This window comes from Vanessa cardui, chromosome 4 (genome assembly GCF_905220365.1).
Source record: "Vanessa cardui chromosome 4, ilVanCard2.1, whole genome shotgun sequence".
Lineage (NCBI taxonomy): Eukaryota > Metazoa > Arthropoda > Insecta > Lepidoptera > Nymphalidae > Vanessa > Vanessa cardui.
In genome coordinates, this window is record NC_061126.1 from 15,432,331 (window position 1) to 15,576,509 (window position 144,179).

The 144,179-nt window shown below is 33.0% G+C and overlaps 5 protein-coding genes across 7 annotated transcripts; 3 read left to right on the plus strand and 2 right to left on the minus strand.

Moving 5' to 3' along the window:
- Positions 1-1,050: 1,050 nt before the first annotated feature.
- Positions 1,051-43,503, plus strand: LOC124544065. Its single transcript, XM_047122482.1, has 8 exons — positions 1,051-1,399; positions 19,157-19,293; positions 27,108-27,378; positions 35,842-36,125; positions 36,772-37,119; positions 38,115-38,484; positions 39,355-39,546; positions 40,046-43,503. The coding sequence occupies exons 2-8, from the start codon at positions 19,180-19,182 to the stop codon at positions 40,180-40,182; spliced, it is 1,716 nt and encodes a 571-aa protein (XP_046978438.1). The 5' UTR covers positions 1,051-1,399; positions 19,157-19,179; the 3' UTR covers positions 40,183-43,503.
- A 6,434-nt stretch (positions 43,504-49,937) lies between these two features.
- On the plus strand, positions 49,938-75,894 carry LOC124544117 (monocarboxylate transporter 13-like). Of its 2 annotated transcripts, none has more exons than XM_047122561.1 (9): positions 49,938-50,299; positions 66,429-66,552; positions 67,452-67,595; positions 68,413-68,685; positions 69,189-69,345; positions 72,056-72,203; positions 72,489-72,633; positions 73,757-73,945; positions 74,589-75,894. In XM_047122561.1, exons 1-9 carry the CDS (start codon positions 50,183-50,185, stop codon positions 74,708-74,710), a joined length of 1,419 nt encoding a protein of 472 aa, XP_046978517.1. In that variant the 5' UTR covers positions 49,938-50,182; the 3' UTR covers positions 74,711-75,894. The 2 variants fall into 2 exon arrangements, with proteins under 2 accessions (XP_046978517.1, XP_046978518.1); XM_047122562.1 differs by having other exon boundaries at positions 69,282-69,345.
- Positions 75,895-76,649: 755 nt separating this feature from the next.
- On the minus strand, positions 76,650-88,979 carry LOC124544116 (cytochrome P450 4g15-like). Its single transcript, XM_047122560.1, has 11 exons — positions 88,871-88,979; positions 87,993-88,204; positions 86,825-87,022; positions 85,978-86,160; positions 83,902-83,971; positions 79,389-79,515; positions 79,125-79,311; positions 78,610-78,722; positions 78,200-78,437; positions 77,894-78,079; positions 76,650-77,053 (listed from the first exon to the last, which is right to left on the minus strand). The coding sequence occupies exons 2-11, from the start codon at positions 88,198-88,200 to the stop codon at positions 76,875-76,877; spliced, it is 1,689 nt and encodes a 562-aa protein (XP_046978516.1). The 5' UTR covers positions 88,201-88,204; positions 88,871-88,979; the 3' UTR covers positions 76,650-76,874.
- Positions 88,980-95,875: 6,896 nt separating this feature from the next.
- On the plus strand, positions 95,876-103,510 carry LOC124544140 (facilitated trehalose transporter Tret1-like). Of its 2 annotated transcripts, XM_047122595.1 has the most exons (3): positions 95,876-96,370; positions 100,232-100,367; positions 100,670-103,510. In XM_047122595.1, the coding sequence occupies exons 1-3, from the start codon at positions 96,230-96,232 to the stop codon at positions 101,911-101,913; spliced, it is 1,521 nt and encodes a 506-aa protein (XP_046978551.1). In that variant the 5' UTR covers positions 95,876-96,229; the 3' UTR covers positions 101,914-103,510. The 2 variants fall into 2 exon arrangements, with proteins under 2 accessions (XP_046978551.1, XP_046978552.1); XM_047122596.1 differs by lacking the exon at positions 95,876-96,370 and having other exon boundaries at positions 100,229-100,363.
- A 12,617-nt stretch (positions 103,511-116,127) lies between these two features.
- LOC124544409 (achaete-scute complex protein T8-like) lies at positions 116,128-117,614 on the minus strand. Its single transcript, XM_047122941.1, has one exon. The coding sequence runs from the start codon at positions 117,503-117,505 to the stop codon at positions 116,306-116,308; it is 1,200 nt and encodes a 399-aa protein (XP_046978897.1). The 5' UTR covers positions 117,506-117,614; the 3' UTR covers positions 116,128-116,305.
- Between the last annotated feature and the right edge of the window lie 26,565 nt (positions 117,615-144,179).

Below are 144,179 nucleotides of genomic sequence, written 5' to 3' on the forward strand. Positions count from 1 at the left end.
CATTTTACAACGACAGTTCACTGGCTTTCACGAAAATGTCTTTTGCCGGCGTTTTCCCGAAATAAAGCCATGGAAATTTCAAGAAAAGAGCTTTATACTGGGAATGGTTTAAGTAGCTTAGGCCATTAATACGTCATTAGTATTAGGTACTTATATCTACTGATGATTTACGCAAGGCGGCTGGCAGGAGCTGAATGCGGGTAGCCGAAGATCGATCACAGTGGCGTGCTATTGGAGAGGCCTATGTCCAGCAGTGGACGAAAAAAGGCTGTTGACGATGTTGATGATGATGATGACTTCTACTTTCCATTACAGTTGCAGAGATAATTTGTAACATTTTGATACTCAACTTATCGTATTAGTTAGTATACTTATGCTAATAACAAAACTTGACCCCTCTTTGTTTTTCAATTTACTTAAATTTTATTTTTAAACTGTAATATCACTTCACAAATACAAAAAACCTATATTCATAAAAAACGTTCTTTTTAAAATCGATTATTAATCGATTTTTAACAATATATTCACATCAATTATTACACACGAATTATTTAACACAAAGAAAAAGTATTCAGTAAAAGTAGTCATCCAATCTTCATAGTATTTCATATACCATAGGCTACTTATTAAATTTAAACTGTTTTCAATGCTATATAATTAAACATAAAATATAGGTTATAATTTTAAGAAATTTACTTAAAGTCGGAATAACAGAAGGGTTTTAGAGACTATTTAAAATAAAATAAATTAAAAATATTGCTTTTTTTCTAAAATTATTGTGACCATTGCAATTATTTCATGCTTTATCACATTAAATGTTTAGGAAATAGTCATCAAAACGAACTGCATTGTATAGTCGCAAATAATAATTCATTAATAACTAAATTTTTATGAAGTTAAAAAGTCAATATCACTACATTATGAGTAATCTCGATATGAAATTCAATCGATTTTTTTCGTTCATTGTTATGCTCACTAGATTCACATCACTAGAAACTTCAAATCACAAACGTCAATGTAACCGTGCTACGTGAAAAAGTTTTTGTACTGACTACTGACATCAAATGTGCAACAAGGATAAATGAAAACATATGAGAGAGAAATAACAAAGAGGTTATGGAAACAGAAACAGTTAGCATTTAGTACTCAAGAGATACATAACAGTGTCATCTTTTAAAATTTTAGTGTTCAGATTCTTTTTATTTTGTGAACGCGATAGTAATCATTTCTTATCAATATATTTTTACTTAAAAAAGAAATGTGTATTAGTTGAAGTTATAATAAAAAAAGTTTTACTTACACTAAAGAGAAATACGTTTATTCAAAATAATTAAATTGAGATGGTGTTTTAAACTTATTTCGTAACGACGCTTATATGGGAAACATATTTCTTGAAACGGTAAGTACCCTTTGTTTACCGTATTTAATTAAAATTTCAAATTTGCCGATTCTACCTTGGCATATATTTTATACCGCACACATGTTTTTGTTACGAACGAAATAGTAATAAGTAACATGAAACTTTATTTCAAATAGAATAAGTCTCCGAAAGTACAATTTTGAAAATTTAATGATTGATTTCAATCAGAGTTAGTTATAACAAGTTTTGCTTGGTTAAATGCAGATTTATCGTCTCTTACATACTTGGATTTGTCTAACGATAAGAATATTTAATTATAAAAGTTTTCGGTTAAAGTAAATATACTCAAAGCGATTATTAATAGTAGTCAAAATATTTTAAAATTATATATATATATATATTTAATATTTTATTTATATATATGTATTACACATATGAAGTGTTTGTTTTAAGAAATAATATCTATCTCCACCTGATTAGAAAGTTTTATTGAACTAATACAGATAATCTAAATACAAAAATAAATGGAGATAACTTCAACTGGATATAATAATAATCCTATTTTGTCTTTTTAATACTTTAGTAATAGTTGAATAAAGTTTTGCAACTAAATGTCCAGCCGATACGAAGTGTGTTAAAATATTTGGAATAAGTAATAATAATTGTAATTTCAAAACGATTTATTACTGAACAACCTTTTCACTTTCCTCTATCGTAAGATTACCGGGAATACATCACTGTCTTAATAATGAAGCCTCCATCTTCCTTGGCTGTAGTATATTGTTAAGTATTAATATGACTAATGAATTAATATTTGCTGACCTTTATTTACACATTTAAGGTTTGCGCAGTGTATACTCTTCCTTTAATTTCAAGTCTTTTCCTTGCCTTATAGCCTTTCAAATGTATATTAAAAATACTCATAATGTAACATACATTCAGTACTATGTATATGATTCTGGGTTTATTTTATTTTCTGAGGAAACTACTTTAAAACTTTTTCTTATATTCTGATTTCACATTAATTAACATATAAGTAACAGCATGATCTGACTTAGTATGGGTCAAGTTGATACAAAAGGTACCCAACGTTTCCCATGTTAAGATGATATTCCCAAAAATCTGTTCCAAGATGATATATATTCAATCAAAAAAAGAATTATCAAAAGTTCTTAGGTAACAGACAAGAAAAAAGTACAGTTCAATTGAGAACTTTTTTAAAGTCAGTAAAAAGTAAAGCTATGTTACATATTAAAATTTCCTATGTTCATCGGGGCTGTGCACTCATCGATGGATAGGTTTATTAGTAAATTTTATTAGTCATAAATTAATTGTAAAAGTAAACTAGTTATTCCTCAGATAGTCATCATCCATTTATATTGTATGCAATGAAATTTATTAGACCTTTAAAATATGACTTCCGGTCAAACAATAATTAACACAGGAAGTTGTTGATAAAGTAATTAAACTCACTATTTTATACACACCGAATATGACTAATGTGTGACATGTAATTATTAATTAAACAAACAGTATATTAGTTTATGTTAATTCATGATAAATTCAAACAACATACCTGTAGCTATTGAGAGGTTTTGTCATGTCCTAATTATTACTGTATTAACCATGTAACATTACAGATGAGTATGGAATACTTTTGAATATCAAAGCCATATTTGATTTGAGTTAGGGACATTTAAAAATATAAAATAGTATGAATGATTTATACTGAACGTGTAAGTTTGTTTATTACTATAGTATCCATATTATTGCTCAAAATATAAAAGTCTGGGTAAAAGCACCTATAAACTTGTTTTACACAACAATTTGAATCTGAACATGTTATGTACGAAAACTTGGCCTTTGTCATACAGGCTTACATTATTTTTTTATTTTATTGTTTTATTGGCAACACATCTACAACCCCATTGGTTCACAGGTAGCAGTAGTTGATTTCCTACAGGGAAATCTTTTGCTTGTTTGCCACCTACAGCTTAATAAAACAAAAATAATTTACAGTTAGTTTTATATTGCCCTACCCTACTTGTTTCTTTAAGTAAAATAACACAAAGTGTGCTGTAGAAAGGCACATTAAATAAAATTACTATTATTAATTTTGTTGCTTATCTAATTAATGTATTCAAGACAATTTACTACATCGAGTTCTATTCTATTCCGACCTTATATTTTTTAATTCGATGTTCATTTTAAAATGCCGTTCAGTTAAATTATACGCATAGTTTAAAAACATTCGTGATTGTTCTTCATTATTTGTGATCAATGTTGCGGTGTGACGTCATCGGAACAGTTTCATTGCCCCCGTTCCATATCCACTTCTAAAGGACAATAATAATTGTCGAAGGTGAGTAATGGGACTGTCGTAATTTGTAAAATGTACAATCATATCACTTAAACGGAACAATTAATAAAGAAATCCTTATTTATATTTACAAAACAATACTGGTCTGTCTTCAGGTCCTCAAACAAATTCAGGTATAATATAACAGATCTCGTAAGAAAAAAGAAAATCAAAATAATAATCTACTTATTATATTAGTGGTATGAAAATGAATACTGGTTTTTTTTAAGGGCGTTAAGTATATCTCTTATATAATATCGTCTTAAATACTTTGTATATACGCTTTCAAGTAACTTTTAGGTATGTGAAATTATAATGATACAATTGTTATATTTACGCTGTTTCGATAAAAGTAAATTAGGCCAAACTCATTTCGTCTTTGTCTTTACCATTGAATTATGCATACAAAGAGCGTTGTGATGCGAATCATCTCGTTGTTAGGAATACAGAATAACTACAAGGGAATGGTACTTATACATGTGTATAATGAGGCTTTAACGACAAAATTAACTAGTTATTGCATTTGTTTTGTTATCGTTTCGTCTTCGCATTTTATTTTTCGTGGAACTGTTTTTCTTTGTTCTCCTTGTATAATTTTATATCTTCGGTTACATAATATCGAGATCCTTGTATAATGTTTCGACCGCGATGTCCAATTATATAGATGCCGCGGGATATGGGCCAAAAATATGTACTCAGGTGTACTGTCAGTATCTCAGTCGTAAAGTTCGTTGTTGTTTGTTGGGATAGCATGCGACACGCCGGAAAGAGATTAGCCGCGAGATCAACGGTTTTTCGTGCTTTTCAAGGCCATAATTCAGGCCTACAGGGTTTGAACCTTCTGATCTGTATATCAAATCAAATTTGACTTTTAAAAGCACCTTTGAATGGTAATTTTTTAGAAGTGTTTAAAAGGTTAAATTGCCATCAGTTCGGAATGTAGGGGCTACTGAGAAAAACCAGCAAGGAAATAAGTAATTACTCTTTTCGGACATGTGCAATCAATTCAATTGGAACGGAAAAAAATATTTGTTCTTATATTATTTTAATACACAATATTATAACACACGTAGTTCAATTGGCAATAATTAGTTAATTTACGATCGCGTCCGGAGAAAGTGAAAATGTATATAGAGACACGATTTGTAATAAAATGTGAAAAAAACCTCATCATTTTCTTTTGTCGGCTAAAATTTCTTGCAACCTCGATTTCCATTACCAAACCGGAAGTGAAATTGGCTCTAGAAACAATTATCTTGTACATTACAACGATATTTATGATTATGTTCGTATGACTGTTTAATCTCTTAATTTTCCACCATTAGGAATGTTTTGATTGTGTGTGTGAATATTGTAGGTATAGTCTTGTTGTTTTCAAGCAAATGTAGTGTTATTCGATATATTGAAATTTGAACGGCAACAATATGCTGTTCAGTAAGATGACACGATTTCTTAGATTTATTTGTCATTCGTCATTTCATTTACTCCTATATCTAAAGGAATTTCAATGTATGATGATTTAGTAATTCTGGAATGTACTCGAATAACACAGAAGTATCTTTTCCGATTTCAAGAGTTAGCCGGTAAAGTTACAGGAACAAAGGACGTAGTATCATCCTACGTTTGGCGCATTGGTGGAAGTCTGGAATGTTATGAATAATAAATCCTAACAGTCTCCACGTCTATGGACTGTGTCCACTGCCAGTCAGCCTGCCTGAATTATTTAAGTTAGCTTCTTCATAAAATGTTCTAGCGAGTACAGAGCTGAGATCGCATACGTTTCTCCAGGAGCTTAGACTATCTGTGGCATATTTACTTTGGCGGTAACGAGCAACTCCTCTATGTAGGTGCTATTTACTCATCCCACTGCCTGGCAGCATTTCTTAATACTTTTGTATTCTAGTTTAGGTTGAGCAAGGGAATGTTACGTCCGCACATAAGATCTTTGTTTGCTAAGGTTGCGCATTGGTGATAATAGGGATGGTTATTTCTTACATTGTCGATGTCTATTGGTAGTGGCGACCACTATCTGTACAGACTCCACATGACAGTCTCCTTAAACAGATGTCAGCTACAAAATATTGTTATTATTAATTATTTAAACTAATATTATAATTGTAAAAGTAACTTTACCAACTAATGAACAGAATTTGATGAAATTTGATGTAAAGCAAACTTGAACTACAAGGAAGAACATAGCTTACTTTTTGCCTAACACGTGACAACAAATTACCCTAAAACGCGAGCGAAGTCATGGGCTACAACTAGTATTAAGTAAAATTTAGTTGTGGCTTTATATGTCTTATTAATAATGAACTACATTTGACAAGTCATCACAGACGAATTTCTATTGACACGGTGAAGCAAACGCAATGTGGGTTATGAAGCGTCAAGCAAAAAAATTCCATGCGGACCGTTGGGCCATGTGAGGAGTCGTATGTCATTTTTACGGAGAAAGTTCACTAGAATCTAGGACTCCTAGATACACTGCGGATGCATTTCTCAACTTGACATTGTGTTGTGTCAAAATCGACAACTAGGTTTGAAGAATTGAAAAAGTTGTACAGGTCAATGAATGCAAGTAATTATTTAGTGTCGCAGATTAAAAAGTGCTCGCTTTCTCTCTACGAATAACAGGAGACTGGCTGTGAATCAAATATAACCTGCATCCATTACCATTTTAATTTTCTATTGTATGTGACAAAAACCTCGCTTATTTTATATGTCTATGTATACTCTATTCTAATCAAACGAGGAAAAACGCCAAATAAACAATATTTGTCGGCAAGGTGACGCAATATCAGTCAATTGGTCGAAAGCTTGATTAATCTATGATATTCACCATGAATCTACGAAATAATGGCGTTTTGAACGTCGACAATACTATTATCGGAATTTTGGAAGTAAAATTAAAGTATAAATAGTTAGTTAGTTAAGACCAATAATATCAATCACCAACTATTAGTAGTGTGCATTATGTGTGTTTATCTTTTTTCCTACTTTCATTGGAATAGCCTATGTATAATTATATTTTCTTTTTTATTCTATAACATTTGTTCTCTATAGCAAATCTTGTCAACTTGTATAAATGCTTCTGTGTAGTTAAATTTCTGCACTACGAGGACCGTGTTTGATTTAATTTGTATCTTAAATATCATTATTTTTACAACGTTCGTTCTATTAGTTTAAAGTGGTTAGTTCGAATTTGGTAAGAAAAATCTTTATCTATAATATAATCACAGAATTGACAGATATGATCTGGTGATAGATAATTGATCATGTGAATTACGCAAATCCGGTAGATTTATCTTCAAGTGTTTATTTAAAGTACGTCTTCATTCACAAATCTGCAAATAAAACTATAAATTTCCAGTGCCATATATAATATACTAGCCACCCGCTTCTGCTTTGCACGGCCAATACTGATACTAAATATACTACATTAATTGTTTATTTACGACATGTGATATCTTAAATATATATTGAGAAAGAAAATTAGATCAAACTAGAAACTTCTACAATTATCAGCGTTTCTTTACTATATTGTCCATGTATCATATATAAAAACCTTCTCAAATGACTATTTATTAAAAAAAAAGCATCAAAATCCATTACGTAATTTTAAAGATCTAAGCATATGTACGGACAGACAGCGGTAATCGACTTCGTTTTATACTATGTAATGATGCTTTGGTACTAGTGACGCTTGGATATTTTTTCATATGTATGTTTGTTAAATCATTGTTTAAACTTTTGTGGACGGATAGTTGACGGAAGTGTTTCCGGTTTTCCATAAAGAAAATAACCTTAACCTACTGCCAGTCTACCCGGCGCTGTTACCGGAAGGGTTTCCGAGTTATCATAAAATAATAAACATGCAACAGTTGGTATTGCATTTCGTTTCGCACATTTGTACTTGTTTCGTACAACTTTTCTCGCCATCAATAGAATTGCGTTTCGTTTTACGGCTTTTTACGTTCTTTTTATGTGGCAACATATTGTCTTAATTCTTACAACAACAACAACAACAGCTTGTAAATTCTCACTGCTGGACTAAAGGCCTCCTCTCCCTTTGAGAAGAAGGTTTGGAACATATTCCACCACGCTGTTCCAATGCGGGTTGGTAGAATACACATGTGGCAGAATTTCTATGAAATTTGTCACATGCAGGTTTCCTCACAATGTTTTCCTTCACCGCAGAGCACGAGATGAATTATAAAGACAAATTAAGTACATGAAACAGCGGTGCTTGCCTGGGTTTGAACCCGCAATCATCGGTTAAGATGCACGCGTTCTAACCACTGGGGCATCTCGACTGTTAACTTCATTAAAATGCTATTCCAAATGAAATTATATTTTGTAATAATCAGTACCAGTACATATATTTTGGAAAGTTAGTATCTAAAATGTTACAAGTACCAGTCCATTGTAGTATGGTACAAAACAATGTCGGTGATCACAAATTCACTGCTTTACAGCTGAGTGAGATCCGAATTATGAATACAAAATGCAATTAATCCTTTTTATCTTATATATTTTAATGCAGGGAAAATTTTATTGTCCTGGAGAAGTACGACGTAACCGACCACCTTGGTCATTTACGCCGGTTCCGTCTGATTCATCCATCTTAGGCAATTTACTTCTTGGTACAACCATTAAACCGAAACGGTGAAAGCTAAATTGAATTTAATCTCGATTTAAATTACGATATGAAAGGGCTTCTAATAATACTTATCTGTACAAGCTTGATACAAACACAAAAATTAGGTCATTGATAAAATTAGGTCTTTATTTTAGCTGTAAATGATATTTAATAGTACTTACGATAAAAACGAAGTTTACTTTCACGTATGTGAAAGTGTTATAAGGTCTCGTTCAATTAATTGCTAAATTAACTTCATAAAATTAATACAAGGAAACTGTAAAACCTATATTCCTCTAATGTATGGCTTCCTCTTAGGTCTAATAGATAGTTAGCTGTAGATTCAATGTTAGTAGCTTTTTCTTTCCTGGGAAAGTACAAAAAACTCTTGCACCTAAAATGTTTCAGCCGTATATATCATTTCAGTCGTTGTTATAAGGGTGAAGGTATAGTGTAAGTGAATTGATAGTTTGGGAAAAAAGTGCACTGTCATATTCTCTGCGAATTTCTTAGTCCCTTAAAAATGGCGCCGTGGCCGAAATCGACCAGGAAATCATCACTTTAAGAATATCCACGTTAATCCTAAATAATATTGTACTTAATAGCGCGTATAAAATGTCCGATTAAGATAATGCAACAGCATTTTATTTAACTGTAATAAAAGTTTTATCGATGTTATGTAATGATTCGCCTGGATTTTGTGATTCATTCGACATAACTCGCGATAAAGATGATACAAAACTGGTGACGTGGTAGCCACGTTACCAGTAGGGATTGTTCGGGTGATGGGAGTACCTGGTCTGCTTGAGGCCAGTACAAAAGAGCCGCAATCTTCTTTAACACTATTTACGACGTTAAAATCAGTCCTATTAAATACGAAAAACATCATAAAAAATGTACACACTTATTCTGAACTGATTTTTTGACTAAGATTGACGAAAACAAGGTGTACACATCTTTTTTTCGTTTTTTTACGCACTGACTTCTTGAAAAATGATATAACTTTTTACCTTATATTGTAACCAGAAATGTCCTTATTTAATTTACTGGTACCGCAAAATGTGTGTACAAACAGCACTACTGTAAAGGATGAATTCGGTAACTTGTAAAATTCTAATATTATAAATGTAAGGATCAATTATTATCTCAAATATATCATAGAATTTATTGTAAGAAATACATGCCTGTGATAATTACAGCATTCATAAAATATTTATTAGTCGTATAATAATATTTTGATACGTAAAGCGAGCGCGTTATCGCGAACGATATGAAAATCAACCACAAATCACGTGATACACAAAAACATCAATGTTTCAGCCTTGATAGGAATGTACACAAGAGCCCTGGGAGGCTTTTTTCTTATGAAAACACTCATTACAATCCCCATATGGTAATTACATATTTTGCTGCATAACAACAACAACAGCAGCCTGTAAATTCCCACTGCTGGGCTAAAGGCCTCCTCTCCCTTTGAGGAGAAGGTTTGGAACATATTCCATCACGCTGTTCCAATGCGGGTTGGTGAAATGCACATGTGGCAGAATTTCTATGAAATTTGTCACATGCAGATTTCCTCACGATGTTTTCCTTCACCGCTGAGCACGAGATGAATTATAAAGACAAATTAAGCACATGAATCAGCGGTGCTTGCTTGGGTTTGAACCCGCAATCATCGGTTAAGATGCACGCGTTCTAACCACTGGGCCATCTCAACTTTTGCTGCATGAAAGTTTATTTTTCGTACATTACTTGGCAGGGTTAAGCAGTTCAGCTACTCAATGATCATTTTACACATTATTCCATTGATATAAATAGAATAATAAGTATATCGTTGAAATAGAAGCACAATAAACAAAATAGAAATATTATTTCGCCCCTGAATATCCAAGAACTGGGTGAAGCCTCTCGTGAAGTTTTGATGATAATGCTGTCAAAGAGATGTTTGATAGCGTGGTGGAAAAACTGACAACGATACCTGAAAATATTGCCATCGTTACAAAAAACCAATCAAAGAATAAACAAATATACATTTAACATATTCAGGTAAACTATGAATCTTTTATTTTTTTTTACTGAATATAATGTGTTAAAATTATAAACTTTAAATATGGAAGTTTTCAAATTCTACTAAGTAAAACCCTTAAAAAAATTCATACATTAAATATATGTACATGTAATCTTCACTCATTATGAAACATATTGAGATTCGTTCAAGATTTATATGAGTATTATCCTACAGTCAACTTCAAAAGCGGAAAAGCTATCTAAACATTTTTGACCTTGGAATGATACGATATTGGTGTTTCTTTATTTATTAGTAAGGGATTGAATGATTTGCTAAGTATGAATGATATTAATTATATTATTAAACAAATATGGATATGACGTAACGTTAATGAAAATGCAAGTGTTTTTTTGTTGCTAGAATAATGAAAAAATATAACAATTATAATATATTTTTTTAACTTATAACCTTTTTTGGTTTATGACTAATCTAATAGAAACCAAATTCTTTATGGGTCCTCAAAAATGTCCATTTAACTCCCTTTTATTCTGTAACTGTAATAACTAGCGCGCACTGGTGATTTTTGTCACAGTGACTGTTTCGTCACTCTTGTCGTGCTCATGAATATGTATGGAGTTGCGCGCACGTTACGACGTGACAATTGGGTGACATTTGTGCCTGTATCTGTACATATTCACGGACTTGACAAGAGTGACGAAACAGTCACCGTGACAAAAATCACCAGTGCGCGCTAGTTCTAATAAGTACATGTCAATAAAACGTTCAAATTAATGTCAAATCAAGAAAAAATGGCGTTTCGAGTCGTTATCGAAACATGATTAAATTTAAAATGGATTGCATTGTTAATTAAAGCTAGAGTACTCAAACATTTTGGTTACCGTTGATAAAAAGAGCTATTTAGTAAATCGATTGTTTTTTTTTTATTTATTAAAATATATATATATATATATATATATATATATATATATATTATACTAGTTGTCGCCCGCGACTTCGCGTTTTATGGGTTGATTATTATGTGCTAAGCAAAAACAGTAGCCTATATCCTTTCCTGGAATTCAAGGCCGCTCCTCAGTAAATTTCGTCAAATTGGGTTCAGTGGTTTGACAGTGAAAGAGCGACACACAGACAGAGCTACTTTCACATTTATAATATTAGAACAGATTAAAATATACATAATAAGCAAAGGAACTAGATCATCAAATATGCTACGAGAACAACGATCTGTAACTCTTGATAAGAAACATACTGGTTAAAAATTTATCACAGTGTAAATCCTGGAGCACTGCCAGAATACCTAATTAAATACCAGCGTTTATCTTCAACATTGTGTTACTATACGGGATCGCTAGCTATCCCATACTACCATGTCATGTAGCAAGTTTAATGGAGAAAAGATTAGTCTAAATGATAACACATATACAAAAAAATATAAGCGTAAATGCGCCGCAAAGCACGGGATTCAAGGGCGGTTCCGGTTCGCCTTTAATCTAAAGACGATAGATTCGATTTTGAACATTAGCCTGCAGTTTATTAAGTTGTTTTTACAATGTCGGGCAAATTGTATTTATTACACGTTGCCCACTGTAATGCTGTCTTCTCAATCATTTGTGCAATTCTCGTATCTTCTATAGGATCCCGTTGAGTGACCATCGAAGATTATACCTCATGTTTGTGATTATTGGCTCATTCACCCTTTAAAGTGGTATTCAATCTTTGACAATGAATAATTACCCCCTAAAGGTACCACCAAAACGAGTTTTGCGCAACGCCCTATGTAATTATGTCATATAATAAAATATTGTCCTGTACGGGTAATATTTTAATAATTATATACAAACATAATTGCGTTGCTTTTTTATTGTATGTATACATGATTATGCAGTCCGCAGTTGTTTACAGACATCATCAGAGGTCATTGGCCCCTAATATCGTTAGCGATTTTTGGCGTTGCTATTATAATCACATCGATGACTATGAAAAAACTTTTAAGCTATATTGTGTATTTGTGATTATGCTGTACTCGTTTAAGTTAATGTATCAGTCAAGATTATATTATAAAATTTGAGTAGATCCATTACATATATATATATTACATTACTCGCAAATATATTACCATTTTATTGTGTATATTTTTTAACGGTACTTAACTACAGAAACTACAAAAGTAATATGTCAAATTTGTTCCAAATGTTCCATTGGATTTTGGTAGAGGTCTAAGTATATAATATTATTAAATGCGGAAGTGGTCTCCCTCTTATTAACTTGACTATATGCAAAATTTTCGGTGGTAGGGCTTTGTGCAAACTCGCCTGGGTAGGTACCACCCACTCATTAGATATTCTACCGCCAAACAACAGTACGCAGTATTGTTGTGTTCCGGTTTGAAGGATTAGCGAGCCAGTGTAACTACGGGCACAGTGGACATAGCATCTTAGTTCCGAAGGTTGGTGGCGTATTGACGATGTAAGGAATAGTTAATATTTCGTACAGCGTCATTGTCTATGGGTGATGGTGACCACTTAACATCAGGTGGCCCATATGCTCGTCCGCCAACCTATTCCATAAAAAAAGTGCGAATTTCATGTCCCCTATTATTATATATGCCTTTGAATATTCATATCGGTATGGACATTGGAATAAACTATGTATGAATTATTCTTCGTTCATTTGCTGATAAAAAAAATATGGCCAAATGTTGGTAATTTGCCAAATGACAAGCAGTATCATACCTCGATTGTATGACGTCATGTGATGTGAGTTGTATGTTCGGTTTACAACTGGTATTTCAGTTTTTTTCGTAATCTCAATATTTTTGTAGCTTTGTTCAGTATTCATTTTGTATGTGCCTATACATATGTGCTTGTCTTAATTATAAATTTACAAGACATCATACATAATTATAATATATACTACTGAGCACTCTAAAGATACTTAAATAGATTTATAGGTACTTAAATCTTAATTACGTCATTGTTTTGCATGGCGTTCTCAATGTTACTTATATTTTGAAGGCGAAGATATTTTTGTATGTTTGTTAACGGTTTGTTATTGGTATATTTCTTTCTTTGACGCTAAAACTACTGGACTGATTCAAAAGAAATTCGGTACAGAAATTGTCGTGGTAGGACTTTGTGCTAGCCCGTTTGGGTAGGTACAAATAACAGTACTCAGTATTGTTGTGTTCCGGTTTGAAGAGTGAGTGAGCCAGTGTAACTACAGGCACAAGGGCACACATAATATTTTAGTTTCCAAGGTTAGTGGCGCATTGACGATGTAAGGAATAGCTATTCGTGTAATGTAGTTAATATTTCTTACAGCGTCATTGTCTATGGGTAATGGTGACCACTTACCATCAGGTGGCCCATATGCTCGTCCCAGAACCCATACAATAAAAAAAGTCTATAGTTTGAGAAAGGATATAGGCTACTTTTAAATTGGAAAAAAGTCGTGTAAACAAAGAGGTCTTACATTTATGTAACATTTTAAGTTCATTTGTAAATACATATAATCATATTCTATGCTAACAAAGCCGCGGTTAACAGCTATTCTTAAATATATAAATAAATTCAATTCGTAATCTGTGTGCCCAAACATCATCATCAGATTGTACAGTTATTGTTGGTAGTTGCTTAAAGACTTCTGTATTTTTTTAACATGACTTTACATGAAATAGATCGGACGCAAGTCGTATCTGGTTTAATTCTTTAAAAGACAAGGTTTCATAAATAAGATTTCTCTATTGCCCGTTAAGAATTTTCTTCTTCTAGAGCCAATCCTAGGTATATAATCCGGTCATATTTATAGTTCTATTCATTCACGAAGGCGCTCTTCTGCGATAACACATCGTGTGTGTGTGTGTGAGGCACTTGTTTACAGGATCTTTTAGTGTGTGTGTGTGTGTGAAGAGTAAAGACAGCAAAAAGTACAAATCTATTATTAAGTGTTTGTTAAGTTTATTATATTAAAACGTCGATAACTGACCTTGAAGGGAGAAATTAGTGGAGTAAGAGGAAGTAAGGAATTCAGCAAAGATCGTAAGATTTGACCAATTATTGCAAGTTAAATATAAGTTTTTAACAAGACGTTCGCAACGCACATCGAACTTTATCTAGTTATCAATAAAGAAAACATTAACTAATTAAAAGTATTTTTTATTTACTCCAAGTGATTCAGACGGGTAACTGTTGACCAAGTTCACATTACTTTGGACATTTGTCTTAATATTAATGTTTTATCTGTGCAAGTGCAGTGAAATTCTGAGTGAGCTCACATCGGAAATATTGGAAACGGACTTACGTTGATTCGTGATTCGTGGATCTTTCACACGTTGTAATTATTGTCGTCAATGTCGCTTATGACTTTCTGAAATAAATCAAGATCGTGTTTAGCGGTAGTTTATTATCGTAGAATTAGCGCATGTATAGGTATTATTTATACCATAATAAAATTAGATATGCAAATGTATTAGTGATTTTGTTGTTGTAAAATTAAAAATATATTCTTTGTTAATATATTCCAATGTCTTTAGACATTATTAAGGGATATATGGTATATTAGTAAAGTAAAGTAACAGCCTGGTAAATTTCCCACTGCTGGGCAAAGGCCTCTTCTTACATTAAGGAGAGGGTTTGGAATATATTCCACCACGCTATTCCAATTCGGGTTGATGGAACGCACATGTGGCTGAATTTCGATGAAATTTGACAAATACAGGTTTCCTCACGATGTTTTTCTTCACCACCGAGCACGAGATGAATTATAAACACAAATTAAGCATATATGTATAGTGGTGCTTGCGAGGGTTTGAACACGAAATCATCGGTTAAGATGCACGCGTTCTAACCACTGGGCCACCTCAGCTCTATGGTATATTAATTAGAACATATTATTTTAATTACAATTTCAAGTTTGGGCAAATAACTGCGGTAGCGGTAGCTACTAATATACCGCTAACGATGGTATTATGAATTTATTTATTTCCATTCTCAAATCAACAGTCGTAAATTTATAAAAATAATCTAAAAATAATGATAATTTCTTTTTAAACACTAATTATACGTTTAATGTAATGCTTAAAATAATTACATTGTATTTAATGATAACCGTTGTGTAATTTTATCGCTAAATAATATTTCTTTTTGTCTTCACAACAACTATATGCATTTCTGCATTTCATGTACTTAAAGATAAAAGTTGAATGTCACATATTGGATAATTATGTGTGTTTATCTGTGTGATTTTAGTAATGAGCCGCTGTTTTTCCGTCTGTCAGACAATTTTATGTTATCATGCGGATGTTTGTGACCAAAATTTTCTTTTTGTTGGTTTGAATCCTCTCTCCTTGTTTAGTTTAAAAATTATATATATATATATATATATATATATATATATATATATATATATATATATATATATAATGTAATTATTACGCAAGAGATTTTAAACTCTTACACATAATTTTGAGATATCTGATTGATCAAACGTGTGTGAACATTTGTTTAAGCCATTGCTTTTGATGTAATTTTGAAATTTGGCACTGATTCGGACTTGGTATCCCACGTCTATTTTTGTGACTATTACTGCTTAGTTTCGTACAGATTCCTGCATTCGCAATATTATTAATGACCATAAGTTAATTCAGCAATTAAAATTTAAATATAATGGCGTTTTGAAAAACGTCTACCATAACAATATGAAAACATAAGAAATATTCGATATTCGTAGATACGAAAAAAAATCTTTAAAAAAAAAGTATAAATAAAATTACATTATTTGGTTGGACTTTGAATACAATTCATTTCAATTTGTTTATGGCCAGTTCAAAATAATTTCGTTAACTTACTGCAAATAGAACGAATATATTTTGTTTAAATTTTTTATTACAAAGTATGTTTCAGAAATTACAAAAACTTTTTGTCATAATGACAAGTATTGCCATACGAATTTATGTTTAAAGTTGAATTATTGATAAGTTCAGTTAAACATAATGCAATAAAGTTGTTTTTCCTTTGCCCGAATTTAGTTGTGCTTGTTATTGGTTTAATTAATTTACCCTTAATTCATGTCATGGTTATTTCTTACTAAATGTTTTGAAGTGCTGTAATTACAAATCAGTCGAATGTTGTAGAAATATTCCATAAAATCCTTATAAATAAAAATAATAACAAAATGAAAAACCGACTCCAAACAAAACACTATTTTAAAACAAATAAATATGCACTAAATATTAATTAAAATGCTGAATACATTTTTTTTGAGCGCTCCTTACTAAGAAGAAATGAAAATTATTGGACTACTTAAAAGTCGATTTACAATTATGTAATGTAGTTATAATAATTGTTATATTTGGAGCCGGTGTCAGCCCCGGGCACGCGCCTCAACAATCAAAAGAAGCGATACGAGTCCCTTGATTGACCCACAATATATAATAAATATATATAAAATATCAAAATCGGTCCATCCCATCCAGTAAAAAGTTATGAGGTAACAAGCATAAAAAAAGGTAAAAACGAATTGATAACCTCCTCCTTTTTAAAGTCGGTTTAGTAAATAGGACGCTTTCTTTAATAACATAGATATATATTTTAAATATTTTTGTTTGACGTGCTGTAATATCGAATTGGGGCAAATTCCTGTAATGATAGGTATACAGTTTTGTATTATAAGTAAAGAAATAAATAGACTTAGTTGTCTACAAACAGAATTTGAGTGTCATCGTATTCAAGAACCGCGAACAGAAGGAGAGTCCGTAAAGCAATATCAATGGTTTCGCGACTGAGCTGAGCAAAATACGTGAGGCGTGTTGTAAGATGAAGGCGAAGAGATTGTTCAGTGCGATAGATTGACAACACACTGGTTAGCAGAGACATCAAAATAAAAACCGAATAATAGAATAATGTGTCTTGTCGTCTATGCAATAGCGTGATAATTAATTTGACCATTAAATAACAAAACTGAGGAACTTAGTTTTTATACGATAGATTTGTAAGAACTGTATCTCGTGCGAACTCGGGGTTGACTGTAGGTATTCGCAGCTTTGTATAAATCTAAGAGCTTTAAAATATTCAAAAAGCATTCCTGAGAATAAGAAGTTTTCCATTTCAAACAATGATATAAAGTACCTATCGCATATTCAGTTGGATATTTTTAAAAATAATTCAACTTTATGTAGGACTAGATTTATTCAATGAACATGTGAAACAGTTCAAAGTAGCATATTGTTGGCCCATTTGTATTCCTTCGATAAGCATTTTGAAGAGTATTGTGACAATGGCTCCACTCGATTATTATCGCGTTTGCTCACTCGTAATATCGCAATCGTTTAGCTATCGAAACAGAAACAGGAATGTGGTGGGGCGAGTCATTGCTCTCCAAACGCTATCAGCCGCTCAATCTATTGACATTAAATATATTCATTCAATAAACCTTATTCAGAAAAAAAAATATTTTTTTTTAATAATATATTTGCGGCTGAATAAGTCTATACTTGTGTCAAGTTTGATGTTTTTCAAAAAGAAAAAAAAAAAAAAAACTTAAAAAATGTTGATATCAAATAAGTGTTTGATTGTTTATTATATGCGAAATACAAAGGTTTGATTGTAAAGACATTATTATTGAGAATTTAGACTCGAATTTAAGATACAAATGTTTTAAGAGCATGTTTTGACCTCGCGCGAGACGCGTCGCACGTGTTGCCGGCTCGATGTAGACCACGTGTTAGTTGCGTGATTTTCTCTGCCTGTCATGCTATACACTGAGATTTGTATTTATAAAAGTGTACCACTGTGAGCGTGCGCCATGCTTGCACGTTAACATACAATCGCACATTTCGTATCGCGAATGCAGATAACTGAAGAGTTATCTTTATTAACTCGTAGGCTTTTTTCAACATTTTTAATTGATTTCTGATTGACACACTTGAGAATTGTTATTCATTCTTTATCTATTCGATTGTTTTGCTTTTGAAAACATTTACTCATCCTAGTAACTGTAAATGTTTTAAAAGCAAGATTATAATAATTATTGATTTAATAGTTAATTCTTTGGAACGAGGCCAGTTGCTATAAATATGTTACTCCCTAGAGTTCTGTAAAAATAGTAAGTTTTAAAACCGATGCTAAGCGTTCTATCACGAAGGAGGGTTCCGTTATGAATTGTAAATAAAAAAAAATAGGTGTAAACGTATATTTATTTAACATTTATTTGAACATGTTTTTTTCGATATTTTCTTTTTGTTGAGTCATTTTTTTTTAGCGGGCATTAATTAAGACAAATCAATATTTAATTACGTTTTACTATTACAGTTATTAAATACGGGATTTTAAATTAACATGGTTATTTTTATTATTAAAGTTATTAATTCCGGTTTTAATGTCTACGAATGTCTAGTTCACAAGACGAACAAGACATTTGTAGACACTGTCGAAATATCGAGCTCCACCGAACAAAAATAAAAAACATCTAAAATAGAATATCCCGAAATTAATAATAAATACTTTAATAATAAATACGGGATATTTACCTTGTTTTTTATTTTTATTCGGTGGAGCTCGATATTTCGACTTTATCTACGAATGTCTTGTTCACGAGACTGAAGTTTGCGGGTAGACGTTGATGTCGAGCTCCACCGAATAAAAATAAAAAGCATGGTAAATAATAATGGTAATATCCCATATTTAATAACGTTATGATAAAAATAACCATGTTAATTTAAAATCTTACGTTTTACTAGATGTGTAATGTAAGTACTGTTGCTTGTTACAGATTCGTAGGTGACAAAGGCCAAAATGACGGTGGAGAAAAGCAAAGGGACGCAGAAGAAGGCCCCGCCGGCGACACAGAAGGTAGCGCCGGACGGCGGTTGGGCGTGGATGGTGTGTCTGGGTGTGAGCTTAGTTAATGTGAGTATCACTAGCGCAATTGTAACACTAGCTTAAACACGCGGTATCACTTATATTTACATTAGGAAAGTAGTAGTAGTAGACAATACGTCCGCGTGTATATAATTTGCTTCCCTATCGCAGCGCCAAATACGGGTTCAAAACTATGGAGGGAAAACTCAAATAGAGAAAAAAAATGGAAATCGGTCATAACCGTTCAAGGGTTCAGTAACACACATGAACAAATGATTTTTATATAAGTAGTGTCGCTGACGTCCATATATATACATATAATTATGAAACACATGCATAGCTCTAAGCTTTTTAAAAAAAATTCTGTTAAGTTTCTTCCGCTGGTTCCATAGTACATAGTACGTACTATCTATGTTCTATGTACTACAGTGGTTTTACTATGAAAAATTATGTTAAATTAAGAAGAAACCTTTATGTGCCCGCATTTGATTGCAATTCTGCCACATTAGTATCCAACCTGCATTGGAACAGCATGCTGTAATAAACTTCAAACCAAGTAAGATAATGAACAAAGATAGTTAGAAAGTCTTTTAAAAAATGCAATTCAATCCAAACGTCTCGTTTAGTTGAAGGCGAGATGAATGTAAACAACAACCACGTGACAGGTCAATTAGGGTTAGCGCTGAGCGTAGTGTAAAATAGAATGACCTCTCTGTACATAACTAAATTATATATATCACATCCTCCGTACGTTCGGGCTCAGATCGCTCTTCCTCCATTTCTTAATTTTTTAAAATAAAACCATTAACGGATTATACAATATTTTATTTTTACGGAACAAATCGATATTAACAAACGAATGCTTGACAGCTACCAAGAATCCAGTGTTGTCGTTTTAAAAAGCGATTTCATACCAGTGTAATGTATGTATCAAGAATTTTATTAACTAGCAACATCAAGACATTCTTCGACATATCTATATTTGTGAGTATTAAGTTCAAAAATATAGTCACCCTAGCTGAAGCCTAATTAAATAAAAACCGTATGTCTTTGTATAATCCCGTATTGGTACCCACTCATGGCATATTTTACCACCAAGCAGTTAACATAGCATGGTTGTGTTCAGATTTAAGTGATGAGAGAACCAGTGATCATGGTGATGGATTGGCTATATAAGGGATGGTTAGTAGGCCATGGTTGATGGGTGACCACTTAATCTCCCATTACATAACATATTTGCTAGTCGTCCTATTTAATTTAAATAAAAATATTTAATATCGAACGTATTATAGTTAACTTTTTTATAATAATATTGTTATGATATCACAAGAAGGATATATTGTATTTTATAACATTTTATTAAAAAGCTATCACTATTAAGTTGATTGTGTATAAATCTTGATTAATGAATGCACGTTATGAAAAAAGATTTAGAAGATCAAAAATCACACGGAAAACAAATTGCGATTGCGGTGAGCGATAAAAAGATTGAAAAACATATATATATCTGACCATTTTATATAAATCTTGAGTATTTTTGTTATAAAAGTCACCTCGGTATGCATATTTAAGATGTTACTAACGCTGTGTGGGTCTCTGTGCCAAAAACGTGATCACGAATCTATTATGGGGCACTTTAATAGATTATTTGTAAAAAAAATATGCTAAGTTATTTTATATTGTTATATTATGCAACAAATTATGTAAATGTAAATATGAAAATTTTACTGTTTTGCTACATCTATTATGTATATAGTTATTTTATACAATTAGGAAAGGACTGACCTTTTCACTCGAGTGTCTCGGAAGGAGCTATTTCTATGTCTATTTATTTGTATGTTTATTTCTTTGGCACGCTCTCTAGGTTAATGGATGAACGGGATTAGGTTATTTTTTAATTGGGAGCATGATGGGATTCACACGATAAAAATAAAATCAGTTATACTAAAACCAACCATATCCTATCGGCTGATACATAAAAAAGTAAACACTTTTTCCTTTAAACTAAAGGTTCAATGCATTTTTGTTTATAGAACATATAAAATTCCACCTACATAGGAAGGGCAAATGAGCCGTTTGATGGTATGTGGTCACCACAAACTTCTTGGATTTCGACTTACATTGTGTATAAAAATTAATGTTTATTAAAGTTATTGCAGCATTTTCAGTGGTCATTGTTAGTACTATTATTAGAGCTGTAAAGTTACGATCTTATTAAGTAAAGTCACAAAATTTATGGTGCTCGAACGATTGGTCGAACTTATATTGTCGTTGGAGGGGACATAAAAGTTTTAAATAAGAAAAAAAATCCTATAAATAACAAAAGCCTGGCTACAAACTGTTGTGGTTACACAGTTTGATAGATTAGCAAATGGGGCATCTCAATGTAAGTTATAACCACCGCCTGTCATTGTGTGGACCACAATGACAGGACATAACCTCGGAAGCTTAAAACTTGTGAACCCGAAGCCTTTGTGCCTGTATTTGTAAACACTTGCTCACGCGCCATTTAAACTGGAACACAACAATATTTTAGTTACTTTCACAGTATAATGTCCTACGGTATTATGCTTTGGGGTAACGCAGCCGCTATCCAAACTATATTTGTGCTGCAGAAGAGGGCTATTCGCGCAATCTATAACCTAGGAGCCAAGGAATGATTAAGGTACAGATTTAAAGAAATTAAGATATTGACTGTTGCTTCTCAATACATATTTTGTAATGTTTTGTATGTACGGAAAAATATTAATGTTTTTATGAGAAAATGTGATTCTCATAACATTGGTACAAGGAACAAACACAATCTTGTTACTCCTGTTACTCGACTGCATAGAGTCAGTAACTCTTTTGTGGGGCAATGTATACGCTTCTACAACAGGATCCCAAAAAGCATTCAAAATGCTTCTGTTGCCAAATTTAAAAAAATATTGTTAAGGAACGCTTGTGTGCAAAAGGTTACTATACAATTAGCGAGTTTATGTTTGATAGCACACCTAGCACACTTGGGAATGAAACGATCGCCTCCTGGCTATTTCTAATCATATACTACTATATATCTTATTAATTTGACAAAAAAAACCCGCTGAGTTTCTTTCGCCGGTTCTTCTCAGGTCAGGGTGTTCCTTTTTCCGAACCGGTGGTAGTGTTTATTTGACAATCAATAAGTAAGTGTAATGCTTCTATATTTAATAAAAGAATTTGAGTTTGAGTTTATTGACTAGTGTTGTTTAGAGGTGAATATGACGTGGTAACTATATGGCCCTATCAACAAGTAAATCCCAATTCCCTGACTGAAAAAAGGACTTAATATACACATTACTAGAATATGCATTGATTTCGAAGGTTCTGCTATAATATACATTAGTAAAAAACACCGTCGTATTTCTTCGTTAAATTATGTTAAATTAAGAACAAATTTCTATGAGCTCCAAACCTTACCTATACATAGGTGACTTTTGTTTATAGCTAAACGTTTACTACAAAAAAAAAGAGTAGAAATTAAATATTAATTTGTGTTTGTCTCACCAATACGTTATGTTACTCGTGTACCCACTGAATCGGCTTCGTTAATGTGACGTATAATATACATATAAGGAAACATCGGAATCTTCCACGAAATTCGATTGGGCGTGACGTCACTGCGCGTCTCAATAACTTGAATAAGAGTTGAGCTTGTTTTTAACCGACTTCAAGTGAGGATGATCTTGACAATTCGAGTGACTTATTTGTGTTTGTTTAATAAATAATGTTCAATGTTATATGACCAGAGGAGCATATTTAAATTTGAGTAAAGTCAAAGTGACGTTTATTTTCTTATTGTGCCTTTTTTGTTTATTTATAATTTTTATAAAAAACTATAATAATACTAAACTTAAACATGAAATACTTTTTTCTTGATCAACTCATCCAGATGAAATACCAGCATTTTTCAGTATTGTGTTCTTTTTTGAAGGGTGATTGAGCCAGGGTAATTATAGGCACAATGGACATAACATCTTAGTTCCCAAGGTTGGTGGAGCTTTGGCGATGTAAAGATGGTTTGATATATCTTACAGCGCCATTGTTTATGAGCAGTGAACATTTATCCGCCAACCTACATTATAAAAAAAGGCCTACGCTAGCTAAATGTAAAATCATTGTATTTTCATAGTATTTGTATGTCATTGTAAGATTACAAACATCGTTAGATAACAATCTATTTCGTGAGATTGTAAACTGTCGATATATTGTGAACACTTAAATATGATTGCAATTTTACTTACGGTGACATATACATTCCAAAAAATTAAATAGCCAAGTATCCTTTACATTAATTACTAAAGTCACGTAAAGTTAATGAGCGTGATAAAAGTCGATCCTATGATGGTTTGTGTAATTGTTGTCAATTTAGCTACGTTATGTAGGTATTTTGTATTGAACTTCCTCGCGTGTCCGCTGTCTATCAAACTAATAATAATTACGGTTGCTTAACCGCTCGTCTGCTCCGAGTCATATGTTCCTCAATGACACAATTAGTACTTATACGCATCGCTATTGAAGCATTTGTTTTGATGTTAACTGATTATCATTGATATCACGTGGTCTTATCGATCGAGTGTTTGTTATCGCTGCAACTATTAATATATTTAACGAATCGTCGGTTCGGTTTCGCGACTGTTGTTATGGATTATTTCATGCTCTAATAATAATCTTTGACCATTAATTCGTCGTAATACCTCTAAGTAACAACAACAACAGCCTGTAAATTTCCCACTGCTGGACTAAGGCTTCCTCTCCCCTTTGAGGAGAAGGTTTGGAACATATTCCACCACGCTGTTTAAATGCGGATCGGTGGAATACACATGTGGCAGAATTTCTATGAAATTAGACACATGCAGATTTTCTCACGATGTTTTCCTTCACCGCCGAGCACGAGATGAATTATAAACACAAATTAAGCACATGAGTATTCAGCGGTACTTGCCTGGGTTTGAACCCGCAATCATCGGTCAGGATGCACGCGTTCTAACCACTGGGCCATCTCGGCTCACCGCGGGGAAAACTCCATGCGAAATATATTCATACGAACGTATTCATATCATCTGCCCGTTTCAAATTGTCTTCGTAAGATACCTTTGTTATTACTTTTAGATAATGCATGAACACTAAATTTATGCTTGTTATTCCAATAGTTTAGTGAAGTATAACCACTTTGCTACGAAGAACTTTATAATTATTTTGTAAGACTAGAAGCTTCTTCGAATTAGCTTATTAGAATTTGAGGTATGAGTTTTATGTACATTCTTTAGTAGTCTTTACAGTTTGGCATTACAAAAAAATTGAAAAAACACTAATAAATGGTAGATGTAGGAGAAAACAATTTTAATGACTCGTACGGATTTGTAAAATAGGTAACTATTATAATTATATAAATTGGCACGTGTCTTTTTATACGTGCAATATTTTTTGTTGAACACCAATTTATCGGATAAAAAATAGATGTTTTTTGGCAGTAACAGCGTCCATTGAACCAGCTCTTCTAAATTTTTATATTTAAGATTAAATGGTTTATAGAATAAAATGATTATTTAAAAATACAGGGGTATGTTTGAATAAAGTATATTTTGATTTTGTTTTTTAATCCTGTACGAAAATCAACAAATGCTCACTATAAGATTCTTTATCACCAAATGAAGTGTTATCTGTTCTATATCAGACATATCAATACAACTGAGTCAAATAAAATGTTTTATTGAATAAATCAATATCGAAGAAACAATAGTGGTCTTTTCCGATAGCTCTTTTCCCAGCCATTGTTTCTATTGATTGCATTCCTCAAGTATAACCTTCTAGTTAATTAGTAGAAATTATTGTAAAACAGTGTTTTAATTAATTCAAGACACTCGTTTGATCTTGAAATTCGTCATTAAAATACAATCGGTGAATTTATTAGACTTGTCGGTAACCGATGATTCCGCTAACAGCGAACAGCGGGCTTATTAGTTATTTATTTATAACAAACGACTATTTAAGTTAATATTATATGAACCGTTATATAGTAAAAAACATTATCTTTCTTTATTTAAATAAATAAATATAATTAACTAGTAGACGCCCGCGGTTACGCACGCGTTTTAGATTGTTGGTTGTCATGAGTCAGGCAAAAACGCCTATGCCCTATCTATGCCCTTGGAGTTCAAGTTTGCTTCATACCAAATTTTATCAAATTCGGTTCAGCGGTTTGGTCGTGAAGGAGCGACAGATAAACAGAAATACAGAGTTACTTCATATTATATAGATGATAATGATAATAGTTAATGATGCAGACTGGTCTCCATAGCTTTTGGGTAATATTTATTGTTAGTAACGATTGGTGTGGAGCTTTGAATTTATCATTATGATCGTTACATCGTACCTGGCAAAGCGTATTCCTGTGTTTACATTGTTTGCTCGAATACGATAATTTGTAAATTACCTTTTTGATTGCATTTGCTTCACTTGTAATAAATATGGAAAACATTTCACACTAAAATGGAATGGCAAAGTTGAATCTCTGGTTTTATTTTTTTCATAAAATGTGTATTTTGACATATTTGAGACATTTAAAGAGTTAATTCCATGTGTGGATGCGGGTACGTGGTCACTGTGAATACGTCAAATATTTGGTCAAAAAATCCGACAATGTTATGCGAACTGGCTCTTTAATCGAAATGAATGTCGTATTAAATCATTTGTATAATTTTAAACAACGGTTACATAGTTTACATAATATGATTACTTTATTTATACCCCAGTTCGTAAATAATGCAATGCAATAGGTTATTACTACGCCTTTTCCAAGGGCACCCGCCCACGCCAGTGGAGAGTGAGGCAACGCAGCCGTGACAACAGATTTAAATAACGTAATCGTATTCGTAACTTTATCACGAAATAAATATTTATTTTGGAGTCCATTGCCATTCTTTGGACATCCGTTCGAATGGTAATTAATCTGTCTTTACCCAGAAGCACTTGAATGAATGGCCGAATTCTAATCAAATCAAATGATGCTCTATTCGAGTAGGTTGTTAAAACAGTTGAATCGATATACTACAATACGTTCAGTAGTAGGGAATTTTGCCGAGTAAATAAAGAATCTACATATATAATAATTATTGGATAAAATAATATGTACCTCAAGAAAATGATCAGTGTTGAACAAAATATTTAAAAATATGCATAGTACCTCAACTAAAAAACTGTAATAAAAATATAAATAGAAGTTATTGAATCAGGTGTTATGCATTCAGGTATAGAGAAAATAAATACATAGATTATCTTCTATTGTACTCTACGCAATAAAACGAATACAGAACGTATGTAGGTATTTAATATGAAAATACACGTTTGTGCAATAAGGTAACTTTATCCCTTAATTGCGATTTTTGCCAGACAGGGTTAGAAATTTACATAAAAAGATATAGCCGGGTGGTGCAATAAAAAATATGAATACTATCAATACATATAAAAGAAATAAGTATATATAAAATGACATGATATAAATTAGAGGTGAAAAGAATATTTTAAAAAATCTAACAAAAAACTTTCTATGAATATTATGAAACGGCAGGTACTTTGACTTGATAATTAGCACAGTTACTTTATTCGTGACTTAGGCGAACTTGATAGCATAGGTTCACTATGATAGGATTTTCAGTGGACTTTAAGGGCAAAAATGGAGTGGGTGAATTTTGTATAAATTTTACAGTCGAAAGTCAGAATAGACAGCTAGTAATGATATATGCAGTCATTTTGAACCATAACATTGTATATTTGAAAAAAGAATAAAGTCTAAAGTTGTAACGAAGGTTTTAAGCACGTATGTCGTTTTGTATCTGTTCCAGTTCTCGACGCGTTCCCTCGAGCCGTCCTTCGGCTTATTATTTAAGGACCTGCTGGACGACCTCGGCGTCCACACGACGGGCGCGTCATTCATCGCCAGCACACTCGACTCCGTGGTCAACTTCTCGGGTTTCTTCGTGGGCCCCGTCATAAAGACCTTCTCTTATCGGAAAGTCTGTTTTGTTGGATCGACGATATGTGCTTTCGGACTCCTCTTCACCGCACCAGCCAACAGTATGGGTCATATACTGGCCACTTACAGTATATTGGGAGGTAAAGTTTATTTTTATATATTATATTACTTCACATCATGTCTAGAAGTGTTAATGCATTTTTCATGTGATTTCATATCAAAGAGTCATAATGAAACCTGCGCGACTTATACATAAATAAGAAATGGTGCACAAAGACGGTCTTATCGCTCGTTTTATAGCCGTTTCTCATAAACAATCTTCAGTGAGAAGTTTGCTAAAAATCTGTTAGGTTAAAAATATAATTAAATTTTTGACATACGGTAATTAAAGTTTATTTCTGTATTCTATGTTATATAAGTAAGGTACAACCGTACAACCTGTGCCCGTGAGTTCGTGCGCGTTTGAATTTAACAAAAAAGTCATTATAGTAGTCTAAGTTACTCTTTATTACATCAGCTATAAGTCCCATCAAAATTCAAAACTCTAGTCGTTCCAGAGATTAGCAGAGGTACAGAGAGACACAGATCGATAAAAAAATAAAAAAAAACAAAATGTAAACGCCTGTAGTGGTGTATCACACCGTAGTTTAAATTATTTCTTACTTTTTCTTCATATTTTGTGAATATGCCGATGGTGTTTCGAAAGCTATAAATAAATAAAAATATAAATATTGTACCATGTATACACATAAGCATTTAGTAAAAAAAGATTAGAAGAGACACCGACTCCAAATATAACAATAATTATAACTACATGATATAATCGTTAATCGGCTTTTAAGTAGTCTAATATTTTTCATTTCATTTAACTTAGGAAGACTCTAAAAAATATGTTGAATACGCAATTATTGTTATTACTTTTTCGTGCATATTCATTTGTTTTAAAATAGTGTTTTGTTTGAAGTCGGTTTTTCTTTTTGTTAAAATTTTATTTATTTTTTGATTTTAAGTGAAGCTGATGTTGACTAACTATTTTTTTTTAATATGGATAGATTAAACGTTCCGTTTATATGAGTCAGAAACTACTTCGAGGACAATTTCAAAGGAAACTTGCGAATAAAGCAAAAATAGACTTTCGAAAATGCGCATTTAATACGTCACGCGGCGTAAACTACAAGAATCCCTCGAAAGAGCTGTAATCGAACTCAGCAAAAAAACTTTGAAAAAGACCAACTATATTTCGTACATCATATGACATCACATCACATACACAAAATTTGATTAAAGATAGTAAGAAATTCTGCCCCATATCGCACCCTAACTGCGAGCCGTATAGTAGTTCCATCACTACATAGTATAAAACAAAGTCGCTTTCTCTGTCCCTATATCTTTAAATCTACGCAACGGATTTTGATGCGGTTTTTTTTAAAAGATAGTGTGATTCAAGGGGAAGGTTTGTGTATATAAAACATGAACAATATAGTAAAGAAACACTGATAATTTTAGAAGTTTGCGATGTGATGTCGTATATAAACAAATTCTGTAGTATATTTAGTATCAGTATTGCACCCGTGCGAAGCCGGGGTGGGTAGCTAGTTGATTATAAAATTCGACTATGATAATTACATAAACATAACCACATTACGGAAGGTGACTCAAATATCCAAATAACCTATAAATAAAAGATTCGACCGAGTATCGCTAACGTGCTCCTCAGAATTGTTCCGTTCCCTTCCGTTCCGTTACTTTGTCATGGACCCTGTGCTCAGAACCTTACCAAACTTTCACCAAATTACCCTTGAAGTATATATTTTATAATAAAAAAAGAATTATCAAAATTGGTTAACGTGACTTTCAGTTATTCACCTATTTGTCGCGCATATACATAATGCAAATTTAAGACTTATGTCGTTTTCACATGGACACCATCATCGGAAAAAAAATAAAAAAAAATGGGACCCCACGGGAAGCACTACCTTTCAAACAAAAAAAAAAATTATCAAAATCGGTCCACCCAGTGAAAAGTTATGAGGTAACAAACATAAAAAAAAAAATCTCATTCGAAAGCCAGTGTAACTACAGGCACAAGGGAGATAACATCTTAGTTCCCAAGGTTGGTGGCACATTGACGATTTAAGGAATAGTTAATATTTCTTACAGCGTCATTGTCTATGGGCGATGGTGACCACTTACCATCAGGTGGCCCATATGCTCGTCCGCCAAACTATACCATAAAAATAAAAAAATAAAAAAAATAACTTGGGACCAAGGAATCCGCAGCGATTTAGAAGCTTTCACGTGATATTGTGTGTTGATATTTACTCAGAGTACAGAGTCCACTGGTAGTACGGGAGCTATATTAATCTAGCTATAAGCGTGATTCATGCAAACAATTACTTATATTATATATTTCCAATTTGTATAATTAATTTGTTGAGAATATTATCTTTAGTTGAAATTCCTTCATATGGTATACATATATTTTGTAAAGCTTGAAATCTGTTTAAATACCGGTTTTTTGGGTTCATTTTAATATCAAAGAACAATCTAATAATATATTTTGTATTTTTTATTATATTTATCTTAATTATCTTTCTAAAATTATAAGTGCAAATATTTGGACGGATGTTTGTTACCCAATCACTACAAAACGGATGTGAATGAAATTTGGTTCAGAGATTGATTATACTCTGGATTACCATATGGGTTAGTTTTTAATCTGTATCATTTGTAAACGTCTCAATGTACATGCGGTTGGTGTTTCGTTCCAAAATCATTTTATAAGCTATAAGTATGATATAGCTAGCGACCCGCCGCTGCTTCGCACGGGTGCAATACTGATACTAAATATACTACAGAATTTGTCATCACTTAAAAACTTCTAAAGTTATCAAAGTGTCATTACTATATTGTCCATGTATTATACAAAGACCTCTGGAATCACTATCTATTAAAAAAAACCGTTGCGTAATTTTAAAGATCTAAACATCCATAGGGACAGACAGCGGTAAGCGACTGTGTTATATACTATGTAATGATTTTACGCAATTTTTATACATAATTGAACAATTCATATAAATTCCTCAAATAGCACAGCGTGTGCTCATCTTTAATCCTTATATTCCGGAAACTATTAATTTGTATATAAGTATTCATCGGTTTCCACCAACCCGCATTGGAACAGCGTGGTGGAATATGTTCCAAACCTTCTCCTCAAAGGGAGAGGAGGCCTTTAGCCCAGCAGTGGGAATTTACAGGCTGTTGTTGTTTATTCATCGATTTAGTATTTGAACTGCAAACATCGCATTGTAGTCCGCGTAGCCTCGAGTTAAACTCCGTGGCTTCTAACTTCTAAGGCATAGGTTATCCGGATCGCACGATAACACGAAAGCTATATTTAATTTTTAGTCATAACAATACTTGCACGATCAGTTGCTTTTCAATGTCATTAACACAGAAATAGATATTTAAAAAATTGTAAATAGTCGAGTGGTGTGTACACCGGTTTTCATGGGTACGCGACTCCGTTCCAGGGGCGATTCCCGGCCGAGTCGATGTAGATTATCATTAGTTTTCTATGTAGTCTTGGGTCTGGTTGTTTGTGGTACCGTCGTTACTCCAGATTTTCCATAACACAAGTGCTTTAGCTACTTTCATTGGGATCAGAGTAATGTACGTGATGTTGTCTCATATTTATTTATTTATTTATTTAAAAAAAATACAGACGAATTGATAACCTCCTCCTTTTTGAAGTCGGTTGAAAACTAGAGTTATTTGATCTTAAGATATGGTAACAAGTAGTAGCATATATGTGCCCAGTAACGTATAATAACTGCTCCCAATGATTATTGTGCACTGCTATGCGTTTATGATTAACATATATCTTAATGTTGTCTTAAATTTTCGCGATTACACATTGAAATAAAACTTGAAAAAAAACACGGGTCTACCCGTGACCACGAACGCTGTAAAGTGCTCGAAACGTCGGGATGTTAAAAATAATCAATATACGCGATTCAAATCCGTTATCGCTAGTTTTATTTCAACATATGTCTTTGTTTTTAATTTAACACTAATATTACTACCTAAGTTTACTTACAAAATTCCGATAAAACGCAATGTTTTCGCAGATCCATAGTGAATATGATAGATTAGTCGAGCTCCCCACCAATGATGTCTGTCAAGTGTTGTTTATTTGGCTTTTCTCCTCTTAGGTTGGAATAGAGTATAAAATTATCCTTGATTTGATTTGCAGAGTCTGTGTAGGAAGAACTGTTATCAAAAGGGGTTTCATTACTTACGTAATTAGCACGGCACATTTTATTTGAGTTGACTGTTGTCTGTAAAGTAAGGGTAATTAAAAATGTCGAGTAGTAAAAGGTTTGGAAAAAAGTTGTACAAACTGGGCCATTTGTGTTATTATTTCTGACTGAGATTACAGAAATCTTGTTCAGGATTAAGGTACAAAATGTTAAAATATTAATGAATACACGGTAACCGAAAACTCTTATGCTTATTTTCTTTTTTTATAAAATTTTAAATGCGTAGCTTGATTTTGTTGTTTTAATGATTTAGTAGGTATCTGTGTTTTAAGCTAGACGTTGACTGCGGAGACATTATGTTTAGTGGTTTATAAATGTTGTCAATATGAAATTACACTTTCTGTGTTTTATAATTGATTTCAATAACGCAGATATTTTATTTGATTTATTTGATTTTACTACAACACAAAAAGCTATTATTGAGTATTTTATAAATATAAAATACTCAATAATAGCTTGTGTTGTAGTATTTTGAATAATGTTCGCACCCCATTATCAGTATGTAATATGATGTTATTTGAGATAAGACAGCCGTTTCCTAAAGAAGACCTCTAATTAATAGTAATCGTACGTAATTATTAATCCTAATTAGTACTAAATGTGTCTTATATACTAGTGTTTATGTACAGCTTAATTTTATATCGATCGTTCTCGTACGGCCACGGCTAGAAAAACTACTTCTGCCCGTGGGTTAGCTCAGTCGTGGGAGTAAAGGCTAATGTGTCCTACGTCCTTTCTTTAAGGCTTAAAAGCAAAACCAAGTAATTTAATTCCTGATTTCGATATATGTTGCATTTTAGGTCACACGGTAAAATCTCGTTGAGGTTTTTGAAACAGTGAAATTATTTTATTAGAATCCCGCCCTGGATTTTCGCGGGTCAATACTCATACTAAATAGACCTACTATAAAATTTGTTTATTTACGACATCTAAAATTATCAGTTTTCTTTACTATATTTTCCATGTTTCATAGACAAACCTTTAAATCACTTTTTCTATTAAAAAAAAATGTATCAAAATTCGTTTTGTAATTTTAAAAATGTAAGCATACATAGGGACAGTCTGCGGTAAGCGACTTTGTTTTATACTATCTAATGATAATGATTTTCGAATGTTAGGAATCAATGTTACTTGTTGTCTACTTGATTACATTTGGCTGTACAGTCTGGTTTGTCGGATTGTGTTTCATATTAGATTTTATCATTATTTATATTGTTTGTTATGCAACCTAAATTCATACTAAGATACCGCAACCCGTGATTCACTTTCAATGACGTACGTTGTGAGCGATGAGTGATCGCGAATAGTTCTTAATTGATTTTTATCGAACACATAGTATCGTACTTCATATATGTTTATTGACAATATCTTACTCGTTGATATGTTACGTTCGAGTTCAGAGATAAACGATCGATACAGATAGTATCGTATAATAAAGTAGTATTCTTGACATACAAAAACGTCCTCCTTTTTTATATATCACTCGATGGCTCCCGTGATTTGTTGCACGAGGTAGATACGTGCCGATTAGGTGACTTGCGACTAGATATTTGTGTTTTAATTTCCTTGAATTAAATACGAAATTGGATAAGTAACACGTTACACAATAGTGTGTAAATGACCTGCCTGCTTAATATATTATTTAAACTGCTTTATATTCTCGTGGGTAGCTAATAAAGCTTCACCACAGGCTCGCAGATGCCCGTGCCTTTTTTACATTTTATATTAAACATTTTGGCGTTTTATGTTTTATACTAAACATCAGCAGAACTTCGCTGGAAATCATTCATGTCGTCTTCTTGGGAGACGTGGCCCACTCTGACATGTTTTTTTTTATTTATTAACTTTTTTTTATTATTTTTCTTAATATCTTAAAATAATATATACATAATCTATAATAAATAATGTATAATAAAAGCTACCAACTTATAAAATGTAATTCTTGACAAATAATTCTTTTACATTTACAATTACATTTTAAAAGTTGGTAGGGCTTAGGCAACAAACTTTTGTTCCGGCCTGTTTTACTTTTGGTTCGAAGGGTGAGCGAGTCAGTCCAACCTCAGGCACAAGGGACATAACATCTTATAGCGTTGATACTGTAAGAAATGATTGGTATTTATTACTTCTCCGATGTTATGATCAGGCAATCATCAGGGCTAACAAACTATTTGCTCGTCCGTCTACGTCTACAACAACAGCCTGTAAATTCCTCCTCTCCCTTTGAGGAGAAGCACATGAAACAGCGGTGCATCAAACCCAGGCAGGGTTTGAACCCGCAATCATCTGTTAAGAAGAAAGCGTTCTAACCACTGGGTCATCTCGACTCTTTACTTTCCGTCTACGTCTATCATAAATAAATAATGGATGAGCGAGGACTACATTAAGTCGCTGGTCATGCCTGATATGTCTTCAGTCTGTATATTGCTGGTCCATCAGATTGCTAGATTAGGAGAATAGATAATTAAGCGTCAATAGCACGATGGTTAACGTTCTGCTTATCTATGGGAAATCGCAGGATCGATCCTGACCCCTTGGGCTGTTGTCTTACCCACTCCTGACACAAGTGGTAAGCTTAATAGAAGGGGTAAATAAGAATATTAAGAATTTCTTAATTCATTTCGAGCATTGCTAGTGTTATTTTATATTTTAAAAAAAGAAATAGAGAATTTATGTATGCTGCACGTTGGTACTTTTGTATGTCTTACGTACTTAAGACAGTTTTAGTTAATGGCCGTTGAAAATGTGGCAATTTAAAGGATTCTCATTGAAGATTCAGTCATCTGTAATTTACTTGTAAATGTCATAGCTTCATACTTCACCCATATTTTAACTCCAAAGGGAATTTATAGTCTGTAGTAGTTAGAGAATAGTTATATACCATGGTGTTAATGTGTGTTGTGTGAAGCAAGATGTGATTCAACGGCTCATCACTCGCCTAGCCACTTATCACGTCGTTTGTGACGTTTGTGGGAGCGCCCTTTGGACGCGAGTCAAAGGGTGGAGCGGCGAGTCAGTGTATCCGTTGTGATTGTTCATTGGAGACTAATTGTTATTTTTCTTAGCGTATTTTCCTCATTAACTGACATTTAAAAAGGAATTCGTAACATTTTCAAAGCGGATGAATACAGAACAATCACATTCGGAAATTTACATGGAATCAATTATAATAATAAAGAAATTTACCACGGCTAGACAAGAAAATAGACGTTATTGTTTTTTGGTCACAAATGAATACAACGTATTTTCTAAGCCGTTACTCTTGTCTAATCTTTATTGTTCGTTTAGTAGAGCGACGAGACATTATATCGAATTGCAGCCGAGATGTTGAGGTCTAACAGTGGAGCAAAATAAATATAAGAGTAAGCGCATGGCAATGATAATGGCAGAATACCAATAAACGTTTTTTTTTTTATTTAAACAATATATTTATATCTAACATAGCATTAACTAGTTACAGACTTCGCTGATTTTATTTTCAAAATAAATACTTCTGCTGTGAAATGATTGTGATCATATTTATTTTGATGAAACTGGGCGAATTTAAAATACGAGCTCCTAATTTAGTATTCCCATCCATTTGTAAGCTCACAACGGTATGTGTGTATGTATTTATATTGAATATATAGCAATAGCGATATGGGATATATTCTGCATCACAATAAACAATAAATTTATCTGGAACTAAAAGGATTCCTGGAAAGTCTCAACTGCATCTTTGTGTTCAGCGACGCTAGTAAAATATTCATAGATACTTAGTATAATGATAACAAAAATATAAGATGCAGTTATTTGAAAGATGGCGATGACGAGGTGGAGGGGAGGGTTAGTAATACCCTGTCATTACTGCAATAAAAAAACGCAAATGAGAAAAAAAAGGCTTTAATTTTTAACTTTATCGTGATGTGTCTTATTATTGGAAGAATGAACGTAAACTGTTGTTTCATATTTAATATGTGTATATGTGTGTCAAACGCAGTAGTGTGTGTTCTATATATTGATTTATTGTATAATATTTGTTACACATATTACTTAAAAATATTACATTCGTATACTCATTCACCATTGGACGCTTGTAGTAAAATTTATTTTATAGGGATACAAAGTTTTCTCCAAGTGTGTAGATATTTTTAATGTCATTAACACAGAAATACATGGACAATTAATTAGTAAAAAAGAGATGTTATTATAATGAAATAATTTTTTTTTATCAAACAATTTTTATATATATTATTACAGTATTTTGACGGTAAATTTTATGTCAAACATGTTTCCTTCCAGGGTTCGGCGTTGGATTAGCATCAGCGTCATCTTTCGTGTCACTTAATCATTATTTCTCGAAGAAGCGTGGGCAGGCTGTCGGCCTGTCTATGGCTGGTACAGGGTTCGGTTTGATGGTCATGCCTCAACTAGTCAAACTGCTACTGGGTGAATACGGGTTCAGGTGGACTGTTATTATATTGGGCGCTTTGGCCTTCCACGCTGTACTTGGATCCTGTTTACTTCAGCCTGTCAAAAGACATCTTATTGATGCGCCAGTCGACTGTGAGATGCAGTTAGTTAAGGTGAGTTTAGCTACTCTTAAATTCTACCATCAATAGGATCATATCGAGTACTATAATGTGTAAATATTAAACTAAGATTTTTGGTAATGATATTGCTCAATAGAGCAGAGATGGCTCAGTGGTTAGAACGCGTGCATCTTAACCGATGATTGCGGGTTCAAACCCAGGCAAGCACCGCTGTTTCATGTGCTTAATTTGTCTTTATAATTCATCTCGTGCTCAGCGGTGAAGGAAAACATCGAGAGGAAACCTGCATGTGACAAATTTCATAGAAATTCTGCCACATGTGTATTCCACCAACCCGCATTGGAACAGCGTGTTGGAACATGTTCCAAACCTTCTCCTCAAAGGGAGTGGAGGCCTTTAGCCCAGCAGTGGGAATTTACAGGCTGTTGTTGTTGTTGTTGCTCAATAGGACGAAGTAAACTTCATTTAGAAAAAGTCAACCATTTCCACGTAAACCCCTATCAAATCATTTTCTAGCAAAATAAAATTACGGTCTACATCAATATCCAAGGAATCAAACAATTAACAGTTAAATACATACATATATTCGAACGGACAAACTAGTATTTGATGATTAACTAGGTATACATATTTCTGAATATGTAACAGTAGCTTACATTATTGTTATAATTGTTTGTAGGAAATGGAGTGCATACACGAAAGTGACGAGGAGGCTGACGATAAATTCGAAATAAATCCTCTCGTCACGCACCCGATGCCAAAGCTGACCAAGCAGAGGTCGAGCGTGAACATGAACCACCCGTCAGTGCGCACGGTGGGTCTGCCGCGCGCGAAGACCTGCGACAAGCCGCTGCAGGAGTTCGAGGGGGCCAGCAAGGGCGGGCTCACCAGCGCCGCGTCCGTGGCCGCCATGCAGCGCGTCACGTCCAGCAGCAGCGTCAGCGAGGCGCGCAAGCGGAAGGTGTCCGTCATCTCCAACATCTCCAACATGGACTTCACCGGCAGCTACCTGCAGCTCTACCTCGATGTGAGTACTCATTGTAGCCATCCGGTATCCCTCTTGTATTTATTTTACATATTGAACACTCTAAAGGATTTTCTATTGTAAAATTCCACGGACATTTTTAACTTTGCCGTTTCATAAATTTTAATAATTTGTAAAAAATACATTGGTAAAGATGGCATATTTTTCGTGACAAGGTTATACGGACGATAAAAAGCGTGAAATTAATACTTGTAGACTTCCAGACAAGATACATTAAATTACATAATTGTATTAACTAAAATAATTTTGTATTTTTTTAATGTTGAAAAAGAGTAACTATTGAGTTTCTTGTCGGTTCTTCTCGGTAGAATCTACTTTCCGAACCGGTGGTAACTTCACTTAATTGTTAAATGACGATTCAAAAGTGCTTGTAAAAGCCCACTTGAATAAAGTTTTTTTTTATTTTGATTTTAATAATTTGTAAAAAAATACATTGGTAAAGAAGGCATATTATTCAACACAAGATTGTACAGACGATAAAAATGCGTAGAAATAAGAATTGTTGACTTTCAGGCAGGATATATTACATACATATTAATAATATACTAAATATACATAATTGTAATTAACTGACATAACTGTATTTTTAAATGTTGAAAAAGAGTCACTACTGAGTTTCTTGCCGATTCTTTTCGATATAATCTACCGGTTGTAGCTTAACTTATTATAGTTGTTACATGACAATTCAAAAGTGTTTGTAAAAACTTTCTTGAACGAAGTAAATTTTGATTTGACATATTTGTCGCTGTTAGCAATCATTAAAGAATTCTACCAGTAGAGCGCGCTCCCAGAATAAAACATCCGATATATTATCATTTTTTAAAATTCAGCTAGATAGTGAAATATACTGTAGGTTTCACTATAAATTTTTATTTACTATTAATCAATCCCAAGTTGCCATTGACCCAAGACTGACAATGACTATTAACCCCTTGCAATTCATAACTTAATTTGATATTTTACTGTCTTTATTTCAGACAGTAGATGACGACACGTTACAAATGAAAGCGTTTAAGAAAGTCGAGCAAGAAGTACAAAAGAAGCAAGGCTTCTTCAGGAAGTTTATCGCGCTGATGGACCTGGATTTATTAAAAGACTGGTCTTTCCTCAATCTTTTACTGGGCCTCTCGTTGTTCTGGAGCGGGGAACTGCAGTTTAGGATGTTAACGCCATTTTTCATCAGGAGCTTAGGGTACAATATGAACGAAACAGCTTTCTGTCTGTCGATGACGGCCATAACTGATATCGGGGTGCGCTTGGTGTTGCCGCCGATATTCGACAGGATCGCGATCACTAAGAAGATGATATTCTTTATTTCGGCTTTCTTCTTAGCTGCTACAAGATCAGGTGAGATTTCAATTATTTATATGAGTAAGGCAAACTTAGTTACCCGATTGATTGGCACTGTAAGAAATATTAACACCAACCTTGGTCTTTTTCAATTGTACGGCAAATTTCTAACATGACCTTGATAATTCCCTCTTATTTCGTTTAAAGACATTTCATTTTACTGTTAATGTAATTTGTGTAACTGCAGACACAAGAGATAACATCTCACCCAAGATTGGCATGTATTGGAGATATAAGGAATGGGCAGAAAAATCTTACAGTGCTAATATCTATAAAGACTCTCATTCTCAGGTGGCCCAATTGCTATAGTATCACTGTTCATGTGTTTGCAAAATCGCTTAAGCACGTAAAAGCGTAACAACCAAACAATAAATATAGGATTTTAAATTAACATGGTTATTTTTATTATTAAAGTTATTAATTTCGGGATATTTACCATGTTTTTTTATTTTTGTTCGTGACTTTTGTTTTGTCGTCGTTTATGTTTTATTTTTGTCGAAATATCGAGCTCCAACGAACAAAAATAAAAAAACATGGTAAATATCCCGAAATTAATAATAATAATAAATAAATAAATAAATATGAGACAACATCACATACATTACTCTGATCCCAATGTAAGTAGCTAAAGCACTTGTGTTATAGGAAATCAGAAGTAACGAAGGTACCACAAACACCCAGACCCAAGACAACATAGAAAGCTTATGGTAATCTACATCGACTAACCGGGAATCGAACCCGGGACCTCGGAGTGGCGTACCCATGAAAACCGGTGTACACACCACTCGACCACGGAGGTCGTCAAAGTCGTTAATAACTTTAATAAACAATAGATAGCTATATAATGTTGTCTTTGTCTCGCTTCAGTCCTGGCCGAGCAGTCTGAGTGGGTCCCGCTGATGGTGTGGCTGTCGATATGCGGGTTCTTCCGGGGCATGTGCCTCAGCAACTTCACGCTGACGATATCGGAGTACTGCCCGCTCGAGAAGCTGCCGGCCGCCTTCGGCTTGCACATGGTCAGCAAGGGCGTCTTCGTCGTGCTCATCGGTCCCCTCATTGGTAAGACTTATACTACTACGGACTCGACTACTGGACGTCAGTTTTGATTAGACCAGTTGTACTGTGAGTATAACTAATCTAATCTTCACTGACGTCCATTTACCCTAGAGGCGTAACACGACATCTTTATTGATGGGTTCGAATCCCAAGCAACCAACAGTAAGTTTTCATGACGTCGCTCTGTTTTGGTTTATCGTATTGTCGGGACGAATTTGTCGGAGACACTGTACGACTAGTATAATCTTCATTGACGTCCAGTCACCCGAGAGGCTGGAACACGTCATTTTTATTGATGGGTTCGAATCCCAAGCAAGCAACAGTAAGTTTTCATGACGTTGCTCTGTTTTGGTTTATCGTATTGTCGGGACGAATTTGTCGGGAATATATCTCAAATTGATGGGTACCGGAAATTTGGAGCCTGCAATCGGGCCCCCGAGTCGCAAGCTCGGCAGCCGGACGGCAGACGCTGACGAAGTGCCTCCCCCCCTCCCCCCCGCAGGCTACGTGCGCGACTACACGGGCAGCTTCGCGACGTGCATCCACGTGCAGAACGCGCTCATCATGTCGTGCGTGCTCGTGTGGGCCGTCGAGTACGCGCTGGCCGCCGCGCGCCGCCGCCGCGTCGTCATGATATAACCCCCCCCACACCCCCCACACCCCCCGCGCCGCTCCGTGATATTATTTATTCCATAGTTCCCTTCGAGCCCCGTGCCCCCCTCACCCCGTCCCGTCTGATGGGGGCCAAAGACGAGTGGTGTTGTTGGAGTTATTTTGAATGATATAAACCTACCCCCCCCCCACACACACCCCCGCGACCCTCCGTGATATTATTTATTCCATAGTTCCCTTCGAGCCCCGTGCCCCCGTCACCCTGTCCCGTCTGATGGGGGCCAAAGACGAGTGGTGTTGTTGGAGTTTTTTCGAATTTATCGCGCGTTGACCGACTGGCACCGTTACTGTTGACTAGCGTGTCCTCTAGCTTCTTAGTGTTAGGCTCAAAACTTTGCTTTTATTTTAGTCCCACTCGCTCTATTAGCATGACGTAATTTGACATTTGAGTGACATTTTTTACGTACTAAAAATTGAACTCTATGGCTAGGTCGTAGAGTTCCAAACGATTCGTTGTGATTCCATGACTCGCTGAATCGAGTAGGCGTTTGTATCTCTCTTTTTAGAAACATTTTAGATGATTTTTCTAAGTATTCATTTTACTATGATATTTTTAGACGACTGTACGTAGTTACGTAGAAATTTAGATGACTCCTTGTGTAGACTCTTTGTCTATTGTTCAAATTGTCGGCGCCAAACGATTGTTTTATTTAAAAAAGCAAGTGAAAACGTAGTGAGATCCTATGAAATATTTTTGACATTTGTGATTTAACGTCCTTTAAAAACAGTCCACTAACATTCGATGAAAAAAAAACGTAGTTTCGACTTTTTCATAGTGATTTATATTACAATCGTTTCCGTAGTCGCCGTACTTCCAACCAGTGACATTTATCAGTAGTGTACTTCTCTCTAATCGTTGACAATTGTTACGAGTAGCAAACCAAGACTGTAGAACGAATGAATGATTGATGCGAAACAGCAATGTTTCAATCCTGTGAAAACCTCTTGACATAAAATATTATATATTTTTTTATCTTTAAAGAAGGCTATTCACAATCTGTGTTACTATTACCAGAATCAATTATTTTTTAATTGTCTTTTTATGCGTTGTTTTATTATAAGATCTCATTAATTGCAAAATCATTTAGTATGGTAATACCACATTTATTTGACAAATGAGTTTATATGATGCGTTAATATTAAGTTAAATTTTAGGCAGTTACTTTGTACTTTAATAGGCGAACTTAGTATAAGATATCATTTATATCAAATAACATTTATCGAAAATATTTATTTGTTTGTTATCGATATACTATGAAACTACTGAACCGGTTTTAATAATTTCTTAACAATTGGGAAGGTACTTTCCTAAACGTGACATATATATGTATTAATATAGCGCGAATTGGATTTTACACGTCGGCATTATAAAGCCGCGCCTTAGCTCTTAAGTATAACTTTTTTTTGAGTGTTGCTTGCAATTAATGATTTCTTTCAATTATGTTTTTTTTATATCATTAATACATTATTAAATATATTGAAAAATGTATTAAAATGATGATTTTAATTAAACATAACTAATTGAAACTTGAAATGTAATAATAATCTGCCAAATTTTTAAACTGTTTATTTAAGTTCTTTATATTCATGTTATATATTATATGTGAAACGATATTTTATTGTTATATTTCTAACTTTCCGTCTTCCAAATTTTTTTATTATCGATGTATCGACGTGGGCTTTTCGACATGTGATTTTAGCGACCAAATAGTATACTAACTTTTGATAAATGCGTTATTGTACTTAGAATATATTAAAAAAAAAAAATTAATGCCATTTTGACATTTGATCTGTCACTTTCATATTAGGCATTATATATAATCTGTACTTATTATAATCATGCAATCAATTAATGAAATGTGTGTGCCAATCTTTGTAAATAATACTTATATTCAAATGTAAACTATATATTTTAATATTTGTATGGTTATACATGACGAATGGGAAGGATTACATGAGTCGTATTGAATTATTATTTCAGTGACTTTAATGGTTGAGCTGTTTGCTGACAGAGATGCATATTGTATTGAAATATAGATTACTTTTCTGTATTTATTTCAGTAAATATCCACTTTTTACTTATTTTAGAGTACTTTTTAACACTTACACTTATCACCTTGAGAAGTATTTATATAGTGTTTTTTTTTAATTTATTAATGTTTTCTTAACGGAATTATAAATCAGGGATATGTTAGTAGTAAATTAGAAAACATATCAAGAAAATAAATATGTTGTTTTTGTATATATTTAAAATATATATCACATCAATTATGTAAACAACTTAAGGTGTAGTTTTAACATTTACGTTTTATATTTCATCCGTGAGGATGAAAAATGTGAGAATTATATCAAACAGTGACATGGAATGTTAAATTTTATTCTATTTTAAATCGTAATAGTAAATAAAATGGCCATATCCTTAAACCGTAGGACGTATTCGAATTTTAAATAGTTGTTGTAAAATGACAACTAAATAATTTCCACTTAAAAAAAATAGATAGTGATGTTATATAATAACTATGAAACAGTTAGTGATAAAAGGAATGATAATATGCCTTGTTCCTAATTCTTGCTACATTTTCAAAAATCTGTTATTATTATTACAAAGTAAACTTATTTGAATTAAGAATGTTATTATGTGGTTAGTGATATTTTATATGACAACATTGTTGGTCAATTTTGTATCGGGGACGATTTCAAAAATCGAATCATCAATTCCTTTATAAAAACAAAATACACTCATTAATTGTTGAGTGTTCTTATTTTATCTGTGCTTAGTAATCGAATCATATTACAACATCTATTTATTTTGGAAAAAGTGTTTTAAAGAAACTGTCAACTGCCTCGAAACATCTGAATGAATTTTAATTTGATGTATAAATTCGAATTATAATATCGTAGTGTTTTCTAGTTGTCAAGATTATGTTAAAATTGGTTCTCAAATTGTTATAGATTTTAAGTGACAGTGCCAAAAAGCCATAACTTGCACAACTACAGACCGTCAACAAAAAAAAAAATCGAATACAAGGGGTGGTGAAGCGATAGTATAATTTATTTAATAACATTATTAACATTAATTTAGTTCAGATATCGATGTCTCGAGACAGTTGCGGTTCAGTCACCCCAAAGGTTAATGAATTATAGTGATAACTTTACATTGGATGCTGCGTGCTGCGAAGTTGTGTCTAGATATCCTACAGAATATATAACTGTACAACACTTGTCAACCATCAAGACTTTTATAAAGAATGACTTAATCTATTAAAGTACTTATTGGTTACCTTTAAATTTGTTTTATTTACCTTATCATATCAAGAGGTAAGTTTTTGTTGAATTATTTATAGTCTGTATGTTACAAGGATGCGAGTGCATATTTTTGGGTAAGTGGATTGTATATTTTAACAATAAAACATATAGTAAAAGTCAGTCTGTGATTCAAGAACAACATTTTGATTCTGTGTATAATAAAGTAACAATTAAATTAATTTTTTATACAGTTTTGCTTTTTTTTTGTATTTTCGGTTTCACGCAAAAAATTTTAATAGTTTTGCTTTTTCGGTATTTCCGGTTTCACGCAAAAATATAGATTCTGATATGGTAGTGTATTATTTTATTTTTAAAGATGAAGTCGCATATCGTATGTAATATGCTAACGTGGTCGGAGAGAAATATGATGTTTCTTGTCTTGTAATAATTATTCTATGTGTGCTGAACCAGCAGTTTAAATATATAAAATAAATATTTGGATGCATTATAGTTATTATGCTGGCGAGCAGATCGCTTACATAACGATCGCCAAAGGGTTCATCTTTTATCTACAAAACCACCTATACGGTCTCAAATTCATCATCAAAGTATTCTCAATTAGAAGAACTGCTTAAAGTTTTGTGCATGCTTGCTTGAGTAGGTAGGTAGGTCTCTATAGAGTTAATTATTAATCAAAGACAAAACAATTGGATTTAGATAATAATTTTACATTTTTTTTTAATAATTGAACTATTCCTACAGGTACTCGCTCTTAAAATATTACGTATTGTTATGTGCCAGTCTAACGGATGAGCGGGCTAGTATAACTAGCAAGGACGATATAATAAAAGAAAAACTAAATTTTCTTAGAGAGCTTATGCCGGTGGCTGCTTTACCATGAGAAGGCCCATTTGGGATTTCGCCTAACTGTTTCAAATAAAAAAAGACTAAATAATCTATTCTGGATTTACTCTGAGGTTTAAGTACATTAGATTTAACTCATATGATTGTATTTTTCGAAAATGTTGAAAAAGAGTTTCTTGCCGGTTCTTCTCGGTAGAATCTACTTTCCGAACCGGTGGTAGCTTCACTTAATTGTTAAATGACGATTCAAAAGTGCTTGTAAACGCCCACTTGAATAAAGTTTATTTTGATTTTGATTAATATACAGTCTTAATACAAAATATATTTAATACTAAATTCGTGTTATCTATATTTTTTTACTGGCATGTGGCAAATTTAATGGCAAATCCATCTATAGACAGACCCTACTCATTACTGTTAAACGAAAACTTGATAGTGAAAAGTTACACGGTTATTCTACTTGTAGTATTTATTCTTAGAAGACCTTGTTTAGAAATTGTGAAGTTTGATTCATATGTGCGTTGATAGTTCGTATTTATAATATCGGGACATTGCCTCTTATTAATTACATATAATGTTTAAATATATGGCTATTCGTAGTTGTATTGTAGTATAATATAGCCGATTTATCCGCCTCTTTCCGTCACATATTATCATAATGGCAATGTGAAAACAAGAAAGTAATCTTTATGACTGCATACGAAGTAATAATCGTATACATACACATTTATGTATATTAATATGTCATTCATAAAGTTTCGTTGCTAAGGTAATACTAATTCTGCTTTTCCATAAAAGAAAATTGGGATCCTTTTGAAAAACCTCACAACTTTACTAGAAAATATGGGTTTAAAAGAAACAGTAGGTATTTTCAAAATACGTAGTAATTTTCTTTGGCTTAAGATTATTGGAACGAATCGAATATCCTTAAACTTGCAATAATATTCTTGAAATAGTTCTTTACAACTTAATTAGCTAATATTATTCTCGTATATAAACTGAGTTGTCAACTACGAAAAAACATACTCATTAATTACAATATAATAGATATCTTCGCAACTGATAATTTTATCTTAATCTATTCATCATTTAATGCATCTTGTTGATACTTTATATATTCAATTATGGTGTAATCTTACGCAATGAGACAAATCAAAGTCTGTAAAAAATCGTTATGATCATTAGTTAAACAAATCTACTTTTTAATTAATTTCAAAGATGTTGGTAAAACAAGTGGTTAGAATAAGTATTTGTGTTTTTTTTTATTTGAAATTATACCGTACATTCCAAATGTAAAAAAAAAAAACAAACTGAAGCGTTGTTTTGCAAACACTCCTTTGAATATTTTTTATCGTTATAGTCCCATCAATGTTTTTGGATGACGACGAAAAAGATCATCTTTATCTGATGTATTTTTTGTTGTATCACACCACCTATCCTGTACACCTGTTTTACCCAGGAAGTGATTTCCATTAATGGCAAACAACTTTCATTCACGACCCCCAAATAACAGTTTTGTCTTTCATAATCTTATCATTTTTTAATGTAGTTTTCCTTCAGAAAGACTCGTTTGTTATACAAAAACGTGGTATATTTTTTAAATTACTATTGAACCAAGTGTACTAAACCAAATATAAATTGTAAACCAAATAATTCTCCGCGGACCCATTTCCATTTTCTGACTTTTTCACACGTTCATAAATGTTCTTACAAAATCTGTTTTTTTTACGAATGTTTTGGGTGGTTTGTTATCTGCTAATAATCAATTTTTGGTGGTAGGGTTTTCTGTTTTCCCGTGCCATACCGATCATTCATGTATCGTACCACGAAGCAGTAGTACTCAGTATTGTTGTATTCTGGTTTGAAGGGTGAGTGAACCACTGCAACTACAGACATAACTCCCAACTTCTCTTAACTCCCAAGGTTGTTGGCACATTTATGTTGTGATGTATGTTCAATATTTCCTACAGCAATTTGTATATGGGCAGTGGTGACCGGTTACCATCAGGTGGCTCATTTGCTCTTAAGTCATATTACAAAAGAACCCTATTTAAATGGTAATAATTTTCCAAATTGAATTTAATGTAAACGATACAAAAATCTGAATCATGTAAAAATGTATTTAATTTTTGGACAAGACGTGTTCATACCTCACGCGAGAAGGTCGTCGAAAATAATTAACAGTTAATTATTACATGAGATAATTAAATCTTTTATAAAAGGAATTATTTGGATATACATACTAACTATGCCGCCTGACTTCGGATGGATAAAGATTGATTTTACACATGATAACTTTTTCAATAGTTATATATTAAATCAATATGCTGTTAGATATTCTAAATTCAATGCCAAATTTGTATTTATATATAAACCTGTGCACGACAGTGAAAGGAAGTATCGTGAGGAAACCTGCACGTGTTGGATGAGAATCTGCCACGTTTATTCACTAACCGCATTGGAGCAGCGTGTCGGGGCTGGCCTCAAACTTTCTCAAAAGGGAGAGGAGGTCTTATCCCAACACTCGTATGTTAGGCTGTTATTATTAAATATATCTTATAAATATATTTTCTTTATTATGTTCCAATGAAGGAAACGAACGTGCTAAAAAGGACTAGCTGTACCCTATAAATCTTATTAGGTGACCCTTTTTGTGTTTTTATAGCTCATAGATTGATCGATTGTGGAGTCTATACTGGGCTTATTAGTTAGTAAGAACAAATACTATGCTAATTTAATAAAATATATTCACCATATAAATGTTTATTCAATGGTTAATAAAACTATTTAATATATAAATATTAATGTAAATTAATTTGTAGTTTTTACATAAGTCCGGAAAAACAAACAAAATTTAACTATAATTTTAATTATACGAGTAGATATGAATTTACAATACACTCTAGTTTTTTAAACGTTGCATATTATTGTAATGTGTGTTTAACAGCCGAATTATTTTTTTTTGGATTAAAAAAGTTCATTGCCATCTGATTCAGTTGTTTATATATTACGTTTACTTATTTACCTACGATATTTTGTTCAGCGTAAAATATCAACACCTCGACAAAATTCTTATAGGTCATTAGATTTTTTGTGATTTGCAATTAACACAAAATTGAATGTTCTTCTTCTTCTACAAAAGTGCTCACAAAATTTCTAAGCGAAACTATTATAATCTTAAATTATATATAATACTCTTTATTGCACTGAGAAATTTTACATGGTAACTTTACACATAAAATTTTGTTCACAATTTTGTCTTGTCAAAGTTGTACTTATGTGTGCAGTTATTCTTTACTGCGGTTCATAATTATAACACTATTATAATTTTGTGATCTGTCGTAATCTATTCTAGAGAGTTGCCGGACGTTCGAATTTTACTAATAAATTTAAGATTTACATTTCAAATTAATATTTTTATTGACTGCAAAATACGATCGTGATTGCAAAATGTGTTTGTCTGATCAGAACTAAAATTTCAACTATTAGCAACTAATGCATAAAGATGGATAATATCCTTCAGGCCACGCCAGCTATTCTCAAATCTCCCAAGCTATACATATAAAGTTTACAAGGTTGTCCGCAAATACATGAACTATCTATTCTATCAATCTGGTAAAATAGAAGGGGGTTCAAACTGTTACAAATGTACACACAAATGTATGTATCAATTTCAAGTATCAATTCCTAAATTTTAGAAAACTATTTGACTTGATTTGGAATTGCTTGATCCTTGGTTTTGTTTGACTTAGGCTTTGGGATCTACTTGTATGCAAGCCACAAGAACAATGAGCAGTTGAGTGTTAATCCCAAGGGCGCCAGAAGGATACCGATCATAATGGTGTTCTTAAACAGTGCTAAGAAATTTCCATCCTTAGACAATCACAGGTTCTTTGTCAAGACCATCTTCGTTCAGGGTGGGAAGTGTCGCATCCTGAATGAAGATGGCTCGGGCGCAATCAGTTCTTGATCTTCCATTGGAGATCGAGGTGGGCTTAAAATAAGGCTAACATCTAATAATAAACATAAAATATCATCAGTTATGATATCATACTATCTTATGTTTGTCATTCAAAAAATATGGTAGGGGAATGACTTCTACAAATAAAAGACGATAATGGACTAAGAACAGATCTTTGAGGTATCAGGTATACCTATATTTAGTGAAGCCCCAGGAGCTCTCTAGCCATTATCACCAACTATCTGAATTTGATCTACGAAATTAAAAGATTCCCAGTACCGGCTTCTTCCATTTAACCGTATTTAACGCAGAGTGGCTCGAATTAACTACGATCAAGTCTTTTCTGACATACGTTACTTTGCTTAGAGCTGTTACAAGCCCCCCGTTGTTGCAGATGTCCTTAGGAAGTAGTTATTATTTTTGCACCTATGTTAATAATAATAAAAAAACTTGTTTTGTAATCGTTATCTTGCTCCACATTCAAAGCGAGAAATACAGTTGAAATTAAATACAATTAGTGTGATATAAGTAAATCCTGGCATCTAGTAAAAGCCTTTTACGACCTAGATTAAGTTAATTAGCAAATTATACATGTAATACATACGCGTACAGTAAGACCTGAAGGCCAGAGTTTTTTGACTGGAGGAAGCGATGATAATTTTTTATATAAAACATAATTTTTTTATTGGCATATTTTTTACTTAAAACGTATTTTTTTATTCTTATGTTATAAATTATAGAATATTTAAAACTTAAAAATTCGCCATATAAATACTAAACAGCCTATAAATCTGTTAAATATCGAAAAATTCATGTAAATCGAAAAAAAACTTGTAGCAGTTGCGTAAATCCGGAAAACACAAATAAAATTTAACTTGACTTCATCATTAAATAACTTTATTTTTTTATCAATAAAATAAAAAAAAACAGCTGTTGTCTACGATGTTTTAATTTGTGTAAAGTATAAACACCTTAACATAAATATATAGGCATTATTTACATACATCGCTGGTTGGTTTTTATGGTAATCGACACACAATTTTTATAAACACAAGGCCTTAATAAAAGGCATTTATCGTAATGAAAGATAATTTAATTCGGTTATCAAAAATCTGAATTTTATCTAAATGGTAACTGTTCCGGACATAAAGAGCGGAAAATTAATACTTACTTAAGCACAAATATGTAATTTATACGTTACAATCAAATTTTATCTGTACCACTTATTGATTAACTACGAAATCTCAAAAAGTATAATACCTACAAACTTGAAATTTGACAGGTAAGTTCCTTGTGGGGGTGTAGACATGCGCTAAAAGTAATTGTACGAAACTCCACCCCTAAGAGGGAAAAACGAGGGGTGAAAATTTATGTTATATAAATTTCGCGCGGGTAAAGTTGTAGGTTCAGCTTGTTCATTTATAAATGCGAAACGGAATAAAATAATTTTATCTAATCCTATGTTGTTATAAATTTTAAATAAAGAAATAGTTTTTTTTTTAATTTATTACTTTTAATCGTTAGAAAATTTAAAAAAAATCTAATTGATAATTCTAAGTCCGTCGTCAATCCAAATTATGAATAATACAGAAGTCTCGTTACAGACGCCGAATTAAATTTCTTCGGTATAAAAAATCCGCCTAACTGCCTCATTCCGCATCTCACGGTGTAGACTCGAGACTACAGAGGACAGAAGGAGGCTAGCTCTGACGCGCTCGGGTTGTCTGCAAGCCTGGCGGGCAAAATGCAACTTTCCAATAACCTAAAACTACGTATATAATCAATGAAATTTTTGTTATAATCACGTTTACCAAATATGAGCATAGTCAGTTAATTATTGAAAATATATAATATTTTTATTTGTGAAGTGAATTATTGAAAGATTATTTATTAAAAATGGATGAGGCGTTCGCACATCTTGAGGGAAATAACTTAAGGAACAATAAGAAAACCGAAATCCCCCCGGATGGCGGGTGGGGCTATATTGTTTGCATCGGAGTCGGATTTACTTTCGTGAGTATTCAAGTTTTCGCTAATCAAAATGTTATTATTTATAAAAAAAAAAAATAATATATCATACGAATCAAAATAATTCATTACTTTTCATATCTAACCTACGAACGATGTGTTTTTTATAAACGATTATTATTTTTACTAGTTGTGCACGCAACTTTGCCCGTGCAGTGTGCGTGCAGTTCATTTCGACTATACAAAATACACACATACATAAATAATTAAATACTGAAATATCATGTAGCTTACGTTACTTCTGGATAAACTAGCTTTCTAATAGTGAAAGCATTATTAAAAATCGGTTTGGTAGTTTTAGTTGTAAATTTAAGATTTTATAGGTTTTATTAATAATGTATATTAGTTTTTTCTATCAAGTTAAAAGTCCGTAACCTTTACAAGCCACATTATTTTTTTTTTGTTTGTGATAACAACATCTTGGCGTGTTTTTTAACTGTCCATTCATAAACACTTAATTATAAATGAAGTTTGTCTCTATAGTTATAAAACGAATTGTTCATGTAAAGGGTTTTTCAATATCTAAAGTACTATCTGTTTCTTGCGGCTTCGTCCGGAGGGAATTATCTTTGCCCTACTTTCAGTAAGGTTTATGTAATGCGATGCAGCCTACATGAAATATATTTAAGTTCCATCAAAATTGGTCCATTATTTTTTTGAGATCGTTATAATAAAGGGACATTTCATTTATTATAATAAGTCTATTCAGCATGTCGTAAATCTTACAACAACAGATCTAAGAGCAAGATAATAATATAACCTGTTGGATTAATTTCTCACGATTCCGTTGTATATTAATATACTATGAGTTAGTATATAACATATTATGTATATGCGTATCGGGCGTTGACATTAGTACTGAATATATGTAAATCAGTGGATCAAATGGATTTAATTAAAAAAAAAAAACTTATAATTAATCTCTATTTTCAACAGGAGGATTATATAAATTACATATTTATTGCTTTTTTTTCTATAATAATATTACTTTTTTCAATCGTTAATAGAGATAATATGAACTTAATACATGTTATTGTTCAATATTAGATATGATATATTAAAGTTCTAATAGGGGATTAAGTTGATGTTTGAACACGAACACTCTTAATCTGTAGTCGTACAATTGGTTTGGTAGTTATTAAAATTAAAACATGATTTAAGGCAAAAAACAAATAACATTGATACACAAAAGGGTATGTTTTATGAAGAAACCCCGTCATAAGTGTCACTGCCTACCGGCAGTTGTAAACAAATCGCCTTATTCTGAAGATTAAGGTTACCACAACTTACTGGTGAGTGGTTCTAATGTCAATAGACAAAGGTAAACGTATTATCCGAAGGCATATTATATTTAATTGGAGACATCTCTATTGTTTAAAATCGTTTTGCGGTATGCATCCCTAAATATTAAATGGGTTAGCTTCGATTATAGCTCTACTTGAAATTACAATTCGCGGTTGAAATATTAAAAAGTAGCTTAATAAATATCCCACAGATGGGTTAAGGCTTCGTCTCCCTTGGGGAAAAGTTTAAATAATCGGTGACGTAAATTAAATTGATTTTTAAAAGGTTTAAAGTTTTTGGCAAGAGTTTATCTCGTTTTCTGATTTTTGAGGAAGCGTTTCCATCGTGGTGGGTCGAGACCCGACGCCGCCCGACGAAAATAAAACACCGGGACAGCGTACTTGTTGCTTGAACATACTCACATAATAATGATTGAATAGCGTCGCGCGACGCCATGAATAGCCTTCGAGTATTACATTATTGTTAGCTAACGCTTCAATTATTTTACTGTACTTATATAAGGACATACCAATGTTTATTTTGTTGATTTATAACATTACTGAGAAGTGCAATAAAAGCTTCAGAAAGGTTGTTTTAAGTCATGGTCCGTGGTTGATCATAGTTGTCAATCACTTTCATATGTATGATTATTGATTTGATAAATCTTTGATTTGGTTGCCTATGAGCTGATTTTGAACCTTGGATCGATGAGAAGTCACTCTCAAAGACTTGAAACTTGGTAGTGTTTATACATGTACCTTGAAAAGCCGTTGTAATTGCGCCTGAACATTCCTTGCATCTGTCGGATTAGCGTCTTGATCTGATTACAAGAATAATGGAATCGAAATTGCGTTTACGTTGTGCTCAAACTATACTTTTAAAGCTGCTAGTCTATTCTGTGTAAAATATACATAGTAGATGGCAGTTTTCAACATATTACTAAGAGTAGAAAATACGTTATATGCACTTTTGATGTCGATAGTCAACGCGCGCAATTGCTATTAATTATTGAGCGTGATTGTCGTCTTTGTCATAGCAATGAAAGTAGCAGAGGTACCTAATTTGTTACCAATTACTTTGTTCACATAATCATAAATATGCATTTTAGCCGTTGATTTCATTTTTTAAACTATCTCATTGACTATTTCCTTAGACGAATGTTGTCGGATTTATTTTCGCGTCCGTTCAACTAGCGATTAACGACTGTCAATATGGCCAGCAATCATTACACGACGGTCATTGCCTTAAAGTTTAATGGGTGCATGTCATATCAATGGATATTCTCGTACACACTTGTGACGTAATAATAATTACAATCGTGACTTAAGATTCAACAATTCTCTAGAAACATCTTCAAGATTTCCTTTTCAAAGTCAGATATAAATACATTTAAAAAAACCGGTTAAGTACGATGCGAGGCGGACTCGTATGGAGAGGGCCCTCTTAAATGTTGGGAGTTATTACACAGGAAGTAAATGCTAAGGCTTTTTGAAAAGTGTCCAGTTTTTCCCAATTTACTAAAATCGAGCTCAAATCAGAATTGGATTATCATAGTGAAATATTCATGATTAAGTTTCAATTTTTTCCTTCTCATGCACAATTGACGTTCTCGTAGATCCGGAGTAAATATGCTGTAACAGACGGACAGATAAGATAAATTATCAGATAAGAATATTAAAAAGTAATGTTACAAAGATTCCGTTCGTCACACGGAACCCTATAAATGCAACGAATGTCGTTTGCGTTTTTTTGAAAATAAGCTGCTTCACTCTAAAAGGTCTTATACTACTACTAGCAACCCGCCCCGGCTTCGCACGGGTGCAATGATATGACATCACAGTGGAATCTTCTAAAATTATCAGGGTTCCTTTACTAAATTGTCCATGTATATATAAAAACCTTCTTCTCGAATCACTCTATCTATGAATAAAATAACATCAGAATCCGTTACGTGGTTATAAAGATTTAAGCATAGTATAGGGATATGGGGACAGAGAAAGCGACTTTGTTTTATACTATGCAGCCTTCGCATCTGAAACCAAAACCGATGATATATTTTCTAAGATATTTTATATGAATATTCGTAATGTATTCGATTTGCAAAAGTTCGAAGTCACGTGCGCGATCGAGCGACGCGGCTCCGGTTGCGCCACCGTCACCGTATCAGCACAAGTGCTGCCCAGTAGACGATAGCAAGTTTAATTCAGATGTAGTTACAGTTTATTTAACTTACAGCGCAGGTGCTTCGCGCTATTTTCAAGATGAATGAATCATATATTAGGCGACTGCATTCAGTGAAACTTCATTTCGCACCGAACTTACCGCTGACCCGTGTCATTTGAAATTGTTGTATAATTATATTGTAATTTATTGTAGAACATGTTTTTTTTAACACGTGACCGATGCGAGGAGCTCGCGAAACGCGTCAAACACGATGTAGTTACGAGTTTTTTTTTTTAACTAATTCCCTCCCTATTAGACTTGTATGTCTGTTACGCAAGTGCATCTCATCACCTAAATGTTAATGGAATTTGCCAGAATTTTTACTCGTACACCTACTTTTTTATCACAAGGGTTGAAGCTTGAAGTTCTATACTTAATCTTGATAAATGAATGACTTGTTCAAAGCCCAAATAATGCAGCCCGGGGTATGTACCACCCATTCACCTGATATCATTAAGCTGTGTTTTGGTTCTAAGGATGAGTGAACCAGTGTTACAGACCAAGGGAAATAACAGCTTAGTACCCAAAGCTAAACATCAGCGATGCAAGGAATTGTAAATATTTCTTACAAACCGGTATTATAGTTTCGATGATGAGTGCAAACTTTTAGCTTGAATGTTTCGCGATGTATATTATCTGTTTTATTATGCTTGACGTATCGACTGAGTTGCCTCTGATCTGCTTGCAAATCATCAACGTAACTGGACTGATTTCTGGTATTGAGTTTCATACCTAATCTTTTCGATTTATATATGCCGTATTGCCGTATACGATCTAGCGGCGGTAATATATTTAACATAATCTTGCAATTTGACGAGACAAAAGTGCCCCATTTATAAGGATTCGTTAGTATTTTCAATATTTCATAATATTAACTTTTCATTTATTTATAGATAAAAGTTTGAATATTTGAAATGTACATCCATGTCACGAACAGGTATGCACGCCAAGGTCGCTCACTTTGATATGAATATAATAAATAAATAATAATGGCATTTAATGATGTGATTGTATTATTCAAAACGATATATTACAAAAAAAAAACATATTATATGTTTGCATAAACTTATTGATGTTAAAAGTAAAAGTTAAGTTATATTGTTCGTTTTGTCCCACTTTTCGGCTAAGGGTTTAGAAGCTTTGGAGTATACTCAACAACGCTGTTTCCATGCGGATTTATATAGACGCATGCAGGTTTCCTCGCGATTATTGCTTTTATCGCCAAGATGAGATGAATTAAGCAAATGAAATTTAGTGGTGTACATTCGGATTCGTTGATAAGATTCTCGTCTCCGGATGTGGTATCTAAAAAGTTCATCATTTTAAATATTATCATTATTACATTTAGTCAACATATGGCGCCATATTAGTACTTAACATACGTAGATATGTTCGTCATCTGAGTACCGAAAATCTGCACGAACTTAGAATTTTAACTTATACTAAATGCGATATAAAAATTAACGAAAGACACATATAACTATATTTTCAAATATAAAGATAACATAACGTACAATTAATCTGTATAAAAAAAGGAAAACACCTGTCCTTAATATCGTCATCGAAAGGTCCAATCTTTTTTATTACATCATCAAATACCAAAAAAAAGCTTCTGTACTTTGTATAAAATCGAATAACCTATTAGATTAATACATTTCAATAAATAATAAAACAAAGTGTCTAAGAAATAATATTTTTTAACATAACATTGTGCAAATATATCAACTTACTATAGCTATTTGATATGTTCGCCGAAGGCTACGTTCCCACAAGCACAGAACATAGTGTTACTATGCCGGAAGTTAGTTCATCTGTTATTACGTTAGGTAACATATTCTGTAAAAAATAGTATCAAACCTCTTTGGTGTTATAACTTATAACGCTCCTGATAGCCAGTTGATGACTTCAAAACCCATAAAATTTTATTAAATAAAATGATTTGCAACCCGGTGCATCGTGTGTGGAGTTCATATCTTCTAGATTTGTTGTAATTGAAGTAGCGTCGGAAGGATAATATTATTATAACAAAAATACGTTACTATTAACAAAATCTCTGTATTTTATGAAAATGAGCATGTTTAATATTATCAATTGACGATTGAAAAGTTGAAAAGTGATATGATCTGATAATTCCAATTCCGATTCATGTAACATGTTCATATAGGAACAAATAGCTTATTATTTACTCATTTTACTTCGAATCAGAGAGTTCATGAGAATGTATTCTTGTAAAAAGTAATTTACAATGCATAATACATTAATTAGTGTACATTATAAGTACATAAAAACGAACTGTGAAACTTCGTAAAATATAAAATTGTTCCGACCGATTGTTCCCAAGGCATAAAACTGTACAAGGCGTTATTGATTGCCGCTATTAATAAAAAAAATGTCTTTCAATCGTTTTATCAATTCTTCAATACAAATAATTTAAGATTAATCCGACATCAGATATTAGCGAAACCGAATCGATCGTTTCACAATTTGCTCGATCATAACGACTCATCCATTTCACCGATGTCTTGCGATGTCCTTAGCAATATTAGTTAGCCGGTACAAGTACACGGTCATCGACCTATCCTAATATAAAGCTCACTTCACAGTAACATATATATAATATAGTTTATATCAAATTAATTGACATAAATTGAATGCGTGGCATTGTAAACGACCTTCACAACATTTCAATATAACTAGTTATAAATATTTTGTGATATACAATGACGCGTTGTTCAGATTTTTTTTCTCCCGAGTATCGTATAACCGTTTCGTAATGTCATTGTGTAATATTTACAGAATTATGTAATTAAACATTATCTCGTGTTATCAGGCCGGTGTGTACGACGGTTTATAATTAAAATAACGAACGTGGAATGCCAATTTAGTTGTCTTCATTATTTATTTCTTTGTAAACTAGTTCCTACCTCGCTGTTGTATAATTTAAAAAAGAATCCATATTTTTGATTCACAAATTAGGACAATAATGATAATTTAGTTCTTAATATCAAGTTTTTTTTCAAATAACCTCTAAATTCCTTAGGAAAAATGAGTTCAATTCAATTTACGATCTTTTCCGCCTTATAATTTATCAATTGTTTCTTGATACTAATAAACGTTTATAAAACGGGAATTATAACATATATCTGTCTCTTTCTGTCATTACTAATGTCACATTTGAATAAAGAACGCGAATCATTGCTACCCTTTTTGTAATCGTTGATGGTTACTAAAAAGGTTGTAAGTGTTTTCATAAAGTGACCATCATGATAATTCACATTGTAAAATATAAGTAATAAATTCGCGTTCAAGATAACCGGTTCCGTCGAGTCTAATTTATAATTTAAAACCAATTAATATTGAGATACACGTTCATGCATTTATAATTCAAGTGTAGTCGTGTTAAATTGGTCGTAATATTGTTACCTTTCTTTTATGAATGCTAAGAAGGCGTGAGTTACGTTAGCCTTGCACTTGAAAATGTCATTATTGATTAACAAATATTAATCATGTTAGGTACATGACCATAAATCCAAATATGTATATTAACTAAAACCATCTATGAGTGTATCTATGTCCTATATGTATGTATGTACATTTCGGCGTTTTAACAACTGATATCAAAATCACATCAAAAATTTTTTTTGAAGAAATAACCAAATTGAAAAGACACCAAACAAGAAGTATACTCTCCAAACGACAAACAAAAATGGCGAAATGGCCCAACGACCCCTTAACAGTTAATAGTAATTGGCGACATTAACGATGGAACTAATACTAAGCATTCCTTATATAGGCAAAGCGCCACCCACCTAGGGAACTGAATTATCCTGCTTGTCTGTTAGAATCAGAGATATTAAGTATAAAACTGTTTAGCAATTGACTAGATGATGAGAGGGTGGCACCTAACCAATAGGCGTGAAGCACCAGGTACATTCAATACATTGATAATACAAGCAATGTCTATCTAATCAAATGCTTAAACGTTTGAACAAGAAATTATTAGAATATTTCAGACAATCGATTCATGAATCTACCTGTTATGTTAAAAACCAGCAGAACGCCAAAGCTACATACGGGTGAAATACAAATATAAAAACACTACAAAAGATTTGTTCATTTATGATATCACATCAGAAACTACTAAAATTATTAGTGTTTATACTATATTGTCTATGTATCGTATACAAAATCCTTCCTCTCGAATCACTCTATCTATTGAAAAAAAGCTCATCAAAATCCGTTGCGTAATTTTAAAGATCTAAGCATAGACGGTAGCGAGTTTTTGTTTTATACTATGTAATGATATATATTTTTTACTTTCACGTTCGTTACTATTCCACAAATTCTATTTAAAAATGTAAATTGAGAAGTGTGATACAGTTACGGGGAATACGCAATAATTGGGTTAAGCCGACTAAAACAGTTAAATAATCCACTTTGGAGCTGTTAAGGTCGAATTCACTAATCTTATTTTGGCTTCTTATGGTAATGTGGTAATTACTTTATTCTAACTTAATTTAGCCAAGATGACCCAGTGGTTCAACACGTGAATCTTCCAATTCGAAATCGAGATTTACGGATTTATTATCTGGTATTCTTTTGCTCCAGTTTGAAAGCTGAAGGCAGTGTAAATATGGTCACAAGAAACGAAAGGAGAGCTCTTGGTATATACTATATATATGTCATGATATCGATAATTTGTATATTCAGCAACATTAAGTGAAGTAGCGTGATAGTATATATAATATACGATACATTCGCTTTGCAAGGACGCTTTTGATACTTTACGATGCAGATTCGTTAATTAAATATTTTAACAATAATTCGATTATAATATAAAAAGTAATTATTCTGTACATTTTTTTTTATTTTGCAAAATTAATAAAAAAAGCGAGATAAACAGAAGGTTTCATTTAGTCACAGGCTTAAAACAGCATATTTTGCCGTTGATTTTTGAATATTATTATTATAATTAGTTTTACAAATACATGAGCATATAGTGCTCTAGTATTTGTTAAATACTCCATAATATAACTTAATCGTATAATATATTTTAGGTGTCAAAAATCCTATTACGCTCGAAACGTTAATTATACTGATTAAATATGAGCCAACATCACATACATTACTCTGATCTCAATGTAAGTAGCTGAAGCACTTGTGTTATGGAAATCAGATGTAACGACGGTACCACAAACACCCAGACCTAAGACAACATAGAAAACTAATGGTAATCTACATCTACTCAGCCGGGAATCGAACCCGGGACCTCGGAGTGGCGTACCCATGAAAACCGGTGCACACACCACTCGACCATGGAGGTCGTCAATTTAATTGTTTACTAGGGTTGTTAAAGGCGCGTTGGTCCGCATCAAGTGGCAATCTATGTTTGGGAATAAATTCCGCGCCCGAGTCACCCTAGCGTCTCTCGTTTACGTACAGAACCTATGCCGTACTATAGGTTTGCGGACGAGCATATGGGCTACTGATGTTTAGTGGTCACCACCACCCATGCACATTGGCGCGGTTAGAAATATTAACCATTCCTTACATAGCCAATGCGCAACTAACCTTGGGAACTAAAGTGGTATGTCCCTTGTGCCTGAAGTTACACTGGCTCATTCATCATTCAAACCGGAACACAACAATACTAAGTACTGTTGTTTGGCAGTAGAATTTTTGATGAGTGGGTGGTACCTCCTACCCAGACGGGCTTGCACAAAGCCCTACCATCAAGATAAACAAAAACTTGTTACTATTGACCATTTAATCTCTTATTTATTTTCAAGTTCATAAACCAAAAAAAATATGCCTTGTAATTTCTTTAAGCCGATGTATGTTATCTGTATGGTAATATGGTGCTATTTTTAAGTTACTTAAAGGGCCTTCTAAGTGTCATAGCGCAAAAAACGACCTGTTGATCACTTCTGAATGATCAACAACGCGTTTTTTTGCGACGATGTATCATTTGATAACAATTTTAATTACGCACGTTGAGTATGAAATATTATATACGTATTAAATATACATAACTTTACATTTACCTTTAAGTATTCGTTTATATAAAGCTTCCGCATTTTGTTGTTTTTCTACGAAATATGTAATGTCCAGTTTTCTTAGACATTTATTAATGGCTATACCCAATAAGGTACTCATCATAACGAGTCACCTCTGTACAAAAAACTAATTATTGAAACAACAAAAACAGTTCAAATTGTTCTATTTATATTTTATACACATTTAGCTAGATTATTATTATATAACTAACGGCTGTTTATACCTGCGGCTTCGCTTACAAAGGTTTTATGTACATTTGTTCAGAGGTATAATATATTTCTGTGCAAAATTACATTTAGATTTGTTCGCGTTTGGCGTGATTGATTCATCCATTCAAAAATTCACATACTTACCACATTATTGGTCTCGTTCGTGTGCCGTTTGACTTACTTTTTCTAATAGCACTAGGTAGCACTAGCACTAATAGCACTAGCGGTCATTTTCTCCCACAAAGACTGGCACGGGCAACAAATACAAAGAAACATTCCTATGCCATTTTAATATGCCAACTACGTTTACAGATGTCATGTTCCTTGTCCGTAATTCTCGTTCACTGGCTGTCCCATCACTTGGCAAAGCTCTTGTACCATTATTAGCAGTTGGTTTTGCTTTTATTTCAAGCAGTTCAAATACAATTTATGGGTACACAAGTGTATGCCATATTTTATCTAACAAAGCAAGTTTCTTCTCAAAATTTTCTTTTACAGCTGAGTAAGCAATAAATTTTGCGACATAAGAAAGTACGAAGCATACTAAAATGCAGTGAGCGTGTTATAACAGCTTAACCATTTCGGTTCGGAAATCATTCGATGGTCAAATATTATATTTGAATATAATGTATGGACTGTGCGCTCGTTGCACAATTATTTAATTCCTTATCTAAAATAAATAATCACAGTAGCTCACTTAACTGGTTTATTAATTTACATCTTTTCTAAAATTAGTGTAAATGTTACAGTGTCTTGCAATCTTAATATAAATTAAATGACTGTCAATCGGTATAAAAATACTTAAGAGAACGTTTTGCTTTTATAATTGATATATTAAGAAATGTCATTGAGACAAATTTAGATTTTGTTTAATTATTTTTATTTTTTTTTAATGATTATTGACGTATAATTACAACAGCCTTACACTTTTTTATCTAAATCTTAATACAAAATAGATTTTTTATCTTAATCGTTTTACAAAATAGTCTTTTCAACCGACTTCAAAAAGGTGGAGGTTATCGATTCGGCTGTATGTTTTTTGTTTTTTACCTTATAATTTTTCACTGGATGGACCGATTTTGATTTTTTTTTGTTTAAAAGGTAGTACTTCCCGTGTGATTTCATTTTAATTGTATCCTGTCCGGATGATGATATTCCTATGAAAACGATTTAAGTCTTAAATTTGCATTATGTATGTGCGCGATAAATAGGTGAATAACTCAAAATTGTGCCAACCAATTTTGATGATTCTTTTTTTATTAAAAAGGATGTGCATCAAGGGTAGTTTAGTGAAAGTTTGGTAATGTTCTGAGCACTGGATCCATGACAAAGTAACGGAACGGAAGGGAAAGGACCAATTCTGAGGAGCACGTTAGCTATACCTGGCCGAATCTTTTATTTATGGATTACTTGGCTATTTGAATCACTTTCCGGAACGTGGTTATGTTCATGTAATTGTCATAGTCGAATATTATAATCAACTAGCAACCCGCCCCGGCTTCGCACGGGTGCAATACTGATACAAAATATACTACAGAATTTGTTTATTTCCGATATTACATTGTAAACTTTTAAAATTGTCAGTGTTTCTTTACTATATTGTATGTATTATATACATAAACCTTCCCCTTGAATAACACTATCTATATAAAAAAAACCGCATCGAAATCCGTTGCGTAGTTTTAAGGATATAGAGAAATAGAGACAGAAAGCGAACGGCTCACAGTTAGGGTGCGATATAGGGCTGATTTTCTTACTATCTTTAATCAAATTTTGTATATGTGTGACAATATACTGGGCAATCAAGAGGTTGTTGATTGATTGTTGAAGAGCGTGCCCGTGGCTGAAACCGGCTCCAAATATAACAATAACTATAACTACGTTATATAATCTTGAATCGACTTTTAAGTAGGTAGTTTAATATTTTTCATTTCATTTTACTCTAAAAAATGTGTTGAATACGCAATTATTTTTATTACTTTTTAGTGCATATTCATTTGTTTTAAAAGGTGTTTTGATTGAAGTTGGGTTTTCTTTTTGTTAAAATTTTTATTTATTTAGTATTCGGAAATATATAATAGCTGAGTTTCTTTCGCCGGTTCTTCTCATGTCTGAGGTGTTAAATTCCGAACCGGTGGTAGATTTTTCTATTGACTATCAATAAGAAAGTGTAATCACTTCTATTTTTAATAAAGATTTTTGACTTTGACTTATGAGAAGAAAATTACATGCAATGACCTCTGCATTTTCGACGATAGAAATCAGTTTCTTTTCAGTTCCTTCGAATTTGGCAGTCGAGGCCACAAATAGTGCATGAAGCCTTCTCTTCAGTAATTTTGTTATTCATTAATTATTGTTAGTGTTAATAACTGCTTTTAGTATTATAATGTTATCTTATGCAAATGTTTATTCAATCTTATGTAAATAATCTAGCTAAATCAGCTTAGGAGATTATACAAAGATAAAAACAGGATTGTGATTTTATATAATGTGATGTTGTACATTTGTTTATTTGTATGCAAATAATATCTCAGCCGTTTTAATTTTTTATACATAATGACGTGACGGAAGTGTGACTTTGCCTTAACATTGACACTGACTATGAATTAGAAAACTTTGTGTATATTCCGCGATACTAGATGTAATGTATCAGAACTCGTTTTCAAATTAATTGAATTTTCTTTATGTTTGTACTAAAAAAGAAAAAGTTTTGTGTGAAAAGCCTTGAGCATGGATGTGGACGGATATAGAGGTAGAGGACGACCAAGGAAACGATGGATGGATTGTGTGAAAGACGATATAGAAAGAATGTTACTTGTGAGATGACGTCTGACAGAGAAGTATGGAAGGAGAAGACATGCTGCGCCGACCCCAAATAATATTGGGATAAGGGCAGGAAGATGATGTTTGTACTAATATCTATGCAAATGAAATAGTTTGACCCTATTTTTTGTTACGAATAAGACCTGTTCTATAACAGAAAATATTACTTTTCCAAACAGAAGAACATAAGACTCTTAACTTTGTCATTAATGCCTAACTTACTTTTTTAGACATGTATAATTAAGTTTTTTGAAGGTTAATTAAAATGTTAAGTGCTTAAAAGTTTAGTGTTGCTGCTTATCTTGCAACGATATAAGAGCAATCAATTAACTAACCTGGCAATCAAAAGTTTAAGTAAGCAAATTAAACACTTAAGTAGGTGCAAATATTACTGAGTGCTAGAATTTGTTACAAAATTAGGTATATCCATATATTGCTATTTATTTATTAATCACCGCCTTCATGCTTTTCTGATTAGCCTAAAGGTTGACTGGCAGAGAATGCCTTCAGGCATTAAGTCTGCCTTTTGTCCCATAATTATATTTATATATACATGGTGTTCAATAAAGCATTTAATAAAAATATAAAAAAATAAATATAACTAACCCAACCAATAGGTTAGATGAAAATTCAGATGGCATTTTACTATCGCTTACAACTACCGCGTAGGGGGTGCAAAATTACCTTCGCTCCCTGAGATGAGATCCGCTCAGCCAGCAGTGAAGGACAGCATTAGGGATATGCGTTGTGTCAATACGATCTCGTTTTCTCTCCAAATCCATTACAGTGGTTTTTATTGTTCAAGAATTCCATATAAACTGGCTTTCACTATAGAGCCGGGATGATTGGAATGGAAATTTTCTGAATATTTCCATTGTGAAAAAAAAGTGAGAATATAATTGTTCGCAAAAGAATGTGTATCATACAGCTCGTTTTGCATAATTAGGGTAATTTCAAGTTGCGATCTACGACACAGTTTGTTGTCACTCTAAATATTCAACTAGTTTTTTATTACGATGCCGATTGGTGGACTGTCACCTGATACTAGAAAGCTGCCACCAATATCCATAAACACTGGCTCTATAATCAATACTAACCATTCCTTACATTGTCAAAACCAAACTTGTGAACTAATGTCTCCCTTGTGCCTGAAGGTACATTGGCTCACTCACATTTTATACTAGAATACAACAATAAGAATTGCTGCATGGCGGTAGAATTCATGACGATTGCGTGGTACCTACCCAGAATGCACAAACCCTTCCACTAGTAGTCCTGTATGCCATATTCAACATATTGTACAGTCAGAGTACGAAAACCTTCGTCAGTTTTCAAATTCATTCCTTTATATTTATTATCAAATTGTAAACTCTTAGTACCATTAGAAACTAATGCACTAAACTGACAACTGCATGTAAAATTAAACTTACATAGTATAATAACTTGGTTTAAAATAGTGTAACATCTTTGGACTACGTCTAGTTTTATATCAAAAAGAAACCTATTCAAAAATTCACATTAGACATGATATCTTCTACTGAATTGTCAAAATATGCCTGTCAGCGCCATATTTTCTCGATCGGTAAAGCAGATTATCGCTTATACTGAGCACACGAAAATAGATCTTAAGGTGACGAACCTTTTGTTACCCTGACTGTACATTGAAATTATATTCTCTCGTTTAAATAATACCCCATCTTTAATTGTAATAAATAGTGTTACAATAATCCTTTCCTTATAAAACAAAACATAACACAATCGATTACATCACACAACTAAATAGTTGTTTGTACCGAGAATGGGAATCTATTTTTCGTAATTACAGAAATTATTACGCAATCAATAAAATAAATCTTACAACGCAATAAACAGAATATCATCATAGGATTATGTGGGTTTAAATGAGTTTACAAAAAAATTAAGTAAGAAGTTGCTCTTTCCGAGTCTCGTAAATGAAACAGAATTACAATAAATATTAGACAAGTTTTGCTTAAACGCATAGTTTTTTTATAATAACATTGAATAAAAGTCGCTTACCGCTGTCTGTCTGTCTGAATATGCTTAGATCTTTAACTTTTTTTTATAAAAAACCAACGAATTTTGATGCGGTTTTTTTGTTTTATATGTATTATAAGCGTAATAAAGTAAATAAACACTAATCATTTTAGAAGTTCCTAATGTGATGTCATAAATAAATGTCATGTCATAAGTAAGCAACATCAAAGAGCTGAGATGGCCCAGTGGTTAGTCTCTCCTTAATGGAAGAGGAGGCCTCATCTCAGCAGTGGGAAATTTACAGGCTGTTACTTTACTGAGTAAGCAACACAGAATTAATCCATATACAATTAAGTAAGTTAAATACATGGTGCGTTTCATATAGATCAATATGGATAGGGAAATAACGGTTTGTATTGTCTAATGACTGAAAATCTATGAACCTTGTAGTAAACGTAAAGAATGAATGTTGTGGAAAGTCATATTGTATGTAGTATTAGCTTTGCACGGGTAAAGCCTGGGCGGGTTGCTAGTTGATTAATATTTAAATAAATAGAGGTAGCAGCTAACATCTCACTTCATTTTGGAATGAGTTCTAAGCTTTCTCAATAGCAAAAGGAGGCAAAATCCCAGCAGGATTTAAAACTTACTTACTTTTACTATACTGTATAAGGTAACTTTTTAAATCGAGTTATTTAATTAAGTGACATACTAAAATAATTTTTTTTTTATTACAATTTTTGTCTCTCTCAGTCAGACAGACTGTTTGTGCGACTAATCTCTGGAACGGCTGGACCGATTTTGTCTGGAATTTCAATGAGCGGGTGTAATAAGTAGTAATTTAGGCTACACCAATAACGTTTTTCTTAAATTCAAAGGCGTATGATGTCGCGGGCACAGCTAGCAAAAAATATACATTAGAGCTTAAGAAGGAATACTTAAATCTTATTCAAAGAATGGTCTTTTATCAGAAACTTCTAACAGGCTACACATTGACAGTTTATTTCTCGACCTAATATTATTTTAATGTTATAATTGAGTACAACTGAAAGTACTATTATAGTTTTTAATAACATTTTGCATTATTTATGTGCACTACAAAATAAAGTGACCTAAATTTATTTGAATAATAATTTGTTTAAATAAATACTAGAAACGAAAACAATTCCGTGATAAATATTAATATGAAAGAATTAGTTTTTCTGATTAATTAAACCATTTAACTAATAAGGTTAAACGGCGATTTATTCAGCTTCAACAATAAGAAAAATGAGACTATTTAATTAATGACACCGGCAAAAAGATAAGAGATTAAATCATTTCATTCATTAATAATTTAAAAAAATAATTGTAACCAATTTCAATTGAATTACGTTTTTGTTCGATTAGCGGAAAATAATGAAACAAATTGTTCTGTTAGTTATAACGAGATAAATGTTTTTTTTGGTCTATTATATAGTCATTATAAATATATATTTTACGATGGAACAAGTTTTAGTAAACATCCGTATATTTTTTTGCAGATGCTCGGCTTTGGATCATCCAACGCGTTCGGTATTTTGTTCAACAATTTCTTCCTTGAGCAGGATGGTGCCAGCGGTCTTCCGCTTGTCATTGGTGTTTATAACGGGGCGTTATCGATTGCAGGTAATTAATCAACACTTATTTTCGATTAGCCTTTCATGTAAATCGAACACTTAACTCAATCAAAATGTATTTAAGTAAAAGCTTATATTTAATTAATAAAACTGTAATTGAAAACATACGTTGTACGGGTGCCGCACTGTTTTAAAGGTTTTATTAAAACATGTCTTGATAAGTGGATTCCGTTATCAATCAGATCGTTTTAATTATTGAAGCGGAGAGTTAATTCCGAGAAATTAATAAAATCAGGTCAAACGTCAAATTTCAAGGCTCGTGTTACCAAGACTAATTGACGGAGACTACACTCATTTCGTTTTAAGCCGTTAATCTAAATGTGAAGTCTTATTTATGATTGTCAATGACGTTTCGATTCAGCTGTCCCGCTCATTGATTTGACCGATATTCAAATGGAAACAGAGCCAAGTCCAATTTCCGAGTAAGGTGAAATGTCATCTTCGTTTTATGTGAATTACGTATTACTGCACGGCTTCGATCGCTGACAAATAGCCTTGTATGTTTATATGAATAAATATAATGCGATTATTTCGAAATGAATCACAATCCGGTTGTAATATGGCCTTATTCCTGCGCTGCAAATCCAATGGGATATTAATTCCAAGGCACAGGAGTGTCTAAACTGCATACTTATATAGAATAAAATAGAATATAAAATAAAAAAAAAATTTAATAAGGCCTCACCCGCACTGTGAACCCAGGACTGGCTACACTGTAAGCAATCCTAGTAGTTCAAGTATTTCGATGTCTAGACTGAATTGTTACATCAACTTATAACCTGTTAATACCTAATCACGAAAACATGCAACTGATTCCTATATTTTTAATTTGTCCATCAATAAACTTGAAATCTGATGCAATATTAAGTAATGTCAATTTATTTTTAGGATTCCTGAGCGGAATAGCCTTGAAGAAGTATTCTTTTCGTCAAGTCGGCTTGGTTGGTGCTGGCCTGTTCGTGTTAGGGGATATATTAACTATATTTGTTCAAAGAACTTATCAACTCGTGTTTACGTTTGGAGTCATACGAGGTATCTATTTGATTGTAATCAAATATGTCTTTATTTGAGTATTTGTGTTATTTGACGATTTTCTTCAAACAATATTGGGTATATGTATAACTAGAAAAGCGTTGAGTTTGAATATAATCAACGGTTGGTTACGTTGGTTTTTAAAATAATAAGTTTATTGTTTCATAATATTTCCAATTATGGCCTTTAATAAAAACAATGGAGCTGTTCTATTGAGGTTTAAGAGTTAGATTGTTTCAATATCTTTGGCTTGGACTGGTAAGATTTCCTCAACCGTTATACATCAATTAAGCATGAAACATTGTAACTTTTTAATGTCAATATTTAATTTACTATCAATTGTTACGGATATGTGGGTGACAGAAATGGAAAGGGTGGCTAAGACACATAACTTAACAAGTGATGAGCGTAAAGTTGTGGACGAAAAGAGCACCATAACCTAAGAAGACATTGCTGGAGTGTGTGGAGGGATGTGAACGATTAGATCATTATCATCCTGCTCTTATCCTACTTCACTTCTTCTTCCATACATCTCTGACGTCATCTCACAAGTGATTTTTTTTCCGGCCATATCTTTTACACAACCCATCCATCGATTCTTTGGTCATCCCCTTTCTCTATACCCATCCACATCCATACTCAAGACCTTATTCCGCGGCAAAATATGCCTATAGCATGACGATTACATAACGAATAATAAATGAGAATGGAAGGAAAGATCCTAATTTGGGACAAGGGCAGGATGAAAAAGATTTGGATTGGTTTAACTTCATTACGAGATTATCTTCTATACTAAAATTATATGTTATATTTTTAGGAGCAGGCTTCGGCGTGATGATACCTGTCAGTTTTACGGCATTCAATTGCTATTTTACGAAAAAACGCACTGCAATGATGAGTGCAAATCAAACAATGAGTAGCATGGCGTCGATAACTTTCCCCATTCTTGTGACGTACCTTCTGTCAGAGTACGGGTTCAGGTGGACCTTGGCCCTGGTCATGGCTGTCGACTTACATTTAATATTCGCCATGATTGTTATGCATCCTGTGGAATGGCATATGATCAAGACGGCTGATTGTCCTGAAATAGGTGAGAATTTTACATGAATCATATCATCGCTTATTGTTGCGTCCAGTGTTTTTTCCATAACGCTTATTTATGACAAGTACTTCAAAATGAGAGTTCCGAGCAGTTCTTAGTGGAGCTGTTTCCCTGTTTTAAGGGTAAGTAAGTCAATCTGATTAAAAGGTCAAGAGACACGTTAATCTCATGCCTTGATAAATACCGTATTTTTTTTCGTAATGACTTACTATCAGGAGGCATGTTTGGTCAACCACCCCTAACTGAATAAATATAAAGATAAAGCTATAATATACGGGATATCCCCTTATATACCTGATTTTGGTTTGCTATATAAAAACCAGTCGATAATAGTTTCAAACGTTATATAATTAAAAACTTATTGAAAAGCAACAAAAAAAATGTTAATGATTCCGTTTTTGTTTAGTTTGATTGTGTGTTGTTTTTTTTTATTTGTGCATTTTGTGTTGTTGTTTTGTCTGCTCTTCATTTTAACCATTTCACCTTTCTAGAACTGTCACCGACATCTGATGTCAAACGTTCGTCTAAAATAAAATGCAACAAATCGGAGGCTTTTGATGAATCTATTGTAAAAATGTTACCAGGTGAAGACAATGTCGTCGGAACTAAATCAACTAGTCGTCATGAGTCCATACAAAAAAGCATAATGTAAGTGACCTGCGTAATAATTCACGAAAACTTTCCTCTTTAATATTTATAATGAACTTGACATTAATTTATATGAATATACAATTATGATTATTTTATATTGTATAAATTTTTTTTAGTATAATCTTACACGTCAAATAGTATGTAGATCATTCAAGGTTGCACCAGAGTTTGTAATAAATTAAGTTAAGATTTCTTTAAGGCTTTGAAAGAATAAGGATATATTTAAAACTGGGGTGGCTCAATGTGTGTATGTACACATTCAAACTCTGACGAGCTATTCTGATTGGTTTTACTTGGTGATACCAGCTACTCACTAAATATGCTACCGCTGAAGTTGGGAGTTTCAGTGGCCAAAGTAACAGTAATGGTGTCAATATCTACGGCCGGTGCTGACCACTTACCATTAAGTGGCCCATATGCACAGTTACGACGTTGTTAAAAAAAAAGATGTTTAACTTGCTGTAATGGAAAGTAATGTACAAAGTGGTTTAAGGAATGTTTAAAGGAGAAACCTGCTACCCCATCAATCCGCAATGGAGCAACGTTGTGCAATAAGCTACAAGGTTACTCCTTGAGACAAGATGAGGCCTTTGCTCTGATACGTCGCAAAACGTTTTTTAAATTTTTAAACTATTTATTCGAATTAATTAAAAAGCTAGAGATTTTCATATTAATATTCTGTATTCTTTTTAAATAACATTTACGTAACATAGTAACTGTGCGATTTGTTACATTTATACGTAAAATATTCAAAATAAAATAAACTATTGAATAATTTATAATGGCCACTTACAAACCAGATGCTTGATAGTTGAACATTTTTGTTTAAAATCAAATTGTTCCTCAATAATGTCAAAATAGAAGCTGCCACCGGTTCCGAATTTAGATTCTACCGACTAGAATTAGCAAGAAACTAACTGAAACTGAACTGAAACGAGTTAAGAAACTAATATATCAAATCGTTGCATATAATCTTCATCACCTTTGCATTCACTTGCTTTTATCCAATTAACGTCCTACTCCAATCTTATAATTTCTTTCCCTTCATTAAGTTGAGCGCCATTTTTGTTTCTGGTTAATACAGATAAAATTTTGGCCCTTAAATTAAGAACTAAGGTCAGGTAAATACAAAGCAGCCTTAAGCTTTGAAGAAGAGTTAACACTCTCCTCCTCTTATGCTCTCATCTACATTAAGAAGTTCTGGTTGTATCGGTTTGCTGTCCATTGGGATTATGATAGCATTGCTCTACCCAAATTAAAAAAAATGATTTAATTTAATTAAACATGGACAATTTAGTTTGAAAACAGGACACAGTAATAATGTGTCAAGTTAAGTCGAATAGAATTTGTAGTGCAAATATGTTATGAATTTTAAGTTATGGTAATTATTATATTTGGGTTCTGTCCACGCGATCGAACGTGAATTGAGATTGATTCCAAAAGTCACGTGAGAATATAAAAATACAAGGTAACCAACTATTCAGAATGTCCCAGGACATACAAAACTTTTACCAGGACATGTCTTGGAAAAACAGGACAGTTGGTAACTCCAAATTATAAAAGCGAACCTTATATAATATATAATGGGAAGGCCCACAATATTATTGCCTTCGTCAATGACTAGTAATTTTTCGTTGACAAAAGCCATCATGATTGATCTTATCATATGACATTTATCCTTAAATTAATTCAATATTATGAATATATTTAAATCTTATGTTAAACATATAGACACGCTTTTTAGTTACTACAATATATAAAACGTATAAAATACAATAATAAAGCGTAGAATTCATATTTGTTAACTCCCAAAGAACAAATATAAAGTTGTTGTTAAAATTAGTAAACAAAAATAACTCGTAGATTGAATAGTTGCTGGATCTTTTGTACCTATAAATTAAAAAGCTCTATGTAGTTTATAGATATTTATGTATTTATAATTTAAAAAAAAAAACGGTATCCATCTTATTCATGCCGGTTCTTCTCGGAAAAAATCCACATTCCGGACCGGTAACGCTTACGATTCAACATTGCGTTAAGCCTACACGAATATTATTATTATAGATCCTTATATTATAATATCGTTAATCATTTATTGACAAGATATAAATATATATTTATATATTTAAATCTTGTTTATTTATATATTTTAGTTAGTATATATCAATTAACATATTTGAACATTCCACGAAGTTAAGTGTCCTTTGCTAAATTCAAGTCGTCCTATGCTTCAATCGTCTTTGTATATCAATAAGCGATCGTTTCTATAAGTTTTTATTTTATATACTTTGAAATGTTTACTCCTACTTACTGGATATTATCGATAACATTTGAAGTTTTGATTTAGCTCTACCACCAAGTGGTAGAGCTTTGTGCAAGCCCGTCTGGGTAGGTACCACCCACTCGTCAGTTATTCTACCGCCAAAGAACAATACTCATTATTGTTGTGTTTCGGTATGAAGGGTGAGTGAGCCAGTGTAACTACAGGCACAAGGGACATAATATCTTAGTTCCCAAGGTTGGTGGCACATTGACGATGTAAGGAATAGTTAATATTTCTTACAGCGTCATTGTCTATAGGTAATGGTGACCACTTACCCTCAGGTGTCTTGTATGCTCGTCCGCCAACCTATACCATAAAAAAACGATAATAATGTATATATTTTCTTCGTGAAATATTAATTTATTGGTATTGTGTATATTTTAGCAAAGTAATATATGAGAACGTCGAATTGGACTTACTGAAGGATCCTCGTTTTGTGAGCACCCTGATCGGGCTCGGGTTCGCCTTTGTCTCTGATGTTACATACTTAGCTATGGAGCCAATGTTGCTATTTTCATACGGATACTCACAGGTTAGCAGATAGACATGTATATATTATATTGATTTTTTTTTAATATATGTGACAACAATCAAGGAATATATCTTGACTTATGTTAAGTGTAACACGGACGGTTCAAACGTCTGTAGTTAGTAGATCTGTGGAGAGTGTAAGTGATCACCTATCCAGAAAAAAAAATAAAGAAACGTCGCAGAGGTCTATACCCAGTAGCGAAATGTAACAAATTGATGCATTTAGTGCTTAGAATGTATTTAATGTGTGTCAATATGTATTTTAATATTAATTCAACTTTTACAGATGCAAGTAGCGACGTGTGTAATGATCGGGGCAATAGCTGATCTAGCGGCAAGATTCTGCTTAGCTGTGTTTACATATTTTTATAATGTAGATAGTAAAAAACTATTCTTCGCTGGTACTTGTGTGACTATGGTTCTACGAGTAGGTAAGTGTCGTTAAACTTATACCGATTAATATATTACAGATGCAAATAAAGTCATGTTTACGATATTGATAATGCCTACCGAATTCATTGTTATTTTGGAAAGGGGAACAGGCAATAGACAAATGCGCAATGCATAGGTACAGTTATCTATTTTCAAAAAATACATGGTATAGTCCGGGAATACGGCAAAGTGACACGCCCGCAGTTACGTACGAAGAAAACTTCACTCCTAACTTCCAAACACCGAGCTATCCTTGAGAATTTTTTAACTTTAACTCGAATATTTCCTAGAACGAGGCAGTCACTTGCTTTACTAAAGATCATCTCTTATCTATAGGTGAATGATTTAATTTAATGACCCTATGGACGAAACTAGAGTGAAAGAAGTTACACAGTTATAAGCGATTCATCAGTACAATTATATAAAAAAAAAGTTGATTATTTATATATGCCTGTGACGGTGCATATGCTAATCGTTGGTTAACAAAAGAATGTTCATTAGCTCATTTCTTATATAAATTATACTTCAGTATTAATTGTTTTCAATCGAGTATAATGACATGGATATTTAATGTAAAGAGGTGAATGTCATATTGCATGAAGTGTGGATGTGGACAATAAAGAAAGAGAAACACTGATATGATGAGTCCACTCGACTGAGTGAACGGGTGATAAGTGTAAGGAGTTTCTAAGGCTGAGGCCGAAAATAAAGTTGAATGAAAAAGCTACAAAGTCAGATAATAGGTAGAAATAGAAGTTCCTGATGACAATAATCAACAACAACAGCCTGTACATTTCCCACTGCTAACACGGCTAACGCCTCCTCTCTCTTTGAGGAGAACTTTTGGAAGATATTCTATCACGCTGTTCCAATGCGGATTTGTGGAATACATATGTGGCAGAATTTCAATGAAATTAGACACATGCAGGTTTCCTCACGATGTTTCTTGGACCGCCGAGCATGATGTGAATTATAAACATAAATTAAGCACATGAATATTTAGTGATGCTTGCCAGGGTTTGAACGCGCAATTATCGGTTAAGCACGCGTTTTAACCACTAGGCAATCTCGGTTCATTGACAAACACAATTGTCTTAATACAAATATCTTCTCCTATTTCAGCTCTGGTGTCATCTGACAATCTGAACTTCGTGATCGCGATAACGGCCGTTTCGGGCCTGGTCAGGTGTTCAGTACAAGTCCTGTTCCCCCTGGTCTTGGTCAGTGCGGCGCCAGACCGTTTCCCGGCTGCTTTGGCGCTGCACATCCTGTTTTCAGGATTCTTGATGTTGATGGCTGATCCATTAATAGGTAAGAGTTGTAATTCGAGTCTGTTCCATTTTCAAAACTTAAAATTACTTTGCGTTAAAACTAGTAGCAGTTTTCACACAATATCGAGGCAATACCACCCATTTCAGATTTTCAATCAGACTTCACAATAGTGTATTGTAATAACTTTCTTTTTAACCGAATTCAGAAGAAAAATGGAGGTTTTATGAGCTCGATTGTATTTGTTTTAAACTACAGAGCTCCGACATTTATGAACCGATTATTTTTTGTGGCCATTAGCAATTGACGAATAATTAGAAATCTGAAGTCTGAAGTCTTTTTCGGCCAAGATTTTAAAATTTCAATAAAAACTACTTATTTTTCTTTATATAAAAGAAGATACGATGTTAATACGCAATAAAAATGAGCAACATTAGCATATATGTAAGTAGAGCTATTACGCGCGGCGCGGCCCATTTACGAGAAGTGCGCAGTGACGCACATTTACGTTCAGGCTTAAGAGGCTTTAATTATATATTCAAAGTGTCCGCAGCCAAAGGAACCTCGCGTGATCAACATAGTTTGCGCTATGCTTTGCCAGATGAAAGCACTTTAAATACATATATAATTATGTACTTTAGTAAGTTCGTGATGGTATAGAGACTAATCTTATTTTTTTTTCCAGGTGTAATTTACGAAACAACGGGAAGTTATGTCAATTGTTTTCTAGCGATGAGTTTCTGTTGTCTAGTTTGTATAGTGCTTTGGACGGTAGAATATTTTGTTAGCCGTAAGCATAGCTCCTAAACTAATATTAATTGTTGTAGACTAAGTCTGAAGGATGTTCAAATGTCGAAATAATTCTAAGCACAATAGTCCAGACGAGTAACATCAATAGTGAGGTTGGTTTATCGTATTTTAAATAATCGATTCTTACCATTGAATTATGTTAGGTTATTGTTTTGTGAGTGTTAGCCGCCATCTTGAAACAGCGTTACTGCCAATATTTCTTAAACATTGTATGCTTGAGTGTAAAATCTCTACAGAAATTAATAATTTGTAGACACTTAATTAAGTAGCCCAAAAATATCACTCCTATTAATCGTGATTGATTTATTGTCTATTTTTATATGATGCCTTAAAGCAAATACGACATTATATAAAAATACTAACGCTCTTGTTACTACTATACTTATTTGATATACGACCTTTCACAATTGAATGTTCTAAATTATTTTAAAATGATTTTTAGGACTTATTATTTTTTTCTGTCGTTCATTACATACAAAAAAACGTTATAACTTTGGAAAGTTTTTCGAAGGATTTAAACGGAGGTCAAGTTCACTATATTTAATTAATTTCATATCATAGTATTATTTTTACTCTACGACCACTTTACTTCACCTATAAAATTAAAATAAATAAATAATATTAGAGTTAAGATTAATTTTAATTAGATATACGTTTGTTTACAAAAAATATTACGATTTTGAAACATTTTTAGCCAAGTTTTAGCCAACGTAAATGTTAACACAATTTTGTATTTTTGTTGTTTAAACAATTTATTGTTTACTAAAAATATGTCAAAGCTTTAATGATAAATATACAACTTAAGTTATCTGATTGTAACCTTGTTATTTTAAATTAAGTGACGGTAACGAAACAAGCAAAATTCCCTTAAATTTGTTTAAATAATCATTCGGTATTATATTTTAAGTTTGAAGAGAAACACAATTATTTTATTATTTTGTTAATTATTTGGTTACAAAAAGTACATAGTTATTTTCCTATTAATCCGACTATGCTTTTATTTAAATAATTATTTTTGTTTTAATTATTATTATAATAATAATAATGACGTCAATATGTATGTATGTATGTTCAATAAACATTTTCACTAATTTAAAAACGGAGCGAGTGAGTGAACGTCTGATGATTGATTTCATCATTCACTGTTTTTTAATAAATATATAGATCAATTTTATAAATTATTTAAATCTTTCTTTACTTTTATACTAACATTTCCTGATACTATTTTGATTATTTACTGATAAATATAATGAATGCTCACGTATATATCTTGTCGATCAAAAATTTGAAAATATGTTGATAAGAGACGCGCCATCTTGACAAAAACGAGTTTGACCGTACATCATATAACACAAGAATTACCTGATTTGTATTTTGTAAAACTCGAATATATTTTAATTTTGCTTCTAAAAAACAGACTATGTAATGATATCAAATGTACATTCTTTGAAATATATAATTTTATATGTTTAATTGTATTGTTGTTTTAATATTTAAGTTTTGATTGAATATTATCTTTGATTATAAGTTTATCAAGTCAGGTATGTAAGCAATTGACAGCCTTGACTTTGAGGATAAACTTCGTGAGAAAAGCTTTACGTGTTGTACTAACCGCGCATTAAGGACTGATGGGAAACAACCGAATCTCCTCCTCAGTAGGAAAGGTGGTATTATTCCACAAGTAGGATATTTACTGGCTGTTCTTTTATACACAATATGATATAAAAATCACAAAGATATATTTATTATTTATTGATTAATGATTTTTACCATTGGACTATTCGATTAAAATTACGATGATGTAATTTGCTAAAATATTCAATGCTTACTAATAAGCCCTTCTTGTTTAAAAAGTTACATTATTTATTATTATTTTAAAATAAAAAGAACAATTTTATAAATTTTATATTTTTTTTATTTCGTAAAGTAACTTTACATTTATTTATAATATAATTCCATAATGTTAAAATAAGTATATTTTATGCAAATATTTCTAATATGTATTATATGTATAATGTAATATGTTATTGCATCTTATTAGACTGAGTAAAGATTATTATATAAAATATATAAAATAAACATATCAATAGTTATTTATCATCAGTGGTTTACGTTCTCACCAATACATATGTAATTTTAAAATAAAAATTATGAAATAGTATTAAGCAGTTGACGGAACCCTCTTCCTGGGTTCGATTTGAACCCTGAACCCGTCACTCCTCTTGAGGATAATGTCGGCTTGAAGGACGAACTGGTCCTCAGTTATATCAGACACCATCTTGTAGTTACGGAGGATCGTTGACAGCAAGATTTTCAACTTCAAAATGGCGTACTTACGACCTTAAATAAAAACACCATTATTAAATACTAGAATTAATTAATGATTATATAATGCATTGATTAACAAATAAATGTAACAAAAATCATTTGTATAAACTATGTATATCTATTCAATTATTCTTCGAAACTTTTAAATTGACTAATTTTGAAAATATTTGATCGGCAAAATTTGAAATTTAATCACAATTATCTAATTAGAATTATACAATGAGGCACGTGCCGATATGTCGACTTCAAAATCTATAAATATTACATTTGATAGTTGTATTTATAAAACCCGTTCTGGTATCGTCGCGTACCGAAGAGGCGGATCTATTTTGGAAATTAATGGCATTATTATAATGTACATATTAACGCGTCTCCGAAATTTAAGAATTCTTATAAAAGAATTCACGTGACGTCATAACACGTGACTATTACTCGTGAATCGGGTTTCGATCACGATCTTTGTTTTACTTTCCTTGATAAATTATTCTCCTATATCCAAACTATCAAGCGACCCGGCCTGTTTTGCACGGATGCGGTACTGATACTAAACTATTCATCACAACATCACATTAGAAACATCTAAAATTATCAATGGTTCTTTACTATGTTGTCCATGTATTATTTACAAAAACCTCAATCTCGAATCAATCTATCTATTGAAAAAAAACCACATCAAAATCCGTTGCGTAATTTTAAAGATTGCTTAGATCTACATAGGGACAGACAGCGGTATGTAACTTCGTGTCATACTATGTAATGAGAACACTTATCAATAAGAAAAATATCTAACTTTAAATAGGTTTAAATTAAGTAAAGATAAAATAATAATGTTTTTTTTAAATATGTACGTACCCACACAGCTCCTGGGACCAGCGCTGAATGGAATATAACTGTAATAATGTCTGTTCTGAGTATTTTCTGGTAAGAAATTGTCCGGGTTGAACACGGTAGGATTTTTGTAGTATTTCGGGTTTCTATGTATTTGGAATTGTCCAATAACGACGGTCGCTCCAGCCGGAAGAACATAGTTTTTGGTTGCTGCAAGGAAAATCGACACATTTGAATTTAATGTTTTATTAATGACCATCCATCCATATGGAAATTGTATTTCTGAATCCTATATAATTTTATTGTTATATTATTCAGCTATTTACGCACCAATCTTGACATCACGTTTTAACTTCCTAGCGATGAGTGGTACGGGTGGGTACATCCTGAGAGATTCAAAGATGACTCTTTCCAAGTATTTCATTTGGAGCGTGTCTTCGAAAGTGCAAGGGCGGTCTGAATCACCAAATATTCCATACAGCTCGTCGTAAACTCTAGTCTGGATGTCTTGGTGGATACCGAGGAGACACAGGACGAAGCTGGAACCAGCTGCAGTTGTGTCGTGACCCTATAAATATACCAGAATAAACTTTATTTCATTTACATTTATTTAGACACTCTATATCCACCAGACTAGTGGTTTTGTCCGGATTCAAACTTGCGATCGGTTAAGATTAATGTGTTAATTCCACTGGGCTATTGTAGTTTTTATAACGTACTATAAAACATTGGATATTTACCTCAAACATAATCGTATCGACCTCTTCTTTGATCTCGTGATCTGTTATTTTGTTGGTTCCATTTTGCGCAGATTCAATCATAAGGTCCAAGAAAGCCAGACGTTTCTTTGAACCTAAAATAATGTATGGTATTTATTTTATGGATCGGTAAAACTTAAATTAATTCTAACGAGTAAGATTGTAATTTTTGTGCACTACAAAATATTTAAGTCGATTTATCTGTAGTAAAAAAATTTGAAATCTTCTTTAGGATAGTAGACGATTTTTATGAAATAAAAAACTATTACAGTAAGTTAAACTAGTGTAACTTGTATATGCATGATTGTCTAAAATCTAAATAATTCCATCATGCTCGGTGGTGAAGGATATTGCGAGGAAATTTCAATGAAATTCTGCCACATGTTTATCCACCAAACCGCATTGGGGCAGGGTGATTGAATATGCTCCAAACTTTCTCTTCAAAGGGCCTTAGCACAGCAGTGAGAAATTTACAGGATATTAATGTTGATACTTACCAACATCGTTTTCATCATTGAAGTCCAAATCGTCACGGTAGCCCTTGAAAACTGTGTCAGCAAGAGTTTTGACATTAGCTAGGCCGGAGTCATTTTCGGGTGTGTCTTTAGTTACTTCTTCAATAGTTGGTGGAATGATTCCCTTCGCTTTGTTTTGTATGTATATTTCTTTTTTATTCTTAATTACCTAATAAAAAAACACAGTTTAAGTAAATTTATTTTAATAGTATGCTTTTTATTATTGTGTTCAGTAAATGTCCTTACCTTGTTAGTCAGTCCGTGAATAATACCAAGCAGTTTCTTCTGTTTCTCGAAGAAAGATGTGAACTTGAATACAGAGTCAAATCGCAGCCAGAACTTGTAATGTCTTTGGTGAATAATGTCACACATCCTGGAAAATACGGACAAATGAAACAACGTACTCTGATATAGTAATACTTCATATCTTTTTGGTGTATTATGTAATGTTAGGTTAAGTTTTTTAAGCGTTGCAGTCAATCTCAAGAGAGACTAGCGCAGGACATATACTAGTGCTCAAATGCGTGCCGCATACCGCCACTTTCATAATCTAATGGCATACTTCTAAACTCAGTGATGTTACAAAGAGCTCTTAAAGAAACCCCCAATTACATTTTAACTGTCCGATTTAGGGTTTGACTCCACCAACACAACATTAGGGGTTGACCTTGCGATATGCGGCCATAAATCTGGACACTATATTAACGGGAAATCAAATAATTGATTACTAATTTAAGTATGTATGATTTTATAAAATATGGGTAATTCAAATTACATATATTCATATAAACGATGACGACCTATCGTGTTTACAATTATTATAAAACCAACTTGTTAAGAAATAATCGCAAGACCTCCCGAACATCGAGCGCTACCAAGAATTACCATACCGTGAGAAATAATCACACCATGCATTCCTTGAAGCTACCACCTGTTGCCAGCGTCGCTGCTTTGTTTCGCAAGACCTCCCGAACATCGAGCGCTACCAAGAATCACCATACCGTGGGGACCATTCAGTGATTTACCGATTTCGTATATAAATATGTAATTCAGACTACAGAACTTCACTTTTTGTTCTAACATCGAACAGACTGTCACGTATATTATAAATTAGAAATAATTAATTGTTAAATTAAATTATTTAAATAAACGTATAAGTTAAATTCGTTCGGTTTCATTCTGCATCCTCAACGGCAGCCCTACGTAATTGGCGCAGTCGGTAGGATGCTCGCGGAACGTTTCGCGTAGAAGATTTCCGTAATCGCGTGAAGCCCCGCCGTAGCTTGTCTAGCTGCTGCATCCGTAGCATCCGAATCTACGAGTAGTGCTGCACGAGAGGTATCCAGACATCGATAACGCAGAGAGACCGAAACATGTTCATGTGAGTACACTAGATTCTTTTTAGTGGTTGCTCAATCCTAGCCTAACTAACCTGTGTGTTAATAAAATTTGCCAAGATTTTTCATTTAAGAAAATCGAAGGAACCTAGGATAGTTATTAGTAGTAGGCAAACTTTCGTAGATAATAGAAGAGATATTAGTTTAAGTAGTATAGAAGAACAAACGGAAATGTCTGAGTTAGACACCATTTATAAAGCCTTAAGGTTGGTACCCGAGTTCGACGGGAACCCAAATGTACTTACTAGATTTTTAAAATTATGTGATCAATTGGTAGGACAGTTTTGTAGTGATAGTAGTAGTGAATTAAGTAGGTGTGCTCTTCTCAACGGAATTCTTAACAAAGTAACAGGCTCTGCTGCTCGCTTAATTAATTCTAATGGGATTCCATCCGACTGGCAAGGCATTCGAACTGCTTTAGTGAACAACTTCGCGGACCAACGAGATGAAACCGCTCTATATAACGATTTAGCTATTTTATCGCAAGGTTCAAAATCCGGGAACCCACCCCCTACGAACTACTTTAAATCTAAAGAAGTAAATTACAATAGTTTCATTGACAATTCTATATACGATGAATATGCCGATTATTACGATCCTTATTTAACAGAGCACCTATTGCAGGAATATATACTAGATCACCGTAAGCGAATGTTAAAGGTATACGAAATCATTAATGAAACCGCCCTTCAGCGTCGTACTGAAATAACCGAGAACATTAATAGAAATGGCATAAAAAATAAAACATATGCACCTGATCAACGAATCTATGTCAGAAATCCCCTAGCTAATAGACAGAAATTAGCTGCCCGCTATACGAACGATACGGTTGTAACAGATTTACCTATACATATTTATACAAAGAGAAAGAGAGGACCCGTACCCAAGTCGCGCCTGAAACGGGTACCTAATCTCCGGAAATTTAGATTATACGGACGCACTAAAGTACGAAAATGCCATTGCTATTCTACAAAAGAACGAAAATAACTTAGCCATTGAAATAAATCATCAAATAAGTTTAAGCAAGCAGTGGGCATCTCAGAGTTCAAATGTTACAGATAGGATAGTAGAAAACCAGAGGAAAATAGAGAACATTATTAAAACCATCTTAGATAATGATGTTAGGAAAGAAGAAGATGCAATTAAGTATTTTCATTTAGCCCAGCTACTTACAATACTAGGTGATGACATAGACAATTTGTCACAAGAGTTGTCAAAACTACAGAATCTATTGGCATTCATAAGAGCTAAAAGCATCCATTATTCCGTTCTCGATTACGACACTTATATAGTTATGTTAAATAAACTAAAAGGTTTATACAATTCAAATGTAGTGCTAGATATTAATTTTAGGGAATATTTAGATCTATTAAGATTAGGATATTATTATAAAGATAATGATATAATCTTGGTAATTAAGTTTCCAATCATGAATCCCAATAACTACATCCTTTACAAATTGTCCTTAGCCCCTAATAGTAATGATAAAATTATAATCCCTACCTATCCATACGTAGCAATTCACGAGAAAGATCTACTGTATATAGAGACAGAATGTCCGAAGTACAGTCACGGTCATCTTTGCGAGGACAACTTAAACCGACACTATGGAGAGCAAACGAGCTGCATTCAACATCTTATACTCCAGCAACATATCCATGAAACCTGTCGGGTTACTCCAGTAATCTTATCTTCTCAAGCCATGGAACAATTGGATGATCGTCACTATGTTCTGAGCTTTCCCAACTTAACGAAAGTTCATTTAACCTGTTCTCAAGATCAATACAAAAACCTTCTCGGAAGCTATCTAGCTGAAATACCTAAAGGGTGTGCTCTACAAACGTCCATCTTCACCATCACTAACCACCATGATCAAGTAAAAGGACAAGTTTTGAAAATGTTGAATATAGAATATAGTAATGAAGATCCATACAAAGCGACAGCGAAGAACATCTTGAAATTGAACAGTATAGATTTGACTCACTTACATTCAACCAATACCAGGATTGCCTCTCAAGAACCAGTGACTTTGGAATTGTCGAACTTAGACACGCTCTATCACACGACTATACCTGTCTACCTACTCATCGGTGCATCAGTACTCACTATTAGCATCGTCCTCATTCGTCGCAAATGTATGCATTTAAGAAATACCAACCAGAAGGACAATGAGGCAACCAGAACACAAGAAGTCCAGGACAGCCCCAGAGATCCTATGTCTCTATCAGCACTATTTTCGACAAAAGTCTCCAAATAGCTGCTGATCCTGCGGAGGGAGTTGTTAAGAAATAATCGCAAGACCTCCCGAACATCGAGCGCTACCAAGAATTACCATACCGTGAGAAATAATCACACCATGCATTCCTTGAAGCTACCACCTGTTGCCAGCGTCGCTGCTTTGTTTCGCAAGACCTCCCGAACATCGAGCGCTACCAAGAATCACCATACCGTGGGGACCATTCAGTGATTTACCGATTTCGTATATAAATATGTAATTCAGACTACAGAACTTCACTTTTTGTTCTAACATCGAACAGACTGTCACGTATATTATAAATTAGAAATAATTAATTGTTAAATTAAATTATTTAAATAAACGTATAAGTTAAATTCGTTCGGTTTCATTCTGCATCCTCAACGGCAGCCCTACGTAATTAACTTAACAACATAAACAAGCTCGCATTTACATATATAAATATGTACATGTATAGGTGTAATTATTAATAAAGAAAAGTAGAGTAAGAATTAGTAAGTTTTCTACTATTTATGATGCTAGTGGACTCCTCTTTAAATACAGAAGATTGAAGATTCGGAGCTATTTCTATCAGGGTAGTTGAGTGCGAATTAGTAGGGTTAAGAATAAATAAAAATAATCAGATTAAGTTTCCTCGCGTTACCTCGTTTATTGCTGAGCACGAGATGAAGTAAAACAGAAATTAAGAAACGTGCTAACTCAATAGATTACGCGTGTGTATCAACTCAATCTTAATACAAATTGATCGGGATCGTTGATCAAGCGTCTGAATTGCTTAGAGTCATGTTCAATCATTTTGAGGATAAAAATACGAACACTATTGTGAATACTATAAGTTAATAATAAACATGGATCTATGAAACACATAAAAGTGACATAAGCAAAAGGAGAGAGGGAAGGTCCCACAAAAATGGATTTCGGAGATGTATCCCAGCCATTTCTATTATATGATTGTCATTTTGTATAAAGTCTAGTGCACTAACGCTAAATTGTTGGCATGGAGGTAGTGTTTCGTTTTCAAATCAGACCACAATGGCGCTACACGATACACTCTGCTCTACTTAAAGGACTTAAGTATTGAAGCCATACATTAAGTATTAACACTTACTTCATTACTGCCATAGCGTAGTCAAATCCAGCGTCGTCTTGTGTGTCCTTTGTGATTCCCATTGCGGTTTCTGTAACATAAAGTTATTTTTAATGCATTACATTAAGATGTTAGGGGTATTTTTTATGTCGTTTAGGTAGACGGATTTATAGTAAGAGGTCATCTATGTTTGGACACTAGTAATGTCACATTCTTTCCATCATCAATGTCAGGAGTGTGTGATGAGAATTGTGCCTATAGTTATACTGGCTCACTCATCTTTTAAACTAAAACTATAAAATGTAAATGTAAAATATATGATGAGTGAGTGCTACCCACTTAGACGAGCCTGCATAGAGCCTTGCTAACAGTATATATTCATAATTAAGTTTTAAAAGTCAGTAATAATGTATTAGTGTACCTTATAGTAGTTGTTTTTTATTTGCTTTCTCGGTCTTTAATTGATTTAATATAATAAATTGTAAATATAAGTTTTCATCGGCGAAGAATACAGACGTAATCTTTCAAAGGATAAGAATGTTGCTTATGCTAAATAAACATTATAATTATTTTAGTTATATTTTTAGTAGATAAAGATATGTTATAAATCTATTTAATTCTTCAGCACTTCTAACAGCTACAAGACGAGCTTGAGTAAAAACTTTCTTTCATAATTACGAAATAAATATGTATGAATGTTCAATAACATATTAACGCAATCATGAAATCACAAAGGGGATTGTGTAATTTTATTAAAATGGCGTGTAAATGAATCGAGAATTAATTACGGAATTGTTTACAGTTCCATACGTTTGATCGATGTTGTTTTTATAACATTCGAATACATCAATAAAAAATATAGAATGAAGTTAATAATTAAATCAACTTAATATTTATTTATTCGTATGTAAATATAATATAATTGTATGAAAGAGGCCAAAGTTTGCCGGTTAATTTTTTTACTTTACATATTTATTGCGATGAAGTGTTCCAGGTTTGTTGCGTTAATTAATATGCGATGGAAAGTTTGATCGATCTATTGTTTGTTGGAATAAATAGTTTCCGTCATATCGTGAGGATAGTAAACAATTATATTTATATAAAAAAATTGCTTTTAATATTGAATTAACGAACTTTTTTTTAATAGTTGATTTTTTATTTCGCTAACGAATGTAGAGTTGATTTTAATTAAATTTCAATTACTTTAATTTTTACAATTGTTTTCTTCAAACTGTGATGGTTTCTTATTTCAAGCATATCAATTATTTCATAATATATCAAATCAAATCAAAATAAACTTTATCCAAGTAGGCTTTTACAAGCACTTTTGAATCGTCATTTTACAATTAAGTGAAGCTACCACCGGTTCCGAAAGTAGATTCTACCGAGAAGAACCGGCCACAAACTCAGTAGTTACTCTTTTTTAACATTTAAAAAATAAAAAGTCATGTTAGTTAAATACAATTATTTAAATTAATATATCCTGCTTGGAAGTCAACAGGTATATATGGTAATGCCTCTTTGAAAGACGAGAAAAATAGATAAAATTTTCATAATGCTTAAATGTTTTAAATTGGTTCAATTATCTTCATAAAATAATAATAGAGGATACGAATACGAGTATGTCATCATTGATGGTAACTACAAAATAATACTACATAGGTATATAATTTATTTACGTATCAAATCAATCGAGGGAATTGAAAGGTTTGTCAAATCAAGTTACGTGTATACGTTGGTGACGTCAATCTCTTACAAATTAAATAGATCGGAAGAAAACCGGATTACGGAACTCTGAGATGACGTAGGTAACCCCTGCTTGTTTATTTGGGATCGGTGCAGTATATAATATATAAACGATAAGTATGTAGTATATAAACGAAAGATCTACCAACCGTTTAAAAGTTTGTATGTATGCTGCAATAAATATAGATTTGGTAGACTTTGTTACTTTACTTATCTCAAGCGAATCCTCCGTCAAATATTCTAGAAGAGGTGAGACTTTAACGAATCACAAAAAACAAGTTGGTCAGCTCTACTTTACCAGAGGAAGGAGTTTGAATTTATGGAAACCAAAGAGTGTCAGATAAAACTTACCTAAAAGAATATCAACAGTAACACCGCTCATGTAGTCGTGGACATCGAACACTTTTCCAGTTTCACCCCTCATTTTTTCGACAACATTCTTGCTGTTCTGGTTGAAGATACCGACGAAGGATTTGAGGATGTTGATGTGGAATGTTGGAGCAATCATTTTACGATGTGATCTCCATTTTTCACCTAAAAATCGAAAGTTATATATTTAGAATTTATTGTTTTTAATTTTAAAGCTTCATTTCCCCATAAGAGGACTTGGCTTTGTGGTTACAAAAGCTTGTGTAATTCAACAGAAAGTGTATTGCCACTAAAATAGTTCTAGTATAACTGTTGGTAAACAATTATACTAGAACTATTTTCAAGTAATAGGAAACTATTGCAATGTAAAAGGACTGAACAAAAATCTGTGGTAAGGTGACATAATTTTAAAATTTATGTAAAATTTGCTCCAATGTACCAAATGTAGTGTAGTATGAGTAGAGATGGCCCAGTGGTTAGAACGCGTGCATCTTAACCGATGATTGCGAGTTCAAACCCAGGCAAGCACCGCTGTTTCATGTGCTTAATTTGTCTTTATAATTCATCTCGTGCTGAGCGGTGAAGGAAAACATCGTGAGGAAACCTGCATGTGACAAATTTAATAAAAATTCTGCCACATGTGTATTCCACCAACCCGCATTGGAACAGCGTGGTGAAATATGTTCCAAACCTTCTCCTCAAAGGGAGAGGAGGCCTTTATCCCAGGAGTGGGAATGTACAGGCTGTTGTTGTTGTTGTTGTTGTACCAAATGTACCAAATTTTGATATTAACATAAAATCTTGAGTAATTAAGTCGCTTCAAAATTACCTGAGCTGATTAAGAGACCTTCACCAAGCCATGGCTTGAAGAATCTGTATTCTGAAGCCTTGTCGATGTGAACTTGACTGTTCAGAATGACTTCAACATCGTCGGGATCTGACAAAAATATCAGTAGCTTCGTTCCGAGCCATCCTCGGACCACAGTTCCGTATTGATCTGCGTACTCCAACGCCATGGTTATGAGTTCTGTTGTAAAGAGAAAAGTTAAAAACAGGCATAAATATTATTTTTATAGTATACGAAAGTCGACTGGCAAGCGGACTATATTTTTTAGCGTACTTAAAGCTAAATGGGCCACTTGATAGTCACCACCACCCATAGACATTGGCGCTGGTAGAAATATTAAGCATCCGTTAGTTTGCCAATCACCTGCACCAAAAACCTTGTTAACTAATATGTTTTGTCCCCTATAATTAATTAACAAAAACAGCAAGTACTGCTGCTCGGCGGCAGAATGTCTTCTGAGTGGGCTGTACCTACCCAGACGGGTTTGCTCAAAGCCCTATCACCAAGTGATGATCTGATGATAAAGAACGAAGACTACTGCCGCTCCTAAATTACAGTAGATGGGGGTTCATATGCTTTAAGTAATATTAAGTAATTATTAAAATTTACTCTTTGGTAGGGCTTTGTGCAAGCCCGCCTGTGTAGGTACAGCCTAATTATAAGACATTCTGCCGCTCAACAACAGTACGCAGTATTGTTGTGTTCCACTTTGAAGGGTGAGCGAGCCAGTGTAACTACAGGCACAAGGGACATAGCATCTTAGTTCCCAAAGTTGGTGGCGCATTGACGATGTAAGGAATAGTTAATTTTTCGTGGTCTTCGTAAACCTTCAGGTGGCCCATATGCTCGTCCACCAAGCTATTCTATAAAAAAACAACTTCAATGAGTATCCAACCTTTTAAATAAAGAAATTATGTCTTGTGCCTATTATTACTGCTCACGTATTTTCCATTAAAATGAAAAACATTAAGTATTGCACTTAGTAGTTCTGCTTAACGGACAGCGCTGGACTAGTTATATTATGGTTGTTACGTCAATTAAAATTAGTTCTCAACAAATTTTCGAAAAAAATATAAGATATTATGTAGATAATATAGATTTAGATCTAAAATATGATGAGCAAGGCGCGTGTATTGGTTCATATCCTTACCTTCTGGTTTTTTGCCGAAAGCCAAAAGGGCGTTTCCAAATACAGGAACTGGTAATGGACCGGGCAGTTTGTTCCCTAGTTTGTGGAGTCTTGACTGTTGCTGCCATCTATATAAGAGCCACAGGCCAGTTGCGAGCAGTACGAGTGGGTAGAAGATCAGTCTCGTCGAATCCAGCGTAGACGGGCTAACGTCGTCGACGACCGACATTTTGCTAAATAAAATTAAATATAATCATAAATATTTCGCCGATTTTATCCTATAATTATAATAATAGATCATGTTGTCTTAAGGTGTCTCTTATATTACATAAAAAACCTTTTTTTTTATCTGACGATTAAGCGTCTTGTTCTTTTTTTTAAATGATAGATTTTCTTGGTGAAATCCATGAATATGTTCCATTTTTGAAATGTTATTCTTTTAGTCAAAACTCGTTCTACACTTAGTTTTAATGTTATTACAGCGCACTTGATTGATTGTTACATACAAAAATTTTAAAAGAATTAAATATAATAAAATTCAGTAGAAAAATTTTTTTCAGCACAGAAGATTTCTAAGACTCTTCTCATAAATTCTAGAACATTGGTTTTGTAGAATATTATACTTTCTTGTAAAAACATTAATTTATATTTTTTCGAGATATACTATGTTGAATAAGTTTGTTCACAAGTTTTTTGATACTAAACACATTCAACTTGCAATGCACTTGGTATTATTTGAATAACTGGTAATTGAAAACCAATTAATTGATAGATTTCTAGACTAAAATATACGTTTAGTAGATTTGGTAAAAAGTCCTATATTTTGAAGTACTACTGGGAAATCCGTTACACGATATATGTCAGGCTTTTATGGTTCATTAAATGTTATTTGAATGTACCTGATTTATTTTTTCCTTAGTGTCTCAAAATGTCTCTTTCGCACTCCACTGACCACCACTAAACTCAACATAAGACACTTAGCTTGGATATGTGCACTTTTTATATAATAAACTCAGCTAAGAACTACTGTTTTAATATGCAATAAATAAGTGTTATTAAGGCGAAGATTGTAGATTATTTTAAATGTATTTTTTTCGGTTTTATTTTTAAAACATGATCGATCGATGATACGACCTTGATACATGTTGATCGTGGGAATTCAAGAGTACTCTCTGGAGTACTCTTGCCAGGCCACGAAAATTGCCATTTGAGTAAGAATGGAAGTCGGAGGTGCTCCAAGTATTTCAGTGTACGGTTGGATGAATTTATATAACCTCATCTAGATTAGGATTTATGGTAGCATTCTTATAGGGGTGTTATAATCGTCTTGGGATTTTACCTCCAACTCGCCTCCTAGTTAGGTGCGAATATATATGTCTTATGTAAGCCAAGATGGATCACTTATAGACCACTTGAATCTTAATTCATAGTTTTTAAATTCCGACAAAATTGGTTCATTTATGTTATTTGGCCAGACATACCGTCTAAGTCTAGACCACGAGTAAGATGAACATTGGGTAATATCCAGAACTTGGTTGAAATCTTTAAATCTGTATCTCATGGTAAGAATTCAATGATTCCGTGAGTACAAAACAATTGTAATTGTTTTTTTTTTTAAACTATTTGTTGAATCTGCTCCTTAACGGAATACTTTAATTTGTTGTCATAATGAGTAACCTTTGACCATATATTTTACATTGTTTGTTAATCGGTGATTGTAGCCACTAAATAATTGCCAATAGAATGACTAGCAGTAAACAGCGCGTACTATTTGGCGGCGAATATCATTTTTTTTAAATTATTTTTCTAGGGCACCTAGATTATTTTCATTTTAGGTCAATATTGAAATTTTCGACTTAACATTAAAGTAATTATACAAAAGTTATAACCTTGATATATAATTAAATAAATAAACATATTTTGAATACGTGACTTAGGCATGCAACGCAATATTTAAATAGTTGTACTGGTAACAAACCTTTTAGAATATTAAATTATATTCGTATTTGTAATCAGGCGTAGGCATTGTTTTTAACTTGATAATTTACTTTTATAAATAAAAGAACAGTTTTAAGAAAGGTTTGTTCTAGTGAAAATTGGAAACGTCAAATATGAACTATTATGTATATGGTATAAGCCAAAAAAAATCAAAATTAAAATAAACTATATTCAAGTGGGCTTTTACAAGCACAATTTATTGTGCTTGTAAAAGTAAAAGATGGTAGCTTCGCTTTCACTTTAGTGAAGCTACCACCGGTTCGGAAAGTCGATTCTACCGAGAAGAACCGGCTAGAAATTCAATAGTTACTCTTTTTCAATATTTAAAAATACAATCATATTAGTTAAATACAATTATATATGTATGCTATGGAATCCAAATGTATCCTGCCTGGACGTCAACAGGTATTAATTCCAAGCTTTTTTATCATCTACAAAATCTTGTATCGAATAATATGCCTTTTTTATCAATGTATTTTTTATAAACGATTTGAATTTACGAAACGGTAAAGTTAGTTTTAAGTCTGCGGAATTTTATTATAGAAACGGACACCTTGCCTCAAGAAAGATTTATTGACTTTATCCTCACTTCTAGTGCATATACAATGATTATCACTGATTTTGTCAAAGTGATCAATATTACTGTGATTATATAGAATATTGTTGTAAATATATTGCGACGCAACAGTGAGTATTCCTACTCTGTTATAAACATCCCGTAGAGAGCCTCTAGCTCCAAGATTATAAATAGACCGGATTGATCTCTTTTGTAAAATAAAGACAGATTCAATATCTGCAGCGTTACCCCAAAGTGATATGGCATATGACATAATACTGTGAAAATAACCAAAATGTACTAGACAAGTGGTATCAACATCAGTTAGTTGTCTAACATTTCTAACCGCGTATGCTGCGGAGCTGAGTCTTACTGTTAGGGACTTACATCTAACTTATTCTATGTTAGTATTACATAATTAATATTTATTTATTTATTATTATTAATTTCTCAAAATTAATAATAATAAATTAATAAAATAATAAAATAAATAAATAGAAGTTTTTAAAAAGTTGACGCATATCCTCATTTGACAGGTTTACTGGTTATGTTATTAGTATGGTTTAGTGGCTAGCTTGTATGGTCGCAGAGACCGAAGTACGTAAATGTAATCCTAAGCTGGGCAACTAAAAAAATTTGAGAACTTTTCTGCTGAGAATTTAGCGAATTATCAAGTTACTACTGCCTTGCTTTGGAAAAGACCTCAAGTGTTAGGCCGGTAAATCATTCAGACCCTATCGTACAAGGGTAAGAAAATAGTTTTAACCCTTTTCTCCGTTGAAACTAACTATCGTTGCTGAAAGCGGCTACATCTAATTATATGGGCTAAATTAAATTAGGATATGGTGCAGATGCTAAGTCTGTAAGGTATTAAGAAGAAATACATGAAAAAAATAGGTTAGGTTATTAATTATTTATTTGTTATTTTGGTAATGTTGTTTTACATAACAAATGGTGCATTCGGATTGTTCGAACTGTGTAACTGCATAATGTTTGACATTATAACATTATTAGTGTAATGTACAAATGTCATTTTCTGATGTAATCCTTTTATTTAAACATTACACAAAAATAGTTTCGATTGCTTTACTTTGATAGTTAACATACCAATTTTATGTTCTTGCGTAATTGCTATTAAATTTATTCAGGCGTCTTGTTGTACGATATATGTGACTTTATTAACTTTTTAGACACAGTGACCCTATACGACTAAATTTTCTTAGGCTTTTGCATACATCGAAAAGAAAAAGGATATAAAATATTAAGGAACTCAATTAGGACTGAATAAGAGACTTTAGGAGAGCCTATAGCATTTTATTTAAATTACTTGTTGACCGTATCAATACAGAAATTTAGAAAAAATATGTTCCATATTCATATATCTTTGTACATGTAGGTAGTATGTTGTAATTTACATTCGTTAAAAATACTATTATATTTAAATGATATAATATGACAATGAAATTGAATATATTTAATGATTTAGAAGTTAATAACCCAGAACAATACCGGTATAAAAACCGTGAAGTTTTTTGGAATAACATTATGTAACTATATGTCTTTGATTTTAACGGAATTGAAACCGGTAGTAATCACATTTTGTAATATAACGAATTAAAGTGCCTTCTGAGCGTACTTGAATAAAGAATTTTGATTTTAATTTTCGTTCACAATTATTTTTTCTTCCAAATTTTTTCATAGTGAAGTACATAAATTCACTTTTAAATAACTGATAATATTTTGTTTGATATATTTAATAAAAAAGTATGCAGACGTGTAGAATTCCAGTATCGTCTAGACCTATACATACATACACTAAAAGGAACGAGATTGTTTATGTATTACAAAATTATCTCAAGGTCATGTTTTGGAAGTCAGTTACAAATATCGTGTTGATCAGCTGTCCGGTGTTTTGAATAAAGTATAAGAAACACACACACACACAGATATGTAAATATGTATGCATATAAACTGTAATATATTCATTAAATTTTAACCTGTTATTGGTCTGTAAGTTTTAAGTATGCTTGTGTATTACAGTTATATTAACCAACCATAACATAAAATTACCAACGCATTTTAAATTATCAAAATTTTGTATGTATTATTGAAAGTAGAATCGCCATTCGCAATTTTCATTCATTCATGTTTTCATTCTCGCGAGATAGATTTTAATCTAACGTTACGTTTACATTTCAATACTCAATATTTGATATACATTATAACAGTAACAATCTATAAATTTCCCACTGCTGGGATAAGGTGTCCTCTCCCTATGAGGAGAAGCTTAGAAGCATATTCCACCACGCTGCTCGAATACGGGTTGGTGGATTCACAAGCGGAACAATTTCGTTGAAAAGACACATGCAGGTTTCCTCACGAAGATTTCGTTTACCGCCTAATTATAAACACAAATTAAGCACACGAAAATTCAGTGGTTCTTGCCTGGATTTGAACCAGCGATCATCCGTTAAGAGGTACACGTTCTTACCACAGGGCTATCTCGGCTCACAAGAATTTGAGAAGATTGGTATATAAATGCAGTAACTTTCTCATAAACAATTCTGCATATGTTTGCTGTCGTACTTTATACTTCGAAAAAGAACCGTTCCTTTGTAGCTTTTACTTCAATAACAAAGCTTATGAAGGGTTCATAAGCCTTCTTGTAAACAATATCACGTTACTACCTGTGCGAAGCTAGTTTATTTAAATATACCCTTAAGCCTTTTTATAATAAGGTTAAAGTCCTCTCGGGTGAGATCCGATAAACAACTCCTTCGTGGTCATTTTATGATGTCCTTTTTTTAAACTGAGTTTTTTGACCTTTCGCTCCTGTCCGAACTACATTAGAACCTAATGGACTTATGATATCTGATATCACTTTTCCTATATTCACTGTATTCCACTATACGAATCAGTTAAGGTGTGATCATAAAATTATATAATCTAAAAGTACCTACAGGTGTTGTATAAGCTATGTCTGATGTGAAGGTATTATACGTTTGGTGGTATTATCGACTCGTGTGTGAAAACGGGAATCATGGTGCTTTCTTATGCCAACCACCTCTTTTTTGTGCGTGGATCATTTATTTATTTTATAAATAACATTTTAAGAAATATTTAATTATTTTAATTACAAAACTTAATATTTTTAGACAATGTATTGCATATCTGTTTCTTATTCCTTAGAGTATAAATTTGCTTCATACCAAATTTCATCAAATTCAGTTCAGCGGTATAGTAGTAAAAGAGAGACAGACAGACAGAGTTACTGTCATATTTTTTGTAACAATATATATTAACGACCTACGCTAGCACAGGCGTAATCAATTGATAAAGAAAATCATATAAAAATATTTTCTACCATATATAAAATTCAAGAATAATGTAGCGTTCCACCAGTGTATATTTATAGAATTAGATCATTAACTCCATGCCACAAAACAAACAAACAAACAAACTTTACTTGGTGGTAGGGCTTAGTGCAAGCCCGTCTGGGTAGGTACCACCCACGCATCAGTTATTCTACCGCCAAATAACAGTACTCAGTATTGTTGTGTTCCGGTTTGAAGGGTGAGTGAGCCAGTGTAACTACAGGCACAAGAGACATAACATCTTAGTTCCCAACGTTGGTGGCGCATTGACGATGTAAGGAATAGTTAATATTTCTTACAGCTTCATTGTCTATGGGTGATGGTGACCACTTACCATCAGGTGGCCCATATGCTCGTCCGCCAACCTGTTCCATAAAATAAAAAAAAAATAAACAAATATGTTCTGTTGACAATATTACTATAGATTTTAATAGTCATTAATTCTGTGGTACCCATTAGTTCTTATGGCAGACTGTGACAATCATTCTTTTTAATTCTATAAGTACGCTCTTTACCGCTCTATGGTGTTTCACACGCCCAGGACCCCAGCAAAACCTAAACTAAAGATTGGCTTGACGGCGGGTGGTAGATATCTGCTTCATCATTTCCAGTTCACTTTCCTAAGCAGCTAACTCATTGCACTGACAGTAATATACATGTAATTATAGATAAGTACTAAGCCAAGGACAGGAAAAGAACTATTTGCTCAGTATAAGGACTTCGACGACCTATTATTATAACTCTATGTGTTATTAAGATAAATTGTTCAGAAATTTACTTAATCATATGTACTAAATATTTTAATATTTTGTTTTCGTAAACTTCGATTTTATTTGCGTGAAAATTTACCTTATTCTTATTTCTTAAAGGTAAAGGTTCATCAGAAATATTAAGAAATATCATAAACATATCATGTTACATAATATAATAAGTGTGTCAATAACCTCATTTGAATTATAAAAATTCAACGTTCACTCTAAATGTTAACTTCTTCGCTTATTGTCAATAACTTGTATAATTAGATATATAAGTAAATTAGTCATCATTAGGATGTTATTTATACCTTATTCATTTTTGCATACAACCAATAAAGCCACTAGTGACTCATTGTGTAAACAAACAAAGGAATGCCATGCCAGCCTACATTTTAAGTTTTGTAATGTTATGAAACTACATGATCAGTGAAGAGGGAAAATATTTATTTATATATTCTTTATTGTACCCAATCTTAAAACTAAAAAATAACATTTTTGTTATATAAAAGTTGCATGAGATGCAACAGGCGGCTATTTCTGTTTTTGTAATTTTTTTAAAATATAGCATATAAAAAATTTATACACTTTAGTACTCAGGAATAATGTACCTTTCTACCAGTGTATATTCTTGGAATTGTATCGTTATTTCCAGAGATTAAATCCTACTAACATTATAATTTTAACTATCCCGTTTAGCTAGATACAACATACACATCAACTATTTTCAGTGGATGAGCCAGTAACAAAAGGCTCAAGGAACATTAATTCTTAGGTAGTTAGTTACCTTGGGGGCGCATTGTAGATATCTGTATAAATGGTCATATTTCTTACGGCGCCTATATCTAGAGTGTGTACTTACCATCAGTTGGCATTTCAGCTACTTTTTTTAATGGCATTATATTAACATAAGATTAATAAAATTGTTATTAAGACTTTCTAATAATTACGTAAATTAAATTCAATTGAAATAAATTAATTGCGCCAAATAAACATAAATTTTATTTTAGAAATTTATTTCAATATACTAAATAATATATAAATCGATAGTAACATTGTATGTCGATGTTCTCGTGGAAGAAATTTAATATTACATTTCGAACAAAATAAAATAAACGATAAGAACGCAATGATAACGAAGATTCCCGAGATAAAATGTCAAATAAAACTAATAATATCGTTCACATAATTTGTTTAATAAAACAGTTAAAGTGTAAATCATAAACGTGTTCCATCTTTACTGTTTGGTCGTATGGGCGAGACTCGCCTACCAGTCATTTTTCATATTAGAATACTTTGCCGAGCTTTAAAAACGCACTTTCATATTCTGGTTCCGTTAGTCGAAGGCTTATAATGAAACACGTTTTCGAGTGAAATAGAGATCCAACAGTTCGCTCCTCTAAAACTTCTCTAAATTTTCTTGATCTTGACAATGACGGTTGGGTTGAAACGTGAAATGATCTTTAATGCGAGTATTTACGAGTCATTGATAAGATAGTGAACATCAAACATCTGATTGGTTCCATAAAACCCTTGTTTCGGACTTGCGACACAGTATCACCACTGATTCGGAACGCGATGGACCGCGCGACTGCCTCTGAGTTAGAAAAAATTAACGTAAGTGATCACGAGAATGGGAACGCCAAGAGGAACGGTGAACAAAGGACTTCGAAGACCTATGAAGAAGTACAATCCAGCCATTCGCCCTTTTGGAGACAGGTGCGTTATATAATGTTTGCGTATTTGTAAGGAGGCTGACAGTGATGTGATATACTTAGTTTTCATTCGTTCGTAAACCCTTGAACTCTCCATCTAATAAATAACGCAATACATTTTTTATTGTATTATAAAAATAAATATAGTAAAGTGTATTATTGGGGTCAAATTTAACCGTTCGTGCAAAGGACGTCATATTTTTGAATTAAATTAAAATGATTAATTGTAATCAATTTTATAAAATTCTAATATATTTTTTTAAAAATCTAAAAAACGACTCGTTTCAAAACGAATGTTTTAATTAACTATTCGGACCTTGATTTGATGTTAAATACAAAATAATTAACGAATGAACCGAGTATGCAAGTCAACAACTGCCTCGGGAAGCTGGTTTGAAGTCAACACAAAACGAAAGGTTATATACCGAGCTACTTTTAAATTCTCTTTATATCCTTTGTTCGCATTATACGTATTAAAATACATACGTAATTATTCGCGCGTATAATAATATTTGAATAAATAAAATAAAATGTGTGAAAGTAAATCATAAAAATGATACAATAGGTGATTTAAATTTCAACATATAATTTTATGCTTCTGTTTAAAGATGATGCATTGTGATTTAAACTGATATTAAATATTGTTCTACATTTTAGCGGAAGTGCTATAGCGCGTCATTGCATGAACTTTAACCCCCTATTCTATAATGCTAATTATCACAATTGCTTAGAAAGTTAATTAATTTAATAAACTGTGAATATTGAATTTACACGTAGTTACGTCAGTTGCCTTCTGGCCTTATTTATTTTGAAATGTAAATTATGATAATATAAAACAAGACACATTTGTTCTGATGTTTCAAGTATATACAGTAATTTATAGCGATTTCGATAAACTGTACAGCTTTCAACACTCTCCAATATAATAGTTAATCTTATCGAATTTATCTGTGGAATATTTGTTACAGTTATCCTAAATTTTGCACAAAACTTTAATTTTTTGTATCACGTATATGGAAAGAAATATCTCAATAATAATATCAATTTATTTATATAACCCGACCTTTGTGACAGCGCTGTTCCTTTGTCGTGTGGGTCAGATAAGTGTTCGGAAAAAATGACGTGTTTTGCAATAATAACCTACAAAACTAAACAAAGATAAGACTGTTCTCTACTGGTCTTTGAATATACAGTTAGAACATTCTCCGAAGCTCATTTTCTCTTAAAGACAATTGCAGTAACAGTATCAGTATTTAGGTCTATTAGTCCCACAACTGGACTAAGATCTCCTCTCTCATTGAGAAAAAGAATTGAGGATAATTATACATCTTTGATTCAATACGGGATGAGGGATACACATGTGGTATATTTTAATTTTAATTAGAACCGGTGCAGGTATCCTGACAATGTTTCCTACAAAAGCGAAAGGCGAACACTGTAAACACAAAATAAGCACATAGAAATTCAGTGGAGCTTGCCTAGGTTTGAACCCGCAAACATTGACGCGTGTACACGTTTTAACCATTCCACCATCTCGACTAAAAAACGTGCTCGAAAGTTATAGGCATGATATCAATCAATACCGAACACGAAAAATATATAATAATAGATGATGACTAAATGTGGGCTATGTTTGGATTTGGTTAAATAACAATATTGAATAAATTAAATTGAGTTTGACATTCCAATTTACCATAAACGCCTATGCCAAAATTTTCCACCAATTTTCGTTATCAGATCGCCTATGTATCATTTAAGAAGTGGCCTCTTTGGCTTAGTGGGAAATGAATAGGGATGACGTTTCCCAAGTCTAGAGTTCAAACTTCAGATCGGTCTATGACAAATTATTGAGTTGTTTTTCGTCTTTTTCGTGCCTTCGCTCGTATTTTAGAGGATTGATTGTTTTGTATCAGGCAAAAAAATAGTCTAAGTCCTTCCTTGTAGTTTAAATTTGCTTCACAAAAATTTTCACCAAATTCGCTTCAGTTGTTTGGTCGTGAAAGAGCGTGAGACAGGCAGACACACAGAGTTACTTTGACACTTATAATATTAGTATAGAAGTGTAGATGGAGTTTGTTAGTTGTGATTACATTCTTGGAAGTACCCAATACCGGTTTTGTGGGTTCGCTGTCCCATTGGATTATATACGTGCACAATACCTCTCAAGGGTCTTCGTTGGGATTGACCGACATCACCAAATCGGTCAGGGGAACATAATTTTATACTGTTAAACACTATCTTTGTTTTGGTATGCGAGTTGAAATATTTATTTCCCCACTACAGTATACTACTATACAGATAATTGCAATGCATGCGTCGTGTGTATACAATGTTGGTTTTTTGAACTTTCGTGAATTGTAAACATCTATTAGCAACATATCTGAAAAATTTCTCGCAAAACAAACACATGTATGTTATATAATTAGTAAGCTGATTAAAAGTACTCTTTGACCCTATAGCTTTGGAATTTTATGTTTTACGTAATTAAACTTATATTGTTAAGAGGCAGATTGATGTGATTTTTTTAATATTAACTATTAATCCAGTTGAACAGTTTGACAGTTTATAGATTTGAGACAAACACATGCTTTAAAATGTATTTGTAAGTTGTGTATTTTTGAACTTATTTGCGGCTAAATTCATATCAAGATATATGTGTGTTTATATAATGCTTATTTCCGCCACATTTAATCATTGTGGGTAGCAATAGTAAAATTCTATAATAAAAAAAAACGAAGACTATATAAAATATTTGTAGGATTTATAGTATAGATAATATATTATAGTATAGATAGTATAGGTAATAAGAAGTTTCAGATTAAGAGTTATTTTTTATAACAACCTAGCGACCCGCCCAGTCTTCGCAAGGTTGTAATGCAGATATTGTAAACTGTTTTAAATCTGCAGTATTTTCAGATTACATGCTGTAAAAGGCCATATTTATTTGGATTAAATGCAAACTGTATTTAAAATGGGATAAGGATTCACGCTGTATTGCGTAAAATCTCTTCGTAAATAAGCAATTATTTCTCGTAAAGAGTAAAGGATACAAAATTGTTTTATGTAATGTAGTGATATTGCAATGGAAGTTGGAGTTTTGCAATTTTGATAACCAGTTTAAAGCTATTGCAAAATACTTTTAACAAAATTGGAGACGATTCTAAACAGAACTTGCTTATGATTATCAGATAAATGTCTTGGTGGTACCAATGAGCTGGTACGAGTATCAAGCCTATGTGAGTTGTTTTCCGGTTTGAACTGGTAAAAAGGCTGGCTCAAGGGATAACATCTTGGCTTCCAAGGTAGACAATACATTGGCGATGTAATTCATCAATCCATGAATATTTCTTACAATGCCGATGTCTTTGGCAGTGGTAGTCACTTATATGTCAGAAAAAAATTGTGTCAATGAACTTTTCACGTACAAATTAATAAATTATTGAAATTTGTAGGCAACAATTTTATTTAAATTATACTGTACATCTAATGTATATTACACCAATAACATCCCCATATCTATATAATATTTTAATTTGTGTCCACTAACAGGCCGTGGGAAACTTATTACTATTTTCATAACGATTTATTTAATAACTCAATGAAATATTATAATCACATTTTATTTTAGGTCTAAAGCTGAATTATATTATCTAAAATTAATTAAATATACTTTTCAAAAGAGTTCTAACGTATATTTATTTATTTCTTCTATTCGTAGAATAAGTTATATAATATTCTGAGTCGTGGATGTAAGCGATATCAATTATTTATCACGTTAATTGTTTGACGTGAAGTTAACTAGGATTACATAGGATTTATATAAGGTATTTCTTAAATAATTAAACCGAGTAATGCTTTTTTCCAGGCCTTCATAGCTCTAGGATCGTTTATGCTGTCCTTCAGCGCGGGAGCAACGGCAGGGTTTTCAGCAATCCTCATACCCCAATTGCAGCGTGCTAAGGGGAAACATAAATACTCAACGGAAATGGTCTCGTGGGTGGGTAGGTATTCTTGACACACATTCATAACTTTATGTACACTAAGGTCACTAGTCCAATCACTTTAGATTTTCAATGTGATTATTTTCAAGATGGCTCAGTGGCAAGAACACGAAAATATTACCCGCAAATAGTGGGTTCAAGTTAAAACATACATGACTAGTCTTTTGTGTTAGCTTTAGATTATTTTAATCTTCTTAATTGACAGATGAATAGTGCTCGTAAAAGTATTTGGTTTTGTTGCATAAATATTATGTATTGTAAAAATTTGCAAGTATTTAATGATGTTTTATTATTCTTTCCAGCGGCCATGGCGTCCTTTGCTCTGTTATTCGGGAACATGATATCCGGATATTTAATGGAGAGAATGGGAAGAAGAGCGTCTCAAATATTATTGTCAGTGTTTTACATCGGTGGCTGGACCATCATTGGATTTGCCGGAAACATAAATTTCATACTATTTGGAAGATTCATTACAGGATTCTGTCAAGGTTGGCTCGGTCCATTGGGGCCAGTTTTTGTTGGAGAAATTAGCTCACCGGCTTACAGGGGACTATTTTTAGCCGGTCTCTCCCTGAGTATAGCGTCAGGTGTCTTCATGTCCCACTTGTTTGGTACGTTTTTACATTGGAGTCACGCATCGCTGCTCTGCGGTGCGTTCCCTCTACTTGGATGCATTATACTTTATTTCGCACCAGAATCACCGGCTTGGCTTGCATCTAAGAACGAAATCGACAGATGCGTGCAGGCCTTCCAATGGTACAGGGGTACAAGTCCGGAGATGAAATCGGAACTGGATAAGATGATAGCAGATCAGACTAAGAAGAGAGAAGAGAAAAGCAAATTGGCAACATTAACGGAAAATATTAAAAAACCTGAATTTTGGAAGCCCCTGTGTATAATGATAGTGTTTTTCATAATAACTCAACTGTCAGGGATAAATGTAATCTGCGCTTACACCACCGACATTATGGAAGTGCTCATTGGTGACAGTTCGAACACCTACGCGGCCATGCTGGCGACGGATGTCTTACGAGTGATCGCCTTAGTGATAGCTTGCATTTTATTGAGGAAAAAAGGACGACGACCTCTAGCTATATTCAGCGGTATCTTCACGACCTTGTCTCTGATATTACTCGCAGTGTACTTATTTTTAGTAGAAAAACGTATTATAAGACATATATCTCCATTCATATCCTTAAGTTTAATGGCGATATATATATTCGTATCAAATCTGGGAATATCATTGTTACCTTGGAACATGGTTGGAGAATTATTTGCAACTGAAACAAAGGGCCTGGGATCTGGTATCAGCGTTATGATGACGTCAGTCGCATTCTTCGGAACGATAAAAACTGCGCCCGCTATGTTCCAAGGGATAGGATACGAAGGGACCTATTTGTTTTACGGATTATCAACGTTATTCGGAACAATATTCTTATACTTTTGTCTTCCTGAAACAAAGGGTAAGACATTATTACAAATAGCTGAAGAATTCCGATACGGTGACAGGAGAAAAAGAAAAGATAAGGATTGTGTGAATGTATAATTACAATGTCTGGAGGTCGCGTGTTCAAAAGATTATAATAATATCGAAGTTAATTTGTAACGTCAGTGTGATAGCTATAAGAGAATGCTGCAGTGCAAAGGATTTATCTTAATAAAAAATACCTTTATTGTATTCGATATAAATGGTATTTATGTATGTACGTTTATGTTATTTGGTAATATTGTAATAATTAAGTGACATTGAGATTGTTAATAGAGGTAACTACTTAACCCAGTAAGATAATGTTTTAAATTTAATAGAGGACATCGCAATAAATCGTGTTAAGTATCGTTTAGTATTACGAAATATATACATGGATTTAATAAGGTACTAGTGTTCGTATATCTTTGTGATACGTCTTATCGCTTACGAAATGTTTTGATTGTTTGATTGAAATTGTGTTATAATTTAAATTAATGTCTCGACAGTATCACGACATATATTGCTATAAATTGTTATTAATGATTCGTTTGAATTTACAAGCGGCGTTGTTGTAAGACAAAGTGGATTCGCGTCGCTTCGATGCACCCTAGCTAATAAAAACCTGAGGTCTATTTCACAGTACGTTAAAGACGGACAAGTGGCACGCGTCGCCTCCATATTACACACGTCTTCCTGTTTTGACACGTGTATGTGACCTTTCGAAGTGCACGCCTCTTGATGATTCGCTAACATCTGCGAGACACTATCGGAGAACAGAAATTCCCACGTCGGAAAGCGACATGTTGCCGAAGGAGGCAAAAAATCAGGAAAACATCTGGGGCATGGAAACAGCTATATTTAGATAACCGCAGACCTATGAAAGGAATCGTTATTTATATTTCATATACAATGTAAATTGAAGCGATAAACTTTATAATTTGTTTTTATCTTTGACTAAGCAAATTTTGTATTAAGTCTTTATATCGTAGATTACGCAACGCTGATATAACTGCTGGCGTCAATTATGTTCGGTTTCATATTGTAATAAAAAATGTATTTTGTGATCTCCTTAACAAGCTTGCCATATTACCATACTGTGATATTGCGTCTGACTTTAATGTATTTGCATTTTCTATTGTATATAATTAAGAAAACTTGTACTTCAATGTTCGTTTGAATGAAATGCCAAGGATTTGACAAGACAAGGAAAAGAGGCTAATAATACCGATCTACGGAACTCAAGGCAGAGCGGGGGAGGATTCGGGGAGAGCGTCGAAATTGCCTTTTATTTTCACGTCAAGTAGTTCCTGTGTTTTCATTTGTTTATTATGCACCGCTTGCATATCCCGCCATCGCCGGGCCAGCGATGTTTCGCTCGGAGCGGAACGAATATTTAATAACTCACAATAAGACACGTGGCAGAGCGGAAGTGGCACACGTGCTATCAATTAGAGTTCCATAAAAAATACTAGAATCATTCAAAGGCTCACCCCAGTGGGAGGAGTTGTTAATGTAAAGCAAGATATTATAGAAATATGTATTGATCTATGAAGCTTTTAAACATAAGTTTTATAACAATATATCTTAGACGTAATGCTCAAATAGTTGTTAAAACATAATTGTTAATTTAAGATGTAAAAATAAATTATATTTTTAATAAAGGAAAGATCAATTATACGTTTGTTATAATTAAAATTATTATTATGGAATTTCTCCTCTAGAGATATGGGCGAAGATGGCCCAAATGTAAGGAAACGGTGAAATAAAACTAGCTATAACGGATTTGAATCGCGTATATTAATTATTTTTAACGTCGGGCACGTTACAGCGTTCGTGGTCACGGGTAGACTGTCTACGAAACGTCGGGATGTTAAAAATAATTAATATACGCGATTGAAATCCGTTATAGCTAGTTTTATTTCAATGTGTAATCGCGAAAATTTAAGACAACATTAAGTAAGGAAACGGTGTTAAGATTACGGGTTCAAATCCTTATAATTCATGCCGAGGCCTGCATGAGTCGGCTGTCATTTCCCTACATTAGAGTAGCGTGGTGGGTTAAGTTATATGCATTTTCCTCAAGAGGCAGGCCTTAGCCTAGAAGTATGACATTTTAAAGCAAACCTTGTAAAGTATGTATGAAGTTTATTATATATATAGTATATTATAAAGTATATAAGTTGTGATAAAATACAGTAAACCAATAAAATGAATACTGGTAGTTGGAACGACAGTTTTTAATTTGACAATCAATAAGTAAAGTTAATGCTTTTGTAATGCAAAAGAGGGATTCCGATTTGATTTACTAAAATCTCAGATTATAAAGCAACAGATATAATATTGAATATTGAATTTAAATATTGTAGAGACAGCAATAGGTAGTGCATTTCTAAATGAATTGATTAATTATTTATACTTGATGGTTTGTTATAACGAGCTCCATATTCTTGTTTTGTAATTTGATAGTGTAATAGAAACTAACATAGAGAAACAATAAAAAGAAGTATATTAATGAACTTTTTAACAAGATCCCAATTTTTCGGATTGGTATTCGTTACTATAGTAAAATACCGCAAATATTTTTACCTTTGCCTTCTTTAGTTTAAATAAAAAAAACATTAAATATTAAAGTTAAAATAAAACCATAGATTTCTTAATTGCTATACTATAAACTGATATTTTATATATGTATATGTAATTCTAAAATAGAAGTAGCCTAATGTGGAGTACATTACATTACACATTATTATTATTATTACATAATATAAGACATTATTAATATTATTACATCTGATATCTGCCAGTAACAGTCCCGTTTAAATCGGTCCAGCTGTTCTAGAAAATTTTATTATAATATGTATTGATTGGAAAATGGACCACCTGGGAACTAATATGATGTCCGGTGGACACCGGATCACTCATCTTTCAAGCTGGAACACAACAATGCTAAGTACTCGTATTATTAGAAGTACAAGTATAAAAGGCGATAATAACATTTACATAAAACGTAGCATTGACAACATCAATTTTTTACAAAACTTACATAAGCAATGGCTTGATAGGAAGTAGCGATTATTGTTCGGAAACATTTTTGAGTAATTTAAATTCAGTGACATGTGCCTGACGTGCGGAATCATAGTTGAACTGTGCACGTATATCTGCGTGCACGTGTAACGTTGTTCCGTGATTCCGGTTTCGGTAATGGGGGTATTTTTGTTCGAAGGGAATAATTACTGAAATAGCTATCGTTAATAAATAATACATGTACAACGATTACGATTTTAGATTTATACATTTGACATTCAAATTAAATGTAATGTAAAAAAAAAACTTTATTTTAATTGTTGATTATTTCTTTTATATAGAAATTGTCAATTGTGTATTTTATTAAATACTAGTATTTTAATGTTGTTATCAACTATTATAATAATAGAGCAACAAAAAAATTAAACACTTATTCTATAGATGCTTTATCTCTACAAGTTTTGTTGCAAAATCATATGTTAATTTTTATTGGTAAATATTTTTTTATTGAAATTTCAATCTTTTAATATTCAAATGATCTCACAAAACAACGCATCAGTGGAGACGGAAAAGAAAAAAAAGTAGTTTCATCATAGGGTAAGAGCTCTGGGCCCTTCTGAACATTGTCATAACTGCGACTCGTTTATCTCGCGTTTCCTGGTTGAATCACACATGACTCTCAATTCTATTTTTGTATCTCTTAATTGTTGTCCTTATGCAATACATATGTTCGACTTGTTCTGTAACGTAACTGCGTACGATTTAAACTTCTCGAGATAAACATATGTGTTATCGTCGACTGGCAATCTACTTTTGCTTCACTCACTCAGTGTTTTATCTGTTGTTTGCTTTTGGAGAAAGAATGCTCTATTTACTCTTGGATAGGCCTAGTGTGTACAGTTTAATTATCTTCAATTCCTGTATTACAGTGAGATATAGAAATACGTAGGCCGATATCAATGATGAATAAAATACGTATGTATAGTACGACTAAACATAGATGTAGCATCGGCAAATTCAATAAAGCCAATTACTGCCGATTTATACAACCAATAGTAAAAGCTCCCTATCGCGCTTTTGACGCTATTCGTCGCTATAGATTCTCGCGTCAGTTCAACTCGAGGCAAGTGCATATAATCGACGTTTCGAATTGATGAATATGTTAGGTCACATAATATTATTACGTTTGTGTAAATATTGAAAATTTGGGACAGCGTACTTAATTATATACCTTGTATACCTGTACACTTCCAAGCAGGATATATTAATGTAAATAATTGTATTTAACTAACATGACCTTGTATTTTTTAAAAGCTAAAAAAGAGTAACTACTAAATTTCTTGCCGGTTCTTCTAGGTAGAATCTACTTTCCGAACCGTTGGTAGCTTTACTTAATTGTAAAATGACGATTCAAAAGTGCATGTAAAAAAGCCTACTTGAATAAAGTTTATTTTGTTTTGATTTGATTTGAATTCGGATGTGATCGGTTTTATGAATTTTGCCGATGCTACATCTAAGTTGTGTCGTAGTACATGTCAAATGTTTAGAAACAGTTGCCATGGAATATCTGTGTAGAATATACATTCCGAACCGTGTTTGTAGTTTTAAGTGTTTGTAGGAAAATTTTGATGAATTATAAATTTGTTTATGATTTTCTGTCTTCGTATTTTAAATAAAAAATAAATATACTTAATATGTTTTTACACAAGTTTATCTTTAGCGGATGACACATTTATTTGTCGCACTTATATTATTATAAACATAGGGTTCAACGTATTAGCTGGAACACGTTTTGTTACGGACGCGCTACAATTATTATTAACTTGTAAACAATTATCTAATTTTTAAACAGGTCTCCATAACACAACACGCGTCATATTAGCAATTTTAAAATATGTGATTCAGAGACTAATATAATTATTCGGTATTTTGTTAATATTAAAAGTATATCTATATCAAAACCTGACTAAAAATATATATTTGTATTCGCTTATTAATGAAATATATATGTATATAGGTTAGGTGTTTAATAAAATTCGTAGGTGAGTTGCCCTAATGACCAGAGCATCTTCTCATTCTTGCGGTAGAATCTACTTTCCGACCCGGTGGTAGCTTCACTTAATATAGTTGTGAAATGCCTATTTAAAAGTGCTTGTAAAAGCCTACTCGAATAAAGTATAATTTGATATGAATCAAGAATAGCTTCAAACCCGGACAATTGAATATTGAGTATTAATAAGCCTAATTATTGTCTTACTATATCTCATAGTCGGTAGTATTTTCTACATGTGTCGTTTGATAATTTGCCATTCAAGCACACACCAATGAAATAGGCTCTAAGAAGAGGCATTTACATATATATAAACATACTTTTACATCAATATTAATACTCGTCTACATTAACTTATGCATATTATCTAGGAAATACATAAAAATAGTTGTAAATATATTAATTTATATATTGTGATATATTTATAGCTAACGTTATAGCTATCATAATATAATATTGTAAGTGTAGTACAAACGCAACCAGATCATACCCTATAAATTATTTATGCAAACGAAAATGATTATGCAAGAAATCGGTCATGATTATAATACACTAAATGGGACTAATCGTGGCTTAGGTTATTTTAACTAGGTGTTTGAAATATTTTAATTAAGTGGGTAAGTGGTATATCTAGTACGTATATTAATTAGATTATATACAAACTCCAACAGCAGCATAAATTGATATGTCTCAAGAATTTATCAATTAAAATTTGTCCTTTAATATTTGTCTCTAAAATCACTGATTAAGTTGACTGTTTACAAATAATTGTATGAGCCGAGAGGGTCTAGTAGTTAGAGCGCGTACATCTTAACCGATGATTGCAGGTTCAAACCCAAGCGAGCGCCACTGAATTTTCATGCGCTTGATTTGTGTTTATAATTCATTCCGAGTTCGGCGGTCAAGGAAAACATCGTGAGGAAACCCATATGTGCCCAATTTCGCGGAACATTTTCTGGAAGCCGGGTCGAACCGTTGGTTTGTGTTTCATAATACTCAGATACTCTCGACAAAACGCCAATACAAACAAAAAGTGACAATAGTAGTGGTGACCGGTGTTTACGCAGCAAACGTACGAGAAAGAAGGTATTTGGACTACCTCCTTTCCTTGGACACTTCTAACATTATCAACATCTACCCGCAAACTTCAGTCTCGTCAACAAGACATTCGTAGTCGTAGTCGTAGTCGAAATATCGAGCTCCACCGAATAAAATTATAAACACGGTAAATATCCCCTTTTTATAACTGTAATAATAACAATGGCTTGATAAGTATCACAATTTCAAAATTTTCAGTTTTCACTAAACATTAAGATTATAACACCTCGCCTTATTGCCTGCACTGTGACAGGAGGGCTGGTTCCTGTTTTTAAATGCTGCTATCATTCTTGCCATATTTGTACATATGTAAGGAGTTCATGTTAATAAATTTTATTTTAATAAGCTTGCATTGCAAGCAAGCATTGTTTTGTCAAATGGTTTGTTTGATAGGTATAAACTTTTAGTTAACTGAGCTAACTCTATCACGTTGGCAGCGGCATCAATTTATTTTTTCTATTGATGCGTTACAGGGCACTAAAGACCTCGTATTAAAACGATCATATAACCGGTATGGGAGTTAATTAGACCCCGTAACGTTTATGCAACTAAAACTCGATGTGATGTGGTGATGTGATTCGATCCAATTTGTTTTCTTGAACGCGGAAGATTATCTAAGACCCCGTATTAAAGTAGGTACACCATAGGATTTGGTTTTCAATGGGCAATATATAAATATATTTATCACTTTTCAAAAATATATCAAATATATGGTATGGTGATAAAGATTTTTTTTCTTAGCCTCATTGCTAGGGAGCCCTATACGAGGCGTATTAGACCTCGCTCTGCATAGAACGTGCTAGTAAATAGTTGTTTAGACATTTGGCAGTCTGTTATCTCCTTGGAATATTTTCAACGTTAGTTGTATGACAAACAAAGACAGTCACAATGCCGTGTTGACTATTTATTGCAACAAACAATATGTAATCGTAACATCTGCGTTCGTTTGGTTCAAGCAAATAATGAAAACTCCGATTTCGTGATAAACTCGCCTTAATGTGTCAGGCGATGACTTCAGTTAAGTAATTCGTAACAGTATAAACACAATTATTATTGACGTCGTATTGTGTTAGCTGATTTGATAAGGAGGTCAGTAAAATATGTTAAATGACTTCTTAGTTAGGGTAACAATCGCCCTGAAATGCTATTACAAATCATTGCTCAACTTTAAACTATTGCTTATTAAATATAGATTGATTATTCGTTCATATTTAAAGGTATACTTTTCTATGGATCTTTGGTATTTCAAATAAGTGTAAATAAGATAAGGTTTTTTTATTATTATGTACGTTTTATTTTTTAAATATTTTTCGAAATTTGAATAATTTATTCTTTTTTACAGACTAGTGATCTAACTGAATTATACTATGACCTTTAAAAAAACTAGTCACACGATCAATGTATTCACCTTTGGTAGTAGATATTGTAGTGTAAAGAAAATGTAAGCACTTAAATTGCCAATGGGCAGTTACCTACTGAATAGTTCCTTACTACCGGTTGTTAATTAGCGCTGATTGGCTTAAAAATAAAAAAAATATTTTAGAAGAATATTAGATAAGTAATCTTGTAGTAATGATAAGATCGGTATTCGATACAAGGATAACTGGCCCATTAATTATTATTCCATTTTGATATTTTTTGTTTTTTTTTCTACTACATAATATATGGGGCAAAAGTAATTCGAAAGAGGAACCTAGCAAGAATACCAAAAATCATTTTCAATTCCAGAATTTAACGAGCGATATACTTTCTACACTATAAATTATTAGCTTGCTAGTACACAGTTAGCTTGCATGACTTGATCATACAGGACGAATCCAGATGCGGATTCAGCTTGCTAATGATCTTTTATATCTTCGAAGGGTCTCTGTGAGATAAAATCAGGAATGCTATTATTTCTAGATATTCGGAGTTAGGACAACTAGATTGAAGAGACCTGGTCAAGTCGAAAGGCTTATGGAAATAGACTACTTCTCTAGTCAGCTCGATGACGTGAAGACGATGGTGAAACTTGTCTACACTTAACTTGACTGGGTACACAGCTTGGTATACCTTTGAAATGTTAATGCACCATAGTAGTAGAATGATGAAATGCTGAGGCTATGTGATAATCACCTGTTAGTCACATGTTAAGATGCACTTTATTTTATTTTAGGAGATCATGACACAGATTAAAATGTATTTCCATATCTCTTAAGTACACGTTGCTAATTACATTGCGCCGTGAATCATTTATAATGAATTGTTTACGAGTTGTATTTCAAATCAGCTGTTTGTTATCTTGTCATAATGTAAACGAGCTCGCTCGCTTTGAACTTTATACATTATCTATATACGTGTTTCGTATAAAACATACTGTTTCGAGCTGTCATTACTTTTAATTTACAATTTTAAATTATTAAAGCAACTTTGTTAAAGACGCTGGAAATAGTCAGGAATTTATTTTAATTACTTTTATTCTTCCACGTTTGGGGTTAAAATATATTCTCCTATTCTGTGTAGCATTCTTGCCACCATTCCACGCGGTCAAGATTCATATACTAACTGGTTTTAGTTCATATTTGTATATATTTAAACATTTAATGTTATCAATTCTTATATAAATTGAAATAAAAGAGTTATTCGGTCTTGTTGGTATAGTAACTAGCTCAAAATACTGTTGTCAATTAATTATCAGAAACATCCCGAAGAAGTCTTTTGACCAGCGCGTGAACTCTCCACTGTGGTTTTGGATCCTATCAGATTATGTGAGAGTGTTAGTGTGTTTGCGCACTCTGAAGCGTTGGTTAATAGTAACGGACAACTCGATTGAAATATTTCTTTAAATTACCTACATTACATATATTTATTCAAAATCAAAATAAATTTTATTCAAGTAGGCTTTTATAAGCACTTTTGAATCGTCATTTTACAATTAAGTGAAGCTACCACCTTTCATTCCTTATCATACTTGTTATAACTTCTATAAAGATGAAATGCAATTTGCCCAAGCTAGTCTTTAATTCAAAAGCGTTAAGTTTGTCAAATATAAATATTCTATCTTACTTATATTGAAATCGTGATCACAAATGTCATGGATTAACAATTTAATGAAAATCATATTACATAATATTAATGATTTATATACGAGTAATTCGTCGATGTTCAAGCGTTACTGCTCCGCCTTGGATTGTATAAAAATATCCATATTTATTGATAAATGAAATATATAATTATAAAACAGTTTATTGTATGGTATGCGTGTTCTATCAAAACTTACTATTATATTTACTTATTTCCATTTTGATCTGACTTTGAACCTTATTTCTAATAAAAGTAACTCCGTCACACAGGTTGCCTGCAAAAAAAGTCTTTAAACAATGAGTTGCCTTGACATACATCATCATCATCAGCCCTTTTTTGTTCACTGCTGGACATAGGCCTCTCCAAGTGCACGCCACTGTTGTCTTTCTCAATACAATATATTATGCTGTATTATAAAACCTATAAATATAATGCTAAACGCGATGGATAGATATAGATAAAAATAAGAGAAAATATAATACAACACATCTAAGAGAATACACAGTGATGTTAGTTTTGTTAGTGAGGATTCAATGTATTTAGGGTGGTCTATACAACGAATAAGATCTTTCAAATTACAGTCAAACAAAAGCATATGTTACCGTGACTTTTTGCGTTTACTGGAGTTAATTTAGTATTGGTTTTTGTAACAATCCGAGTCTGCCAGATGGTGGTGCGTTCGGTCGCATGCCGTATGGCGGCACCAGCCTTTGGAGCCTGGCAATTTCTCTGTCTACTATCTCAGATTATCTTATTTACGTCTGTTGCAACAACTTTAAGTCTACGCTAAAGTATGAATACGAAATGCGGAAAGATTTTATATTTATTCATATTTAAGAGAAGTAACTTACTAAGGACTATTTAATGTAAAAAAAAACCTACTAAGATCGAATGTTTCTGTGATAAGCGCGTTTAAGATTATTAATAATTATAATGAAGTACATTATACTCAAGTATATATAAGTATTTTTCTTATATATATACATATTAATTGAGCATCACTTATATTCTTTTTATCTGTTTTTGATTTGATTCAATGAAGATACTTTTGTTTTTAAATACGCGATTTCGTATTGATATACGCATACAAGGGAACAGTGAAACTGACGTTGCTAATTATATATCTTTTTAATATCGCAAAGTACACACTATTGTATAATGTTAAATATGTAATGTAAATAGCTATGAAGCTATTGATTTTTCTATCTGTTATTTGTATTATACGTCCTATTGCAATGCTAGCTATCTATTTATGTGTAAATAAATTAGCAGACTCGTTGTATATACGTCTAAGAACCCAAAGGTCTTCGCATAGAACGCTGAGATTATAGACGTCATTCTAATCTCCGAACACGTGGATCTATGCAAGCAGTGCGTTGAAAAACTGCTTATTCAGTTTCGAACGTTGTGATTCTCAAAGCCGAAGTCCGTTTTTTGCCCGTTCCCATGAACCCTGCGACAATGGAGGCGACCTCGATGAAAGACTCCAATAGAGATCCACGCAAGAATAAATATCACAACAATAGGGTAGCTTCTTTGACTTTACTTCGCGTGTGTACATGGTCTACGACCATTTGATACTTGCATATATTTAGTTACCTTCCTGGTAATATTAAAGTGTGAAATTATGAATGTTTACATGTAAGATTATATGTTGTATTGTATATGAATAAATGTGATATGCGTCATGTATGTTATCTGGTTAATACTAATAATATAGTTGGTTATGTAAGTCTTTTTATTACAGCATTATGACTACATAAAGTAATTGTAACCACAACATTTTTAATATCTTTCTTTATATTTCATTTGAGCTGTAAAATAACATTATTTTTATTGAATTATAATGAAATTATCTTAGGATTGTATCGAAAATTGTACGATTTATGTATTTCTTTTAAAGTATCAACGTTATACGTTCCCGCTATAATCCCCAAAATAACAAAAGATCTAGCGGCTCCTAACGGACTTTTTGATGCATCGATCAAGATTTTTTCTTCGTGTAATGTATATAAACAATTAATGCATTTTATAATGCGAAGATAAATTTTCTATTCCCACGCTTTTAATATTTTTACTATTTATTTACTTAACAAATAAATTAACAAGGTAAATATAAATAGTATCGTAAAATACATAGTTTAGTTACGATAATTTGTTTAAAGGGAGCTATCGAAAGTAATTAACTAACACTTTATTTGAAGAGTCTGTACTTAAGGTTAGAAAGCTCTTGTACTTAAAATGAGCGCGGTAATGACCCTTAAGTTTTGTTTGTCTCTAAAATCCTACGGGATAAGCGCCAAACCCAGCAGTGAGATTTTACGTGTTTTGTTACTCTTACTTAATTTAAGATATTATTATTTATACTGATAAAGTTCTTGCTTTAATATAACGATTATATTTCTGGTTATTTCTTTCGGTTTTTGTGTTTGAGTGCATATAATTCATACACAAAACGTACCTATACGTTTTGTGTGTAAATTATATTGTCACCTCTAAGTGACTTATGTTCGAACTACTAGAAAATAATTGAACTTGTCTGTCAAACTGTCAACTGTCTAGAGTTAGTAGTGTCTATACTTCTTTGCTATCTCCCTGTTGTCGTGTGGGATTCTTGTTTTTTGGGATTATGAGTTAGAGTTAACACTATAGAATATTGAAACTTGTATAATAACAAGTTTCAATATTCACCATTCCATTTCCACAACTATCAATCGATGAAAATAAACTTTATCCAAGTAGGCTTTTACAAGCACTTTTGAATCGTCATTTTACAATTAAGTGAAGCTACCACCGGTTTGAAAAGTAGATTCTACAGAGAAGAACCGGCAAGAAACTCAGTAGTTACTCTTCCTCAACATTTAAAAAATACAAAGTCAAAGTAAAGAAAGTATCTTTACTTTGACTTTGTATTTTTCGAATAGCAAGGAAATATTCTCTTTCCACAATTTTTTGGCAAATTAAACCGTAATCCACGATACATTTGCGAATTACCGCCACTGAGCTATATCGTATCTTAAAACAAACTTTAACTGTGAATCTTTTTCAAATTTACGACGACAATAATATAACGAGTTTAGTAATATAAGGTTTTTTATGTGATCTTGTTTATTCTGCCGCTACCTGGAAGAGTTTAATGGTTTTCAAAACGCATTAATTTCGCTGCTCGCTCACGTGTATCTAAAACACTAATCATAAGGAATAGTGCCTGACGAATGGAGCGGAAAATATTTAAATAGAAGCCAAAATAGCGTGCAACGTTGCACCCTAAAATATGACGAGTTTGATGAAAAAAATTGAAGAAATTAAAATTCTTAACGCTCCCGGAAACCGGACGCATGCTCAACAAAGTTTTGTTATTAAACAAAGTAAATGCTTCACATTTTTCGCAACTTGTGTAAGTTCTGAAGAGAGAACTACTCGTACGGTTGTATTTCATATAAATATCGAAATCTATAGATTTGTTATTTTGTAGTCGAACCGATTTGAATAATTCTTGCACTATTAGCAAGCTAATTGGTTTAGAAATATAACTATATATAATATTATTAGTAATAAGATTTAAAAAGTGAAATAGTGGTATACGTGACGCTAATTTGCTACTTTACATGTATCTTTACATTATTATGTATGTGCAATTTTTTTTACACCCGGCCAATTGTTTCCAAGTATTCCAAATACCAAGATTATTTTGGAGTTTGTTTAATTTTATATGTTTCACTAATTTATGTAATTTTTTTCTTATTTATGAAGACATGATGTTGTTGATGACCGCGTTGTTATTTAATGGCCTTTCGTAGATTTATTTTCTATGCAGAATCAAATTGTTATTATATTAATTTAATATGTTGAAATATATTTTTTAATTATAAAATAGATTTCCATAAATTCTAACACAAAGATTAGAAAATCAGATATTTCTGACTAGGCCCGTAACAAACTTCGCGGCGCAAATTATCACTAATAAATCAATAAGACTTTTAATATAATAATTAAACTCATTACTTACTTTTTAAATATTAGGCGAAAAACGAGCCGTAAATACATTCCAAAACAATTATATGTTATATCTATTCAAAAATATTCAAAATAGTTCAAGAACACGACTGAGTAAATTATTCTTTTTAAACAATAAAAAAACGGTTAATTTGCATCAAGCGTTCGAATACCCGTTCCAAAAATGCTCCTATTCTTTTCATCTCCCTTGAAATCTGGTATTTTTTAGACGAGTAACGGCAGCGCATTACAATCATAATGGCGTTACAGCCTAACCGTTACTGGCCCAATCTTTGGGACCAGTCCCACTTACAGGTAACCTACACCGACGATTTCCTCTCAAGGTACAAAAAGCAAACTGTCAAATAATAAATAAAATTTGATGTCAAATGACACTAAAAAAAATGCTTGCTATTACAAATAAACAATTATAATAAAAACAAAATAAGCGATATGATTTTCATATTTAATTTTACATTGAGATGAATAATCCAAACTACCAGTTAAATTTAAGACTAACCAGAGTTTATTGTACGCAGTGGAATTGGCTCGGCGGCATTTTGAAACACAAAGCTTTTTAAATAGGTCATTTAATGTTCAGCAATTTGGCTGCATTACCATAGGGGTTTGTTTCAAGGGGTTGCTATTCAGAAGATGTGGCATTAAGAGTGTGATTAAGATTATCGAATGTCGAAAATTAGATGAAAATGTATACGGGCTTTTATTTAAAGGTCGTACGATAAATTAAATCCAGAGGTGTCGATAAACCTTTTTATTTATTATACTTAAACCTATTATCTAACATCACATAACTTTTAGTTGAAGGCACAGTGCTAGGTAATTATCATAATTTGTATTTTTATTAGGTGCCCTAATTGACCTTTATGTACATAATTATATTATAACCTACGATTTATTTATTATAACATCGTCAGTGTAAGATCAAATTACAATTACACATAATACTTTAGCTAAGTTCTAACTAACATATATAGAGTTATATAGGTACATAGAATTGTTTTAATAAGTTATTCCATATTTAAATGTTAAATATCTAACTCTACAGTATTTTAATCAACGTTACGTCGAGTGACCGTTACAGAACACCTTGCGCCCGCGTCGAGTACACTCTTTGGCGACGACAGCTGTATGCTTTTTTTCTGTTTAAATAATTGCAACATATTTACATTGGAATTAATTTCTTTAAGGAATATTTTCTAAGCATTAAACACTAATCCATTAATTGCCATTTTTTGACAGTAAGCGAGCTTGTCTAGTCTTCTCCTGCCACCATTTAAGAGTTTCTTCGAACTGCTCGCGATCTTCAGGGGTCACTTGGATGTCGGGGAGTTCCTTCTTCAGTTCAACATCATCGTATTGCTGAGCATCGAGATAGCCATTTGTCTCCTCTTTAAATTTGTACTGGTTGTTCGATAACATCAAGTCGGGATTTATCGCTTCCAAAGGCATTTCAGATTCCTCTTCGAAGTTGGAATTGATCTGCTGGTGAATCGTTTCAGCGTATTTCACTTCGAAGTCGCCGTCTGTTTCGCTGCAGTAGGCTTGTTCAGGAATCACTGTAAACTGCTCCGCTGAATTTGGGAAAGGGAAATGACTGTCTAGAACGTGGGTGTTCAATTCATCTTGTCCAAGGAGGTCTGATGAGGGAGTCAGTGGCTGTCCAGCACCGTCTTCCTCCTCGTATAAATGAGGAGTAGAAACTAGCTGAAATGTTTCAGAAGTCTGCAGGTTAATGTATTGTTGAGGTGGCAGTTGGTGAAGTGATCCGTCTAATTCATCTTCATCCACGTCTTCATCATCTAAAGCGGGTGAGTTTAATGAATAGTAGCTTCTTTCCTGACTGTTTTCTCTTGGAGATGAAGATGCCGGCGACGGAAATGATTCCATAGATGGGCGCGAAAAATTTTCCTTGTCGGCGTGGCCGATGTTGAGAAGCGTTTCGAGATTGCGAATGTATTCCACGGCCATGCGCAGAGTTTCCACTTTGCTCAGCTTTTTATTTGGTCCTTTATTTGAATTCGCGTTTTCAAAAGCAGAAGCGACTTCTTCTGGTATGTGACGGCGTAGAGCAGCGAAGCCGTCGTTGACTTGACGTACTCTGTTCCTTTCCCGCGCATTTCGCCGCGCTACCGCCAAAGGGGTCGGGGTACGCGAAGCCTCCTCGAGTGAGTTTTCACGAAGACGCGGCCTTTTCACCAGAATGTTAGAATTCACGGGTTCGTTAGCACGCACTAATGACGTCACTGAAACTGTGTTTTGCGGAGATTGAACTTTTTGTTTCTTCCTCACTATAATAATTTCACGTTTCACACTGTTCACGTCGTTGTTGCTTATATTTATGGAATTATTCACGGACTCCTGCAACACCTGCGCCTTTAGCGGTGAGTTGCGGAACACAACGACGCCGATCGAACTCATTATGAAAGAATGATTTGCTTTTTTAACATATTATAACTGTTTACTTTTCATTAGTTCCAGCTCGGATAGATGGAAAACGGCAGCTAGTTAGGCTAGACTATGACCAGGATGTGTGTGGACTAAGGTGGCGTCAGAGCGCCGGTCGCGACAGGAATGGCGCGTGCCATGCAGCCGCACCTGGGGTGGCTCGCGGCTCGCGGGGGGATCAACAGGGGTAGTACTTACGTGTACTAGTTGCACACATGCCCTTCAATTCAAAGGGCGGAATGGAGTGGCGTCGTTGTTCTGCGTACAATTTATTTTTTGAAAAATATTAAAAAGTTTACTCTGTGGCATATTTTCATTATTATTTGAGTATATTAAATAAATCAATTCGGCTACATCATAGATTAATTTAAATTTAAATTTTAAAATTTATTTGTTTATAATATACGATAATATTGAAAAAATACAAGTTGTTACAATTACCATTATTCAATTATAAGTTTTAGTTTTTAAATATAGTCTACGTTACTTTTAAGTATATTTATTATTTTATATTTTTTCTTTATGACATATAAATTTAAAAATAAAATATCAAACTTGTATCATGGTCTACTCCGCGAACAGCGGCGGACAATAATTTCATGGGGTGTCGCACCCAACTACGATTCACGTCCATGTGTGAGTGTAGCACGCACACATGCATTATTTAGATGAAATGTGTATAGATACATATGTGAAATAACGGGCTTAAAACCGTTCGCGTGTTGCAAAGGAATTCGGAGTGCGCTGGCGCAGGGGATGCTTAATACTATTGGGATAAATTATTACACTGCGAGTTAAAATTCTGTTTACTGGAACTACGATTTCACATTTTAAATTAAATAATATCTCAAACTAGCGATCCGCCCGACTTTGAAGGGTTATTAATAAAGAAAATCATATAGTATAAGATTTATTTGTTTCCTATATACATATGGCTGTAAGGTAGCTAATAATCAGTGATTTTTCCTTTGAAACAAAATAATTTTACCTCTTTACAATATTAGTAAACATGTTTATTATTAATTCGAATGAAATAACTATTTCAGAGATGGAGACAAAATTTTAAACGCTTAAAGCAACTGTTTATGTTCACTTAAGACGATCTAGTCAATTAAGCTAATGAAATGATAAGTGTTTATATTTTTAACGGAAACATCTTGTTAGCAGTTTACTTGAGCGAATCAAGAGATAGATATTATTAATTACCGTGAGTTTCGCTAGCTGTCTACGTACGGACACACACACACACACAACCTGCGTGTACACACACTTCTATTCGCCTACGCCAGCTGCCTGATGCCTTTATGCTTTGTGTTGTGGCACGCGCCACTTCTATGACCATTCTTCACTATCGTAGTAATCTATAAAACTAGATAACCATACGCTGTTTATTGGATTATCGCTCCTATATATTTCATATTAAGGTTGATTTCTATTAATGTAAAGTGACATATGTAAACTTGATCAGATTTAATGGGATGCAAGTATTGTGGTAATGATTATTATCGTAACAGAATATCGCCGGTTCAAATAGAGCCAACCACTGAGCCATCACAGACGATGTAATTTATCTCGTATTCAATACTGGAGAAAAATTTTCGTGAACCCACATGTGTCGGAAATGATGGTGGCACATGTTTATCACCGACTCGTGTAGAGGCAGAGTGGTGGAATAAACTCCAAGCCTTCTTCTTAATAAGTAGTCGTACTAGTCCCTATTCGTGTACTGTTATTATAAATCTTGGGTATATCTTTGTAACGCAAACGCCTGAACTACTCCTGCAGCAATGTAAGAAACTGGGAAATAGTATGATATTGTCTGTAAGGCGTATTTAAGTACAACTTATAACTACTAAGGAGACGCTATCACATTTCATGGTGTAGAATAACCATTTCATCTTTACATTGTATAGAACAAAGTCGCTTTCCGCTCTCAGTCCTTATGTATGCTTAGATCATTAAAATTACGCAACTGATTTTGATCCTGTTTTTTTAGTAGATAGAGTGATTCGATTGATTTTTGTATACAATACATGGACAATATAGTAAAGATTCTGACTGAATCTAACCTAGTACTATTATGTTGTAGTATAATATATTTACCGTAAATTATATGTACCCAGATAGCTCCTGATAACGTTGAATCTTCCTTAATTCCGGGGAAGAAAGTTAAGAAAGCATAAAATGTTTTGTAAAAGTATAAGAAATAAAATGGTACAGACACTTGTATTATTATTATTAATTTATTAAATTGCAATTATCTTTGAATTAACAATAATTGAATTTAAAATGCTAGTACGTTAAAAAAATACACTGTGATAAATATAATATTTAATTATGTGTGAAGTGTGTAAGTAAATTTTTTATACATATTTACAAATAATTCAATATTTCATCCTATGAATGTTTACGTAGCAAGCTATATTATTCGTGAATAATGTGGGGTGTAAATTAAATTCATATCATATAATTTTCTTTATTATTAAAATCCACTCTTACGAATCCTTAGCGAGTCGCTAATAACGAAGTGTATATAACTCATAGTAATCAAATTCCAATTAAAATGTATCTTATTGGTTTATTACCTTAACTTTAGTTTATAAAGCTGGTACATTGTCTCTGAGCTCAGGACTGCCAGTCAGACTCTAAACATTATTTACAACAACAACAACAACAGCCAGTAAATTCCTACTGCTGTGCTAAAGGCCTCCTCTCCCTTTGAGGAGAAGGTTTTTTGGAACATGTTCCACCACGCTGTTTAAATGCGACTTGGTGGAATACACATGTTTTTCTTCACTGATGAGTACGAGATGAATTATAAGGACAAATTAAACACATGAATCAGCATCGCTTAAGATACACGCGTTCTAACCACTGGGCCATCTCGAAACATTATTTGGTGATACGGTATATAAGGTAGGTTATATATTCTATAGTATAAGTTCACACTTTGTCCACCTAATATTGTCATTAATATTGGATTAGCTACTAGCTAATTTGTCCCGGCTTCGCAAGGGAATTTAAAGTTAAATTTACGAATCCCCTCGTGAAGTTAGAGGTTCCCAGTTCCTTAGGTTATGTTACGAAAATAGTGCTGATTTTAAATATCAAGTCAATTGGATCTCTCGTGTAGCAGACATCGTAATGACTATAAGTCGAGAAGGATAACTAGTATATAAAGTATATAAGTCTTGTATTAAACTTAAAGTAAAAAGTTAGTTTTAAATAAAACTCTTATCTTAAGCCCTAATACTGTGAAAGTGCATCCTGTAACTCAAGATGTAATTTTTTCGTCCACAATCCGCTCAGTAAGGTGATTCCCGCCATCTTGCAAACATGTGGGTCCCGTACAAATGTACACCATAGGGATTAGAGCTATATTTAGTTTAACCATATGTTTATTGCTCCGAAGAGGAAGGTGTAGCAAATATGTGTTTGAATTGCATGTGAGTTGGAAGTGCTGTCTAAATATTGTAACCCTTTCACATTTTTTGCTCACTGTTGAAATATATTTAAAAACCTATTTTAGGGATCAACTAAATAAGTAATTACGCGAGGTCATAAATATTTCTGTCTCAATATATTTTGAGATTTGTTTCATCAACAAATAAATAAATTTAAAACGAATTTTTGTTCCCATTCAAAACTCCCTGGATACCTAAATGCTAACATTGAAAATCAAATACGGTACACGTGATCGTATAAAGAATTCTAACAAAAACATCTAACCTGCTCAAATCTAAAACAGCTGTATTTATAACCCTTGGTCCAATCGACCGAGTTACCTTCAAATGCATTAACCTATCTCAATACAGGTCGCCTTGAAATAGTTAGGCTATTCAGACTTCAGCCAGACGTGCTATTATTTCTTATTAGAATACAAATAAAGGGAAACCTTCAACTTGATAATGGAATGAGCTAAGGTCAGTAGCACAATGTGTACTGCATCTACAGGACTAGACCGTAATAAGCGTTCATTCGGTTGCTATAAGGGGGAGTTCTAAGGCCCTTTGTACGCAACTTCCTATATCGTTGAAGGGTTTAAATTATGATTGGAACTAAGAGTTTGATATTTTATAGTACGAATATTATTTACAGTGATATTGTATCAGAGAGTTAATCTTGTTGTTTTATGAGTACATATATCATACAATATTTTACTAACTACATAAGGAATTGTGTTTTATAAAGTTTTAATATATATTTTTGAGAAAAGATATTTTAAATAAACTCATTATTTATAGTATTATTGTATTATAGAAATAAGTCAAGTTATTATTCTGATGGAAATAAACAAAAGGAATTAAAAGTGATAACGTTTGTTTAACAGATTTCCCTTTCATTTGATCTGTTCGAAAGTCTCTTTGTTACCGGGTCGAAGGTAGAATCTCAGCGAATGACTTCCCATGGCTTTCTTCACGTTCCCTTTCATCACACGTACAGCAAAATTAACAATCATAACATCCAATGCGCTTTCAATTTGTGGTCCAGACACAAAACGCTTTTCAAATTATTCTTTCTCTCCAGACGAACATTCAGAAACTTGCCCCTTGCTTGGAGTCCTTCTTACTGCAATTGAATGAACTGCTCACGTCCTACAAACTTACATTATTTACAAGGAATTATTGTTGCCATTCGATTATGTTCCTAAAGTTTTAGCCCATAAGGTCGGTTAGCAGGTTCTGTGGTGTCTTGGCGATGGAACAAGATTGGGTCTGGTAGTTGTTCCGTTCAATTATTTAGCACTTTTCAATGGTAGAAACCGTTACATGCTGAGTACCTTGTTTATGCTTGGAGAATTAAAATTTGAAGACTTTACTTTATGTAACTTGTGTTATATAATCGTATACCCATGTCTTAATTATATTGCAATGTTTATTATTATGAAAAATGAATATGTACGTATTACAAAATAACTAAAGTACTATATATTATTTTATACTAGATATTAATCAAGGAAAAAGTATAAAACTGGCAGATGTTTGTGCCCGCGCCATCTTACACACAATAAACTGCATGATATATTTTGTCTTTATCCACGTAAGGGATTTTGGGGGAAGAAGAAAGAGAGAAAATATCGATTAGGGGATGTGACGAGGGTTTTGCCACGTGACCTCGGTTTCGTTCACTCACACATGCGCAACGAACCCTCGATTATTTTATTGATTTGAAGAAAAAATCTCTGCGATTAATGTTATTATTAACGCTGTTATGGGTTATTGGAAATGTATCTAGAAGTAACGAAGATTAGAAAACATACCAATATTTAAGTTATTATATACGTGGACTATATTAATAAATATCTAAATTTAATTTATCTGATATTATTAACTACATAGGTAATTTAAACGAAAACTATAATTACTAGTCTTTAAATGCCTTACTACTGGGGAAATACATATATGCAATTATTTTAATTTAGGATAATACACGTGTGAAATAATTTTAATCTGATTTATTAATGAAACATGAGATGAGCTATAAATACAAATTACATACATGAATGTTCAGTGGTACTTTGTCTCGTTAGTCAGAAGGTTTACTGATGTTCGTCTTACAACTGGTCATTCAAAGACGTAATAGCTACATTAAAGCTTACAACGGAACAAATTAGAGAGTAGCGGCGTTTGTAAGAGTCTCCTATTAGTTCATAGTGATCAGTATATCATCCACTCGTTGGCTTCCGACAATTTGGAGCGCGTAAGAAAAACAAACTACTGGACTCGCGTATTAAGTTACACTACTTAAACTGTCATCAGCCGCCACCCACACGCTCGATTTCGTTTTTTATTCATATTTTTTGGACGACTAAATAGATTTCCTGTCAGAAAAACAAACATACACGTCGATTGAATCCGAAATCTTTCGTTTTAGTACGTCTCCTTGCGGATGAATGATGGATTTCGAATGACTTGAGTTTTGACGGATGGAGCTTCCGATATTAGAAAATTATAGGCGTCCCAAACGTTACGTGAAGATAATAATTATTATAAAGTTATTTGCTGTATAAAGGTATGCGAATATTCGAATTATTATTGCGGGTGGTCTAATTTGTCACAAACTAGAGCTTCCTGTTCGAAAGATTAAGGTTGAAATGTCAAATTTATCTGTTCATCTCCGCCGTTTAAGGGAAATATATCAAGTTTTATAAAATTTTGGAATAAAAATCGATTTGACGGAGCGTGCGCAGCGATCATAATCGTCTTTGTGTGAGGATTGCCTTCATAGTTCAGTAGCCAAGGATTAGACTAAAAATAAAAACGTATTTTAAATTCTGTTTTATTTTATGTAAGAAAAACAACTACAACATATTTTATACATTTTTAAAATAAGTAATGTTATAATTCTGTTTTTTTTTTTGTAAACTCTTCAGGCCTAAGCTTCATTAATGACAAGCATATAACTGACTTAGGGAATATTCAAATGTTGATGTTTTTGGTCAGAATGATGATTTGATGTAATAACATACAATTAAACAATTGATAGAATAATTTAGTGGTACTTGTCCATCTTCGAATACACAACATTTAGTTTTAGATTGAAGATGGCTACTAAATAGACAATTGGCTTTCCAATATCGAATACCTTTGTGGGTCTAAAATAGAAAACGGTAGAGCACTAAAGCATTCATTTGTTTTAAAGATGACTCTTTGTATGGGTCGCTTGCCTAACGTGAAAAGGGGCTGAAGAACGGCCGATATTTTATTATGTTGTTACTAAGTTATATGTGATAGAAAGTCAGTCCTCAAGTTATCATCATATATTAGATATAATCAGTTATCAAGAGACGTGATTGTTTTGGATCGCATTCAAACTGTTTCGATTCAATTTCTTGCAATTTAAAAAAAATGCATGTAAGTAAAAAGTAAGTAACAGCCTGTACATTTCCCACTGCTGAGATAAGGCCTCCTATTCCATTAAGGAGAGGGTTTACAACATATTGCATCACGCTGTTCCAATGCGGGTTGGTGGAATGCACATGTGACAGAATTTCGATGAAATTAGACACATGCAGGTTTCCTCATGATGTTTTCCTTCACCGCCGAGCACAAGATGAATTATAAACAAAAAATATATATAGTGGTGCTTGCCTGAGTTTGAACCCGCAATCATCGGTTAAGATGCACGTGTTCTAACGAATGGGCCATCTCAGCTCTACATGTTATATTCCTAATTATTTGTATTAATAACATATATCAATATAGACTTCGATTTTTGAACCAAAATTTAATGTAAAAAATACATCGAAATGTATCTAAAAAGTTTACAACTAGAAATTCCTATTATACCCCGCTAAGGAAGTTGTATTACGGGCCGCATTTTTTACCACATGATGCGATCGGACAGCGAAAACAGATATCAATCTCTCACTGTGGAATATTCGATCGAAACGCACAGGGGCAGCACCGTCACTACCGGGGACACCGCTTTGATTTACGGGGAATAAAAATTTGGGACGATTTAGCGGCGCAATTAAAATATTTAAAGAGCCACCCTCAGTGGGTGGTGGGCGACAGTTCTCACGAGCCTATTAAATATAATTTTGTTTGGTTTTGTTCCTGTCTTTGTGGGCGGAGACTGTCCCCGTATTTATTGTCGTGGACATCTCGGCGTACTTTGACGTGTTTTATGACGAGCGCATTCGGCACGGTGGCGTTTTGCAATTTTTTATAGTTTACTTCCTATGTGGAAACGAAATTATTTATTCAACGAGTCTTTTTTGCTACTAAAACAAAGGAACGTTTTTTATCATATCTGATTTGGGTGTAGCAATATATAGAACTGGCTGTGCCCTCGACCTTATTGAATTTAACAAAAAAATATTATTATAGCCTAAGTTACAGACAGATCTCGTCAAAATTGGTTCAGCCGTTCTAGAGAGTAACTGAAACAATAGCGCAGACAGACAGACAAAAATTGTTAAAATTGTTACTTTGGTGTGTACCGTGTAGACATACGTATGTATTGAGTAAAAAAAGGCTATTTTAATATTACAAACAGATGCTCCATTTTTATTGTACGTATAGATAATATAATTTCTAGTCCGTGTTATGTGTGCATGTTAATCTCTTCACTTCGTATGTAATTTGATCCAAAAATACAGTTAAGTTTGCACATGTTTAGTGTTATGTATAAGCAATTATATCGAGGCGCAGCGGGTATTCTGCAATTATGTACTGGTTTATAAATTGGAAACCGACAAGTTATAATATCATGACAATTAATTGCCCGTTATTCAAAGAAGTAACCCTTTGGAGTCGAGTGGGCCGTTTGTCCAAATGTCAACATTCATAACCGCGCGATGTTATCAACGGAGCGCATACGTGTAGTGTTGGCATTAAAATAAATTCTATTATAAACGATTTGTGAAATGCGTTGTCAGCATGACGCGAGCCGCGCTTAGTGAAATCAAACTTTTTTGTTCGACAATAGGCATAATAGTTTTGTCCTCTGACAACGCTGATGAAATGTCTTAGTGATTTCACAGCATGAGTCTGGCGGACCGTTCACCGTTTGGAAGCTGCCACCCGCTTTGTAATATGGGTGAAATTAACATATAATGTTCATTTTTAACTCTTTGCATTAAGTGGATGTCGGACCGAGGTAGTAAAAGATGGAATTAAAATAGTTTATCTTTATGCCTCGACCGGGAACGATGCATGTCATCGGTTGGGATAGGTCGTTAGTATAAATCTGCGCACCAGATCGGACATCAGCGGTACTCGGCCCTTTAAATCACGAACCCTGAACACGGAGCGTGTGTACTAATCTATTGCAATAATTTCTGAGGCGTTAAAATGAGTCCGGCCGGTGTCGGCTCGCAACTGAACAATTTAATTGAATAAAATTAGCCAATAAACTTCGCCTGTCGAAGCCTACCACAATGGAATACCGCTGCCGCACTCGTAAACTTGCTTTATTTACTGGAGCCTCCTTCGGGAATCCACATTACGAAGTCTCAATACACCATTGGAATCATTTACATGTGTTCATACCTTTCAAAGCAACTTAGAGGATTGTGTGTTGTTTAACGCTTCGAAAAGTTTTACGTTAGAAAATAAATTTTATCCCGACTTTGGTTTAACCATTGCTTATGGTGAAGGCAAGCGAATTTACCTTTTATTTGTTTTGGTTTAGAGTTTTAACGTCCTTGGGTCATTTTGAGATCTTTATCTGTTTTGTGACGTCATAAATTGAGCTCTATGCAGGAGCTTTGAGTTTCTTTATTGTCGGACATATTTCGTTTATTTAATTATAACGTACATATATAATATTGACCATTTTTTTATTTAATGAAAAGAGTATGCAATTATAATAATACCTCCTACACATACAAGTATTTTTCCAATCCTAATTAATATTATAAATGCGAAAGTGAGTTTGTTTGTGATGCATTTACGTTGGTTAGGGTACAAAAAAGTTAGTAGCATACTTAAAACCTCCGAAGATACTCCCACACCCAATATCAGATGGGGGCGAAGCCGCGGTACGTAACTAGTATAATGTAATACTTGGTGGTGTAAAAATACAGAGTTCGATTTGAACCTTTAACTTGGTTCACTGTAATTCCCACCCAATCAAACTTTTAGTTTTAATTGAAAGGGAAGATAAAGGATTATTAGAAATTTCTTGAAAAAAGTCCTTATTAGGATATCGTTACTTAATAAAAGGATTTTTATAATTAGGCGATTGGATTGGCAGTTGCACCGAATCAACTATTACAGGTGCTCGGAACACGCACGGCCGCGGGGGTGCCACCAAAACGAGCTGAAGTCTTAACCAGAGGACCTGTTTATATCATTATTAACTTTAGTGATGACCACTATTTAGAATTCATCTATCGATATTCATTTCGATTCGATTTCCATATTTAAACATTTACGACATTTAGTGACGGCCAATTGTTTAGAAATGTAAAATTTGACTGAAGATTGTAGGTGCAAAAACTATTTTTTGTTTATAATTCGTCTTATGGCGGTTAGAGAAAGAAAGCCTGTACGTGTCGGATAAAAATCTCTTGGAGCGGTGTGAAATTATCTAAACCTTCTTGATAGATATATATAGATAGATAGATCTAAAAAGAGGTCTGGGTCAGCATTTACAGAAATATGCTATACCTATCGAGTGATACTCGTTATTAATTATATATTTAGTGATACAAATTTCACATTTATGGACTAGAAAAATTTAAAGGCGTAAACTACTACGATTGTTGTATAGATGTTTGTTATGTAATCGTTGTTGTAATTAGTTTTAGCGTCCAACACTATCGTGCGTCAAAGGGGCAAGCTGCGACCGCCTACTGATTGTAAAACAAAGCGTGTCACCTCTCGCTCGCTAAATTAAGAGATGAAATTATCCCAAAAACAAAACTTGTTGATTAACACTTTTGAATCTTTCAAGTATTTGTAAACAAAGTTTTTGCAATATTCTGATGATTTACATATATTGACATTTTTGTTTTTATTTAGTATTATGAGTCGAGATGGCCCAGAGGTTGGAACGCGTTCATCTTAACCGATGATTGCGGGTTCAAACCCAGGAAAGCACTGCTCAATATTCAAGTGCTTAATTTGTATTTATAATTCATCTCGTGCATACATCTGCTAATTTTATAGAAATTCTGCCCCGTATATATTCCTCCAACCTGCATTGGGACAGCATGGTGGAATATGTTTTAAATCTTCTCCTGAAGTGAGCCTTAGCCCAGCAGTGGGAAATTTACAGGGTGTTGTTATTTACGGCTCCACGTGTAGTCTGTTTTTTTACCTTAGGTAATGATATCGCAAATGTATATTTACTAGCAGATCCTGAGATTAGCTCGTTGAAACAAACAGACATATACTCCATTTTTAAAATACTAGTAGGTGTAGTTTAAATGGATTTTAAAGTAACAAATGTAAACTATTAATAATACTGATATCAAATCAGAGTCTTTTGAATTAAAGTTATTTAAACAAAACAAATAATATGTATCTTAGTAAACTCGATATAGAGTTTGATCGATTGCTTCAGAATCGTTTCCATTAATCGCTGTAAGGAGCGTCGTGCTTAAAATCGACCGATACTAGCCGATACATTCATTTATTTATTTTTTAGATTCACTAATATATTAATTACATGCATTATAAGAGACACATATATCCATTCTTTAAGTAATTGTTTTATAAGTTTTAGTGTAAAAAATATTCACAATTTTTTTTTTATTATGATGAAGAAATGTTGTTTGTAGTGTTTTGGATTTTATTTTATTTATTTTTATAATGCTAACCTAACTTTTTATTAAATAGACAGGCGGACGAGGAAATTGACTCGATGGTAAGTAGTTAATAATAATACATTAGAAATATTAACTATTCCTTTGGAACTAAGATATGATGGCCTTTGCCGCCTCATGAGCGTTGTTCTAATCAATCGACCTTCAAGTCGAAACACAATACTGTACTGTACTGAGTACTACTGTACTGTGTAATGTTTTTGACGGTAATAGATGTTGAAAAAAAACATACATAACTTTTTTTACTTTATGTATGTTTTTTTTTCACCATGTTACTATATATATATATTACTATTTGCCGTAGTTCTTAAAAAACCCACACAAAATTCACAGCATATTTTACCTTTTTTATATTAAAAAAAACAATCAGTAGCTAAAAAGATTTTTGAGTACACCCTCGAAAAAGAAAGCCCTGCGGTAATAATATGGAACACAGAATAAGCGGTTTGATTCTGATTGTAGTTTTGTCAATAAATAAGTATTAAACAGTATCATGGGACTACAAGGGAGGAGTATAAGTGTGTATTCAGACGAGCTAGTTCGTTTTTGATAAAATAAAATAAAAGATATCAAGATTACTTAAACAACACAACTTAACCCAGTTTTCAAAGCTGACACAGAACTTCACCACTGAGTTAAATCCTCAAGTAACGCAAAGTTCTGACTATTGCAGAAAACTATGGTACTATCTGGCAATAAAATATTACAATTTTATTATTTGATGCAATAATTACGTAAGATATAATATAACAATAGCACGAACAGACAGAAATAATAACACACAAGAAAAAAAAAATAGTACAGTACCCTATAGACAAGATACTTATATTAATGTAGCTCCTTATTTAACGACGTACGAAGTCGGGACAAATAGCTATAGTGTGCATTAACGAAACGAAATTGAATAAGAAACTAACTGCTCGCCCCGACTTCGGGCGTGTATAATTCAGATTTTTTCCATATACGATTTTTTCAATACTGTAACCAAAAGGATAGGATTTCATTGATACTTTATTCTTATTGGTCGTAACATGCTCGACCACGATAAATGGGCTACCTATATCAATGAAAGAATTTTTCTAATCGGACTCGTAGTTCCTGAGATTAGCACGTTCAAACAAACTCTTCAGCCTTATAATATTAGTGTAGATATAGATTTCGCTATTAGCGATACTACGGACCGTGTGACAAATGTTGGCCGGCTCTTTGTCGGCGGCCTAATGAGACGCCGCTTGAGCCGGGGACAAATTTATCTCATAAATAATCCGGTACATCGATCTACAGCTTTAATTTACTTTCGATATCGATATCGTAAGTCATTCATGTATTTATAACGTCATTTATTTGAATATGATCGTTATGATTCGTCGTTCATCCTTCGAGAACTAGCTCGATATGATTTAAATTTCGAATGTGTTCTTTTTTTATGAGATGTCTTAAACGTCACAGCGCCTGCTGTTCGTAAATTATACATTTGATTTAAATTTATTATACAAACAATTTAAATGTTAGTGATTACGATTGAAGTTTTTGCTCATTTATTTCGTATTAATAATTGATTTTACATTAAAATTACATTAATTTATTCCTGTAGTATTGAACTCTTTAACTACTTTTTACTATTTTTTTTATTATAAATTTAAATCTTATTCTCGTTCGTGTAGAAGTTGCGTTGTTTTTTTGTCGGCTGCCCGTTTAATGATCAGATAAATTACGCCTCATTTCTCAATACAACGCGCCATAAATTAAAAGTGCAGCGTCTATTTCATTAAATCCGATAATCATAATGACGCTCTGACCTTAATCACTGTTCGTATTGCAGATTGCAATGATAGCATAACTCGGTATGAATTTAACTAATAAATTCGCATAGTTATTCCTTCCCTTTCACGCGTATGATTAATAAGCGAGAGAGGAATTGCTATCAAATATTTGGTCAGCGTGAGGAATGATCGCTTAGAGGCACGGGCCAACGGAAACTTATTTCCTTAACGAGTGCTCTCAAAGCCTTAATACTGCTGAATGAATACTGATATAATATGCAGTCGTAAAAACCACACGCGGTGATGCCGAGCGCCAATTTTTATGCAAACAGCAACAATATGGAAGATATAACCATTATGCTAATTAGACTTTGATGTATGGCATTCCATTGCATTCCATTTTATTGCAAGAAAATGAATTTATTTTTGTTTGTCCAATAGTTGAAACGTTAAAGCAAATGAAAGTGCTAACTTTAATAATTGTATAATATTTGAAAACATTATCCAAAAGTCGCTGCATATTCTGATATGTTTTTTATGTTTAATCTAGTATTAAAGACTAAACAAATACGTTTACAACAACCCAGTTCTTCATTAAAGTTACTGCTATTATGATTGCAATATTAAGATTAGCATCAATTAATATAAATCTGATAAGGTAGTAATTAGTTTAAAGAAAATCCAATGTTGTTTTCGTGGTGGGTGAGAGTCAGTCAGTCAGTTGAGGATTAAAAGAGTACTTTTTAGAAAGAAACGCCTTGAGTTAGGCTCGATTCCATCATAGGACTAATTACTGTAAATTGCCCATTTACAACAGCATTGTAAATCTGTTTATTTAAAAAGAGCAACTATGCGAGTTTCTTGCCGTTTCTTCTTACTAGAAGCTGCTTTCCGAAACGGTGGTAGTATTTAATTGTTGACGATTCAAAAACGTTTTATTGTGAAGTTTACTTGAATAAAATTGATTTGATTTGATTTGATGATATATCCTATTCGTAATTTATTTACCGCTAAGATGTGTTTCGTTACCAGTGATTATTGACAAGGACTTTGCTTATTACAGGGCCAAATGTTTGGGCGTTTAAGACTTAGTGGTCCAAGGTAGGCCCAAGTAAGTTACATGTAAAAAAAATTAAATACAAAGTAAATTTTAAAACTTCTGTTACGGTCCTATCTCTCTGTTAGCGAGTTGTTAACAAGATCGCGACCGATCATTATTTACCGAACTAACATCGATAACAAGCTCGAAAAAAGTCGGTCTACTTTTTGAGATTTGGCAAAAACATAACGTTTTTTGTTTCGACAAGTTTCGTTCACATCTACGTTTCTACCACCCGTGTTCTAATAAACACTTATCGGAATGCGATCTTAAGGAGCAAAGAATTATGGCATATTTAAACAATTTATTGCTGCCGAAGAACAAGGGAAACACTGATAAGCCTCTTGTTCTTCGATAAGGTTCTTTACACTCACCGAAAACATGATATTAGTACCGCGTAAAGATCGCCGCCGTCGTTTCGACTTATTTTTTCAACCATAATTACATTTGTTGTTTTATAATATAAGAATAAAATATTCTACAATAATGATATAATTATAATAATGTAGACTCGCTTATTTTGCTGTTTTAAATATTTAACGAGAGCTAATGAATAATATTTTAAAGATAATCGCTAATGTTGCATACGAATCGTTTAATTCGCGTTATGGTTTCTTTTTAGTTTATTATGAAATGGTTGCATTCCAATCTATAGAACGATACAAGAATTATGAATGGGTATTTCTTAATACTACGGTTCGCAAATAACATGAAACGCCTTATAGAGAACTCTTATTTAATATTGTTTAAATATGAAAATTAAAGATGAAGTAACACCAAGTTTCATCAGCGCATTGCAGAAGCGATGTGACGTAAGATCCAAAACCCAAAAGAAACAATGTCTCCCAATTTACAGATTTCTATTGGTGATGTAACAAAATTTAGCCAAACTCAATACACCCTACTTGTAGAGGTATTCTATTAGAAGATGCAAAACTTATCTAAGAACAGAATGGATGATATACAAAATTAATTATACTATATTATTATGTATTTCATAGGACACACGTATCAAAATGGCTTAGCAGATTATCGATTGTCAATGTTTTAAGAGCGCAATATTCCTTAAACTTATGTTAAAAAAGAGTTTCTCTGTACAAAACGAATTAAAAAAATGTATATAATGTATTTATATTATTATTTATTAAATGTAAATTTGATTGATAAACAAAATTGAAGGTAGGCATTAATTTCTGGCTATTTTCTGTAGAATCTAAATTCCAAGGCGTTGGCTACATTATTTAATCATTTAAAATGATGATTCAACGTTTCTTGAAAAGGGTTTACTTGACTATATTATATTTTCTTTGGTCATAGACAATTTATTATTAAATATCTTGGCTTAGGATTCCAGATCCCGTTCGATCCAGCCGACAAAAGAGTATCCATTACAAATATTCGTTTGTAATATAATATTTTCTGCTGACCGTGACTACTGAGCGCGCTTTGACGTCTCAATCAAACCAACGATATAAGTTATTAAGTTACAGCGATCGTTTTGTGGCAATTTATTTACAAATCAGTGATCCTTGAACACGTGCCTCGCCGATTAACATTCGATGACTTAAGGTAGGTCAATAGTAATCTGATGTAATTTACAATTTCATTTACTTAATTATTTATGTAAATTAGTATTGAATGAGTTAATTTATATATTGAACGGCTTTAAGGATGTTAGGTTTGATTTTTTGTTTTCCATTAGAACGACAATGTTGCGCTCCAAACATAACGCAAAAAGTTTTAATATGTGACAAGATATTATATTAAGTAGTTTATTTAAGATATCATCAACGATTTTAAAGTTGCGATTGTGTGTAAAACCCATCTAGGAACCTTCATTGTAAGTAATTTAAATTATTAAAATTTTTTAGATTATGTGTATACAATAATTGTGTAGAAATTCTGTACATAGAATTACTGGATCTTAACGGAAGGTTGTGGGTTCTGAGGCAACTGTGTATGTGTTTATTTGTGTTTGGAATTCATTCCACGGTTAGTAAAGAACGATTTGTGTCCATCAATAAAGACTACATTCGCACAAACTGAATCAAAAATGTTCAAGACATCTCCATAGATTTTATGGACATACTTTTGTCCAGTTTTGTGATTAAAATAGGCAGTTTTTTAGATCAAATACGCACACAGTCACGGGATAGATTTAACAGTACGTGAAAAGGTGTGATAACTATAAGAATTTAAAAAGGGTGAATATTGGAGGTAGTTGAGAAAGGAAAAAATAACCAGAGCATTTAATAACGAGAACATTACATATAATGATAGTTTTATAAATGTGAAATAGCGCGGTCCGTTTCGAAAACGATAGCGCCGCGTAAGTGATGACCAGCGGTTCGATAAGGAATTGCTATGAGCTATTATTAATACATACTTTTTTCTAACCGCCTCGTTATCTGACGCGAGAATCCTTTCAATCTATCCATCCTATTGTTTTTGAATCACTTTTTTACAGTGATATCAATATTTTTTCCGATGGGAGTTACGATAAAATAGTGATTTGTTCAGAGCAGATATCGAATGAGATGCCTTTAGGGTTCTTATGATGCGTATATCATTCGGCGGCAACCTTTCTTTTGTATGTAAATGTTTTATTGTTACATTAAAACTAGTTTATTTCGAATACCTTTGGTGTAAGATAAATATATTACTTCATAGTTATTTAAATTATTGATTGAAATTTCGTTTTCGTTGTTGGGAACGGCCGATAAGTAATTTGTTAGGCTTAGGTCTTAATCTGTGTGTGATTTTAACATTAATGGGTTCTTATGAGGTCTAAAAACTCTGTTCTTTTATTCCGAAGTCGTTTACAGACCTGGCTCAAGGTTTCTAACAATAAGGGACGTCGCTACGAAGACGATAAAATATCATCGATTTTTATGGCGGCCGCTTTTGCTGTTGATAATGGCTTCGCGATATTTTTCTTTCGTACAGCGATATCGATACCATCTCGCGCTCACAATTTAGGTATTTAACGATTCTTATATTTAATATCTAGCTCTGTGACATTTTATTAAGACGTTGTAAAATGAAGTAGCAAGTCCTCTTTAAGAGGCTATTTTACAGAATTTACCACTTCATATGTCTGGGTAATATTTTTGTTTCGTTTATTTTTTAATGCTTTTCAAAAGTAGTAAGTAAGAAGTCTTCATATGAATCGTTTAATAAAATTGTAATTTTATATTGTACTGTTATATACTAACGTTTTTTATAAAATTGGGAGGGCAAGTACCAAATCGGCGATTACTGTACCATCGAATTTAGGAATCAGAATAAGTATATCCTATGTACGAGTAGTTACACTGGTTCCCTGATTTTTAAAATCGAAACACAACAATAACAATAGCCGCTGTTTGGCGGTACAATATTTGATGAGAAGGCGGTACCTACACTAAAGGGCTTGCGCAAAGCTCTACCACCAATATGTGGCTTGTATTACTAAACCACACTACTACAATGCGAGTTAAGAATTAAAAATGTAGTAATTTCATACAATATTTGTGTAAAGCGCGAAGCATCAGAGAGGACACCACAAATTTAGGTATCATATGAAAACTTCTTCGTGCTTTACTAGATTTAACACCACAATTTTCGTCTAATATATATTTTCTATATATTACTCCATGAATTTTATAATCGAGATCTAAAAACATATTTATAAAATCGATATAAAAACTTATAACGTTTAAATGTAATTGACAAATCCAGATATCGATTAAGATACTTTCAAATTGAGTTTTAATAAGGTATTTGTTTGTTTGTAACTCTTTGTGATTTATTACATTTGGATCTAAACCGTATTTGATTATAAGTTTAGACAATCTATGATTAATATTGCTCCCGATGTTTTATTCAACGTTAAAGGTTTTGGGGAATTAATAGTTCTGTTTGTTTTACGGCCGTGAGCCAGCGCCGCGGGCGACTGAGATATTCAAATCTTTAATGAGGTGTTGGTTGTTGATTGTTACTAAGCAAATGATTTCTCATAGAGACATTATACGCTTGAATATTTAATATAACTTCATTTGTCAATCAGGTTTAGGCAAACGTTTAAACTATTACGTCAAATTTGACTGTTTATCATTTGTTTTACATTGACATACAAATTATTCAATCTAGTCGTATATAAATAAATATTAATGTTCGTTTGAGCTGTATGCGTATCTCTATGCGACTAATTCTGATTCTACTCGTATGAACTAGGAACTGGAAGCTGTTGTTAATATTTTAGTTACTCATTTGGGTTTTATGCTGTTTGCCAATGATATTCTAATAAACAGATATGTTATATCGATACTACACAACAGAAAAAAGTGTGCCGCACAGGGGACCGTTTATTTTAGTTTATTTTTACAATTCGTTAAAAGTAAAAAGGATAGCTTGATAAAAACAATAAGAAAAAGGGACAACTAGATGTTTTAATTACGCAAAACGTATTACTACGTAATTATGATGTATTATAACGTATTACTACGTAAAACGACTAAAGGCAAACGTCTCAATTAGGACGTTTTCTAGTCTTCACTTTTTACGCGTTAATAACATCTGTTTACTACAACATCATTGCTATTAACTATATTTTTAATCTTAACTGATTGAATTATACAAGTTTTATAATGTATACAAATATATAAGTAATAAAAAAAATTGGTTGTTTTGATAGCCTCACCCTTCCCATAAAAAAGTTAGGGCCTTATTATACCAAGCTCTAATAGTGAGGTCTCTACTAAAATTACTTTCATGAATTATTATAGTAATTACAAAAGAATATTTTTTTTCCATTAACACCCGTTTAAGCATTCAGTAAATAGGTGATTAATTATTGTTTATAATCTACCCTGAGTTCTATAGCAAAAGTAAAATTCGTGTCAAAAACCATGATAACATTTAAGCCTGCTTTATAGAAGAGGAACATTTTCCCAGCAACGGGACATTCACTTTGTTTACGATAATTAAATAATGTGTGTCAATTAAAGTTACAAATATAATCTATAGATGTTCGATAGTGTAGTAGCTACCATTGCTTCTGAATTTAGTTACTGGCCATGAATAACCGAACGTTAGTATCGCGTTAATGACAATGAGTGTAGTCTTGTGAGATCTCAAAGGCGATAAGGCGAGCACCCCGCGGCCCTTACACTTGCGACAGAGATACAGTAGGCGGCGAATGCTCCTATACCTTAATGCGAGCTCGACATGAGATGACATTTAATTTAATGTCAAATTTAGTGTTTTAATAAGAAACGTCTTATAGGATTATCTTGTAGAGATGACAGCTTCGATTGTCCCCTTGCTAGTATGAGTCATGTGCCCTATTTATTGTCATTCGTTCCATTTTCTCATTAGCTTCTGGGAGTTAGGAAGTGAGTGAAAAGTGAAAAAGTGACTTGTAACGTATATAATGTATGTATTTGATTTGTTTCGCGTGAAAACTGAAATCGTTCAATAGGATATTGCTAGTCGTTAAAATATGGATGTTAAAATTATCGATACTTATTGCAATGGAAAAGTCTTTATAAAGGAATATAATAACTTCTTGCACCTTTTCCCTTTCATAATGATCCAGGGTAATTGTATCGCGATAACTCATCCATTATTTAAATGAGTATATAAACCTTGATTTATAATTATTTTTGTGTTATTGTAGAGTAACATAACATAATTATTTAATGTTGTTTATAAAAATAATTAGAAGGTATAACAAAAAAAAGTTATGTCATTGTATCTACTTGTCAATCTTACTGCTAGCCTAAGTCGCCGTTTAGTACATTACTGAACAAAATGACTTGATGGATACACACATACTACAAATTAATTGCCGAATTTTATTGCTACGAAATTATTTAATATTAAATGTAAATCACTCTTTATATCGCGTCCGACTGTACATTAAACGTTGACCAGTTCAAAATAATGAATTTGTTTCGTTCTTTCACAGTTAGACGTTTCTCGTTAATTTTAATAGAATAAATAAGTAGATAATTTGAATATTATCGTTTGTGAAAAGGGTCATGAAAGTTATACATCGATTGGATATTATTTATTAAGTGAAAGATAAACCATTTATATTAGATACGATGGGAAAGGCACACACATATGTAGAGACGTTGACGCTAGCAGTTATATCTGTGACGTAGACACGGTAATTGTCGTAAATAATTTCGTATTCTGGTCATTCTCACGATTAAATTTTTGATATTATCATCGTCCGATTATTTATTCGTTATAAATATATATTTTTTATAATACCATCTCAAAGCATGTTATTTCTTAATATTCATGGCGTACGATTTTATGTTTTCGTGTGTGATATTTTATTTTGTAACGTTATGATATTATGGTAAAATATTTTATACTTTTCGATTATGATTTCAATATAAATAATGTCTGGCATATTTTATTAAGTCTCTACCGTCTTTTGTATACGTAGGAATCGAATAAATATCTAAACATGCGTTATCCGAAAGTGCTTTTACAAACACTTTGTCTCGCTAATATACAGTTATATATTAATATGAAAGAGATTCAAATTTAAACTATCTACCAACAACAGTACTAGGTATTGTGTTATTTCAGTTGGGAGAATGAGCAGTATATTAACAGGTATAAGGGACATAACCTACTTCTCAAGGTTGATAACGTTTTGGAGATGTAAGGATTAAACATTTCTTATTATCACCGTCACCACTTACCATCATTTAAAAAAATAACATCATAATACTACCACGACATTTCGCTACATAATCGTAAATAGTTAATATTTCTAACGTCAATCACGCATAATGACCATCTAGGTGACTCATTTGGAAGTCTGCCTTCCTAAGATACGTCAAATAAAAACTCAAAATGTAATATTACTTTTTTATTCCCACTATGTGGATATATTTGCCTGTTAATGCAAAATAGACTGACGTCTTAAAATATCTATTTTTTTTAAATTTAATATATGAACAAATTTAATGTATGTAACCAAAAACGGTTTTGCAATTAAAATTGGCTGCGTTGTTTAATTAATACTTGCTTACTGTAAAATACGTCTATTACAATCGTTTTAATTAAACGTCTAGGTGTTAACAATTAAAGAAAACAAAAAAGCAAATCGATATTCCAGTAATTAGTGGGTATAATTTTACAAGGTAGTTATTTGCTTAAGATATAATTACCGCAGCTGGAATACTATATTTATATTCAGCATTAAAACATGGAAACTCGACTCAATAAAATTTCCATAACACGATCTTTCGCTATAAATTAATTTAAAAGCATTCTTCGAGTCACCTCCGCGCATCACTAGCTCAAACTCATAACGTGAAAAAAGACTAATAATTCCAATTAACCCTAATAATAGGCTCCGAGCACAGTGGAGGCAGCGCGATTAAAAAGACAAATTCCTTAAACGCTCGACTACAATAGCAGGTTTAGAGCATTCCCTTCGAGACTCGCCTTTATTAATAGACGGCGACCGGTAGCCGCGGCCGATACTAGCGAAATGTATGATTAACACAAAGGCCTATGCGACCTGTTTCGGAGATGGTAGTGTGCAACGGCAGCAGGTTACTATCATATTAATTACATTACATTAATTATAATAATCTCACAGTAAATAGATCTCAGGCACATTGGGGATATTTTGGTAATGTCATGTTGTGCATTGTTATAAATAGTAGTGATCTGTACAGGCTTCGCACGGGTGGAGTTTCTTAGTAAAGAATATGATATGATGTTAATATCATTTACACCATACTAGTAGTTGCCCACGGCTTCACTCGCGTTTCAGGGTGTTGGTTGTCATGTGTCAGGCAAAAAAGTCGAGAGTCGAGATGGCCCAGTGGTTAGAACGCGTGCATCTTAACCGATGATTGCAGGTTCAAACCCAGCCAAGTACCGCTGATTCATTTGTCTTTATAATTCATCTCGTGCCCAGCGGTGAAAACATCGTGAGGAAACCTGCATGTGACAAATTTCATGGACATTCTGCCACATGTGTATTCCACCAACCCGCATTGGAACAGCGTGGTGGAATATATACCAAACCTTCTCCTCAAAAGGGAGAGGAGGCCGTTAGCCCAGCAGTGGGAATTTTCAGGCTGTTTTTGTTGTTGTGTTTTTGTGGAGGTCAAGTTTGGTAAATACCAAATTTCATCAAATTCGGTTCTTCGGACAGACACGCAGACAGACAGTTACTTTCAGATTTATAATATTAATATAAAGTAGGTAGCTTTCTAGCAATGATTCTTTTTATGAATTCGAACTAATTCCTAATTTCATTCAAAATGAAAGCTAAAACAAATTTAACATATTTGTAACATTTAATGATATATTGAAAAGTTCGGCGTCGATAAATTTAATAAAAATATAATTAAAGGCAAATGAATATGATCTGTTTTATTTGCATGATAAGTGCTTTCGTATGCTAAGTTTTATTTATATGAGCTAACTTTTAAATACGGATAAGGTACGCGTTCTCGTTATTGGAGTTTCTCATCGCGGAGGTACTTAAAAACATACGTATTCGATGTCGCGTCCTTAATGTGTACATACAGCCTTTAATTAACGAAGGCGCAGATGTCGATCTGGCACGTGACCATAGTATCAGACGAGAATCATTTCAAGCGTGCTCTACGGCCCTAGTCTGCTATTCATTTAAATTCATTTCGCACTGCGCTATAATTCAGCTCATTTACTATTCTGTGTCGAAGATTTTGTGATTGCCATCGCCCAATTATCGCTAGCCTGCCTGCCTGCATGCGTAGATTCGATATTCATAAATGCATCATTTATCTTTATCTATATTCATATGTTTATTTGCATACAATTTTGGTTTAAGAGAAACCGCTTTTACGATCGGCGAAACATTCGTTTCTATGCCCTTTGTAGGATGGCGTATTTTTTTCTGTTTTTTAACAATTTTTATTTTTAACCAGTTCGCAAGGCAACCTTTACGGTTAAGGTGATGAAAAGCTATTAATTAAGTTAACGACAAAGTCGTTCATCTCCCGTTTACTCGGACGTTTATTTGAGTGTAAGTCGTTGTAAGACGGCGGACCGAGCCATAATAAGTCAACTAGCAAGACCGTCTTAGGAGGGCGTTTTTGTGCGTCTGTGACGCAAGTAGGCGTTAATCGCGGCTGCCTCCGTATCGCTTTTTCAAATGTATATAACAATAATTCAGTTTTATCTCGTGATAAATACACAGCGCCGATTGTAAATAACCTTCCAATGACAAGGGATGTAATTGGTGGAGCTCCTACATCGATCAGACGGGTTTGAAGTTATTGCTAAACGAAACGCGAGTGGAACAGAGGGCGCGCGTATTTATTTTGTTGACTTATTAAACGCTCGAGGCGTGTTCTATTCGAGGTTCTACTAAAAAGAAGAAGCCGTTTATTATTTAGTCTGTTTATAGTCTGCTGAGATGATGAGTGTCGTTCAATAAATATTCATTAAATCCTCAGGAAACTTATCACTAACATCTTTCTCTTTACTCGTTTAGTGAGACCGTAAACTGTAACAAACGTCGCATTTCTAAATAATTAAAATGAGTAAATAATTTACTTTTACAATGCAGAAAAATCGATCTAACCTTGCAATACCTAATGACGAGTATCCGCCAATTAAGGTGCGCAAGCGCAGAACAAGTGCGACAAAAAACTTGCCCAAGAGCTTTAAGAGGCGCTACCGAACTTAATTGGACTCAGTTATTGACTGGTTGGCTATTGTACTAATATGCCATCGCTATTTCAAGGTCGTTCGACATATCCAGCATATATTTCTGACTCCTCGACTATTTCTGGACGATCGGTTAAAAAAGACGAGTGAATAGTATAGGAATTCAAACTGTCGCTATGAATACTTCTTAAATGTTATCACGTAACACTATTCTATTTATATTATAGTACATACATGGATGATTGTGCGTTTCAAAAAAGAATTTCTGTTAGGAATTACAAAAAGTCGTTTTATAAAACTCGTTTTAACATATTTACATAGATACAAATTAACTGAAACACTGGATGTAATCAAGCTGTTGTTATCTATAAAATCTTATTTGACAAAAGTTTGTTTTTAACATTGGTTGACATTATTATCAAGTCGCTATTTATTCTCTTGTTGAACGGAAAATGCATTGTTGCTTGCCAGCTTGAAGGTTGAGTAGTATAATTACAGCTACAAGGATGTAACACTCTAGTTACAGTAAAAGTTTAAATTACTTTCTTTGGGCTACAGGTAGCGACAGTACAAGGTACGTTTCGAATTTCAAATAATACGTCTTAAATTACAACTTTGTGTAACTTATTAAAGTAGCCACAACATTCATTACATTTTATTTGTATTTCTTCGTCAAACTAAAATATAGGAGATTCAGAAACAATATGTTTAATGTTCATAAGGGATTTATAACAGAGCTCTCTGAAGCTGTTCTTTTAATTATTTAATGACACCCTGACTGAACTATCAACGGAGCCTCATCACTCATCACTCCACACTCCCTCGGCCATCGGACTATAAGATAATTGACTATAAGGGTTTGCCTTGATTATAGTCCGATGGAAATTTAACACCAATGAATATAAATCAGACAACGCACAAGAGTGTAACCAAACCAATCAATTTATTAGTTATAAGATTGTAATATGATCTTAAACTTTGTGTCCTGTATCATTCATTATCACTATCTGTGCATGCGACTTCGTGCGCGTATATATTAAACAAAAAATTTACACCTTATCGTCAGTGATAGTCCCTTCAAAATCGGTCGACCCCTATATATATATATGAATTTACATACACGTTTAGTAAAAAGCGTTTATTTTAATATTACAAACAGATCTTAAAAATATCAGCTCGACGAATACTAATGATAATGTCAACCCATGAATATGCGAATGCATTTGCGTTTGCGATCGGTGAGACTCTGAATCATTTAAATCCAGAGTAACAATTATCACCCTCGATCCTTGTGGCCACACTTAATAGTCAACCTATGGATTAACTGTGAGATATTCATTTTTACCTCTATGTTATTAAGATTTGGTTTACATGTCTGAATACGATTATTTAAAGACTTACCTGTCTAATTTGACTCAATGGGACGGTGCTATATCACTTAGACTTAATGAAACAGCGCGGTACTTCTACATTAAATTATAAAGTTGATAGTGAATGAAAAAAATTAATTGTACAGAGTTTATAATCAACAATTAGCCTTATAACTAACCTTTTATTTGGTGGTAGAGCTTTGTCTAGACTCCTCTGAGTCGGGATCATTGACTTACCTCGTAGTATGTGTGGTCTACTGTACAACAAAAATACTTAATATATGAGTTCCGGATTAAAAGGTAAGTTAACCAGTGTTGTACAAGGGACCTGTCTCCGATGATGTTGGCGCATTGAAGGTGCAAGGTATGGTGAATGTTTCTTACAGTGTCAATGCCTTTGGGCAGTGGTGACTTACCATCAGCTAGTCCATATACTAGTCACATATCTCAAACAAAAAAATACCAATATATGTTAAAAAAAACAAGATCTTCTGACATGGTTATTTTCATAACGAATTGGTCGGACGTTTAATGGTAAGAATTTAAATTATTTAACCATTACTTTTTCAATATTTGTATATAAGAAAACAATTTGAGTGTTTTTGTCGATTGCTTCAACGAGCTTTGATGCGATCGGTTTGGTTGATGTGCGTTTACTTAATTTCCGTTCGTATTTTTTCGTGTTTTTAATGATAATTGTGTTTTTTACGTAAACATATATTCGTAATAAGTAAGAATACGAGGCTGGCTTACTGAAACATATGTTGTTACAAACTATTAAAAGTGGTCGAAGATGAAAATATAAAATATTAAACGTAAACAAAGAAATATCTTTTTTAATTTGCTATGGTTGTTAATTTTGATATTGCCGATTAAATCGCTGTAAAGTCTATTTGTTGAACTGGTGGGAGTTTTATAGATAATATAATATTGAATATTAAGTGTTGTAACTAGAATCAATAATGTTTTTATTTGAATGACTCTCTTCGAAAACATAGTTTGCTCGTATAGTTGAAAGCTTTTTCGCAAAAGGAAAAAGAAATGCTATCGAAACATTATTAAAAATGGTTACTTGCTTCTGCCCTTGCCTACCAGTCATATGTTATTTTAAACCTGAATATTATACCATACAACTTTAGTTAGTCTTCAAGACAGTGACAGTGAGTGCGATTTATTTCAAACAGGTTGTAGCGATGGCGCGTGGCACGTATCTATATAAACATATACATACATACAACATACACACACTGCGCAGAATTCAGTATATATATAAAACATTTAAGGTGTGTGCGTAGCTTTAGCTATATGGGTGATTAAGTTTAATCTCATTGTATAAAGGTTTTGTAGGTTACAGTAATAATATGCTATGTAGGACTACATGCCATTGCGAGTTATCGGATTATTAACATACAAAGTTGCGTGCAAATGGCGTTTTGTGATAAAAAAATGTATCTGC

Excerpts from the sequence above, each read along its gene's own strand:
- LOC124544409 (XM_047122941.1), bottom strand. The coding sequence starts at position 117,505 with ATGAGTTCGATCGGCGTCGTTGTGTTCCGCAACTCACCGCTAAAGGCG.
- LOC124544140 (XM_047122595.1), top strand. The coding sequence starts at position 96,230 with ATGGACCGCGCGACTGCCTCTGAGTTAGAAAAAATTAACGTAAGTGAT. Across the intron at positions 96,371-100,231 it reads ATTCGCCCTTTTGGAGACAG|GCCTTCATAGCTCTAGGATC; the intron begins GTGCGTTATATA and ends GCTTTTTTCCAG. Across the intron at positions 100,368-100,669 it reads GGAAATGGTCTCGTGGGTGG|CGGCCATGGCGTCCTTTGCT; the intron begins GTAGGTATTCTT and ends TATTCTTTCCAG.
- LOC124544116 (XM_047122560.1), bottom strand. The coding sequence starts at position 88,200 with ATGTCGGTCGTCGACGACGTTAGCCCGTCTACGCTGGATTCGACGAGA. Across the intron at positions 79,312-79,388 it reads TTCACGGACTGACTAACAAG|GTAATTAAGAATAAAAAAGA; the intron begins GTAAGGACATTT and ends TTTTTTTATTAG. Across the intron at positions 77,054-77,893 it reads TGGTCCCAGGAGCTGTGTGG|GTCGTAAGTACGCCATTTTG; the intron begins GTACGTACATAT and ends TTTTTATTTAAG.
- LOC124544117 (XM_047122561.1), top strand. The coding sequence starts at position 50,183 with ATGGATGAGGCGTTCGCACATCTTGAGGGAAATAACTTAAGGAACAAT. Across the intron at positions 66,553-67,451 it reads CGGGGCGTTATCGATTGCAG|GATTCCTGAGCGGAATAGCC; the intron begins GTAATTAATCAA and ends ATTTATTTTTAG. Across the intron at positions 72,634-73,756 it reads GACTATGGTTCTACGAGTAG|CTCTGGTGTCATCTGACAAT; the intron begins GTAAGTGTCGTT and ends CTCCTATTTCAG.
- LOC124544065 (XM_047122482.1), top strand. The coding sequence starts at position 19,180 with ATGACGGTGGAGAAAAGCAAAGGGACGCAGAAGAAGGCCCCGCCGGCG. Across the intron at positions 19,294-27,107 it reads TGGGTGTGAGCTTAGTTAAT|TTCTCGACGCGTTCCCTCGA; the intron begins GTGAGTATCACT and ends TATCTGTTCCAG. Across the intron at positions 38,485-39,354 it reads CTTAGCTGCTACAAGATCAG|TCCTGGCCGAGCAGTCTGAG; the intron begins GTGAGATTTCAA and ends GTCTCGCTTCAG.